At 47.4% G+C, this 138,180-nt stretch overlaps 5 protein-coding genes and 2 long non-coding RNA genes across 29 annotated transcripts; 2 read left to right on the forward strand and 5 right to left on the reverse strand.

Annotated features, from left to right (window-relative positions):
• The first annotated feature begins 1,464 nt into the window (after positions 1-1,464).
• Positions 1,465-21,349, forward strand: LUC7L3 (LUC7 like 3 pre-mRNA splicing factor). Of its 11 annotated transcripts, none has more exons than XR_015703208.1 (13): positions 1,465-1,693; positions 8,544-8,610; positions 9,624-9,663; positions 9,896-10,040; positions 11,344-11,418; positions 11,506-11,610; positions 12,724-12,885; positions 13,376-13,659; positions 14,212-14,372; positions 19,410-19,550; positions 19,656-19,761; positions 20,176-20,254; positions 21,095-21,349. XR_015703208.1 is itself a non-coding variant. In XM_009474142.2 (13 exons), exons 1-12 carry the CDS (start codon positions 1,595-1,597, stop codon positions 20,198-20,200), a joined length of 1,410 nt encoding a protein of 469 aa, XP_009472417.1. In that variant the 5' UTR covers positions 1,465-1,594; the 3' UTR covers positions 20,201-20,241; positions 21,095-21,349. The 11 variants fall into 11 exon arrangements, 6 of the variants coding, with proteins under 6 accessions (XP_009472417.1, XP_087606855.1, XP_087606854.1 ...); XM_009474142.2 differs by having other exon boundaries at positions 20,176-20,241; XR_015703209.1 differs by having other exon boundaries at positions 19,633-19,761; positions 20,176-21,349.
• Positions 21,350-23,140: 1,791 nt separating this feature from the next.
• On the reverse strand, positions 23,141-31,437 carry LOC104020738 (ankyrin repeat domain-containing protein 40). Of its 4 annotated transcripts, none has more exons than XR_015703270.1 (6): positions 30,025-31,437; positions 29,276-29,424; positions 27,273-27,758; positions 26,552-26,718; positions 25,628-25,726; positions 23,141-24,899 (listed from the first exon to the last, which is right to left on the reverse strand). XR_015703270.1 is itself a non-coding variant. In XM_087751027.1 (6 exons), exons 1-5 carry the CDS (start codon positions 30,156-30,158, stop codon positions 25,660-25,662), a joined length of 1,089 nt encoding a protein of 362 aa, XP_087607153.1. In that variant the 5' UTR covers positions 30,159-31,434; the 3' UTR covers positions 23,141-24,899; positions 25,628-25,659. The 4 variants fall into 4 exon arrangements, 3 of the variants coding, with proteins under 3 accessions (XP_087607153.1, XP_087607154.1, XP_087607152.1); XM_087751027.1 differs by having other exon boundaries at positions 25,628-25,803; positions 26,543-26,718; positions 30,025-31,434; XM_087751028.1 differs by having other exon boundaries at positions 23,141-25,726.
• A 1,698-nt stretch (positions 31,438-33,135) lies between these two features.
• LOC148056406 (uncharacterized) lies at positions 33,136-58,203 on the reverse strand. Of its 10 annotated transcripts, XM_087750527.1 has the most exons (10): positions 57,244-58,203; positions 57,126-57,156; positions 56,831-57,031; positions 44,540-44,701; positions 43,158-43,304; positions 38,817-41,662; positions 38,305-38,695; positions 37,250-37,381; positions 36,119-36,330; positions 33,136-35,020 (listed from the first exon to the last, which is right to left on the reverse strand). In XM_087750527.1, exons 1-4 carry the CDS (start codon positions 57,255-57,257, stop codon positions 44,612-44,614), a joined length of 336 nt encoding a protein of 111 aa, XP_087606653.1. In that variant the 5' UTR covers positions 57,258-58,203; the 3' UTR covers positions 33,136-35,020; positions 36,119-36,330; positions 37,250-37,381; positions 38,305-38,695; positions 38,817-41,662; positions 43,158-43,304; positions 44,540-44,611. The 10 variants fall into 10 exon arrangements, 7 of the variants coding, with proteins under 7 accessions (XP_087606653.1, XP_087606651.1, XP_087606650.1 ...); XR_015703153.1 differs by lacking the exons at positions 33,136-35,020; positions 38,305-38,695 and adding an exon at positions 45,657-46,307 and having other exon boundaries at positions 35,847-36,330; positions 38,817-38,914; positions 57,126-58,203; XR_015703151.1 differs by lacking the exons at positions 33,136-35,020; positions 38,305-38,695 and adding an exon at positions 45,657-46,307 and having other exon boundaries at positions 35,847-36,330; positions 57,126-58,203.
• WFIKKN2 (WAP, follistatin/kazal, immunoglobulin, kunitz and netrin domain containing 2) lies at positions 45,663-49,633 on the forward strand. The gene is made up of 2 exons (XM_009474144.2): positions 45,663-45,898; positions 48,122-49,633. Exons 1-2 carry the CDS (start codon positions 45,698-45,700, stop codon positions 49,631-49,633), a joined length of 1,713 nt encoding a protein of 570 aa, XP_009472419.1. The 5' UTR covers positions 45,663-45,697.
• Positions 58,204-71,810: 13,607 nt separating the features above from the next.
• Positions 71,811-76,472, reverse strand: TOB1 (transducer of ERBB2, 1). Its single transcript, XM_087751145.1, has 2 exons — positions 76,338-76,472; positions 71,811-73,756 (listed from the first exon to the last, which is right to left on the reverse strand). Exon 2 carries the CDS (start codon positions 73,617-73,619, stop codon positions 72,639-72,641), a length of 981 nt encoding a protein of 326 aa, XP_087607271.1. The 5' UTR covers positions 73,620-73,756; positions 76,338-76,472; the 3' UTR covers positions 71,811-72,638.
• Positions 76,473-77,394: 922 nt separating this feature from the next.
• LOC148056407 (uncharacterized) lies at positions 77,395-99,370 on the reverse strand. The gene is made up of 3 exons (XR_015703224.1): positions 99,253-99,370; positions 81,898-82,014; positions 77,395-81,777 (listed from the first exon to the last, which is right to left on the reverse strand). It is a non-coding gene; the product is annotated as an uncharacterized LOC148056407 (long non-coding RNA).
• On the reverse strand, positions 91,719-93,701 carry LOC148056408 (uncharacterized). The gene is made up of 2 exons (XR_015703223.1): positions 93,558-93,701; positions 91,719-92,083 (listed from the first exon to the last, which is right to left on the reverse strand). It is a non-coding gene; the product is annotated as an uncharacterized LOC148056408 (long non-coding RNA).
• Positions 99,371-138,180: the final 38,810 nt, after the last annotated feature.

Raw genomic sequence — 138,180 nt, forward strand, 5'->3', positions numbered from 1 at the left:
ATTTCATGCACTTAGGATGTTCAAAATGATTGAGAAATTGGGAAATAGCTGAAAATTGGTCTGTGAAATTCAGTAAAGATGAGATACAAAGTCACATCTAGAAAGGACAAAAACCCAACAAAATGAGCAGAAACTGGTTCAAAGATCAAACAGTAAGATTTAGGTTAGATCTGAGGGACTTTTTTTTTCCCCCAACATGTCAGTAGAATTCCTAAGGGAATACCCACTGCTGGAGGCACGCAGGAGGTGGAGTGCATCAGGGATGGTTTCAGTGCCTTTGACCCTGTCACGGCACAGAGGGGACCACGATAACTCTCGAGCTGCCGCCCAGGCCCGTGTCCTCTGCCTCCAGCCATGAACAGCACGGCAAAGGCTCCTACCGCAGCGCCGCGCGCCTGGACCGCGTCCCAGCGCCACGACACCCCACAGGGCTGGGCACCGGCCCGCGCGGCACCTGGCGTCCCTCACGCCCAGCTGCCCACCGGTGCGGTGTTGCTCTGTGGCGTTATTCCCCGGTGGTGGGGCCTCCTCGCCCGTTGGGCCCCTCAGTGGCCGCACACGCGATGACATAGAATCATGGAATTGTTGAGGTTAGAAAAGACTTTTAAGATCATCAAGTCCAGCCGTTTAACCCAGCACTGCCAAGCCCACCACTAAACCATGTGCTAAGCACCACGTCTCCCCAGCTTTTAAATACCCCCAGGGATGGGGACTCAGCCCCTGCCCTGGGCAGCCTGTGCCAGGGCCTGACAGCCCTTTCGTGAAGAAATTTTTCCTAATACCCAACCCAAACCTGCCCTGGCGCAGCTTGAGGCCGTTCCCTCTCGTCCCATCGCTTGTTCCTGGGGAGAAGAGACCGACCCCCCCCGGCTCCAGCCTCCTTTCAGGCAGTTGCAGAGAGCGATGAGGGCTCCCCTCAGCCTCCTCTTCTCCAGGCTGAGCCCCCCCAGCTCCCCCAGCCGCTCCTCCCCAGCCTTGGGCTCCAGCCCCTGCCCCAGCCTCGCTGCCCTGCTCTGGCCACGCTCCAGCCCCTCCATGGCCGCCTTGGGGTGAGGGGCCCAGCGCTGAGCACAGCATTCGAGGGGCGGCCTCACCAGTGCCCAGCACAGGGGCACCATCACCTCCCTGCTCCTGCTGGCCACACTGTTCCTGATCCAAGCCAGGATGTCATTGGCCCTCTTGGCCACCTGGGCACACTGCTGGCTCACGTTCAGGGGGCTGTCGACCAGCACCCCCAGGTCCTTTTCCACCGGGCAGCTCCCCAGCCCCTCCTCCCCAAGCCTGTAGCCTTGCATGGGCCTGCATCCCCAGGCCGGGCCGCGGGAAGGGGACGAGCCCCGTTCCCGCTTTTCCCCGCCGCCATCTGGAACGGGGAGCCATCCCGGGGGCCGCGAGGCCGCGGCGGGCCGGGCCCGCGCTCCGCCAGGCCCCAGAGGCGGTTAGGCGGCGCGCGGTGCATTGTGGGCAGGGCGAGGAGCCGCGCCGCCATTTTGTCTCTGTCACTCCCGGCGGCGGCGCGGTCGGTCGGGGAGGAGAGGCGGCGGCGGAGCCGGCGGCGGTGTTTGACGAGGGGGGATTCGGCCAGGAGGACACGATGATATCGGCCGCCCAGCTCCTAGATGAGCTTATGGGCCGGGACAGAAACCTGGCCCCGGATGAGAAGCGCAGCAACGTGCGGTGGGACCATGAGAGCGTGAGTGAAGCGGAGCCGCCTCTCCCCTCTCTCCCTCCCTCCTTCCCATCCCCCTCGCAGGGCCGGGGTTTTGTCGTGGCGACACGGACCGCGGGTGCGGGCCCGCAGCTTCTCCCGGCCCGGGGACAGCAACGGGGGAGGGGATGAGGTGCCGGCCATGGCGGGGTTGCCCGGGCTTTGGCGGGGGTGCGGGTCGGGCCCTCCGTGCGCAGCTCCTGCATGGCGGCCGCGGGGCGGGCTAGGCCCGGGCCGTTGCGCGGGAACCTCGCTGAGCCTTCAGACGAGGAGGAGGAACCGAGTGGCCGGGAGGGAGGAGGATCCCGCCATAGCAGGCCTGCGGGAGAGGGCTTGCGCTCTTGTTCGGGCTGCTGGGAGGAGAGAGGCCTTGTGTTTGGGTTTCGGCGCAAGGGGGAGAGGCGGTGTGCGCCGTGGCGTGTTCTCCGCGGGGGAGCAGGGGGGTCTGGGAGGCCGCGATCTCCCGTGGGGAAAAAGAAAAATCATGTGTTGGGGGAGGCGGGGATTGTGGAATTCTGCTTTTTTGAGTAGAAGGCTGCTGGCTTGCACGAAGGGAGATGAGACAGATGTTAGTAGTTTGGAAGACAAGTGTCTCTGGATCTCTTCCTGAGTCTGGTGTTGGGGAAGGAAACTTAACTATCTGGAGGCTGTAGCACAAGGAAGAACCATAAGACTTTTGAAACTGAGGATTTTGCTAAGAAAAGCTTGATTCCTTCTGTACTTACTCAAAGGAGTTCCACAGTTCCTGGGGGATGCTAACCTAAACAGTACTATTGTTTAGTAGTACTTATGTATTTTTTGTTAATGTGGTGATTCATTAGTTTTCTGCAATAAATAGCTCAAACAAGACTTCTATTTATTATTATTATTATTATTATTATTTTATTTTGGAGTGGGGTCTCTCCCCACGTATGGTCGAGCTTTAATGAATGATGACTTTTAGTGACACCCATAGTTGTATTGTAAGTTATTTCACAAAAAATCAATGGTAGTTAAAAAGTTCCTATAGCTGCTTCTGGGAGAGAGGAATACTCTGCTGAAATACTCTCCCCCCCTCCTTCACGATATATTTTTTTGAGTTACAGTATCCGTTAAAAGGAAGTGTCATGGTTGTGGTAGTTTGTTTATTACCTGTGTGATGGGGATTTCTGTTGTTTAATCTGCAAAAAGCATTTAGCTCCTCCCCCCCCCATAGCGTTTTCTTGGGATGTTGTTAAATGGGGAGGAGGAAGAAGTGCTTGCTTTGGGCTGTTCTAAATTGCATCTTAATCACAGAGGTGGGAATTTCAAGTTTTCAAATGAGAGTTATGTCATTTTAAAGATGGCTAATACATGTTTTAATTTGTCTCAGAATGCATTAGATAAGGACAAATATCTGTCTGGCCTTAGATTTTGCAAATGCAAGCAAACCCCCACCCACCCCGCCCTGCTTGAAAAATACTGCTATATAGGTAAGCTGTGCACGTCAGGAGGAAATTGTGAGTTCAGGAAGTTTTCATTACTTTCTTAATGTCTTTCTAGACTTCTCTTATTAACCCAATATCATTATTCAGTTAGGTGTTCAGTTACATATTTTCTTTTGATTCTGAACTCAAAGTGAGAGCTTTGGAAATACGGAGTAAATGGCTTGGGCCATGTTGGTCCAGGTAGAATAGGTAAGGGGGATTGGTTTGATTTATTTCTTAAGGTGAGAAATATTTTTTTCTTGTTTGTTTCCCCCCCCCCCCTCTTTAATGAAGTTCAGATTACTTTCTTCATCTTCAAATGAGGAAATTTTTCAATTTTAGGCTGAAGAGATAGCCATAGGAACTATAACCATAGGAATCTGTCTGTAAGCTGTTGTTCAGTTTTGTCGTTTCAGAAACGGGAACTTGTCTCTTCTTCCCAGTCCTCCTTTGACAATTTAGAAAGTGGAGAGCTGTCCTGTGTCTGAGGCCAGTGAGAGATTTACAGGCTTAGGGTTGAGCCTTCAGTCTTGCAGGAACTGCTGCTGTTTGCTCTGCTCCTGCTTTTATTTATGAAGTTTATAGGACCATAATTAAATGCAACCTCTCTGAAAGGAATGTTTTCAGGGATTCCTATAGTCAACTGGCGAGTTCATAAAAAAAAATTTACTGCTGTTAAAACGTGTTTCAGTTTGACTTCCTGCATCACCTAAAGATTAAATTTGCAATGCTGATGTGTTTTAAAAGACAGGAAATGCAGATAGGGTTCAGATAGTAACATTAATTCATCTGCCTAGCTGCTGTTTTGCTTTTCAGATGAAATACATATGCTAATGTCATTTGTTGTAAAATTAGACATATATCAACTGATAGCCTTTTCAATGTAAGCATGTTGTACTCGTACCAAAGTTTTGGATTTTGTGTCACATTTCATCAGTTTTTAGATATGGAAGGCTATCAAAACAAGCTCATTTCTGTTTTCTTTATCATTTGTAAATTGCATCTAGGTGGATATGAAAAACTGCATGGAAGATGCAATGAAATACAGGATAGGAGTAGGGTTTTTTTGAAGGTGTGGAAGCAGAGTGTGCGATAACTGAGCATTTATTTGCAGTTCTAATGAAACATGTTGATCATGTATTGTAAAGCCTTTTGTAGAGCTTAAGTTCTTACTTCAGAACTTTGACATGATTAAAGCCTTTAATCTTAAAAAATTGAAACCCCAGTTGCTGTATGTTGCATGTGTATTGCAGCGTGGGGATGGGCAGGGGGTTGAACTAGATGATCTTTAAAGGTCCCTTGCAACCCAAACCATTCTGTGATCAATTCTGGTTTTGGCATAAAGGCTTTCTGTTTTGTATGGAGGAGGAAATTACTAGTATCATATATTTTAGTCTTTCTGCTTACTGACATATCCGTAGACAAAGTGTATTTCTGGAACAGTAACTTTATTGATTCACGTATTCTTGCTTTAATATGCCACCTATACAAAACCAAGTTCATGTGCAAACAGCAGTTACGTAAAAGTTCTGAGGCTGTTCTGTAGCACAAGGAAGCCCAGCATTGACTGCCCATGCTTGGTGTAAGGCTTTGAGATTGTGATGGTTCCTTCGAGGTAAATTCAGCGCTTTCTGGAAGTGGGGAGGGGCAGACAGCTGTTGTGGACAAATGACTGTGAGCAATTATCTCTGATAGGAATGCAGTTTCTCAAAATGTAGGTTCTGTATTTAAAATATGATTAGATGGTATTAGCTATTTATGATGTGTTACACTTTTATTTTTTTAATGCCAAAGACATAAATTGGTTTGCATCTAGATAGAATCTCAGAACTTAATCCTCCAGGAGGTGAGGTGGGGAGGACTTAAGTGTTAACTCGTTTTAGAAGAATATTAGTAACAGAAGGTTATCTCTAAGAGTGGGGTTTGGGAGAAGGGCTTTGTTTTGTTTTGGGTGAGTAGGCATTGTTCATAAAATGTCTGATGCATGTGAACTTTAATGGTTTCAAAGAACTCATCTATGTGAAGGAATTTTCTCGTTCATGTGTAAGCCATAACCTGCTGGATTTTATTCTCAGCATTTTTAATAGGAATTGTTTGCCTAAAGGAATTTACTTATGTAATTGTTTATTACAGTTATACTGATACTTCTCCATCAGTAATAATTTTTGCAGAAGAGGAACATGTTAATATAGAAGTATTAATGATATAGAGCTGTCAATAGTTTCTTTATATAGGAAAGCTTTGAATTGGTTCACAAACTCTGGAAGAGCCAGCCATTCTCGCTGTCAGCTTAGTCAGCTTTGAGGTAAACTCAAATACTACTTTCCCACCTCCAAGAGATTTCCAGGATTAATGAATTTGAGATGAAGAAGTGGAGAGTTCCAAGTGTCTGTCTGTATTTGTTCTAGTGTCTTATCGAAACGTGAGACCAACGGCTTTGAGACACAAGCTATGGCTAATCCTGCTGCAATAGTTTGACAGTAACATTCCTCTCTGTTCTGCCTTCTTGGTAGCAGAGTCATCAGAATAATTTGGCAAAAAGGAATAAGTGCTTGTTACCTGCATAGGTAAATATCCGTACTAAATTGCCTGTTGCTCTGTTTCTGCAAATACGGAATGTATTTCCATATTACTTCTGATTTGTGCTAAGTGCAGCACTCTGATAAGCCCTGGATGAGTAATGCCATTTGAAGCATATCACCTCTGTTTCAGTCCTTTAATGGCTCTGTGATGCTTCAGCCCTTTCTTGGTCCTTTCTATTCTTGCTCATCATTGATTACTTAAGACCGACATCAGTGCAGCTGACTGGCATCTACAGCTTGTCAAGGCAGACGTACCACACGGTGAAACTAAGCCCGAATGATACCTTTCAAGATAGCGGCAAGATTCTCTCAAGTAACGTTTTTCTGTTGAAGCAAAATCAGTTGAAGAGCATAATAGGTATGAGAGAGGGAGAAAATTGCTGCAGACACACCAGTCTGAACCACTCTAAGTATTTCTCTGCAGGCTGCCTCTTAGGAGAGCGTGCCAAGGAATGCAGTAGGTACCATAGCATCCCGAGCTAGTTAGGAGAAAATTACTTCAACTTTTCAATGTGTGTGGTTGTAGTTGTTGGGTTTTCTTAATATGTAAATAATTAATACAATGTGTGACACATGTTTAAGCTGCATATTTTAGTATTGGTCACTACAGGTTCTGGCTGTAACCATCAGCTCATAAGAGGAGGCTTCTCCTAGCAATGCTGCTTCATAAAAGAATTTTAATTTTTTCTGGTGGGTTTGTGTGGTGTTTTGTTGTTGGTTCCTTCCCCGCCCCGCTCCCCCCATCATATTTCTGCCTCTAATACCTTGTCCGTTGCTCCTTTTGCTGCTCCTTATTTCAAAACTGTTACAGGCCAGTTTGCATAATTTTTGAGCTTATAGAAGATGTTCTACCACTCTTTACAGCATAATACGGTCAAACTGTTATTATTGTTCTTAGGACTTTCTTAGGAAATTGTTCTTAGGACTTTCTTAGGAAATTGTTCTTAGGACTTTCTTAGGAAATTGTCTAATCCATCCCTGAAATTTTTTGGGGGCAATGCCTTTTCACTGACCCTAATACTTGAATGTGAGGAGGAGAAAGAATGTAGAGAAAAATGATATTTCTCTTGCTTAGTACAGGAATTCAGAAATTGCTTCCTTGAAACAACTTGATATTAAAACAAGGGATATTGCAGCTTTTGGAGAAGAGAGCAGATTCTGAAACCAGATTTTGTCCAGTAGCTTTCTCCTTGCTTCCTGAGAAGAAAAAAAATTGTAATTTTGTGTGGTGTTTTCTTAACTATTCTTGGTAAATTGCTTCAGATAGGTGCCACAGTGTCGTAACCTGGATCACAGGAGAAGTATTCAAGTGATAGAGTAAAAAGTTTGTTTTGTTTTGTTTTTTGTGTGTGTGTCCATGGCTTGTCAGTAGAAAGCGTGATCGTTTTTCTGTGTAATCTGTAAAGCAGTCAGTCCAGTTTTAACTTCCATAGCCTGATTTGCAGCCTGGCAGTTAGCATGGAAAAATAAATCAGACTGATCTAATTTGATCAACTGGTGTCACAGACATTTCAGTGTGGGGTAGGTTTTGGGTCTCTCTCATCACCCGTTTGTTGAAATACTTCAACACGCATCTTGGGAAATAACGTTGCGAAGCTTTGTCCACAGTATACCTGAGAGTGTTAGAACTAGGTTGCAATATGCAGTAGCAATTATTAGGTTTGCCAAATATTAGAAATTAGTGTAACATAAAAGAGATGTTAGAAGAATGTCCAGGCTAGTTTTGGATTGACAATTAATGGCAGTCGTATCTAGGAGAGGGGTCTGTTGAAGAATTAATTCTTTAAGATTGCTTATGAAGTTAGGGGTGAAAGTATTTCTGATTTTGTCTTTTTGGCTGTTCTGATGGATAGACAGGAGATATTTCTGTATATGAACTTCAAGAACTGACCAATTTGGCTAGCTAAAGCCCATGCTCATGGGTGAGGTTGAATAATCTTTTTAACAAAAGCTGGTTTTATCCTATCATATGTTAAGTATTTACTGGCTAGGCTACCAGGTTGTTCTTTTTCTAACTTCCTGATGGTATTTTTCTGTTATCCAAAAGAACCTGACCTGCTAATGTAAAAATAGGCTATGCAGAAACAAAACAAACCCTTTTCAGCTGGCAGGAAACCAGGTTAAAATGAATGTCTTCTGTGTCTGCTTTAAGAGGTATACAATGCCTCTTTGCATATCATTCTTAGAGTATGGATTTTTAAAGGCATTGGAATGGGGAAGCTTTTGGATAGGTATCGTGTGTGTTCTTAAGTCTTTTAATGGCCATCGGAATCCTTGGGGCAGGACCTTATGTTTGAATGCTGATGGCTCCTGTTCTCCCAGCCAGTAGCGCTGAAGAAACGGAGGCTGAACGCAGAATTGTTACGGGCGAGCTAAGAGGCGCTTGCTTTCATGCTTCTGTGGCAGACATTCTTACCCCTTGTAGGTTCTCAGAGTTAAGGAATTTCACAGTAACTTTTTTAATAGTCCAATCTGATTTAATTCCTTTGGAAATATCAAATACTGTATTGTATTTACAAATAGATGACACTTCCCTGTAATCTTAAATATTTAGCAGTAAAATTAAGAAATACCATTATTGCAATGGAAAGTAAGAATTTTGGTGTTTTGTCATGAAGATGCGCCTTGTAGCACTTACTGCTATGAAGTAACACAAAGATAGAGGGTGTACCTGTGTAAAATTTTCAGAAAGCTTGTGGTGTACAAAGGGGATTTTTACACTGTATTTTAGAAAATAGAAGCGATTACCTAATATTGCTAATTTATGAGGAAAAAACTGATGCCTGTTTCTTTCTTCTCCTCTGTCAGGTTTGTAAATACTACCTTTGTGGCTTTTGCCCAGCTGAATTATTTACAAATACCCGTTCTGATTTAGGTAAGTCTGTAAGTCTTGTAACTTTTATTCACTTACATGTAATTACAATCGGACTTTCCTTTGCAAACCACATTTTTGCTGTTTAATGCTCTGTCAAAACACTTTGAAAATAGGCTTTTTTATTTTTAAAGGATTGCTGGTGATACAGTATGTTAAGAGCGATATTTATTCCTGATCCCACGTCCTCCAAGTGAAAAACTTCCACCTCCCCCCCCCTTTTCCAGTTTAAGCTAAGTTATTGGGTGTGGGGTGGTTTTCTTCTCCTGAAGCGCTGGCTTCTAGTTTGGTTTATTCTACCTGGGCAGGGTTTTCACTTATTTTTGTGTGAGTATACGTTTTTGAGCTTCTTCATGTTAGAGACTCTTTAATAGTTATTACTGAAGGCCATCTCCAAATTACTATTAGCTTTCAAGCGATAGTATGCAGAAAACAGGTAGTTTGGAGATGGTAACTAGGAAAAACAGTCGTCTTGTCGTAGTGTTTATTTCCAGGTCTATTGAAGAGTTTGATAGGCTCAGGAGGGTGGGGAATTTTAATATGAACCTTCATGAACTCAGGCCACATACCTCCCAATTTTACTCTGAAGAATAATGCTTTAAGTCGCCAGTTCTTTCTTACAAAGAACACTGTCTGGAGCTTAGAAAGTGCTTGGTTAAATTACCCTTCATGTGTAATTTTTTTTTTTTTTTTTTTTTGAGGCCCCAGGTGTTTCGGGTATTGTTTTGTTTGTGTAGTTTTACCGATGTAGAACTTGATCTGGAAATTCTATTTTATATGAAGACTTTATATGTCATTCCGAATTTCCTTTGGTTTTATAACTACTAAACCATATTGGCATTCTTTTTCTTTAATGTTTCTTTCAAACTCCAAGTAAAGGAAGCAGAAAGGCAGGCATTAAAGTCCCTGGGAAGTGTTTATAACTTTGTTCTATCATGGTGCACAAACAAATGCTGATGGAGTGTGAATACAGCATTCAAGAATGCAAGCTTAAATTTTTTGTGTGGTCTTTTTAGGTCCTTGTGAAAAAATTCATGATGAAAATCTGCGTAAACAGTAAGTATGTTGGCTGAGACGTTAATGCAAATAGTGTTTCTAGTATGCTTGAAATTTCCTAAAAGCAACCCAACCATGAGAAACTAATTGTTTTTTCATTTATATAAACATTTCTTTAAATGCATAATAATCTCTTACCTTGAGCAAGAATTTATAACATTGCAGGGTTTATTATTAATTTTTAATATATTGTGGAGTGATGTGAGCTTTCATTTTTAAAATGTTTTACCAGGTATGAGAAGAGCTCTCGTTTTATGAAAGTGGGCTATGAAAGAGACTTCTTACGCTATTTACAAAGCTTACTTGCAGAGGTGGAACGCAGGATTCGAAGAGGCCATGCTCGTTTGGCACTGTCACAGAATCAACAGTCTTCTGGGGTGAGTCTGGAAGAATCATTGAGGCCATTTTTCCTCTAGATAGCGTCTTCATGTTCTCTTTACCATGTCCACTTATATTTACCTTCAGGTAAAATATATTGTTTTCCAGAAGATCCCTATTAGATAAATCTCTTCGTCTGTTAGCCAGCAGATTGCATCTAGCCCTAGTGGACAAGCCAGGTGGTTCCACAGTCAGCAGGAGTCCGTCTCTGTTTCCTCAGAATCAGTATCTGTTCTCCGCCCTGGAACATTAATCCTGCCAAGTGTTGTCTTTACCCTGTTAACCTCAGTTTACCTTCTCTCCCTTAGTTGCATATTCTTCCTTCCCTCCACTAAGAAGCTGTATCACGGTGGTATTACTGAAGTAGGCAAGTACTGGGTCTTTCAGCAGCTGATGGAGCTGAATGCCCCTGTCAGCTGCCACTCTTAGGCAGTAGCATCTTTCTGCTCCAACACTGCCATTGGCAGGCAATGGTGGAATCACGGAAGTTTGAGAAAGAAATACTTCTGTGCAAGTCTTCTCAACTCCAAGCTGCATACTAGACAGCTCTTAATGAAAAACTTAAACTCACTGGGAGAAAAATTTTACATGTTTACTCCACTTGTTTTTTCTTGTCCCCTGATTGATTTGGAGCAGTGACTGTGGCCTGTGCTCCGAGAGTTTCCTGACTGCTAGGTAGCCTTGCTCCTTTTTGCTGCCGCAATTAATTATTCTGTGCAAAGTCCAGTTGCTTCAGAAGGAGCTGTGGACAGTATCTTTAGTCAAGAGAGCCTACTGGCTGTGGAGTAGAGCAAAGGTTGTGGGGGAAGCAGGTGTAAGTCTATTCCGGCAGCCTACAGAGAGGGCACTACTAGCGAGTACATTTTGGATTAAATGAGATTCTTTTTGCATTTGTGTTCAGAAGTTAAATTTCAGAGCCCATGGAAATTCTAAGTCATACTTGAGTGTCTGCAAAGATATCTAATAGCTGCGTGGCAGTTTCAGAGTTTAAATTTAGAAATTTGAATTCAGATGTCTTACCTTTTATGGGCCAGGGCCTCGAATGTTTTTGTTGATTTAGGAAGAATTAGTGTGACTGGAACTTGCTTCGCTCAGCAAGAGTGGAGTAAGCTGTGTTAAGGAGTGTTTTATGTTATACTAAACTATTATTAGTAGGACTTCATGGGAGAAGAGGCAGGAGGAGGTTATTCCTGAAGCGTCTCTGGAATATGAGAAGATGTACATTTGTGTGTTTTAAAGTTATTTTAAGTAAAACAAAGAAAAAAAAAAAACCCAAAAACCTCCACTTGTACCGTTTGACAGGGAGCGGGACCTACCGGTAAAAATGAAGAGAAGATTCAGGTGTTAACTGACAAAATTGATGTACTTCTACAACAGGTGAGGTTTTTTTACCCCCTGTAAGAGAGATCTCTTGCTTTTGTTACTTGATTAAAAATTAAAGTTGAACTTTTATATTGGCTTTAGATTGAAGAACTAGGTTCAGAAGGGAAGGTGGAAGAGGCACAAGGAATGATGAAACTTGTTGAACAGTTAAAGGAAGAGAGAGAATTGCTGAGGTCTACAACTTCGGTAAGTAACGTGTTTGTAGTTCTCTCAGACTTATTTCAAAATTCGGTGCAACAGTACGTTCTTAATAACCTTGTCCTTGCACTGAAGGCATGCAAGTTCTGTGCAGAATTTATTAAACAATAACGTGACATTTAAATGTGTTAATCCAGCGTCTTGATTTAGCATGCTACCTTGACAGTGGGTTTCACGCACACAAATTATGAAGTTATTTACACAGCAGTCCAGGAGGTGAGCTTGCATCTTATTGTAGTTCAGGTCTCAGGTGAACTTTGCCATGTAGCCTCCACGATGTTATTTCACTGAATTACCAATCTGGCTGTGTTACAGAAAGCCCTTGTGTTAGGGCGGTGACTAGAGACAGGCATCTGTCTGACTTCAAGAGCTACAGAAGCCAAAGGTAATGTGTTAAGTAGCAAGTTCCTGTCGACAAAAAGGAGCTGATGTTTAAACATTATATTTCTGTGTTTAATAATATGCTCAAATTGTGATTCCTGTTTTATTTTTAAAAAGTTATTAAATGTTGTGGGCCATAGCGTTTGTGTCCATACTATATGATTCATCAGCGTTGCACAGCAATGATCACTTGGCTTTCTGTTGAAATTCCAGTGTATTTCTTGTATGTCTGTTGAAATGGTGAATTAAGTTCACCACCATCCTTTTAAACAGAAGCCCAGCGTTCCTGTTGTATTTCTTCACGGAATATTCTAGCCTTTTCATTCCTTGAGACATATTCCGTGGTTGTTCTGCAGCTCCAGATGTTTCAGTTGATGCCAAAGAAATCATCTTAAGGAGAAAACTGATTCTTATTTTCCTTAATCCCGAGATTGCAAGGAAGCTGCAGATATGGCTATATACATATTAATCCTTTGCGGTGAGGAATAAAGTCTGTTTTTGTGTGTTTTCTAATTGACTCTTTCCTTGTGGCTTATGCAGAATGGGCGTATGTAGCCTGTTTTTGCCCTGTTCATCCTAGTAGGTGCAGTGCTCGGAAGACAAAGCGTGCAGTTATGATTTTCAGCTTTCACTCGTGCCTAGGATTTGACAACAGTATCAATAAAGTTCTAAACCTCTTCACTGGCTTCTGGCTAAAACTTTTCTATTTTTATTTTGCAGACAATTGAGAGCTTTGCAGCCCAAGAAAAGCAAATGGAAGTTTGTGAAGTTTGTGGAGCCTTTTTAATTGTAGGAGATGCACAGTCCAGGGTAGATGACCACTTGATGGGAAAGCAGCACATGGGTTATGCCAAAATAAAAGCTACTGTAGAAGATTTAAAAGTAAGCATCTCTTCAGTTACTGAACATAAAAAATTGCTTGGAGGCTTCCTGTGGTAAACAAAGGGCTGTCCAGTGGACTTTCTCAAGTGGGTGAAATACTCCAAAGGTGGTATATAAAAATGAAATGGAATCCCACTGCACATTTAGCGTTGCGCTTGCACTGACATTTTTTGTCATGTGTGATTGCACTAGGTATAAGCGAAGATGTAAATTCAGGTGGGAATTTTTTGTGGCCTTTCTAAAGAACTGTAGTGTGGCCTCTGTTCTTGTGAGAATGAGAAGCAAAAAAGTTCTGCAAGACAAAGGATTTCTGTTTCAGGGATTTTATAAAGTGCTTCCGTGTAGACCATCCTTTGTTTGGAAAAAAAAAAAACAAACCTGAAATACTTTAAAAACTTAAGCTTCTACATCCTCAGAATGTATAAACTAAGTTATATTGAATGATTTGTCTTTGATTAATCTTCATTTCTTTCCGTGAACTTTTTTTAAGGAAAAGTTACGAAAAAGAACAGAAGAACCTGACCGTGATGACAGGTTAAAAAAAGAGAAACAAGAACGAGAAGAGAGAGAGAAAGAGAGGGAACGGGAAAGAGAAGAGCGGGAAAGGAAGAGACGACGTGAAGAAGAAGAAAAGGAAAAAGAGAGGGCTCGTGACAGAGAGAGACGTAAAAGGAGTCGTTCACGGAGTAGACATTCAAGCAGAACATCTGACAGAAGATGCAGCCGTTCACGAGACCACAAAAGATCAAGAAGCAGAGAAAGAAGGCGAAGCAGGTACGTGAGTGTGTTGTGCGTGTGTGCGTGTAAGTATTTTCATGCAACTTTCCAAAATGTACAAATCTTGTGGGGACTTGGTCTGTCAGCCTGGGTCACATCACCGATTTGTTTGCTTCACTGTTATTATTTTGTAAGTGACGACATACTTTACTGGTTCTAAGGATAAGCAAGTTTTGCTGCATGCTCACTGACTTCTCTCCATTTGTAGAAGTAGATGACACCATTGTGGCGGAAGTTGTCTTACGAGGAAGCTTTGAGTAGACAAATGCTCCCAAAAAACAGGGTCTTGTTTATTCCTTAATTTAGTTCGTAGTAGTGGATAATTTTAAGCTGTGTGGTTGAATGTTTGAGTAAATGAAGAAGGCAGTATGAAGCCAGGTCTTATGTACTGAGAAGTATTTATATACGGTATGCTAAGGCTTGTTTTAAATACTTGCTTTCTGCAAATAATAAATGTATTAGAAAGTGCTACTGTTTTACTGTTTTATCCTCTGACTTAGAAAATAGCAGCTGACATTTACATTTGTGAAATTTTCTCTGAATGTTAAGGAGTCGTGACCGAAGAAGAAGCAGAAGTCACGATAGATCAGAAAGAAAACATAGGTCTCGCAGTAGGGACAGGAGACGATCAAAAAGCCGGGATCGGAAATCCTACAAGCACAGAAGCAAAAGCAGAGAGAGAGAACAAGACAGGAAGTCAAAAGAAAAAGGTATGTTTGTGTGAAGACTGAGTTCCTATCAAGTTCTGAAACTAATCTTTCCCTAAAGTCTGAAAAGCTCTTAGTCTTTCAGTGACTGAAACTTGTTCTTAGCATCAAATCAGATCTGGTTTTATAAGCTGTATATGTTGCTGTTAACCGATTTGAAGCATGCTGTTCATTCCAGTTATTGTTAATGCACATGCGTGCATACGTACACCCCAGTGTCCACCTCTTGTCTGTTACAGTAGTTATTAAAAGCTTACCACTTTGTCCGCAAATTAAGCGTGTGAGGATTTTGATGTATTTTAAGACCTGTTTACTGTTTACCTTTAGAAAAACATAAGCCTGTAATCAGATTTTCATAAGAGTGAATATCTTCTATTCCTACTGTTAGCAGATATTTCTGTAATTACCCTTTGCTGGTACATGTTTTGTGGGAGATTGGTAGCTGGTTTTTCACCTGTACCACCTGTTACTTCTCTACACTATCATGTTTCCTTTATTTTCCTTTAACAGTGCTTTTAAGTTTGTTTGTTTGTTGTTTTTTTTTTCCCTCTAGTCTGCAAATGCAGTCCAAGATAAATCTTGCAGAATTTCTGTAATGCTCTAAATTACAATTTCATGCCCTCTCCCCAGTCTCCTGCTCTTCCCCCCCATTCTTCCCCCTTGTTGTGTGATTTGGTTTGGGGTTTTTTTTTCTTTGGTTGGTTTTGGGTTTTTTGTTTTTTAATGAAGTGAGATTTGCTTTGTCAGTATTCAGGTGAGTCTCAAAGGAATGCTGTCTTAGTTCTTGGAACGCTTTTATAGCAGTACATGCAATGTACAACAGCATTGATGGTGACTCGCTGCTCCATCAAAAGCTTTACCTTTAAGTAGGATTAAAAAGAGCTATAGAGAACACTACAGATTCACATTCTGTGAAAAGATACTAATTCACTGTTATTGCTAAATTTCCCCCTTTAAAAGTCTTTGGGAACTTCTGGAGGAATGTAATACTAACTTCTGGCTTAAACTAGTGCTCTGTTGGGGTGCTGACTAATGTCCGGTCCGAAACAGCCGCCCCACTTCATTGTCAGAGCTGACCGTCAGTAACAGATTAAACAGTTCTGTTGTGTTTCTAAGGTACTTTTGAGGTTCTCTGGAATGAAAGGTGCTATGTGCATGTTTCTGGATTGCATAGGCCTGTTTGCCCTACCCGTACTTTTCCATATTTATCCAGCGGATTAGTTCCCAAAATGTTGGTAATGCTTCATCTATTTTTCTTGCCTGACTTCCTTGGACCATTTTAATTTTTCTGGTTTTTACTACGGTGCATTGATTCTTCTCTCATTTTGCTTTGCCCTCTATAAGCAAGTGGTTTTTAGCTGCTTGCTCATTGGCAGTGTTTAAACTCAGATTCAGTTTTGTAGCCTGTATCTGTCCGTTTTGTTACTTTATTCCTACCTGATATTGTGCCTTTTTTGCCTACTTCATGAACAGATTTCTGGTACTTAGTCAAGAATGTCCTATTCGGTATTCTGTGTGTATCTATGCATATAAATAACCGTGTTCTTATTTATTCAAATTTGGTCTGATTTTGAGCTTAATGGCTGTTCAGTTCTTTCCTTAATCCTTCCATAAATAGAGGAGCTAGTGAACTTTCTTCAGCATCTCAATATTTTTAGTTTTAACTTGACTGATTTCCTTGCTGGACATTTTATTTGCTGCTTGCTACTTTCTTCCTCCAGAAATGGGAACAGTGAGGTGATGCTCTGAGCTGTGATGAAAATTCCACCTGGGAAAATCAATTACTTTTTTGACTATGTAATCATAACACTTGTAGAAACAGAAATAGGCCTCGGAGCAGGACTGTAATGCTGAAGAAGCTTGTGTTCCCTTTGTTGGGAAAATCTTTAATAAAAAAAAAAAAAAGAGGTGAAAAAAGTTTAAAAAAATAGTATTTAACAAGCAAGCACTGAATTTCTGTTATGAAGCTGTAAACACCATCTTCACGTTTGCAACGTGGCATTGCAGGTAGTTAAGTAGATAGCTTTAGAGGTTCCTATATCTGAAGGCTGGCTACCTGCTCTACTATTTGCACAAAAAGAAGTAATGTAGAAGTTAAGACTTATTACATTTACTGCTCCATTGGGAATATTGGCTTCAGAATCTAATTGTCTCTATATCCACCACTGATCTGCAGTTATAAAAGTAAGCAGCAAAGGCCTCATTGTAACTGCTCATGGTAGCGCCTTTCATCTTGAAATCTCAAACGGCTTTACAAACATGAATCTTAACAGGAAAAAAAGCAAGGCACAGTTGCCCAAGACTTGCCTGCTGTTACACATTAAATTAGTGCCATGCTTTGAAAATTCGGGAGTCCTGGCTTCTTGCTCACTAAAATACTGTGGAATACAGCGACCTTTAAGATTGTAAGAAAAAAGCATATGTAAAAATGGAGACGCTTAATTTCTGACTCAAGTTTCAGGAACAGGGATACATTTGCTAAAGGAAGGAGCCTGCCAGCCATAAGCACCAGCTGAGCATTAGCTTAATATAAACCAGCAGAACACAACTACTGTTCAAGTAAACTAACTTCAGAGTAGGTGGAATAAATAGTTTAATAAATAGTTTGGGTTTTGTTTTTTTAAGAAAAGGAAAACATCTGTTCTGCAAGTACCTTCATTTTATGAGGGGTTTATACTGGAACATGCCTCCAGAGCACTTTAACTTGGCTCTTTAGCTTCCTTAATCTGGATTTATGTACTTACGTATAAATAATTGTTTGTGATTGTGTTTTCATGTTAGTGACTAAACCTCAGCAAATAGTGTCAGAACACCCAAACCCTCAGTAATAGTGGGTATTGTATTTGACTGATGTTTTTGTATTCTCTGAACAGTAAAACCATTCACATTATCTTGGTAAGAATTCTCACAAAACACATCTCAGTTGCCCACGTGGCCTCAGTCAGAAAAATGTGCATGTGTTGAATCAGGAAGCAAAGTCAATATTACGTGATTGTACCTAATAGATCACAGCTGAAACAATATACACAGTTTCAACAGCCAACTAATTGTATGTGCTTTTAAAGAAAGAAATCTTACCATTTGAAAATACAGTGGAGGAACTTAACTGCTTGCAGATACTCCAGGAATTGAAAGAAGTTCAGGTGTTGGACTATTTGTTGAATACACTTTCTCAGTTCTGCTTGGCAAACTGGAGGTTTGCTATGGTAAAACTCTGTTATTATTAAAGTTGTTAGAAGAGTTTCATCTTTCATACCACAGTTTAATAGTAGTTTTTTAACCTTTAAACAAAATTATCCTTCCTGACCAAATTCAAGAAACAAACAAGACAGAACAAAACCCTGCACACTGCACATCCATAGGGCTATTAAGATCTACCATATCTACATAGGACAGAAGATAAGATTATTGGACTGACTACTAGTCCTCTGCGGGGAAACAAGACTACTATTCCTCAGTGGATCTACGTGTGCATCGGAGATACCTATAAGACACAAAAAGAAGACTTTTTAACAAGGTTAGTTAGAGTGCAATCTACCTGCGGAGTTGCAAAACCGAGGGCAGACAGATACCAAATTATTAGTTCTTCAGTTAGTTTTTTGACACCGCTGCGTGCTTTCTCCAAGCACCGTGCACTGGATGTGCTGCTTCAGATGAAACCTCAGTAGTAGTGTTCATTAGGCAGTTGCCCTCATTTCTGTGTGGGGGCTTTACCCCTCCCTTTGGTGGTCTGTTTTAAAACAAAGAAGTTGGGGTGTTGCTTCTCTTTTAAAGCTTAATTTCTACTTTGTCTTCTGGAATGTAACTGTGTTATGCCAGTCTAGGTGATAACGTTATTTAAAATAGCTTTTTCAGAGTGTTCGATCTGTGTGCTCCTATGTCGGGGAGATTATATATATATATATTTAAATTATTTATTTTAATTGCCCGGATAGCAGGGAATAATCAGAAAAAAGAGCGTGAATGTTGTTCTGTATGATGACATCCGAGAGGTTGGTTTTTCAGATTTTTTTTTTTCTCTCCAAAGTGTCTTTACTGATCAAAGGTTGAATATTATGGTGTGAAATAATACAGAAAGAATTGATATTTTTATTAAATTTGCAAACACTGAATTTACGGATGAGGCACGCAGCTCTAATACTGAATGTTGTTCTTCCCATGGAAATATTTTTACTTCTGGCTTCCTTCCTTCCTTGAAGATTATTGAGGAAAAGATGAGTTTTTCAGCAGTGTAGCAAACTCTTCAGTCAGCTTTCCAATTCGTGATGGAATTGTGGAGTCCTTCCCATCTTGCTGTTCCTTTACCTTTTGGAAAACAGTGCTTTTTATATCTCTTCCAAACTGTCTCCCCAAGCCTGTTTAATGAGTGGATTATAAATGACTGCTGTTTTTATAAAACTGAGAATTAATAACGCTGACAAGTGGGCAGCTTCTGTGACATACTGTACCGTAAAGCTAATTTTGATTGTCACTGTGATCCCCACCTTCAAAGCTAGCAGCGCTTAATGGTGTTTGTTTCCCCGAGTACTTGATTGTTTGGGGTTGCTAGGTTTTTTTAATTGGCAAGTATTGATTTATTTGATAATGCCCTGTCCCATCACTCTTTTCTGATTCTCTTTTCAAGAACGATATTTAATGAGAATTGTAAACCAAAGAAGGCCGTACACAGCATAAATTAAAACTTGGGGACAAAAGAGTCCCACGATAAGTAAGGAAGCCGTGCATCATAATTACACACTTGCCTAACTTCTTGACTGCCTCTTCACCCCCAATTTGTGTAGTTCAACAGACAGCTGAGTAGCTGCCTCTGTTAGGAGGTCTGTCCTTTCTCCTCTTTTCCCCACCCTGTACTGTCCCCTTTGACCTTTTTTGTACCCTCTCCATTCCAGCATGGTAGTCTGAAGCCTATTTCTATAACTTGAAGTATCGCTGTTGTTGCTATAGAAAGTAATTGTCCCATTTTGTATGCGATATCTATCTGACATGTGCAATGTTTGTTTTTACTTTGAAATCCATGGTCAATGTCTTCTTTCATGGCAGAAAAGAGGGGATCTGATGATAAAAAAAGTAGTATGAAGTCCAGTAGTCGAGAAAAACAGAGTGAAGACACAAATACAGACTCGAAGGAGAGTGATACTAAGAATGAGGTCAATGGGACCAGTGAAGACATTAAATCTGAAGGTGACACTCAGTCCAATTAAAACTGATCTGATATGACCTCAGATCAGGCAGAGGTAAGTGCATTATTTCAAACTTTGATTAGGGCTTTTTGTTACTGTTTAACAGTGCAGCGTAAGTATGCACAGATGAAGATGGAACTAAGCCAAGTAAGAAGACATACTAAAGCACCTTCTGAAGGAAAAGACAGTGTAGTCCTGCAAAACATTTTGAGGTACATTGTTTTGTCTCAGCTATTTTGTAGCAGACTCGTGCCCCCATTAGTGTGCCTCTTTGGGACATATTTGTAATATAGCCACCATAGAAAAATTAATTATCCTTTTTTATTTTTAGGGATTTTGTTATCGTTTTTTAAAAAAAGTTGAACTGTTTTTGTATTTAAGTCCATATTGTGTTGGTACATCAGCAGAAACTTTTGCTTTAATACTTAATATTTGAGGCACATGTTGGACTACTTTGTTTTCATATAAACTGCTAGTATTTCTTTGTCAAGGATGTTTCTAGTTTTTTTGCTTTATTGCCTTGCATTCTAATGCAGTTTGTTCTGTAACTCGAGAGCCAGTAGCATTGGATTGATGGAAGTGTAGGGTTTATGAATTATTGCAGCTGACTACCATACCTCACACAGCGTTGGTGTTGTGAGCGGCCCATGAAAAGCCAAATTAAAAATCAAGGATTCAGTCAAACTAAGCAGGTACTCATGCCAGGTACTCCTTTCTCTACCCACATCCATGTTTGAATGCTGTTGCCTGTAATCTTTAAGCTTACTGTTGTGTTTTTGATTTTCAAGATAGTGAAAAGGACTTTTTGTGTATTGTGTGAATACTGTAAATCTGATGTTAACAGAATGGAATTTTCTTTCAACTGTATGTAGGGATGCAGTGCTGCCCAGAATTAGATATCTTTAAAGAGTTTAAAATGCAATAAACACTACATAATTATCGCCTTGTTACTTTCAATGCAATTCAAGTCTTTAAGAGGTATGTGTTTAATATTTCCTACTGTGTAGGAGAATTTGCAGTCAGCCATAGTACAGAGCAGTGGAATGGCTGATAACAGACTTCTAAGGCAAATGTAAATACAAAGACAGATGCCACCAAATGATTGCAATGTTCATGGCAAGAATGTATGCTGAAAAACTGTTTGTTGGAAGTGAAACAGCTAAACCATAGGAAATACAACTACTGTATTAAAAGGAAAACTTTCTTTTCCCCACTGTTGACATAGCTTTCTTACTCTTACAGAAGGTCTTTAGTTGTATTCCTGAAATAAGGAACTAACAATGGAGAGTACAGCTGATAAATGAGCTTCTTGCAACATAAATTGTTACTGTAGTTTCATTATTTATGCTAGGAACTCTTAAACACTTAATGTTGATTATTAAACCATTAATGCTACGTTATTGCTTCTAAAGCCAGTCATGTCCACTGTTGACATTTTTGTAGAGTTAAGATGACAGCTAACAACTGGGCCAATATATAGGAATGATAAACTAAATGCTCTTAATGCTGGCTAATTGCCTGTTTTCCCAAAATTTTGCATTATAGGACTACTACATGAAGAGTCTGCGAAGACAGCGGAAGACAGCTTAAACTGAAGATCTGCTTTAAAATGAGGTGAAAGAAAGCTGTAGTGGCGTAGAAAAATATAAAGTTGAGTTAGAAATTTTTTTTTATAAAATTTAATTCAGGACTGGTCTTTCCTCCCAGAGTTCAGAAAGATGTGTTGATAATAGCACACATGCTACTGAGAATATAAGTCCTGTATCCTTTTTTTTCTTTAAGACTTTTTAAGATAAGAAACCAACATAACCTGAACACATGGCTTGCTCAGTGTTTAATTGCAAGTTTTCATTCTTGGACTTTAAAACACAGGAATAAATGTTTAGTATTTGTGTGAATCGAACTAAAATGAATCCCATTTTTACAACTAAGCTATTCCTAGCTTCTTGATATACGAGAAATGGAAATAAAGTATCTTTGAATTTCTGTTACAAATTTGATTGTCTCTGTCATTGAACGTTTAATATTAAGTAAGCTTCTTTCCTAATAAATCTACTCATGTCTTCAAGCTTAGTCCATTAATTTGGATGCTTAGTTATTCTGTGGTGTTTGTGGGTTTGGTTTTTTTGGTGCCATCAGTTAGTATTTCATTTCAAGCTTACTTTCTCAGCAGTTAGAGGGCTGTTGGATTCTGTCCCCCCTCAACAGTGCGGCTTATGCTGCAGCTGGTTAAGAAATTACAGAAATCTCGCAATAAAAACGTAGGCCTTAAGCCTTTATAAAGCAGTTTGGCTTTTACAGCGTTATCCTAAAAATGCCACTGCTGAGGTTGGCCACCAGACTGCCTTTATGTTTGCATTGTAGTATCAGTCTGGAGTATTAATTAACAACTGTATGCAGTTGGAAAGCATGCACAGTCTGCGTGTTAAAACAGATACAAGGGAAAAGAGACATCCCTTACGCTTTCTTGTGAAGCTGTAGTGCGAGCAAGCGTAGTTCTTGTTGGAGAAGAACTGCGGTGTGTACTAGGCAGCAGTAGAGACAGTGAAGTGTACTTCCGTAAGGCACTGAATTTACATTTTCTAAAAAAGGCATCGTCCTTCCTGTAGGTATTCAGGACTGGACCCGACAGGTAACTGAAGTCACACATGGAGAAAGCACTGTTGTAACGTGCTGCTTCTAATTTTGGTAGTGCCTTGTGTCATCTGTCTGTGGAAGCGCACTCGTAAAAGGGCCTGCACGTTGGTCCCTCTGGTGCAATGAGTTTTCTGATACCGAGGGATACCACACGCAGGCAGCCACCGTCCCCTTTTGACTTTTAGCGTTCTAAAGCAGACAGGCATGCAGAGGCACAGGGGATTGGGGCTGGGTGGTTTTGGAAAAACTTAACAGGAAAAATTAATGTAAGTGGGAGAAAGTAAAATTATAACCGAGTTCTAATTACAGATGTTGCATGAACACCTGTTCCTTTTGAAACTTGTGTAAGCGACATGATTCAGCTACTGCCTGGATGTGTCACTTCTTTCAGTGGCCAAAATGTTTGTCTTGCACCTTCCATTGCACATATTTGTTATAGGACTAGCATTTTCCCTTCCTTATTTTGCACAGGTATAAATGATAAAATGAGGTAACTTGTAGTAAATTGGACCGGGATTCAGATTCTGACGTGGCTGAGAGTGGAGTCTTTCTCTAGTGCATTGAAGATGAAGGAAAAATTCTGTCTGCCTTTCAAAGCATAGGGAACGTGGTGCCTTTCTAGTCATTACCTTCAAGATTTGACTGCAACGAGCGCTCCACAACAGATGGATCTCTGTGAAAAGTGGCATCTTCAGAGCTCAGGCCCACAGTAAATACCATCTCAGATCTCCTAGGAATGCTAAGCGAAAAGCAAGTGCCTTATTTAAGTAACCACCTCCTACATGCTTTCTCCATACTGGGTTGGGCAGCCTGACAGTCTTTTATTAGGTGTTAAAAATGTACTGGCCCATGATTTTTCAAAGTTGTGTTAGAATTTTGAGTGTCCTGTCCACTCTAGAGTGCTACGTATCGTCCCCCCGACACCCTACCCCCCGAAAAAGGAAGAGACCCAGGTACTTGAAACAACTGATACTTTAATATAAGTGAAGAGTAGCAATGTCAGTTCCGTACAAGTTTGTAGTGCAAACAAAAGTTGTCCTTGGAAGAACAGTAAATTTTGTAAACTTAGTTTCAGTTGTCATACCAATGGTTTATTGTTCAAAGAAAAAAAAAAACAACAAAAAAGAGTTAACTAGTGTGCCTTAGAGTTTATCAAACTGCATAAAACATACAAAAATATTTCTCTGAATGCATAGACTTACTGTTATTATTACAGTCAGATCATGATTAAAGTTTTAGTCTTACCACATTAACAGGTATTCTTTGTGGAAACTAGAGCAAATAAAGCTTTTTTAAAGCAGCTGCTCCTATAGCTGAATGTTCAGTAATTAGTGGAGGCAGTCTTTACACTGATGTCCTAAACAAAGGAACTAAAAAGGAATTAGATACTCTTAATTCTGAGCCATTTAACTACTACTGTTTTTCAAACAGTTATTGCACATAATCTGAACTAGCTTCCAAGCTATGCTGAAAAGATAAATATACAACTGTTAAAATAAAAACTCCTTTCCTGTCCTACAAGAAAAACAAAGCGGGAGCCACAGTTAGGAAATTTGACTTCATACTGTGTCACAGCCTTGAGCTTACCAGGAGTTGAACCGGGCTTTGAAGCGGCCCATCTCCCAGAGAGAGAAGGGCCAGGACCGAGCGCGAGGTGTTAGCAGCGGTTAGGTGCTAAGATGGATACAGAGCAATTACTTTGAATGCACTAAGCAAGAATGTTAAGCCTAGAGTAACTGGGTAAAATCCTGAACCCGGAGTCAAGCGTCTCTCCCGTGTTCTTCGGACATGCGTGCTTTTGCGAACCTCGCTTGGAGGAGCCCCTTCAAGGACAAAGCAGCTGTGCTGCAGGAAGCCAAGACAGGGCGGCAGCCGTGCTGCTCCTACCAAACCATGTTGGTTGTACTATTTATGGTCTGAATGTCAACACGACAATCCCTATCAACAGCAACAAACACTGCATCAGCTGTGAGTAAACCCTGCTCTAGTGCAACTTAACAAAGCCGAGCTGGAAGGAAAATCAGTACTATCGGGGGAAAAAGACGAAAGCAGCTCACAGCTCCCTCACCCCTCCACCCACCCCAGTACCCAGTTAAGGTTTTTGGTGCAAAGGTCATCATAGTTTTTGGTACAAAAGCCTCCTCAGGTATAACTTCAGACTACCACGTTAACAGGAAAAGCTTCAGGCTGTTAATGCTCCGGTAATGCTGCGACGTAAATACTTTGTTTAGACCGAAAGGGAGTGACTTCAAGGTGTGGTTTAATGATGACTTTTGCCATTCATAAAACCCCAGATGGATGCTTTCATTCCAGAGTCTGGGTTTTTTTCCCCCAAAAAATTCAGCTGAAAGCACTTGGAGGCGTTCAGGCTCTCTGTAGTCGTCTGGCTAAAACTTTGGACAGTATGGAAAAGTGACAGTAGGCTGTGCAACGTGTAAAGCTAGTTACAGGTTGTTTATTTGCTAATGGGGTATGTTTCCAGTTCAGTATGGCTAATCAAGAGCTCCCTACGGCGGTGATACCTCAGGAGCGTACTGTTGTGCTTCTCCTGCTCCTCGGGCAGCCTGTAACTGCTCTGTGAGGGTGGGCCACGAGGAAGTTACCTGACCCAGCAGTACTGACTTTGGTGTGAGTGATGCGTAGTCTCCTCACAGCCTTGGGAAGACAAATACGTAAAACCACGGACACAGATTTGTGATTCCCTCCCGAGCTCCTGAAACAGAAGGGCTTTCTTTTGAATGGGCACTTTAACTTGCTTTGTGACTTTAATGCTCCTTTATTAAGAGAGGCTTCCGTATTTTTTTTGTGCAGGTGGAGGGACGCCATCGCTTAAGTTACAATATTCTCGTATAAGAAAGAAACAAACATTTAAATGAGGACACTTATCCCACTTATTTTCAGCCCAGTGAAAACTTTCTCCTGTCACTTCAGAGCATTAAATATTTCTATCCCCAGCAGGCAAGAGAGTGCAGCTTGGTAAGTCTTTGTGAAGGGGCAAGAGATTAGGGACTTGCAAAGTTTTACATTTTTAGAGAGCAACTGCTCATTGTATGCCAGACACCCTCTGACGTTTAGCCTTAAGCTTAAAAAATATATATATATACACACACACACACAAAATTTCCTGAATCTCTTTTCCATGACTGACTTGGTCAAAGAGTCGAGTGCTCCATATACTTTTCTTATCAATAATTAAGTCTTTCCCGCCCTCTGTTGCCAAGTACAACCAACAAACTTCATTGAAATACATTGGAAGCATGTGATTTTAGTAGACAAACGAGGTATCCCTTATCTGAGTACAGTATCAAGTAAAAAAATGAAAGCAATGGGGATATTAAATATAAAAGATAAACTATTAGTTAAAATAGTAACCCTAACAATAACTTAAGGTTTTACACGCGCTTAGTTCACTGCCTTCAACAGGCAGCAGCAGATAATTACCGGGTTTCATACGCCAGATGCGCCTAGAGGCGTCAGTAAGTCAGCTTTGATGCTCTACTGTTGTAGCACGGTCTCTCAGTCAGCGGCGATGCAGCGTTTCTGAAAGGAGAGCTGTCAGTTTTCACAAGAACTAACTCCAGCTCCTGGAAGTCCTGGAGTCTGGCAACATCCTTGTCCTTTTAAAAAACAGACAGAACTCCGCGTTACTTCTAAACATATCTGGTCTTACTTGTAAATATTTATACTACTAGCTGAAGGAAGCCAGGGAGGTGACACCCAGCAATAGGAATAAATAATGAAAGAAAAAAAATCCCACCAGTACACACGCTTTCTTTCAAAGCACGTTTGGGTTTTTTTCTCTCCTTGAACCATACATTTTTTCCCCTCGAACCTCATTACGATTTGACTGTGCGTGTGCATGTCACTTAACTAAGGGCTGAGTCCAAATGCATTTCATTTACAGACCTCCAGAACAGGTATTTTTGGAACAGAAGAGCATGTTCATTTGTTAATGGCGTATCTTTAAATTATTCACATGCCAATTTGTGGGGTTTTTCCCCCTTACTATTTGTTCTTTTTAGGCAAGCAAACAATGAAGTAGTGCATGGCAATTACGTTAAAAGCACGCTAATGCACTGTTTCTGATACGTTTAAAAAAAAAAAAGTCAAGCTGTAATAGTTTCAAGCGCTTTAGGAGCTGAAATACCCTGCCTATTTTGACAAGAATATTTTTAAGTAAGTAAGTTGTGATGAAGTTTTAAGAAAAGTCCAATATCCTTCTGAATTTGTGAGCTTAAGTCAGTTTTTGTTTTTTAACACAAGGCCATCCCTGGTTTTGCTGATCTCGTTACAGAAATACCTTCCCTGATGTCTGCAAACTGCAAAGTCAAACTAATCTCCGATTTCAATTCTTACCTTTCTTACCAGTGTATTAGGTAATTTTCTGATCTTCTCTACTTGGTCTGGATTAACGCCCAATTCACAGCAACTCACTCGGAGCAGATCTCGATAGGTCAGTTCTTGGCGGTCCAGCTCAATCTCAATGAAGTCGTTGTCTCTGAGGTTCTGGACTCTCACCTTAAGCACGAGTTCTGATTGAGAAAAAGATTAAAAGGTTTTTTTCCCCCCCAAAAAAAACAAACCAAAAGCCAAACAACCCAAACCTAACACTGAAGTATTTACCATTATCTTTTGAATTCAGGTTTTATAATACAATACCTATTACCTCCCTGAGAGAAACACTGTGCAGTTAATGGAGGCTTCCATTGGAACAGGAAGAAATACACAGGGGAACCATGTTTACAACATTAAAAATCTGATCCATCCAGTCCCGAAGTCAGGTTGTTGCCAAACTACCAGAGATATATTTGATACTATATAATATATTGCAAAATTTGAATTTTTATGCTGCTTGGACTGATCTTTCCATCGATTTGGAAAGTATTACCATGTTTAAAATACAGTATAACAGTTATTTTACTTAGCAGAGCAGAAAAAAAAGTTCTGGGTACTTTGGCCAAAGAATTCAACACCTCTGCCTCTACTCCACACGAGTCTAAGTGCAATGATTCTTTAACTTCATCTTTCACCCCGTAACAATGACACGGAACAGAGTATAATAGGATGGGAAATGACACTTCGTTACCTTGCATGTTATATGGGAAAGTTCCCGTAAAGAAAAAGGGCTGAAACGTCGGTGCGGGACCAGTGGGCGAACCGTCGGTTTGCAGAGGTACAGCCCGGTGGGAGGCTGCCGGAGAGCACAGCCCTCTGCTGCGCGGCAAGGGCGGCTGGCAAGCGGGGCCGGTCTCTGCCTCAGGCTCGACGCATTGTGGCGCGGCGACAGCGGCTGCCGGGGCGGGCAGCTGTTGGGCAGCGGCTAGCGCAGGAAAGTCATCCTCGCTGGTGCACGACGTAGGTGTGCGTAGGCTTTCAACCTGAGTTGCTGATGAAGAAGGACTCGTTTCGCACCGGGAAGCAGAAGAGATGGAAGCACTTTCATTCTGGGATTCTGCCAAGCCGTCTGGAATGCTTTCTTCAGCGTAAACGTAAGGGAATGGTGGGTGGGCCAAGTAGTTCGCAACAATTGGCAGATTTAAATCCTTCGCTCCTTGACACTCCGTTTCTTCCTCTAGTAATGAAGTTCAAAAATGGGGGTTAGGGGATGGAGAGAGAAAAAAACCCCACCACGTTATTGGATAGATCTTCCCCATTTTGCATATAGTTGGTTTTCTTATTGTGTCTTAAAACTACATCCCGTTCTGAGGTAATCAAAGGATGATACCAAGCACGTGACACCTGGAAGGCAAGCAGCTGTAAAACGAAAGAAAGATCTACAAATTTCTGCGAGTATTGTGTGTTTTAAAAGCAAAGTGGGGAAAAAAATACTGAAAGACACGTCATTCCTAGCAATGCTATTCCAGCATTTCCAAAGGAACTGACCGACCGGTAGTTCTTCACTAAATCTCATTTTGCAATGAGTTTAATAACACTGCTGTAAATAGTTTATTAGGATCCATGCCAACAAATTAAACTGAGCATTTCTTTGGGTACGTGAATAGTTGATACAATACCCAAGCCAACTCTTCTCCTGCTTAGCAGTACTGCAGTAAATGACATTCTTGCCTGACTGAGGGTTACAGGACATTAATCCTAATGTCAAAGCAGTTCAGAAGGATCTGCTCAGTAGCACTACGCTCCCAGAATAAAAACCATTTAGGAGAATATAAGTGATACGTGTTTATTCCTCAGGAAACGCATGAAAGCTTAACAGACAGAAAAATACGGCAACGATGAAAAGAGTTCATTCATGCACACTTGACAGTTGAGACGTTAAAAACAGAATGCAAGTCATTTGCCATGAACTAAGTCCAAGAGATGAGCACCTTGCCCAAAAGAAAACAAAAATGCTCATGCAAAGAACATGCCATTCCTTCAGCTGCGACTGTCGTAACCTTAGTCATGATTTAGCTGCAACTGCATTTAAGATAACCGTGCACTGTTGATGTAAGAGCGTATCACTGCAGAGAGTAATTTAAGTGCAATTAGCAGAAGATACAACATCAGCATTTCCAACGGTGAAGCACTTAAAAATTTTAATCTGGAGCAGAGTACCCAGATGCTGATGGAAACAGGCACTGGCAGCGTTCAGGAGCGTCACGTACATCTAAGTTTGCTGCGCATACGAAAAGTGTAAGATGACAGAATTATGGGGCAAAAATTAATCGTACTGCCAAGTCCCAGTATAACAAAACGCTCAGAAGCCCTAACTTCTGAAATGCTGCAGTGGATTTGTACGATTCCTTATGGTCAGCCGACAGTCAGCCTGTACAATTGTGAAAGGCTCCATTTGCAGCCTGCACGCGAGCCTCTGCTTAACGAGAGCAAACAGGACTGCAGCAGCATGTTTCCCAAAGTACACAGCTCTTCAATCTCGTGATGGCACAGCTCAGAATAAAAGGCCTTGCTACCTAAAATCCCCAAGTCTATTTGCCCGAGTATGAATTACAGTTATAAATCGGAGCTATCTAATGAGAGACGATAGTCCTAGCCAAAGTTTTCCCAATCTACTGCCTCAGATAAAAGCACTAAAAATGCTTTAGTCTTTAGACCGAGAATTCTAGATGACTTTTAGGATGGGAACGGTACCTCCCAAAATCTTGCGGATGTCTGGTTTCGAAGTTAACTGTGCAGCCAGCTCTCCTTTAGTGGTGAGGATCTGCTTATCTGCACCGGCATCCAGCAGGCAGGAGACCACCTGAGCCTGGTTCCGCTTACAGGCCCAGTGCAAACAGGTCCTGCGGGGAAGAAGCAGAGGTTGTGCCGTCGGCCTCGGCTCTACCGCCCGGCTCCTCCTCGCGTCCCCGGCCCAGTTCCCCCGAGCTGCGTGTCGAGTGACGACAGCTGGGAATAAAGTTTCCTTCCGTGCATCGCTTTTTTTAAAAGTTTTGTAAGTTCTGCGGGGGAAGACCCTGCTTTACCGTGCTACAGTGTGAGCAGTGATTCTCCACTGCTGGCCTACAGAGCCGTGCTGCTGGACATGAGCAACCTCAGGAGAGCTCCTGGAGCCAGCAGACCGCGGGGTGACAGGTGGAAGGAGGGCGGCCTCCTTCGTGAGGATCCTCTTTAGCAGTAAATCGCAAAGCCTCCCGAGATTAGCGTTTCCTTTCTTGTAAACAGGACAACTACGACGAGCTGCGCCCCTAACGAGGGGTGCCCAGCCTCATGAAGGGAGCCCCGAGTCCCGCACGCCTCAGCCCAAACGCCCGGTGCGGGGCGAGGGCAGCCTCAGCCTCCGGCAGGGAGCCGGGCCCGGCGGCAACCCCGCGCCCAGGGCCGGCCCCCGGGCCCCCGCAGCCCGCCCCCGCCGCGGCCCGCCCGCCCCCGCCGCCCCTCACCAGCCGTTGATCTCGTTGCGGGAGTTGATGTCCGCCCCCGCGCCCAGCAGCCGCCGCACCTCCGCCAGGTCCCCCAGCGCCGCCGCCTCCCGCAGCCGCTCCTCCAGCTCCCGCGCCTCCGCGCCGCCGCTCATCGCCGATGCCGGGGCCGGCGGACGCCAGGCAGGGTTCCCCCGCCCGGCGGCCGCGGGAGCCCGTCGGGAGGCGGCGAGGGGACGGCGGCCCGGGCGGCCTCCTCAGCGCCGCGCCGCCGGGCCCTCTGCGCCCCGCCGCCCGCCGCCCCGGCCCTTCGCTCCGGCGGGCGCCCTCACGGCCGCCGCCATCTTGTGCCCGGGGCCGGGGCGGGGTGCGGGCCGCGCAGGGGCTGCCGCGGCCGCTGCCCTGCCCGGGGGGGACTGCTGAGGGCAAACCGGCCTGCAAGGGAACCGACCCCGACCGCCGGGGTGAGGCAGGGGCCCAGGCAGGGTGAAAACACCGAAACTGAAGCATTTCCTCCGAAGGTCTCTTTCCACGCTGGCCCTGCCCAGCAAACAGCCCGAGCCCTGCGCGGGGGCTTGAGGGGAGACGGCTCCCGGGAAGAGGGAGAAAGCTGCGATTCCAAATTGCCCAGCAAAGGCACATCAAACTGGCTTTTCCTTCTTCGGGGCGTGTGCAGCTGCCACCTGGCTCCTGCCTTGGGGCCGTGAGGCCACCGTGGGCTGGGGCCGGGTTCGAAAGCCATGGGCTGGGAGCGACACGTGGGGTTTCCCCGGGCTCCCCCAGCCCTGGCACCCCGAATTCCCAGCCCTCGCCTCTCTGGCGCGTTGCTCACGCACTCCATTAAATCACTGTGCCGTGTGTTGGGGGTTTCCATTTTGGCACCCGCATCTGCCACCAGTGAGAAATTTGCACTGAGCTGGGCTTTGTTTTTTCATTGCCTCTCTTTTGTTGCTTACTTTTCTTATTAGTGACCTTATTTTTAACCTGCTGTTTAATTTCGGACTCGGGTTGCAGTCAATCATCCTTTCAATCAGTTGGGAGAGGCCGAGGCCCACGGGCTCGGCCTTTCTGTTTCTCCGAGCGCCCGGCATCCCTGCAAACCGCCCTCGTGAACGCCGGAGGGACGCGCACAAACAGCAGGGATGTTTTTAACCGGCGTGACAAAGGTTACGTGGTGACTCAGTGGCGTTTTTTTAACACCAGATCACGTGCCGTTCATCTCGCGCAACAGACTGCAACGGGCAGAGCAAAAATTTTGCCCGGCTCCTACTGAAAAGCACAACCAACTGTAGGAGAAACAATTCGATTTAGAGAATGGTTTGCAAACAAGATCTACCCAGTGGCAACTGCAAATTCAGACCTCGGAGACCTGGAAGACCAGCCTTCAACTGGACACTGCTGTGACCTAGATCTTTTTGTTTTAACTTGCTTTCTTTTTCAGTAAAAGCTATCTTAAATGACCGCACTTCTTAACCCACGACTCCTTTTGTCTATTATTTTCAGCATCTGTGGCGTAAAGTTGTAAAACAAAGACAAGGCACACAAATGTGGAGCCCTAGCGATACGTTCTAAGAAGCAGAACACTCCCTTGCACGCTGTGAAGGCTTTAAATCCCAACTTGTTAAATCTGGAACAATCCAATAGGGTAAAGTGGCAAAATAGCCTTTTCCGAAGTCGTAGGTGACATCGCAGGCTGATGGGGAAAAGCGACTCGGGAGAGGAGTGCAGGAGTAGGCCTGAACACAGAAACGGGCCCTAGCTCACCAGTCAAACTGCGCCGTGCCACTAGATGTCACGGTGGAACAGCAAGAGGAGCCTGAAGCGTGGCTTTGTGCTTCTCGCTGTCAGCGTACAATGCCTTTCAATTTCTCTCGGCACATCCATAGTGTCTCCGTACAGCTTTGATCCTGCGGATTTCAAAGCTCTGTGCAGCGCAAAGGGACGTTACGCAATGTTTCAACAACGAGCGCAGGGAAGCCCCGCACAGTGAGCGGATTTCTTTAGGGTTATGGGGCCTCTTTTCTTTTTTCTTTCCCCCCCTCTACTTCAGCTCCTCTCCCAAGGCCACACCAGGGCTTTTAAGGACTCGAGGCCGGCGGGCGATGCACTGAGATGGTCTCTCTCACGCTCTCTCGGGATGAGTATCCTACTCTGTCGTGTTTGTGCCAAGCCCTGTTAAATGCAACTCGGGTTCACCATTGCTTAGTTACACAACGTACTTCTCCCCGGAGTCATAAGATTTCCTCCCGCAAGAAAGACTGTGTAGAAGAGGATTAGCAGCGAGTTCACTTGACTCAAAACTCCCCGCTGCCGCCATGAGCCTTCCTGCTCGTGCCTCACCCGTGGAGCCGCAGCCCCTCGCACGCGTTGCCCCCTCCCCGTTTATCGGCACTAGCGTTGCACGCACCAAAACCGAGCGAAGCCAAGAACATGTTCGTTCCCTCTCCTTCCCTCCCCTTTCCCATACGGCAGCTGGGCTCGTGCCCGCGCTTGGCAAGCCCCCGCGGTGCCTGTACCTGTGCAGGGCACACGGGCGTACATCTCCCTACCGAGAGCAGCAGGGGCTGCGCGGACCTGGACGCACGGATGCAGGCGCCGGCAGAGGACTGGCCGTCGCCTTTGGAAGCTGCTGGGAATCGCACCCGCTGCTGCGTGCTCGTGGCTCGGCTGCGCAAAAGCGAGCAGTCACTTCGCCTCCCAAATGTGCCTCCTAAGTGTCCTTGGCCTTCGGCAGGAACACGCTGAGCTCTGAGCCACAGCGTTTGTCTGTGTGGAGCCCAGATCAGTGATATTTTGTTTTCTCTGTGATTTACAGGTGCTCGGTGCTCCCTGCGCGTTCACCGCTCGAGGGGGCACCGTATCCACCAGCCTTGGGCGCAGGGCAGCGGTGGGAACGCTGTGGCACGCCTGGCAGGGCAGAGCCGGCGCTTAGCTGTGACATGCTTGGACATCCTGCTGCTGCTTGGAGTAACCACAAGGGAGAGTTGGGCCATTCTTTGTCCTCAGAGCAAGTTTTCCAGATTTTATTGGTTTAGTTTTAATATCTGTCTTTTTGCAAGCTTCCGACTGTGACTGAACCTCTGGATTGGTTCTTTTCTCCTTTTTTGGAGAAACCATGGTCTGTCTGTTTGGTCTTTGCTTCTGTGGTTTTTTAAGGCTCATGAAGTTTTTCGCTCCCTTTGCATTTCAGGTTTCATTCCCCAGCTCCTTTAACCAAGCTCTTAGTAATTTAAAATTGTTATTAAACATCTTTTCAAAGGCTTAATTCCCAGTTACACAGTGATACAGCTGTACGATCATATTTGAAATACCCAGTCCCCACCCAACCCACCAGAACAATGTTTCTGGCAATTTCAGCCAACCCTGCACTTGTGTGAGGGCATTAGAACTAAGATTTAGGGATAGTCAGAAACCTTAAACATAATGTGCATACACACACAGAGAGAGATTTAAAGCTGTTATGGCATAAGGCTCAGGGAAACGGCAGGACTGGTGGAGAATAAAGATGGAATGAATTAAAAGTCAAGCCCAGTATTCACCTAGGTTTAAACTAATTTACCGTGCTTATTTGGGGCCTTTCACTGGCTGTTTGAATGCAGAGGAGGCGGTCTCAGAGAAGTCAAACTCCGGAGGAAGAAGCAGTTTCTATTAGAGCAGTTTTTGTGCTGGCCCCATGGAAGTCCCTGCGTGAGCGTTTGTAGGTGAATTAGGTTAAATTCGAAGCTCCACGTTATCAAGTCTGAGCCTGCGTCACCCAACGCTCGCTTCGTGCCCATGGGAAGAAACATGCAGTACAGAGGCTGATTCATCTCATCCTGGGGCAGGTGTCTAAGAATAGTGCAGACAAATCATCCTCTGGAGATGCCTCTGGTGTTCTACCTACTGCCAAAGGAGCCAAAGGTAACGAGCTTCGAACTCAATCATTTCCAGCTCTCTAGCGTCAGGCAAGATGAGCCCCTGAGGCAAGGTGGCTGGGGCCCTTCCTTCAGCTTCTCTATTCTGGATGAGAGAAATAAAACCTTACAGTGAATTGCAAAGTTGCAGGGAACTCACCAAACACCTTTCTTTTGACCTTAAATCATAGCGCTTTTCACCAAATCGCCGGGCAGGACTTGCAACACTGACAGTGGTAGAAGGGCTGGGATTTAGGACAGGTCTCAGCCACCTGGAGCATCCCTGAATCGCAGTGCAACCAGCTGTCCCATGGATTTTCAGCCCCGCTGAGCTCCCGCAGGGGCTGGAGGGGAAGCTGGGCGCCTAAGAAAGAGATTTTCCGGGAGGTGTGAGTGCACGCACATGCACACAGCTGCACACACCTGCAGCAGGCGGTGAAATTTATGGGGAGCCTGGAAAATGGCATTGATATTTGGGGGAACGGCTATCTGCAGGGGAAGGATCTGCTCAGGCAGTCAAATCCGTTTAGGAATCAGGCATGGTGTGTGGCTGATTTTTTTTTCATTTGTTAATTTAACATTGTCCTTATTTGTAGGACAAATAAATAATTTCTGAACAAACAAGTCAGAGAACTGGAACCCGAGGGGGGTGGTACATCAGCTCAGGGACTCATGGTTAAGAAGTCCAATAGATTTTGATAACAACTGGAAATTGTTCAGTGGATTAGTGTCTAAAGCCAGTTTGGCTTCAAGTAATGACAAGCCTGAGCTGCAGTGCCGTGGATCCAAACTTCTCCCCCCGAGGGCTGGCGTTGCCTGTGATGCGGTTGTGGGTAGGGTCCCCAGGCGTGAGCTTGGAGCTGGCAGATGTCTTGACCCAGAAAACTGAGCAGACGAAGGGCCGCCTTTGCCTTTTCTCCAGGCATCTGGCTGCGTTCCTCTCTGCCCAGGCCTGTGGTCCCTCACTTTGCTCTCCCAAGCCACCAAACAGGCTCATCCTGGGAGCACGGGGCAAATGTCTGTAGCTGCCCGACTCCTGCGCAGGGCCATGTCCTGTCTGGGTGCTGGGAGCCAAAAGGCTTCTGTGGATCTTGTCCCAGTTCATCTCCTGCAGGAGCTGACTCCTGTGGGAAGTGCACATGCTGTTAACGAGATGATGGAGAAAAAAAAATTCTTTTGCTAAGACAGGGTCTACATTTGCTTCTGCAAGGCTTTTTTCTTTAGAAGAAGCTGGCCCCATGCAGAAGACTGGATCAAGGTGTCTGGGTTCTCCTCCGGTTGTGTTTTGGCCATAAAGGAGAAAGCCACAAATGCAAATTATAACCGGTTACGCTTATGGGCTATGCCCTGTGCACTCGTCATGGTCCTGAGACATGGCCAGTCAATTAGAAACTCTCCGTTGACTTGGATGGGCTCTCAACCAGACGCTATACAATTCAACAGAGTAATTAGCAAAGCTGTAACTAAAGAGGTCTCCATGGAGATTGACAGCATCACCTCCCAGCTGGTACATTCTCTGCCTCCTATTCTAAATTTGTTCTCGCTGTCTTCCTGGCTCTAATCCATAAGGTTAGTTAAATCTTCCAACATTTGCGATACATCAAAGCAGCGGAGAGAAGGACAAAGGCAGTTGGGAGGGGGCAGAGAAAGAAATAACCCCATGCCTCAAGGAAAGCAGCAGAAACTGTTCAGACACATATAGTCAGAGTTTTGAGAATGGGATTAAGCAGAACAGCACCTCTGCCTGCCTGTCACTTGCAAATTCTTGCTAATACTTTAGGAGCTTATTGGAGGTCAGCACCAAACACCCAAACAGACTAATCTGTATTATAGGCACATAATCAAAGTCACAAGGTTTTACATAATATATATTGGTGACACAAGAAGTGTTTGTTCGAATAATTTTGTCATCAAGATTAGTGGCCATGAAAGCCTCTACTGTGCGCTAACCTGGTTTTCTGTGGCCGTTGGTACGCCAGATGCCTCAGAGAAATCGGGAAGGAGCTGAGAAAGTACAAACCAAGTATATGTCCTGAACCAGTAACAGTATTAGGTTTTTAGCCATGGCAAAGTTAAAAGGAAAAAAAAGAAAAGTATATGTGTGTGTGAGCTAGAAAGGGTCGTGCTTAAGCTGCAGCTTAAGACATGCAAACATGGCTGCAGATACAATTTTTGCATTTGTCATTTTTTCCCGACAGTTGTGGGGTTGCAGCAAATCCCACCTCGCCCTCACACGTCGCTTCAGCAGCAATGGCAAGAAGCAGGGATTTAAAAGACAAACCGGTGTCACTCGACCCACTTGTGAGCTTTGCGTTCCCCTGCGGAGCGGTGGAGGCTGCGGCACAGAGGGGCTGAGGGGTCTGGGCTCACAGGATCAGTCAGCGGCAGAGGTAGGAATGGGTCCCGTGTGCGTAACAACTCCATATCAACAAATCTAATTGATTTTAAAAGGAAATTAGGTTATGGAAATGTTTGGAAATGTATGGGAAAATCTGATTTTCCACCCTGCATAGAGCTTTGTAACTGCAGTGTTACAGAAACACAAAAGAAAAACGTGTAAAATTACAAAAGCAGAAACACAAAAGAAAAATGAATTCAAGACCATTTTCTCTGTGACGGGAAGAGACAAAGTCACACCTCATGCCATGGGTTGCAGAGGTGATGTAAAGGTTTTCCGGGCGCACAGGCCAGCTCGCTCTCGTGGCTGACGCACAGCAAAGCCCAAGGTTTTGTGGGGGTACCCCAGATCCTCCCGCCTCACTGCAGGAGTTCACCCCACCGAACTGAAGTACCTCCTTAGGAATCCCATTGCCCTAAGCTTCCCCGCGGTCAACAAGGAGAGAGCAAGAGCGATGCCAGCCGGACATCTGCAGAAGAGAAAGCAGAACTTGGGAGGGCCGAATCGTCCTCTAGATTTGCCGCAATTCACATGCTGCTACCATGTGAACCCAGGGCTAAAATCACTCCGGCGGCTTTTACAGGACTCCTGAAAGCTCCTTTGTGGAAGCAGAGCTGACTGAACTGGCCTTCAGGCCAAGGAAAAATCAAGCGCTGGGTGGGATTTCCAAGAGTGTTTGGCTGTAACTTCGCCCCGCTCCCCTTTGAAGTCAGAAGAATATTTACCATCGACTTCAATCGGAGCAAAATCAGGCCGTTACCGAGTGTGTTTGAAACGCTCGCCTCTAACGATGCTCCGATTCCTTTGTACCTCCCCGCTCAAAGGCAGCCTGCTGCGTCTATCATTAAAACACAATCCTAGCAATTGGTTAGATAGCGCAATGAGCCCAACGTGCAGGCCCTAGAGGCACAGGAAAATTATAACGATTAAACCATGTGAATCTCTTAAACATTACCTAGAATCGCTCTGCCGGCCACCATCACATCAGGCAATCAAGGACCGGTTATCTTCAAAACTGCCGTGGAAAAGAAAGTGCTGCATCTCAGTGAACCCTGCTACGATGTAGGCTGCAGGTGGACTCTTCACGCTGCAAACAATAAAAGATCAAAATAAAAAATGTACGTTTAATTAGCTGAGATCAGAAAGAGCAACAATGACAAAAAGCCGTTAAACGCAGACAAACATCCCGTTGCCAGGGCAGGCAGGATTGCCTCGCTGCTCTGAAGATCAATGGCAGCAGACCATCACTGCTTCGCAGACATCACTTGCATCTCTAGCCTGTGTTCAGATCTGCTGCTGCATGAAGGCCAGGAGAGGAGCACCCTGCTTGTACCAGATCTGCACTTAGTCGTCTGTGGGCATTTCGCATAACGGTGGCAGTGGCCCAGAAGAGATTTACTGACTCCTTCTGATGGCCGTCATCTGGGTTCAAGCAATGCAGCCCATATGATGTCTTGCATCTGGCGGTAAAAGAGTACACCGGGAAAACTGCAACGAAAGGGTTCCCCTTTTGAAAAGCCCGTTAGTATGCCCGACTGGCCGGGCAGGGGCCTGCTCTGGCAGAGGTCACTCTCCGAGCGTGGATGGGGGATAGGCTGTGCGGCAGCCAGGCCTGCTAACAACCAGCAAAGCCAAACGAAGGCAATAACTCTTCAGTTAAAAAGAATTTTGTCCTAATTTAGATTTAAATTCCAAGAAGACGGAATTGACACTAAAAGGGTTTCATGATATTTGCAGGAATGGAAATAGTTCCATTTTGTGAAAATTAATTATTGTTTATAGCTAAGTTTTGGATACCAAACCCTCGGAGGAGCTCTGGGACTTCCAGGTTGTCTGGAGAAGCCAGCGCTCGGTGCCTGATGAAAAGCCCAGTCTCTGGGAGCTGCTCTGCATCTCCTGGAGAGGCTCCCAGCCACAACGAGGGCTTCCAGACTTTGACAGATTCAGTGGTTTGGTAAAGGCTCACAACGAGGCACGAAACCAGGCAAATCTGCAGCAGTTTTCTCTCACCTTACGAACTCTCAGCTCAGACCTCATCCACTGAAAGGTTCATAAACTTTCTGAAAGGATCAGCTCAGAGTGACGGTGAGATGATACCTTCACACTGAAGTCACAGGGAATTCAGGTTTACAGTACAAACCGGGAGAAACTCCGGGTTTTAAGGAAGAAGGATGAGAGCTGGGAGGCGTTTAAATTAAATTACCACAGCAGGTTAAAACCTTACTGTTTATTTAAGTTGAATCACATCACAAACAAAAGCAACGTGACATTTGTATGTTGAATTAGGTTTTGGACAAGCAAATGGTGCCCGTGGGGTTGGAAGCAGGGTCCTGGGACTCGAGCCTTTCATGGCTGTTGCTGTGTGATACTTAGCAAGTAATTTCCTTCCAGCTTTAAATTCCTAAAAGTAAATAAGGGAGGTTAAATTAGGGTCATTTGCAGACTGAAGTGAATCTGTGCAATGGGTTTAATAATATTCATTAGCCTCCCACAGCAGTACATGGGGAACTAAATTAACTCACGTTCCTGGAGAAGCATCACTGGCTTTGGTGAAAGATGTGCCGAGCACTCAGCCCGAGCATGCGCCTCACTTTTATCCCGAGCTTTCATTCAAATCGAGCTGGAACCAAGCAGAAAAAATTAAGATCAACAACAACAGCAAAGGTACTGGTTCAACACTGAGGTTATCGTGCTGTGGCTTATACAGCCGCAGCAGCGCTGCAAGGCATGGGAACATCTCCATTTGCACCCCGCGGATTTGGTGCCGGAGTTTCCCGAAGTGCCGTTGCTGGAGCTAGCCATGAAAGTAAGCACTAGTTACTGAAACCTGCAGCAAAGCGAGGTGCTCGAGCCCCTCTGCGCAGCCGCGCGTCTGTGTGCTGCGATAGTGCCCTGTCCAGCCTGTGCAGCGTGCGAGGAGGTAACCGAGAGGGCTGAACGTGGCAAGCGATGGCGCCGCTGTGGCTGGGGTTTCTGTTGCTTGACTTTCCAGGTCGTGCCGCAGATCTCAGATTTCCCTGACTCAAAGCTTAACTGATGGAGCAGGGCCGGCTCCACATCGGGGGTGACAAGGAACAGGGCTGGAAGGGACTTTGGGAAGCGACTTAGACCCTCCTGCTCTACGGCAGGATGAACTCATTCCCAACGTTTGACCTTTGCAATCTTGACAATCCAAAGATACCAACTCCATGGCCTCCCCGAATTATCTATGGGATACCTAAGGCTTTGCCTCTGAAAGAGAGAGATGGGCCAGTGAAAGACAAGCCTCTGAGCCCAGCTTTTCCCCATATCTCACTGATAACTGGTTGATTATCTTCCTTTGTACCCTCTTTGCCTCTTGCTGTGCTGTTTCAGACAGCATAAACCTAGCAATAATGAACCATCATCAAACTGGCAATTGCTTCCTGCCCAGCTTACGCTAGCAGAGAAAGAGAAAGCAAATGATGATTAGTCGTATGTCTGCACTCAAAGATAAAACCCCCGAGCAGAAGCCATCTGCCGAGGCATAAAATAATAATTCTGGCGCTAGCCTTGTCTGAGTGCAATGCCATCAGCTCTCCCAGAAACACAACGTAACGCAGGCCTAATGCTGAGTTCTAGCAGGTGGCCCATAACCCTGTAATAAACTCCCTGACATTATGGATTTTTCCCCCCCAAACCGAGCCCTTTTGTCTAACTACATTAACTTCTGCTTACTGAGCATCTGCGCGTGAGGCAGCGTGCACATAAACAGCGGCTCATTTCGGTGAGCAGTCGCTGCTCTCGGTGTGCCCCCGTTCCCCGGGCCTATCCGCGCACGCTGTTATCTGCTCAGATGGGTTATTTCAGAAGTCGAAACCAGCACTTGCTCGTTATGGGCGCTTACAGGGAACCCTGACAAAAATCATAACTAGGGGGAAACTGAAACATGCTTCTGCTGCTAATTATGCAGACAAATGGCCCCCAAAATGGGACCCAGGCACTCAGTTACCATTGCACACCTTCAGCCCAAAGCTGCCCCGGCTCGTAGGCATGGGCTTCCAAAGCACGCGGCCAGCGCAGCCTTTGCTTTGATGTTCAGAGGTGCAACACGCGGTGCCAAAAAATCCTGCTCGCTCGGCCAACCTCCTGGCCAGCGCGAGACGCTCACCCTGCTGCGGGACGGGGGGAGGCAGCCAGGCTGGGCTTCCCGGCTGTCCCCCGCGGCCCAGGCTGAGCAGGTCCTGCCGAGGTTCGTGGGAGCGGGGCATCGCTCGAAGGGGAAGATTTGGCCCTTTGCAGCCCAAAGCAAGCTAAAGCCGAGGTCCCGAGGCATCGCCCGGATTTCTGTGTGGGTTTGAAAGCCGCGTTACTGCTTGAGGCAAGCGGTTGGCAGCTGTGCTCCAAAAGGGATCTGGCAGTGACGTTCCCTCTCAAATGTCTGGCTATCAGCTTTACGTGCAATAAGCTTTACATACAGACTGGAACGTCGTTACTTTCTAAATGAGGGAGGGGTTTTTTTTAACAGTACTTTTCTGTTCAGGCATTACATTTTCATCTGTGCAGCGACAAGGAGCCACGTGAGGAGCGTGAATGGTGATGGTGGGGCAGAAGAAGAGCGTGGCCCTGGGGCTGCCTGCACGAGCAGGCTGCCTGCAGGCAGGGCAGGGTTTAGTGCCCTGCTTTGAGAAACGGGCAGATCGCTGGCGCAGGCAGTTAGCACCAGGCCCTGCTGTGCCCAGCTGCCCTGCAAGGATGAAGGTCTCAAGGACCAGAGTCTTTGCTTTAAGCTGAGCTTAAAGGCAGAACTGGTCCAGCGGAGGCAGGCGGGTTCAACCCGCCGCCCCCGGGCTTGCCTCTCCCGGGAGCGGGTGCCGCGGGCGTCCCTCGCACCCCCAGCACAGAAGAGTGCCCGCTCCAGCTGAGCCCTCGCCTTAGGGCTCTCAGCGCCACAGCCAGCAAGCTACCACCCGGCAGCGCTGAATCACAGCCCTGCCTGGAGAGGGGGTGGGTTGTGTTTGTGTTGGCAAAACTGGCTGCAAGTGGCGGCAGGCCCAGACAGCACGAGAGGCCGAATCTGGAAGGGCCCCATTGCCGAGGCAGAGATCAATGGGAGATGGGAGGTTTAACATCGCAGGGTGACGGTTCCTGCCAAGAGCCCTTCCACAATAAAACCAGCAAATCAATCCGCCATCCGCTGAGTAACTCCAGATGAGGACTGCTCGTTTTGCCTAATAAATACGACCAACAGTTTGCTGTTCCTTTAATAGTGGTTTAAGAAAAAGCCCGACACAATTATACTTTCCTGTGCAGCAGAGAATCCCGTTTCCCTCCTCGATTAGAAGGGGTCACACCAAACACGGGGTCAACACTTGGCACGGCGGAGAAGGGCAGGGACATCCCATAGGAGCTTGGGAAGAGTAAGAAAAAGGGCAAAGAAATGATCATTTACAAAAAAAAAAGCAACAGTTAAGCCAATTCTAGATCAACAGCCCTAACCAGGACCCTGGACATCCTAGGAGGGCTTTTTTGGGGCTGTGGTGTGTCGGACGGACATCTGTGGAGCACAGGCTGCTCAGAGACCGCCTGTCCCCACGGCTGGGAGCGGGTCTGGGACGTTGCTTTGTGCCATCAGGGCTCAGGTTTGTCCAGCTGAGATCCAGAGAAAGCTCATTCCAGCTCCCCATCCAACAGACCCAGATCAATACCTTGATCAGAAAGGGGATTTTGGGGTAGCAGCAGGGGTTATTCCAAGGCCTGAACTCATTTGGGAAGATCTTTATCACATCAGTATCTGACGTGGATGAGACAAGCTAGGCCGTAAATTTGATGTTCATAATAGATTTGTTCATAGAAATGGAGAATAAGGATTATTTTATTTCTTATATTAAAGAGAAAATGCACGATGCTTTATAAATGAGAAAGAACAGAAAAACTGTGCCCAGGGACCTTGACGAAGACCCTGATTCACCGCTGGCATTAGTTGGTGTTGTTCTGGCGTACCCGGTCAGATCCTTTGAGGTCAGTGGAGCTAAACTAATTTAAACCAGATGAGAAAGCAGCCCTCAATGAAACCCAGGAGACACGGAGTGCCTTCGTCAGGCAGAGCTTGGCTGTCCCTGCTGGGACAACCAGGGTCCCCACTGTCCCCAAGCCAACCCGGGACAGCCTGCCTGGTGGTGTCCCCTCCTGGATGAGCTCCTCAGGTTGGGTCGGAGCACGTCTGGGATGTCCTGGCAGGGACAGGGCAGCTGTCGAGGGTTATTCGGCGTCCTCACTGCCTCCTCTGACCCCAGGAGCTGCCTGCCCGCGTTGACGGGGAGATTTATGGCGCTGTTTTCCTCTCTCTCTCCTGGCTGCGTTCAAGTGGCCAAGGGACTGATCCTTCACGGGGCTGAGCAATCCCTGTTGCTGGAGCAATGGGAGTTGGAAGGGCACAGCGTTTGTCTGGTTTCCATTGGATTAGGCCAGGATTTGATTCCCTAAGAGGCTTCCTATGCAGAAGTTTTGCTGGAAGCCTGATTTCTCAGTTCACACAAGTTTCCTGTGCCTCGTTTAGAATGGTAGTACAGTGACCTGACAAAACCATCATTGTCATTAAAAATTGCTTTGCCCTTTTTCCCAAGCTCCTATGGGATGTCCCTGCCCCTCTCCGCTGTGCCAAGTGCTAACCCAACATTTGAGGTGACAATCCATCAAATCCAGCCATTCAAATGGCCTTTCCTTGAACGTCCCCGCTGCCCTGCCACAGGGACACAATTAAATCTGCTGAGTTGCCGGTCCCGTGCGACCGCCCCTTCAGCTGGGCTCATCAACCCGTCGCCCCTTGAGCTCCACCGTCCCGGCCGTCGCGCACTGAGCACGATATCTGGGTGCCGAAAGCAGAAGGCCGCGGTGGGACTTACCTGTCCCTGGAGAATAGCCCTCTGGATGGAGGAGGACGTAGCAAAGCAGAAGACTGCTCCATCTGATGCAAACCAGTGTCTGATTCTTCAGAGCTCCGCTCTGCTCCCCCACAGCAGAAATGTGCCTCTGGGCAAGGGATCCTTGGTCTGGGAGGGGGGAAAAAAACAGGATAGTGTTATTTCTTCCTCCTGGGAAGGGAGTCTCGCCTGGGGTGGACCCACACTGGGGGGTCTCTCGCTCAGCATGGCCAGAGCGTGCAAGGAGGTGGCTTTGTGGCACCGGGAGAGGGGACGGAAGCTGCAGAGCACCATGGACCCGCCAGCCCCCCGCCCCTGGCCCGGTGGGGTGATGGGGCAAAACAGCCCGAAAGGGCCCTGAGGATGGCAGGGATTCATCCACGGCTGCATGGTGGCAACGGCATGGACCGAGGGCAGATCTCCTGCAGGTGCAGCAGCTGTTGGGGTGAGACCCCCACACTCATCACGGCAGCTCCTCCAGTGCCCACGATACCCGTGCGTTCGAGCCCCACATACAGCTGGTTTCAAAGCTTATCTGTAGTCAGTTTTACAATATAAAGTGTCTTTGTTTAGTCAACAGAACCACTAATACATGCGATTTTGTTGTTAATAGAGCTGTAAGAATTTTAAGTACCTCTTGGGAATGTGTCATTTTTGGTTGGCTTTTTTAGGCATCACAGGGTGCTGCGTTTGTCTTTGTAAACAAGTATTGAATAAAACATTTTGCGCACAGCCGCACTTTGTACAAGTGTCATGCAGGTTTCTAAAGTTTCAGAGAGAATAAATCAACTGCAAACTGCTGCCTGGCGGTTGACTTCGCTCCTTATAAATAGCTAATTTGGACAACTTCTCTCTGCACGTCATATGAAATTCAAATCCTGTGCATATCGTTAATGCGGTCACACAAATCAAAACTGCTAGAGCCTCTTTTGTAAGCCCGGGTTGCCACAGAAATGCCACAGCCGAGGGCAGATCGGCTCCAGGTCGCTCTCCCTTCCTTCTGGAGGCGATCCTGGGGAAACGCCAGCAGCTCCCTGCGCTCCGCGGCCTTGCCCCAGGGGAGGAGCAGGAGCCCCATGGCCTGGGGCAGTGCCTGCGTGGTGGCCCAGTTCACTGCTGGTTGTACTGGTTGGCAGCCATCATCACTCAGGGGAGAATTAGGCCCAAACTCAGCCATGAAAAACAACCCCGGGTTAAGAAACCCAACGGAAAAACTTTACTGAAGTGAGGGTTGATAGCGCCCGGGTCTGTCGGCTTCGCAGCGCCCAGCGCCGGGCACAGGACAGATGCACAGCCTTCCCTCCTCCCAGAGCCCAGCGCTGCTGGTCCAGCCCTGCTGAGCCCCACGTGGGTTGCGAACTCACCTGGTCCTCCCCGGCGGCTCTCAGCACCGTGCAGGATCTGTCCACGCTAGCCCAGAACTCATCCCAAAGGCTCTAATCCTGGAAGGTGCTGAGCAACTCCGGCTTCTGCCACTCGTCTCTGGATTTTGGCACGTGTTCAGCACGAGCAGGATCAGCCCCCGGCTGTAATAATCAGGGAGCGAGGAACTCAGCTCAACTGAATTTCCCCCCCGCCCCCCAATGCAAAAATGCTGTACATTCCTTTATGCAGGTTTCCATAGAGTTGAACTTCTACTATGTGTTTGTTGTCGCTGTTAAAGGGGTCAGCAATGCACTGTACAATGGGATCTGGCTGTCAGGAAATGTGGAGGAATTCAGGGACACTTTTAACATCTTGCTGGTGGGGCTGGAGGGCAGCGTTAACGCCAGCATCCTGGAAACCTCCCCAGCAAAGAGAAGGAGAAAGCCCGGAGGAACCCCGGGAGAAGTTATGAAGACGTACGGCTTTGTCGATCCTAAGTTTAAATCAGTTATTTCTTCCCTGCTTCCTTTGTTAAAATATGATATTCTAGCTTTAATTGCTTCAATCCTATTACTTGTTCCTTTTAGCAAGTGATTGTGTAGCCCCTTGCCGTGGGGAAATCCCCTGACCGCGGGTCCGTGTTATTCAGACAAGTACTCTTTCAGAAGTAAATGCCATTCTTAGCATAGGGAAGTACTTTAGGTCTAAAGGGGTTAAGAAGGCCTCCCTGCATTCAGAAACATGCAGGGGTCCCACCGTGCCAGTTCCAGCCTTTTAAACTCTTTCCAGCTTTTTTTTCTTGCAACAAATCTGTCTGACTGCCACCAGGACATAGGAAGCGTGTGCCTGTCAAAGAAATCAAGTTTACTTTTTCTGACTTGTTAACAGAGGCAGGGTATAAATAGAGCTAACTCTGCTCAGACTATTAGCATTTCTCTTAAAATAAGGGGGTAACTTCCTAGGACCTTTAATCCAATGAGGTCCAGACCAAACTGCACTATCAACAGAGGCAGCAAAGGAGCTTGCTGAAGTTTTTACAGAAGTCAGGTGCATTTGGGTTCCTCGAAAATTTGAGGCTTACCAAAAAAAAAGCAACCCTAAGCAAACCAGAACTACCTCCAGCTCGGTCACTGCCATTGCCCTGGAGAAGTTCTGAGATGTTGGTGGTGCTGTTCACGCGGTGGATGTGGATCTTGCTGGGGAAGAGCAGTGTCCTCTTGCTTCTGGAGGTCTCTCTGAAAGGGAGAGCTCTGCCTCCAATCCGGTATTCCCACGCTGGGATATGCCCCAATGACATGAACCCCAACCTGTGGGTAGACGCGCAGAGCACTTGCAAGAGAGAGTGTGAAGCCGATCTGGTGAGTGATGCACATTTTTCTCTCTCTGGGGCGCGGGCGGCGGGGTTTGTCGGTGGGCTTCTTTGCACCGCAGTCTCTTTCTGTTCCAGATAGAAAGGCGCCGGCACCGCGCAGGACCTGCTGCAGACAGCGCACCTATTTAATTGACCCGTGACCTATATAAAATAGACAAGGTTTGATGAGTTACCAGTTAAGCGGGGAGGTGTGTGGCAGCTGTCACTTATGCTGATGCGGCTACAGCGCTCGCTCTCTTTGATCATTTTCCGTGCTTTCTTGTCAAAAGAAATGTCTGGGTTTGATACTCCAGCACTCAGCATGCCTTGGGGCCAATCCATAGCATTTTAGCAGTGTCACCGTGCTCTTTGTTGGTGGTGGCCATCATCGGTGCTTCATATTCCCGGGAGGAATTCTGTATGGAATGGTTTGAGGTAACGTGTAAATCATCAGCCTTTGCCACACTTGAAACACGAAGCGTGCTTGGAGTGCGGAACAGGGGCATGGTTAAAATGACCAGGCAGATGTTCTCTGTGATGCTCCCAGCTCAAAATGTGCTTCGCTTACAACCCTAACGTTCATTTTTCAACCTGTCAGCGCTGCCAGCTCAAGCTGGCATCTGAAAATACCTGCTCATCCTGCCCCTTACATCATGTCCAGCGGCGAGGCTCCCGCAGCCCAAACCGGGCTGCCAGCAACACGTACCGTGCTGAAAAAGTCACTGGGTTCATGTTCTGTAGCCAGGTTGTTTCTGCAATGCTAAAAGGAGCGTGGGGGGAAAAAAAAATAGAGAAAAAGGCTGGCCATCAAGTAAACAACAAGATTTGCTCAGATGGATCCCATGTGTTATGAATGAAGGTGCTGTTTTTACTTTTGCCGTTCCCAAATAAGCCCCCTTTATTTCAGCTACCAGGTGCAGCGATGAATATTAAAACACTTGCAAAAACCCAGCAGCAGCAGCAGAGGATGTTGTTTTAATAATTTACCGGTCAAAACCTGAAAGCCAGAAGCCACTGGCTAAAAATATTTGCTTTTGCCTTGTGGCAGCAGAGAGTCCTGGGACCGCGCGTGGAGCGAGTGGTCTGCAAGCAGCCAAGGGCTCTGCCACCGCCTCTGCTAAAGCCACGCTCCTTAACCTCAGCCGACAACGCTACCCGTTCTGGTTTCTAACTTTGCTTCTGAAACCTAGTAATGTGCAGCTGGAAATGGGGAAAGAGTTATGTTATTAGGTCATCTTTTTCCCAATAAGGAAAGGATACTGGACTCGGGGGAAGCTATTTAGTTTGGTAGCTTAAAAAACATTTTGCTCTCCCTTAACGGAGAAAGCCGCGGGATTTCAGGGGGGTTGTGGCGGTTTAGCGCACGGTGGAAGCGGGCCCCGTTGTGTACATGGGAGCAGCGTTCCTGGTCCCTTGAAGTAACCCATAAAACCACAGCAGCTGTGATCACACATATCAAATACCTTTTCTGCACAGAAGATGAAAATTCTGCTAAAATTAACTGCAATTTAGAGCTGACTGTAGCTGAGACGGGGTGTAATAAATCACTAGAAGAGCGATGCTGCATTTGAAAATAGGACTAAAATAGGACAGAGAAGCCATAAGGAGCTGTTTTGGGTTTGTTTTTCTAAATACCATAGAAAAATTATTTTTGGAGCAAGAATTTCCTTACTTTTGAGATATTCTATTATTTCCTCTACAATGTGAACAATTACAAATCCTTGGCAGTTTCACCTCCAAGAGTAGGCTGTTAGTCTCGGGGAATTCAAATAATACTTTACATACTTCTGTGGAAAATAAGAAGGATTACTGCCTACAGCCATATGATAAGACCTTCCATCCGCTCTTGTTTCTCAGGGCTTGTCCTCAGGCATTTCGGCGAGCGCGGAAGGGGGGTTGTTGGTTCGGGAGTCAAGCAGTCCATGTGACTCTAGGAAAGACTTATGATGAGGTTAGTGTTTAAGAAAGAGAAATACATTTTCCTTCTCTAGAGTCTTCTCCTGAACACTTCAGAAACCCCAGTGTGTTTAGACACCTCTCGGGAGATGCCGGATTGATGTTTCCGCTCGTTGCCAGTGGGGACACTGAGTTTTGGACCACAGACATCTGTGGCAAACGGGGTTCCCCTGAGCTAACACCTCGAAAGTATCTGGGCTTTCTGCTTGCTGGGTCTCTGAAAAGGATTTTACTCTGTCCCCAGCAATGATCGGGTTGTTTTCTCTCCCCGCAGGAGTGTGAGACCTTTGAGAAGTGCTGCCCCAATGTCTGTGGAACAAAGAGTTGTGTGGCGGCTCGGTACATGGACGTCAAGGGCAAAAAAGGGCCGGTGGGAATGCCCAAAGAGGCGACCTGCGACCGTTTCATGTGCATCCAGCAAGGCTCAGAGTGCGACATCTGGGACGGGCAACCTGTCTGCAAGTGCAAGGACAGGTGTGAGAAGGAGCCGAGCTTCACCTGTGCCTCCGACGGGCTCACCTACTACAACAAGTGCTACATGGATGCAGAAGCTTGCATCAAAGGCATTACACTGAACGTAGTCACCTGTAGGTACCATCTTACCTGGCCGAACACCAGCCCTATCCCACCAGAAACAACAGCTCGCCCCACTACTGCCTATTCCGAGACAACGATCATTGATATCTTGCCGCCTGCTCTAGTGAACAACCCCGTCCATCAGTCCGTCTACGTGGGAGAGACCGTCAGCTTCCTCTGTGATGTTACAGGGAGACCCAAGCCAGAAATCACATGGGAGAAGCAGGTCGATGGGAAAGAGAAAGTCATTATGAAGCCAAATCACGTCAGAGGCAACGTCGTGGTCACCAACATCGCCCAACTGGTCATCTACAACACCCAGCTCCAAGACGCAGGCATCTACACCTGCACTGCCAAAAACAGCGGTGGCCTTCTCAGGGCCGATTTCCCTTTGTCAGTCATCAAAGGAGAACCCACATCCAAAGAAGCTTCCCAAAACAAAACACATTTTCCAACCGATGAGTGCCTGAAGCAACCGGACAGCGAAGACTGTGGGGAAGAGCAGACCAGGTGGTACTATGATGCGAAGAAAAACAACTGCTTTACTTTCATCTATGGGAACTGTAACAGCAACCTCAACCACTTTGAGACCTACGAGAACTGTATGTTAACGTGCATGAATGGCCCAATCAACATTTGCAATCTGCCAGCCCTGCAAGGTCACTGCAAGGCCTATGAGCCCAGATGGGCCTATAACAGCTTGACAAAGCAGTGCCAGTCCTTCATTTACGGTGGGTGCGGAGGCAACGAGAACAACTTTGAGAGCCGGGAGGCCTGCGAAGAGATGTGCCCTTTCCCGAAGAACACGCACTGCAAAGCCTGCAAACCACGCCAGAAGCTGGTGACGAGCTTCTGCAAAAGCGACTTTGTTATCCTGGGCCGTATAACAGAGCTGACCGAAGACCAAGACTCGGGACATGCCCTGGTGACAGTGGAGGAGATCCTCAAAGATGAAAAAATGGGATTAAAATTCCTGGGGAAGGAACCACTAGAAATCACGCTTTTGAACATGGACTGGAGCTGCCCGTGTCCCAACATGACCACCGTGGATGGCCAGCTCATCATCATGGGAGATGTCCACAACGGCATGGCTGTCCTACAGCCAGACAGCTTTGTGGGGACCTCCAGCCTCCGGCGCGTGCGGAAGCTCCGCGAAGTCATCCACAAGAAAACCTGCGAGCTTTTGAAAGAGTTCCTAGGATTGCATTAACCTCCTTCACACGCGTCAGCCTTCCAGACCCGTGTGTTATGTAGGGCTAACAAGCGCTAGGCTAGTGCACAAACTAAACAAGCTGTTTGAAGATACACCGTAGGAATTATGCAGAACCCTTATTTTAATCCATTAATGATGCTTAGCAACAATGTAGTATGGTCTTTGGCAAGCACGTAAAACAGCAGCAAAAGGCTATTAATCTTGCATTGAAATCAATTCGTCCATATAGGAGTGCCATTTAACTAGATGACTCACTGCAGTAATTATACAATTTTTATGTAGCTTCCATCATAAATGACGGAATTCATAGCATTTGTTTAGCTAATTGGTACACAGCTAAGTAATATATAATGTCAACTTAATCTGTCTCATTTACAGTATGGAAATGTTATGGTAAGTCATCATAAGTAAGTCACACTCTTGTCTCCTCATAGCAGCACTAACATTTCAAGAGAAAAGCCTGTAAATTATTGTCTATATTTACAATTGTGCACATTTAACCAATCTATGCCTTATGAATTTGCTTCTTTTAATTGAAATTTTCCTAGCAGTTTTCTTTGGATCGTACCTCGTTTTTAAGTGGCAACTACTACCTACTTGCAATCCTTACTTGAGAAAAAAACTCCCTTGATCCTATGCCCAGGACAACAGGTCCCTGCAGAAGCTCAAGGCACAGTCTCACCCCGAAATGACTTTTCCGTCATCAGAACAAGGTCAGCAAACACCCTCACTCCATGGCACTTTCCTGTTTTTGTTTTAATCAATATATTGTCTCTCACAAGAAGTCCAAGGCAGGAGGAGAGCGGTGTGCTGCCAGCTGTCTTGCTTTTGAAAATCCTTTACGCCTGAGCATATGCAGCAATTTATTGCGTATTTTCATTAGAAATCCTCTTTTTATAGGTGAGAGAGTAAAGTCAGAGGAGTCAGAACAAAATTCGGCATAGAAGGGTGCAATACGCAGTCTGCAGACTATATAGCACAGCCACAAAGCTGCTGAAACCCAGCTGCACAGACACAGAGACCCAGAGCGGACGCTCTTTAAAGGCATTTCTCAATTTGACCCTTTTAGAGCCTTCTTTCAAACCACAGAGAACGTTTTCCGCCAGGCCACTGTATATACGCATATGAATAAATACCCCAAGACAGACAGCACGGGCTGTGGGCGTGAGCGCGTGCGTATACATAGGATTGATCATTTTAACATTTGTGTGTCCAAAAATGTAACATTTGCCTATGCAAAAATCCTTAAATAAAGAAAAGGCTGATCCTGGAAAAATCCTGCCTCCGCTAAGGACTGTCATTGCGGGGAAGCGGGGCGAGCGCGGCACGGCGAGCCTTATCGTTGCTCTTTGTTGGGTGGGCTCCGCGAGTTACGGTGGCGGTGCCCGGAGCTTGCTGCCTTGCACAAAAGGCCAGCTCAAGGCTGGACTGGTGTCAGGACACGTTGGGGCGAGAGGAGGGAAGGCGCGGCGAGCGCTACTCCGTGGTGCCATCTAACGGGCTTGCTGCGGGGCGGGCGGGCGGCCGGCGGCTCGTGTCCGGCGGTGGGCGCGCGTCTGCTTTTGCAGGCGTGCGTTGGGGCTGGGTATGATAAGGGCTGGGGGAAGGAGTTTAAATAGGCAGATGCTGGGCTTCAGCGTGGCTCTAAACCCCGCACAGCCTGTGCGCGTTGGGTATTTTGCAGTTGCAGGGAGGAAAACTAACAGTGAGGGTACCGACCTTGAACATGCGTTCCCGTGAAGGCTTCCCATACCCCGCACCGGCAGCCGAGCCATGGGCAGAGACCACAGCGTGATGGAGAATTGGGCTGCTCTCCCAGTGGTCTGGGCTTGGGTTATGTCCAAAACGCTCCGGCAACAGGAACGGATCTAAATCTCCGGTTATTGGTATAATTTCAAAAGCAGCTGGGTGGGAGGGAGAGGAGCCTGCATCAGACTTGCTGACCAAGAAAATACCTGCTTGGTTTTTTGCTGCACCTTTCCTAAGTGTACATCAGATAAACACCAATTAAAGGCCCATAACGTTTGTGTACGTTCCTGTAAAGACCATTTTGTGGAGCCGGGCGATGCCAGCCCCGCTGCCCTTCGAAGCAGTTAGCACCTCTGCCGGCTCATCCCTGGCTGTGGCAAGTGCCACCGTTTCGATGGCTCATCTGTCGTTTTTCAAGCAAGCCGTAGGAAGTGTCTTGTTCTTGCCATACTTTCTAACACAGAGGCATCGGAGGATGAAGGTTTAATAAAGACCGGCTCTATATGGCTCTTTTTTTCCAAAAGCTAAAGGATTTTGCAAGTGTGGGAGTGTTGGAGCGACTCGGGAGACACATACCCAGTTGTTCCAGAAGAGCTGGGATGCAAACGTAGCTGAGAGCAAAAAGCACACGATTCATTGCTTCTCCAGCTAGCACATTCCCATGCTCAAGCCTGGGGTCTAAAATGCAGTCTTGACTTTTACTCCCGGTGAAACCCCTGGGAACGAAGCCTGCCCGTAAAGCGAAGGGAGCGTGCAAGTGATCTGCTGCACTGAGAGCCGGAGTTGTGCAGGGTGTAACGCGTCTCCCAGCGCCCTTTGGGCACGCAGTCCTGGTGTGCGAGGGCTTGCTTGCACGGGGGATCCCAGGGGACGTTTGGGGTCAGTTTTCCAACACGGTGCAGTGCGCGGGGACGCTGAACAGGCCAGCCCAGCTCCCAGACACGGTACGGCCACACGCGTGCGGCTCCTGCCCAAACCTACGGAGCCGGGCTGTTTCTGAGCACCGCAGTGTCTGCGGGACGGCTCTGCAGTGTCTGCGGGACGCACGGGTGAGTGTCAAACCCAGCCGCCATCCCACACCGGCCCCGCACGGGGACGCGGTCCCCGCTCTGCCACGGATCAGGCTGATCCATTCCGCTCCTGTGGTGCCGTGCAGGCGCGTCGGCCGGGACCAGCTCGGTGCCAGCGAGCAGCCCACAGTGACAGGTCACCCAGAGCAGACAAATATTGGATGCGACCAGCCCCGTTGGGAGCGACAAGCCCTGCTGCGAGCCCCCCGGGGCGCGCAGGGCTGTGCTCTGCTGCACAGAAACACGGCGTCCGCCCCGAGGCAGAAGGAGCGGTGCCCCGGGCAGCCCCTCGCTGCTCACCAGCAGAAAAACCGCCCCTGGCCATGCTGGGAGCACGGCACCTCCCCGTGGCATGGGACTGACCCTCACCCCGAGCCTCACCACCTTCTGACCTTGAAGAATTTAGCTCTCCACTCAAAGCTTTTATTTTAGTTCAGCCTCTTATTAAACCCTTAAGAAGCCTAAAATTCAAGTCTGACCAGTCAGCCAGCCTGAGGAAAGCCTACGCACAGGGCCAGGCACTAAAGGATGTCGTTAAAGCCTTTGCAAGGCTAATAGGTACTTGCATGCGGCTCCTGACCAGAAAATCCCTTTTGTGTTGCTCATGCGCTCAGTTTTCCATCCTGCTCTCTGGAGCGCGTCTCTCAAGGTTGTCAGAAAGCTGGAAGGAAATGCCAGGATTTAAAGTTTGTATTAAATGTATGAAAGGAGAAAGGGAAAAGCCTGCTGGATTCCTCTCCTTGCACGGCAGCGGGCTCGGATGGAGCAGGAGCATCTGTTTGGGGCTCCAGGGAAGAGCTGGAGGAAGGCTGCCACCTCCAAAGCCACACGGCCACGGCCAGCGGCCGCTGTCAAAGCTCTCCTACCTGTGTGGACACCAGAGAAGCAGCATTTCCCGCAGCCGCCGGCCCGCAAAGGAGCAGACCCGCTTTATCTGGGTCCGAGCCCTGCAGGAGCTGCCCAGGGCTGAGGGATGGATCTGCCGGACGCTGCTGGGGAGGCAGGAGGAGAGCGCAGAGCCGCTGGCACCAGCGCGGCGTGCCCACCTCCCAGTCTGGCGTGAAGACAAAAAGTGCAACGCATGAATCTGCAAACCCTGCAGCTAGAGCTCAATGGAAACCAGCTAGCATATGGATCCAAAAATGAGTCACAGGTTATTGTGCAAACCGTCTGTGCAGCCCAGCTCTATTAACAGGGGGACAAAATAGCAGCAAAAAAGTGATGCAGCTCCTGCACGGGGACTGTTAGAGCACGTCTAGATTATGTGTAGGGCCTGATGTGTTATACAGCCGGCGGTGCAGGGCACGAGGGCCCTGTGTTAGCACGCATGGGGAGATGGCTGGATGATTACTCAGAGGTAGGATCCGGCATCACCGTGAAGCCCAGAGCAGCTGAGGTCAAAGGAAATTGGAAACTGAGCGTGGTCTCATCGCAGGGGCTTGAGCTGAGGTCAGGCAGGCGTTTTTATGGGCAACCAGCTCCAGAACTAGGAGCAAACAGAGATGATGACGCCACTGGAATATGACTCAGATGGCAAAGGTATTTAAGAGCTTAGTTCCCAGTTGTTTCAAAGGGAATTAGAGACCCCTGGGAGAATTACCGCCTGGCCACGGGTCTGGGTTCCTGAGGGAGGCAGCTGTGACGAAGGTCATGCCCGGCTCCAGCCAACACCTAATGGCTTCCGGCAAAAAGGAGTAATTCAGCTGGCACCAAATTAGCACCTTGCACCAGGAGCCCCACTTCCTCCACCTGAAGCACCTTGTGCCCCAGTTTGCGGGAATTCCTCAGGGTGCACGTGCGGCGGAATTTTCCGTGTAGATAATTACCAGGAAAAGACCATGGCCAGGCTGGGTAGCTACACTGAGGCTGAATGGAGCCAGGTTTCCGAAGGCACGGCTGCGAAAATGTCACCCTGAGCGAGAACTTTGAGTTTAGAGCCTGTGTTTTTATACCAAATATTTAGTGTTTTCCCCTTCGCCGGCACTGGTTACTGATTGACTACAAGTGACCTCCAACTGCCGTATTGATTTACAGCCGCTGTCAAAGGACAAAAAATAAGCTCTATGTCCAGGATCTGAAAAATACTCTGAATGGAGGTTGCACAACTGAATAAATGTTCTGCCAGCTCTTTAAATCTTGAAAAAGAAAAAAAAAAGTCAGCTTGAGCTCCTGATCTACAATGCAAACAGCAGTGGGATATAAAGATAACGCTGCAGCACTAGCGGACATATCTATTAGCCAAAAAAGCAGCGCAGCCTGTTTAATTCACAGCTATTTATGGCTGGGCAAACGATACGACATTCGGGCCTGAGAAAGCGAATGGAAAGTCTTCCAAAGGCTGCCACGCAATTCAGGTTTCAAAGTCAGGAAACTCTCTGCTTTCGGTGTTTTCCTCTGTGCGCATCCCTATCACCACCCTTCTTCGCCGGCCCTCCACGGCGCCGGCCGCGCCGGGTGCTTGCCCGCCCACCCGCTGCGTTGTCGGCCCAGCCGGCGCAGTCCGCAGGCTCTCCTCCAAACCTCGGGCTTGCTGGTGGACACGGACCTGCACGTGCTGCAGAAGCCCGTGGCCACAGCAGCGCTGACAACGGCAATGAGAGCAAAACCCAAAGGACACGAGCGTCCGCCTTTCATGGTTACGGCCAGTTTGGGGTGGGGACAAGCCTCCTCCAGACCCCACTCTGAGGCATCTTAGAACCACAGAATGCTTTGGGATGGAAGGGACCTTTCCAGGCCATCCAGTCCATCCATGGGCAGAGACATCTACAACCAGATCAGGGTGCTCAGAGCCCCATCCAGCCTGGCCTTGAATGTTTCCAAGGAAGGGGCATCTACCACCTCTCTGGGCAACCCCTGCCAGTGTTTCACCATCTTGTATGATCCCCTGGGACATGAGACACTGGTGCTTACAGGATGGAAAGGGCCATGGGTCTGGTCCCACCTGGCAGTTCCTACCCCCTCTTATTTGTCCCAGCGATGGCTAGAAATGCAGGAGGAAAGGAGAAGGCTGGAGAAAGGAGAAAAAGATTCATCTAGAGGGAGGAGGGGAGGATTTTTTCACCTTAAACTGGCATGCCAACATGGTGGTTGGACTGGATTAACTGGCATAAAAAGGAACTACCCATAAAGGGGTTTGTGCCTTCTCTTCCTCCTTTGCTCTGCTCCTAACACACCCGAACCAAGGGGGTATTGCAACACGTGTAAAGGACATGACTTCCTCTACCACTTGAAACAGATAGAAAAACAACAGCAATAAATCTCCAGATCAGCTGGTGTTCACCTGAGGGAAAAGTACGCACATAAAAGATTGCTTAACCATTAACTGCAGCGGATAACCTTTGCTTCAGTCTGCAGCAGGACCAGAGGATGGAAGGTGGCAAACATGGGGCTAATTTTAGAAAAGCGTTGCCGGGGACTGGGTAGGAAAACCCAGCAAGTCTGGTAGAAACTGTAACAGAGGCTAAAACTCACAGCTGAATGATAAATGTGATGTAAAGAGGACGAGTCTGCGGATTTCAACAGCGGGAAGTGATGCTCTGGAGCACTTAACTTTCTTTGAAGCAGTCATGAGGACAGAGATGCTCCAGCTGATAGAGTGGACTTGGATCAAGGCCTCAGAGCAACTTCCTCACCCAAGGCTTTTCAAGACATTTAGCTGTCCTGGAGGGAGAGGTAGGGCAGCCTCTTGAGCCAACAACTGGCTGAAACATCAGAAAGAAAGGGGGGGACCCAAAGGTTGGTTTTCACAAGGAAGGGAACTCATCGGCAGCATCCCGGGGACCTGGGCGAGGGCCTGGGCTGCTGGGTGTGGATGGTCTGGAAGAGGGGTGGGAGAGGTGGGTTACAAAGGCTGCTGTTGAGATTGAGTTATTTAGGGCTGCAAAAACGCAAGCTGACTGTGAGGAGCTGTGGAAGGGCATCGTAATACCAAGTGACAGGATGATAAAATAGCAGATGAAATGCAATATTGATTAATATACATGGGGGGAACAGCGAGTCCTCGCTGTGCATTCCTATGATAACTTCAAACAAGCTGTTTCCATTCGAGACCTGGATGATCTGCACATGGATCTGACCAGGGCAGCCGGTCCAGCCTGCCTCTGGTGTGCAGGCAGCCCCCTGAGCAGATCCTGCACATCGCACCTCCCAAAACAGCGCCGGCAGCTTGACAACTTGCAACGCTCCCATTACCAAGCACAAAAGCCTACAGACATCTTAAAAACCCAGCAGCACTTGCACATCATGCTCAGACTGGGTTACTACTTGGCTAAGAAAACGCTACTTGCTGTTAGAGACTTGCTCCTAAGATCACGAGATAAATCTCAGCCACATCCCAGCTCCATAAAGTTAAATCTTGCTAAAACAGGAACCTTACCTCCGCCTGCCCCCACAAGCACATCGTGCTGCAGGAGGGACGACGGTCACGGTCACAAACGCTTCCAACTCTGGAGCCCCGAGGCTCTTTAGAAGGTGTCCTGCGATTGCTGCATCTGCGGTGCTTGGGGAAGACGCTGGAAATCACAAAGCTCCGTCTGGAAACGGCTCCAAGGTTGGCCTTGGCCATGCCACTCCGTCCCTGGACAGAAAGCAAGGTGCAAGCAGGTTATTATAGGATATTACAGAGACAGCTGCGGGGCAGAGGGGGTCTCACTGTCCTCAGCAGGACTCACCATATAAACAGGCAGGGTCAGGTTCTCCGTCCTGCAGTGGCCAACATATCATTTAATTACAGGAGCCAAAACCAAGCACCGGCACCCAACAAGTCACACGCACACTTATTGCACCCACCGCAGCCCCAGCATGGAGAACCCAAGGTCTTCCTCACACGGTCACATCTTCCTCTTTTTGCAAGGTTTGGGGTGCAAAGCAATACAAACGCAAACGCTCGTCCCTCAGCGCTGGAATGACATCAGATGGCTGGAAACTGGGGCAGGAGCGTCCAGCCGCTGCCAGCGCCCGACACGAGATGGCGTGTGGCATCGCCGCTTGGGGACCTCGCGCTTCGCGTGGCCTCTGCCCGGTTGGTTTGCTTCTTAAGGCGAAGCGGTCGCCAGTCGTGGTTAGATTTGCCTTGCCCCAGTTAATTGCGCTGTTTCACAGACGCTCGGCTCTATAATTTAGATTTTCTAAGGGGAAAGCAGCCCCCTCCCGAGCTGGACGGCTGCTTCTCGTTTGACTGATTTCACCCTTGCCTGGTTAGTGATATAGCAGGAGAGATTTTAGATTTATCCGGAAAAAAAAAAGATATAGTAGGGAGCGTGATAAGGCAATCAAATCCATTTCCAGAGCTGCAGGAAAAAGACACAATGTATAATTTATTTGAGGCTTTTTCTCTCCCTGTTTGCAGATTGCACAGTTTCTAAATATATTGGTCCAGTTATTCAAAATTATTCATGAATCTCTTCAGTGAATAATACTTGACCTGCAGATCATCCAAAAAGTGAATATTGCAATCAAATTCTCCATTTCTGCTGTAATTTATTGTAGCTACCAGATGTATACTACTCAGGTAATTAACTCAGGATGAAACTCAAATTGTATATTTGATTATAATATTTGCAATTCACAATTTTTACTGTGGTAGCCAGCTCCAAAAGTCATCTAATCAAGAGATGGGCAAAAGTATCTTATCTCCGACATAGCAAAATTGCTACTTTTAGCCGTTGGTTTGGCGTTCTGGTGAAGGAGCGGCCGTTCTCAGGCACGTGCGACCAAAGCTGCAGCGCCGGCGGGGCTGTATAGAGGCACAGCAGGCTTGCACACAGTCAGCAGTGAATAAACAGAGATTAAAAGGAAAAAGTTAATGGCTTTCTCAGATCTATTCGCCTAACAGGTGTGATAAGCAGGACTTACACCAAAATCTCCTTATCTGTTGGGGCTCTGATGATGCTTTTGCCCGGAAAATATTGGGAGCAGGGTGGGGTGGGCATTTCTCCTCGGCCGCCCAGCCCATGTCCGCGCTGGGGGTTATCTACCATCTTTGCATTATGGGGCTGCCTGGAAGGGGGCCGTGCTCTGCGAACAGGGACGGAGACGCTCCTCACCTGCGGAGAGCTCGCAGTCCGAACAGAGGGGCGACGGGACGGAGCGAGTGGTCCCTCGGTGCCGCGGCCCGGCGGAGCATCCTCGGTCCCGGCCGAGGGGCTGGAAGGGCTGCCCTCTGCATCGGTTACTTGTGGGGCTTTCGGGTACAGAAATACCTAAGCGCACTGGCAACCCAAAGCATTTAGAGATCATGAGTCGCATCTGCCAGTGTCACAAACCTGGCTTTAAAATCTTGTTATTTCTTTTAAATAGATAAGTTCTTGGGTGTCTCGGTTGTTCTTTTAATTTGCCTTCAGGTGGCAGAGCCCTTCAGCGATCACAGGTTTACGCTTCCCTTTGCCACCACCAGCATTAAGCATAGACTCTTTTTCTCGCTTTTATTTGCGGATGGAAGTTGAAGGCCTCCGTTAGAGGCTCCCCAAAGCCGGAGCTCTCGGCGCTGCCAGGGCGCGCAGGAGGGTCGGGAGGAGCAGTGTTGCCACCTAGGGACTTTCTGGGAGCTCTAAAAAAGTTTTCTCCGAGATGGGATGCTCCGATGCATTTCACTCGGGCAGCGGCTGTTGCCTGCTGGCTGGAGGTGTGCTGGGAGGGAAGCGGGTTTTGGAGATGGCCTTTTTGGCTTGGCTTTGGTTTGCCTGCAAAATTATTAGCCCTTGTGGCTCAGCAATGCGTGCCAGCCAGAAATCCTGCCCCGCAGCCACCAGCTGCCTCACAAACACTGTCGCCCAGCCCCTCCGTCGCGGGCTCCGGGAATATATTCCTCCCGAGATGCACCTCTACACCTGCTACTTATCGATTCAATTTTTCATGTTTAGCTATAGAATTTTTTCAGCAGACAAAAATTGAAGGAGGATTTGCTGCTCCTACCCTGGCGGGAAGATTTACACATGAGCAAATGATTTGTAACAAATCCAGTGTAAGACAGATGGAGCTGCTTCTCTTGTTCACAAATTATTCACAGACTACGGGCTTGAAGAGGAAGAAATTTTTTCCTTGCTTTGTAAAATACACACACATGCATTTTTTAAGTATTATTTATGACTACTTTCACTGTAAAAAACACTCCCGAGAGCATCTTTTGCAGAATTATTGCAGCTCACAGGTTGTTTAGTTGCTAATCTGGAGAGAGGGCAGGTTTGGGGCTTTTTTTTTTCCTTTCTCCTTTTTTTTTTTTAGTAATTGCCTTGACCAGCGAGACTTTTGTCACGGGTTTGAGCCTCTGGGCATTACGGGGTCATAAAATTTAAGTTCCTGGCCTCCACTTTTCTCACCGGGCTGCTCAAGGGAGCGTATCGCAGAAAGAGCTCCTGGATTTTGCTGGGCAAGCACAGCTCCTTAAATCAAGCTCTAGGGCAAACGCTCGCGACCGACCATTTGGGATTGCAGTCTGCAAGCATTCCCGAGCGTGGTGGAAAAAGTGCTGTTTCTAGAAACATTTCTGGCAAGAAGGGAGGTTTCCAGAGCCTCAGGTGCCACCGCAGGAGGAAGCGGTGGGAGAGGGACACGTCAATAGAAACGGGGACCCCCGACACCCTGAAGGGCTCAGAAAGATATTTCTAGGTAGGGCCTTCGGAGTTTTGCTTATATTCCGTATTTCCCATATAAGGGACTAGTTTTCTTTTTCTGGATAGAGCTTTCTTTTCCCTACTTCCAGAGCTCGAATTAAAATGCACCTCCGTGTCCTCGGCCATGCTGTGAGCGGGCGCAGAGCCTCCGTCCAGCGCTGCTACGTTCAGCTGGAACGGGGAGTTCTCCTTCTTGGCCAGCCAGGTAAGCAAAGCGGCTCCAAGCCTCGTGCTTGCGGTAGCCACATCCTGTAGGAGTCACGCAGCCCTGCGAAACGGGCATCGCCGCAGCCTGCCGTGTGAAATCGAACAGTTCATTAAGAAAAAAAAAAGACAAATATTATATTTTTGCCCTGAAGATCCAGACGCTGCTAGGTGCTAACGAGGTCACTACTCAAATCCCTGTCTTCATGGCTCGTGCGTTCCAGATGTGAGCGTGCGTGGCTCCGTTACGTATCGATTTGTGCAAATCACGTAACATATGTAAAACTCATTGGCCTGTGAGCTGAGCAAATACACAATCGGTCTGCGAATCCATTATTGGTAGGAGCAGATGGGTTGCTTGCTTAAATAAATGCATTTGCAAACTCCTCTAGGTCCGCTTTCAAAACCGCCAGTTTGTTTCTATAACATGGCGTAGCCAGGCTCCTGCACCCTCTGCTCGCCAAACCTTCCCTGGCCTGGAGTTCAGGCGCTTTCGTTTTTGTATAAAGAGAATCTGAACATGAATACGTTTTTGCAAACATAACTAAAAAAAGAAAAAAATCTCTTTTGATTTGTAACGTACGAGTAAGGCAGTGTTTACGTTCATGCACTGTTAATTGGAAGCATCCATAACACGTCAGTCTGAGGCAGAGCAAAATAGACACAGAATAAAAATATCTACAATGACCTGGTGCTGCAAATGCTGAGTAACTTAATGCCCTGGATCAGAAGTGCCTTGAAAAAAGTAATTTTATTCATTCCTTCTGGAGCCGCACATGGGGGATGGCTGGAGCTAGCAAGAGCAAGGGAGGGAAATAAAGAGCTACATTTTCCCTTATCCTGCTGCTGCGTCCTCAGCTGACAGAAAAAGTCAATGAGCTGGGGAAAAGCACATTTGTTTGCTTTGTGGCTGCTTGGGTGGGTGTTGCTCATTCGCCTGGGGGAGCCCATTTCCACCCAGCACAGTCCTCCGTCCCGGTCCTGGTCCGACACGGCCAGCTCTCGCACAGCCATACAGCCTGCAACCTGCCACCGCTCCCTGGGCGCCCTGGAGACCTCCTGCGGGAGAGGAGGAGGAGGAGGAGGAGGAGGAGGAGGAGAGCATGCTCACGTGGCTCATCAGCTGCCTGCGCAAAATCAAGCTGGTGGTTTCAGCCCGGTTCCCACAGCACAATTGCCGAGAGCCCACGGACGGCGGGCTCTCAATGGCCACCTTTGTTGGCAGCCACAGGCAGGAGCGCGCAGGCTGCTGACGTGGCAGCCGGCTGTGTCACCTTGCCCTGTCCCCTGCACACCGGGAGGCTGGACTGGGGGGACAGCCCTGCCGCCACAAGCAAGGGCTCACACCACCTCCTTCCTAATTTTTACGTTTGCTTTTATGTCTTAAAATAACAAAGAAAACCAAACAAAGGAAAGAGCCCAGCAGAGGAGGGAGGAGGTGGAGGCATTTCCCCTTCGATAGGTCCTTCCTCTTTCTTCAGTTCCTTATTTCCCATCCTTCCAGTTTCTTCCCCTACCTGTTGAAACGTGGTTACCACAACACGATGACGGAAAAGCTGCAATTTTAATATGTGAAGCTGTTACAATTTTAAATAATTGCTTTAAAACAAAAACAACCCAGAGGAAGAAAGCGTTCCCCCCCCTGCTGCTCTGCCACCCGCAGCACCCGGCACCGACCGCCCCGCTCGCCGCGCCGGCGCTTCTCGGCAGACACACTCCCACCCCGGCAAAAGTCAATGTTTACATTTGTCACATATATTTTTAGTGCATCCTAGACCCAGCCATGCCTCAACCCAGCCTCGCGGGCCAATTGCCACGTTGAAAGGCTCCTCCCAGGCAATGTTACTTCATTTCTGGAGGGACCGAGGAAAGAAGAATCCCCAAGTGAATCCTGGCAGGAGCTGGCTGCAGGGTCCCTGTTTCACCAGTCCTTCAGGTTCTTCCAGTTCACAAGGACAACACGCACAGCGAAGGCATTTGCTCTGCAAGTGGCCTCCCAGTACCTGACCTCTGCAAAGGCAAACAACTCAGAGCAGCAAAGCGCCCGGCACAGACCCCTCACCCTGGGCTGACTGCGCTGCAGAGGGACCGTCAGGATGAATCCATTGGGTTTTGGTGGGCTTTTGGGCTCTGCTTTTAAGAGGACTTCAAAGAGTTACAAGTAATAGCGACCAATTTCCAATTTTCCTTCTTTTTGTCTCGACCGGCTTGTCCCCGTACTGCTAGAACATGGTTGAGTGTTGCACACCCATTGACACCTTTGCTGTGGGCACCGCACAGCCCGGCTCATCTCCAGCAAAAAGGATTCGTGCCCCTGCCTTCATCAAGCGACAGTCACTGCCGTTTAGTCCCGCTCGACATCAGCTCCCTTTGAAAACAGCCCCATAAAGCAGCCGTCCCCAGTTTAAGCACATCCCGATCACGTAGAGGATATTGAATGGATGGAAAGTAAATACTTTCTCTTTTCCCATGATGTGGGAAGGATGGTGCCTTTCACAGGAGAACAAGGCCAACCTTCCTGGTGCCAAAGTCCAGGGCTCACCTTGTCCTCAGCGCCGCAGGGGACGGCTGGCGGCTCCTCCGTCTCTCCTCTGACCTGTCCCCACCTCGAGGACAGGGACAGCGATACCACACGGGGCTTTCCTAGGGATGAAAGTCTGCTGATGACTGGGAGGTGCTTTATGACAGCAGTGGTGTTGTACCCCAGGGTCACCCTGAGCTCTCCAGCGAGAAGGAAACCTCGCAGCACCTCTGCAAGGCACAGAAATGGGGTTACAGCTCGTGCTGACGGGGAGCCGAGGCCCAGAGAAATGGGAACTGCTGCTGGAAGCCAGGAGCAGGCAAGCACGGTGAGCAGGTCCTAGCCTTTCATTCCCAGCTCTCCACGGCATGATTTATCAAGTGATTATGGAAAAAAACAACCAAGTAAAGAAAGAAATAACTGGCTAGAGGTTATACAGCCTGGGCTCCCCTTTGTCTTTCAGCCTGCCCAGATAAATGTCATTATGGGAAAGGCTGGAGATCGGATACAGCCCTCACGTTCAGGAGCTGTAATGGGGAGTGAAAGAAAAGGCTCTGGATGAAGATAACTGCGGCAGTTATATGACTAATCCCAACATCTACGGGCATTTTCCCTTCTGCCTGTAAGAGTTATGTGAACCTAACCATCCTTAAGGAAAACAACCCCATTCTGGCTAGCAGATGACTAACTGCTTGCAAATAATACAGATATCTTTTTATATATGAGAAAAGACCAAAATATCCAAGATGACAGTGCCCCACAGAAGTGACTCAAAGCCGGGCACTGGAGCACAGCTAGCTCTTTCCAAAAAGCAACTGGGAACCGGACAACGCGAGACCTGGCCACGGCACTCCCAGCCAGAATGAGCCTTTTGTTCCAGCAAATGCAAAGGTCAGGAGAGGGAACGGGCCAGTTGCCACCCTGCAGCAATGCCCTCGGCAGCAGGGTCAGGCCGGGCGGCCTCAGATCTCCCCGGAAAACAGACAAAGTCAAAATCCTACCTCTAAACATTCTGACTTTTGGAGAGAGTCATCTCAAAGTCAGTCTCACAGATGATCCCCGTCTCCACTTGTATCTCGCTCGTTTTCTAATTTCGTCAGGCAGACATTTAAGTATGTGGAGTCCATTTGTGCGGGCATCCAAAAGCCAAACTCGTTGGAGATCTCAGACCAAAATGTATTTTAAACTGCATTATTAGCCGCACATTACCCACAGCACACGTGTAGAGAGGAAAAGTTTCAGTAATTGTTAAAGGCAAAAATCTGTCCTGCATGGTTCGGGTTCCCCCCCCAGTTACCTCTGTTGGAGGTGACCAGGGTAATCCTCCTCCCCATCCCCGCTCCTCTCCTGAGCCCGGTGGGCACGGTGGCAGAGCCGAGTGAGCAGGACTGTTCCAGCAGCAGCAGCAGAGGCCATGGAAATCAGCCTGGGAAAGGCTTTGGGATGCTGCAGAGAAGGAAAGGGATAAAGTGTATGATATTACTACAGCAGGATTGTTTACAAGATTTAAGAGTCCCATGTTGCCATTGACAATTAACTATAGATCAGCAGAGGAACATCGTTCTCTACCATAAGTACGTGTATTTTTAGATAAGCACGTTCCACAAATGTTTTGTAAAGGAAGCTTCTTTGCCTAAAGCATCCACTTCTTCTCAAGCCTCCAGTGGTACAGCATAAACCATGTTACTAATAACAATTGTTCCTGCATTTGTTTCTTGAACATAGACAACAAAATGCACAGTTTATTTGAGAGGGTCTGTATGCTCTTCTATTTCTGTCCTTCTTACTCAATTCTGTAGAGTAAAGCAGGCAACTGTGAGTCCGGAGCGGGACGCGGCCCTGCCCTGAAGAGATTACAGTCTCCATCAGATAATACACTGCCAATTATACATGGTGAGGCACAGACCTCAGACAAGCAGAATGGGGAGAATGGCTTGGTTTAGGAAAGAAACTAAGAAAAGCAATTCTAAAGGAAGACTTTGAAGGAAAACAGAAAAATCAGGGGGGGGGGAACCTAGGAATTTAAAAGAATAAACAAGGTAAGAGGGAGTTTCTACAGCAGAACACGGAAAACAGGACTGATTCATAACGATGAGATCCAGACCCTAAATTTAACCGATCTCCTGCTCTCTGACTTTGGGCGGGTAAGCTGCCTCAAATACTGAATTCTTCAAACCACAGAGACACCAAGAAAAAAATGAAAGACAACTTTACTGACCTCCGAAAGTTCATCACCCCAAATGCGTGGCATCTACCGAGGTGACCACCAAGTCGCCTTGCTCACGGGTCTCGGGCGTCTCCAGCAGCTTCACTTTACCTCCCACCAGCCGCTGCCACGTGGCACGCTCGGGGACAGACAAGGCGGGACGGATGGCTTACAGGCCGAGCAGCTCCGCCACGTGATGCCGACGCTTCCCTCCTATTAACTGGGCTCGTAGAGTACCTCCCGTAGCAGCTCGCCAAGGCTCTGCCTTCGTTTGTAGGCTCAGCTGAGCAGGAACGAGCAGAGTGGTGCAGTGGATGCGTTGTAGCGAGGACAGCGCAAGATGTAAGTGAGGCAAGGGCAGGGAGAGGGGACACCGTTTATTAGGTCAGCTGGCGTACTTGGAAAAACTAGACGTGCTTTCAGGCGCGTAAGGCTTCCTTAGGTCTGAAATAGAAGCAATAACCTTAGAGCTAAATACAGGTTGAGAATAATTGTTCTGAGTTAAACTTCATTATATTAATGAAGTAGGCAATTTGAGAGAGAGGATGATTGGTTCCTGTTGATCAAAGGGAGGATACTGGCCAGAGGACAGCTGATAATGTCATTTACGGCACAAAGAGAGGGTGAGAGAGACAGGAATAATTATTGCCTAGGGATGGCGGCTGGTAGCAAAAATTATAATGGAATATGCAATCAATATCTGTGTGATTTTTATATCCTAGAGTCAGGAATTTTAGTGCCCAGATTGTCTTTTGAAGCAGTTTTGGAGACCTTCCTTGAAGGTCGGGAGCGAGAGGTCAGAGAGGCAGCGGTTGATCTCTTACCGAGCGTTTCTGTCCTTTCTCAGTTTGTACCAGTCAATGTGCGTTGGTTGCCTGCAGTTGTTGCCACCAGACGGTGAAATTGGTGATGCAAACTGCACAGACGGGCGGGTGGTGGCAGGCCGCAGTCCTTCTGTATCACTTAGAAATCTGATTCCATTAAGCAGCTGTGGTTAATTGCCAACACTTAACGAGTTCATCACTATCCCTTAGATATTTGGTTTCCTGCGAAGTGCCAGTCCCAGGGAACCTGTGATTTCCTAAGGATCTAAATTTTCACCTAAAAATTAAGTTCTTAGTGGACTCGTAGAGAAAAGCTAGAACATTCTGAAATCTATTTAAGTCTGTACACAGAAGATAAATTAATATGGTGCGAGGTTGGTTATTATTTACGATTACCTCATAATTTCTAAAATATTCTTGGAGACCTGAATCACAATTTCTCGAGTGATTTGGTTTGGCAATGCTGAAATGAGTCTTTAAGGACAGCACTAACAGTCTAGAAGGCACAAACGGAGAGCGTCGTTACACGTTACTTAAAAATGAAATACCAATTATTCTCAAGTAAAATACGATCTATGGCTCAAAGCAGTTAATAAATATGAGATTCTCAAATATCTGCAAAGTAGGTAACTGCCCCAGGTGTTAACATTTTCAGCAGTATTCAGGAATTTTGCATTCTTCCCACTAAATTGCCAAACGGAGCTCCCGCACATACCTGACTAACCCTGAGAGACAGACAGAGCGAGAACCCGTTGGTTTCAAAAATACATTGCAGTTATCTACAACATCTGAGACTCAGCAGGGAGTTAAAGGCTCAAGTATGGGCTTAAAACCACCGAAACTCCTCTTGACAAGGCTGAAGCAATCTGTTGAAGACTGGGCAGACAGTTCACAGCACAGCCGGCGGCAGAACCCCGCAGCCCTGTCTCTGTCGCAGGGGATGCTTAACCTTGTGGTCTAATGGAAATCAAAGGGGAATTTGTTTGAGTTTGTAAAATCTGTATGCAAGTCTAATTTTGACCAGCAGCAACTTCAGTGAGTAGGCTGGTGTAAAATTTTCACATGATTTGTACTGGAGGAATATATACTTCCATATCTAAAGAAACACCCACAGAAATTCTTTTACAGAATCACAATAGTCAGTATGTGAGATCTCACTGCCCCAGAGGCCTTCTGCTCCGATGGTGGATGAATCAGACTCTATATACCATGGACAATGAGAATCAAGTGCTTCACTTTTATCTGCATGCCTTATTTCAAAATGTAAAGGTCATCTAATACACGTTAAGTGAACTGTACAATAGAGGAGACTCTCAAAGGCCACAGAGACTAAAGGCAATAAAAGGAGGGAACGGTAGGTCAACCTGAGAAGATGTTCCTGTGGCATACAGAAATTGGATGATGTTCCTTACTGACAGCAAAACCACAGCAATAGCCAGCTAACGTCCGACACTTGCTAACAGGGAATTTCAATGGAGACAGAGGAGGAGACCAACGCGGAAAAGGGCAGTGAGTTGCCCAGAATCACATCGGGAGCGTGGGGTGCCTGAGTTGTCATCTCTTGTACTGGGTTCTTCACTAACCTGCCACCTCCCATTTCCATCAACGTGGCTAAAAGCTCCCAGGCTGTTGTGTTACTGGATGAGGTTGCCCAAGCAGCAAATTCACGCAGTTTCGTGAGACTGTGAGCATCTAACATAATCCTTAACTGTATTCAGACATTCAGTATCTCCTTACACTATGTCTTTAGAGATGAAGTCAGGTAAGCCTCAGCCTCCACGGGGCGGAGGGAGAGGGTACTTTTCAGTGGCTAGAGCCTCGCGTGCGGAGGTCTCCCGTGGCACAGCAGTTCCCGGCATCGAGCAACTTAGGAGATGAGGCCAGAGAGAAGCGGAGTCTGGGTGAAGAGCAGAGCAGCACGAAAGCCTGGCGCAGCAGAGCGAGTAGCCAGAGGCGGCGAACAAAGGGAGCAACGCACAAGCGGGTCCTTCTGAGGGTGCTGTGGGAGAGGCAGCAAAGACAAAGGAGGGGTTATGGGTGTAGCAGGGAACGAATATCTTCTGCCAAGGAAAAAAGGTGGGTTTCCAGGTCTGTTCTTAATGGCGTTACCCAGTCCTGTTGATCGAACCTTCTCAAAGAAGCTGGCAGGGGCAGTAAACAATAATTAAGGCGCTACATTCCCAGAGTCCTCCTTTGATGTATGCTATGGGTAATCTTGAAGCTAAGGGGAAAAGGGAACGCAGCGCAACGAGCTCCATGAGGGCACGGAGCTGGCAGGCTGTTTAAATGTAATGGTGTCTCAGCTCTCGGAGGAGGAGAGGATCTCCCGTTTCAGGCCTCTGAAGGGCGAAATTACCAAATGAAAACTGCAGCAAGTTCCACCAAAACTGCAGCCATCAATACTACAGCTTGTTTTTAACAAACAAAAGTTGACAGGATAAAGGATGGGGGTTGAGGGATGTCTGCACTGTACGCCAAGGTTTTTCTAAAAATATTTTACACCTGCTATTCGTTCCATACACTGATCATATTTTGTCTATGAGGTAGAGAACTCGTAGTGCCAAAGGGAATGTGGTTTATCTTCCTGAGCCTTAATGCTTTTTCCCCTCTCTAAGGCAAAACTCCTTACTCCCGTCACTAAAATAAAGCCAAGAGGACAAAAGTCATACGCACACTGCCACGGTAACAGTTTAACCGTTCCTCTCGCTGATCTTTGGAAACAATCCCTTCAGCAGGATTTTACGGCTCTGGCACTTCGATTTAGCGAACTTTTTATGCAGCTCATGAGAGGAATGCAGCCAACTCTGTACACTCAATTTAAATCAACTTGCTGATGATATAAAAAAGAGTGCTGAACCGCCGGTTTGCTTCATCTGCTCCAAAACTACCAACACAAACTCCGAGGTATTTATTCCTGAAACGTTAATAGAACAGTCTGGAGCATTAGATCAGTAAATGAACTCTAGTTTGATCCCAGGCCGGTCCAAAGAGCTGATTTAACAACTAGTTGTTTGGTTACTTGATATTTCAGAAATGCAACTGGGCCGTTTGCTACTAACAGGCTTTTGCACGTTGCAATACGGTGGGAGCGCAGGGTGCAGACAGCTGGGCACGCGGCCGTGCCGTAGCTGGGTCATCATCTGCCACGGCTGTCTGTAGCAAGAGATCGTACGAGCAGCGTTTAATAGCTTTCTAATTTTGCGTGGTGAGGAGAAGGGATGGATCTTTCTGTGGCTTACACCCCGTCCTCAATTTGTATAAATTAGGGTAGGGTAGTTGAAGTTAAGGGAACTACAAAAACTTGTACTCACCGAGGCTCCGGTGCCAGGCCAGCCTGGGCCCTCTGCATTCCCGTCCGCAGCAGGGACCTTTGAGAGCACGACGCAGTAACGAAGCACTACGCATCGTAAACTCCACCTGTGAGCTGCCTCTCCTTCGCAGAAATAATCCGATCAATTTGATGCTGGTGACCACTACTAGACTTCCGACCGAGAGCGAGGTCTGTCGTCTACCCACAAACCAACTACAGGACAGACCGTAGCTGTCCATCGAATCCGCTCCACCCCGCCACGCCAAGATGCCTCTGAGCTCAGTTTCACAGACCGCAGATTGCGATTTTCAAAAGTCATCGACTTGTGCTGAATTGAGTGAGCCTTACCCATGAAAGTGCTTCTCACTCGTGCTTGGGTGGGGGCTCTGAGCGAAGAGAGGGGATGCACTAAGCAGCGTCGAGGGGGGCGCATACTTAGGGTTTTACCCTTTCCTTCACTGTAAATTAAAGACATCTTCCGAGGTTTAACTTACACCGGCAATTTTAAGGAAGTAAATTGCACGTTCTCAAGAGAAAATACAAAAGACCTTGCACAACTGAGCAAATGCTTCCTTTTCCCCCTTTGCTCCTTTTTAGGTCCTTTCTCTCAGAGCAAATGCGCTTACCTGACAGCACGGCTCGAGAGCAGAATGCGGGGTGCGTGCAAATTAAACCAGAGATTGGCTTGGCACTCACTTAGAACAGAATGTTGCAATGTAAATGTTTAACAAATTCAGCACCAAACTTTAGCAAAAGATAAATAAATGGGTGAAGTAGACGGAACAGAAAGCACACATCTTTAATTTCTATAGGGAGCAAGAGAAAACAGCAAAAATCTTCACATCGGCGTTCTTTGAGAACTCTGGAAGCTCTCTCCACAGACTGCGGCCTTGCAAAGCACCATAAACAAACCCGACTTATTAAAATCTTTCTATTAAAAGGTGCTGCAAAAAACAACCTTGTTTCCAGAGATTCCTCCTTGCTGCAAACCACTGGTCTTCATACGCAGAGCTGGTTACAGTGGAAGCAAACAAATCGGCGTGGGGAGAGGATAAGCTCCATGACCTTTAAGACAAACGATCTCAGTTTAAACCACGGGAACAGAAATATTGCAGCACACCTAGAGTAGTCTCCACTGTTAAAGTTGCTCAAGCTTCTAGGCAGTTTAGGTATTATTCTTGTATTGTGAATACTAAAATTGTAGTAAGTCTTAAAGTCTAGGCATAAAATAGAAACAATACACAGAGCTAACATCCTCCATTTTTCAGTAATTGAGCCAATATTTTTTTTTTCTAATTCCTTTTTAGAGCAAAATCACCCACTTAAAATTAGATACCAAATGAAGCACTTTTAAGTACGGTTCTGTCCACTGATGTGCCGTTAGTGGAAAGATAAACCAGATGGCAAACTCAGTAAAGAGGAGCCAGTTAAACACAGACGGATGAACGCCTAAGAAACCATTCGCTCCATTATTGCTTTTGAACCGGTTGTCACGGCGTTAGAAACCGGTACCATTGTCAGCCTCCACCTCCACCCCGTCCACAGCAAAGATCTCACACCGGTGTGGAAGAACACCCCCGTCCTTACCGCGCGAGGCCATTTCCACCAAAACTCTGCTCGCGCCAAAGCGGGGGCGCGTGCGCGCGTGGAATTTACGCCTTTTGTAAAATCAAGTGCATCACGTAGGACGAGACTGATCTTCAGTCTCAAAATCCAGTTTCAGAATACTAAAGATCAGATGGTTTTAAACCTGCGCTCCTTCCACAGCTTAGCGTTCATCATCACGAGCCCAAGGACTTTCCACTTAGCATCTATCTTCTCTTCGTACAACTGGAACTGCCATGGAAAATAAGTTGACGTTTGTTAGATTGACGGCTTAAAGCAGCAAGTTTCTCTTTCCCTCGACAATGCCCATTAGCAAGGAACACTATTTGCCGAAGAGACGGAAAAGAGTAAGGGATGCAACTTCAAAATAGCCCTGGAAAAGCTGAGTTGTTTTGTCAGCCTCTGAATTCTTTCTCCTCCCACGCACATTCACATTTTGAGAATCTATTAAGTTAAAATCGGTAAAATCCACTAAAATAAAAACCTTAGGATGTCACATTGTAGCTGCGTTACGTTTCTCTTTTTAATAGAGCATACAAAATGAAAGTTTACAATGAGTTTAGCAAACTGTAAATGAGCGCTTTTATTCAGTCTAGTTTCTGAGCTGTTAATCCCCAATACAGAAACAGCACGCTGACGCGCTGGGCTAGGACCTCTCCAGAGAATAGTTCAAATCCGTCCTGATGACACGGAAAGTGAATTTCATTGAAACACCCGAGTCTCTTCTGGATACATCATATCACACAACGCCTCGCCGTTCACACAGCTTATGGTCTTAACTCTCAAGGGGAAAAAAAATAAAATTACCTCCCGACTTCTGGGAGCTCCAGTTATGGAAAACAAGCAAAGTTTGCACAAATAATCGTAGGCGAGTACCTAACCAGGCTCTGTGCTTTGTCAGTTGTACTGTAGGTACAGCAAGCCATTATCGCGGTGCATCGATACAGCAACCCTTTCCAGCGCTCCTTTGTGAGGCACTGAGTCAGGCTTTTTCGCATCATTAGCACTGACAACACAATAAACGCAGCGCTGCCATCTCCAGCAGAACAGTAAAAACGCAGACCACAACAGTCGATTAATTTTAAAGAATTTTAATACAAACTTAATATAAACTATTTCAGTCCCTCTTAACATGTAAGACACTGACTCAAAATACTTTTATACCTTTTTTCAAGTATTGCACAATGTAGGTACAAAATTAATATTTACGATTACATTTTCTTCCATAATATATAGCAAAAATCTTTAAACTTTTAACAGAAAATACAATTTGTGTTTCTTTTGAAAAAAGCAAATATTTCGTACATTTTAATTCCACCACTAAGGAATATTCTGTACACAACTTTTTATTTTTTTTTAGAATTGATGTCTTTAAGATGGATATCTTACAATTTCAGTAAAAAAAATACAACATGAAGCTGCTGCAGCTGTCACAGATCACTGTAGTAAAAAGATATAAATGCAATACCATGTTGTAGAAACAATATATATACTCTGATATTTTACAAACTTTGTACTAAATTAAATTATACAATTAGAAAAAGACCAATAAACCCACCTATTAGTGCCAATTTTTTAATATATATATATACATATATGTTGGTGTACATATATATATACACACATGAAAAAAATCAGCCACGTCCTTGCTATATCTTAAATACTGTAAGAGGCCATATTTTGAGAGTATATTTTTGTAATGTACAGTCAGTATAAAATAATTTTGTGCTTGGTTGGCAAATGAAAAAATGATGCATGTCGTATTTATCTAACCAAGCTTGAACGTATTCATACTACAAGCCTTAAAAAAAATCTCAAGAGGTGGAAAAAAAGATACACCCTTGGGTACGTGCATTTTAACTTGTACAATAGTATTTACTTGTATTTCACTTCCGTTTTATTTTTAGTTAGCCATAACCGGCTGGAACTGCTGGTTAGAATACTGCATGTTGTTTAAACTAAAATTCAAGCCATCCACAAAAGACTTCTCATTTAGACCTCCATAGGCTGCAAACATGTCAAAGGCATTACTGTACTGGAGAGGACTGAGGTTAAGGGGACTGTCACCAGGAAAGATGCTACTGGTACTACCTTGACCCTGCATGTTGGGGAAAATGAACTCCTTTGCGTTAGGAGAAAGGGCAGAAGTCTTCTGCTGTTGTTGCTGCTGCTGCTGCTGACTGCCTAAGCCAAGCCCGTAGAGAGAGTGCATGGAGGAGGAGAGGGCTTTCTGCTTCAACAGGTCATTGACATTCAAGCCAAGGTTGGTGGGAGAGGTGCGGGCGACCTTGTTGCTACGGCCGCTATTCTTCATTTTGGTCGAGCCAAACTTGGTGGCAGCAAATGTGGCAGTGGTGAAGGTTAAAGGCTGAGTGGAGCGGGGCATGAAAGTTGGGCTCACAGCAGCAGAGTGACCAAAGGGAGGAGAAGGAGAACTAGACACTGAAGATGCTGGGTCACTAATTGGCATGAACACCTGGGCCTCTGGGTTAAAGCTGTTCTTGATTTCCTTATCCAACTCACATCCATTTTCATTATCATCCACATAAAGCACTTTCACTGGTCCCTTTTCACCGATTTGGTATGAAACCTCAAACGGGTCAATCCAAACACTAAGATCCTGAGGCAAGTTGCCACGAACATCATCAATGTCCAAACCACTCTCTTTGGATGCTTGTTCTATGACCGGGTCCACTTTCTCCCCTATATGTATACATCTAAACCCTGATCCTTTGTATGGCTTTTCTGGATACCAGTGCCCTTCATACTTCTTCTTAAGAAGTCTTTCAAGCTCTTCACCAAAAATGTTGACACGTCGTCTGGGAAGCTTATTGTACAAATATGAAATAATAAAATTGAGTGCTACTTGGATTTCAAGCTGCATAGCTGCTATGCCACAACGTTATAAGTCTGTTTCAAAACCCGAAGAAGAAAGTGTTCAAGATGCCACAGGGAGACAAAATTTCCTTCAAAGTGCTGATCCTAGTTGATTATTATCCTTCACCTTGAGTGCTCTTGTTCCTTTAAGAAAAAACAAAAGCAAACACATCCAAATAAGGAAAGCGTAAGACCAAGCTCCAAGGCCTATTCTTTTAGCTTCACTTTCTGCATAAAATGGGTTTCTTTTTAAGTCAAAAAACGTGCATCAAACTATTTATGTTCATGCCTGCGGAAGGTGAGGATGTCAGCTACATTCAGTACGACTTACAAACAATACCGCAGAAGATGCACCAGGCATGTGTTTACATATACAGCACGGGGCATTTCAGAAATCACATGAGCTTGCCGTTCAGTTATTCACAAAGCAGCACGGATAATTTTTAAGACATCACAGACCGCCAGGCCTGTCAAGGGTTCAATTACCAACCCGTATTTGAATGATTTATAGTACTCAGCTGCAAAATTTAGCACCAGACTATTAGTTTAGCTTGAAAGGTCGTAGTCCAAGGGTCATTTATCATTTTGAAGTTTGCAAACATAATGGTTGCACTGTAAGCTACAGAATTATAAAAATGTTAACAGTTGCTTTAGAAGATTTCACACAAATAACTAAAATTATGCAACATGTATTTTAGGTCCAAGCAAATCATCTGCATAAACTGTGCGCTGGCGAAATTGTGCTAACTGAAGAGAAAATGTCCGCTGTACATATGCAACAATTCTTCCTCAGAATAGCTAAAATGATAATGCAGTCAATGCATACAAAACAGATGCATGTATCTTCTGTCCTAAGGGCGACAATGACCGTGAAATTATTACAATAAATTAATTCACAAATTTTTCCCTTTCTACAAATTATTGTATATGATCAGATGCAATATATTACTAAATATATATACTAAATATATATACTAAATTCATATACTGCGTTGTCTATAGTCCAGATTTCAAAAAGTTACTAGAGCCAACAGGGCTTTTGACAGCCTCAAAAATGATTGCTTTTCCCCTTCTGCATGACTCCATTTTATATTTAATATAAAATATGGTTGCCACTCCTTCACAAAGGACAAAAGAGAAATTAGCTATCTAAAAGTTAAAAAAGGAACAAGAATCAAGTATTAGCACACGTACTGCTAATGAAAATTCTGCAGTACCTTCGCATAAAGGCACTCATCCACAGGAGACACCTTTGTTCGAAAAGTTACAGTGAAACAAAATATGTATTTCTTGGCTCAAGTTAAACGCCCAACGAGAATTTCAATTAACAGTGTGCTTTTCTGCACTGCATCACTAGGAACAAAAATTTAGTGCAGCTGTCACTAAAGATTAGAGAAATCAAAGTCAGTATTCAAAATCCTTTAACAATATGAATACAATGCTTTTTTTATTTCTTGCTCCAAATAATCTCCTTTTAAAGTCTGGAACCCTATTTCCGAGCCACTCGTGTTCTCCCCAACATGGTATGGGAATAGTTTGAAAGCTTGTACGATAAGGCGACCTTTAAACGTTTGCTGGATCAGCACTGGGTGGGGATAAGGAAAAGATCAAGGGCAAACAGAAGATATTTACAAAAGGGACACAATCAGTACAGAAAAGCTGATTGGGTGGTTAAAAGGGGCATTTAAAAATGATTTATTAATCCATCTGTTTTGTTTCCCTTCCTCCACGTCCTTTAGGAATAAAATGATCCTTTCAAAGGCGCACCGGGCAGACGCTATAAATTTTTCTAAGCCCCAAAACTGATGGGTGGTACAAGCAGCTGATCAAACAAAATCAGCTTGACCATTTCGAACTTTCCCCCCCCCGTTTCAGGAGGCCGGGATGTCTCAGGGACCCGCGCCCCGCCAGCAGAGCCCCGGGCCGTTACATAACCAGGCGGTCGGGTCTCATTAGATTTCTGCTCACAGCCCTGCGAGCGCCGGCAACGGCAGGAGGAGGAGGAGGAGGAAGAGCATTTTCTGAGCCCGTTGAGAAAGAAAATGAAGAAGAGGAAGGGAGATGACCGCCCCTCTCCCCAGCGCGCAGGCCGGCACCCCGGGCCCGGCGGCAGCCCTCTCCCCCCCGCGCCGGGGCAGGGTCCCGGAGGACGCCGCCAGCGCTGCCCGGAGAGGCCCAGCGCAGGCAGCAGCTCTTAGTCAGCCGGCAACGCTCACCCCTCCCAGCCTGAGCGCGTCCAGGGACCGCCTCGGGAGGGACCCTGGGGCAGCCCGGCTCCCCGGGCCGTGCCCTCTGCCCCGGCCCCCTCTCGGAGGGGCTGCCGCCGGCTCCCCACGGCGCCCCGGCCCCTCCCCTCCCCTCCCCTCGGGGCCGTGCCCGCCTCAGTCCCCGTCACCGCGGGGTCGTGACCGCCTCGGCACCCCGCGCCGCCCGCCTCACGGCCGGGCCCTGCCCGCCTCGGCACCCCCGCCTCAGGGGCCGGGGCCGCCTTAGCGGCCAGGGCCGGGCGGCGGCTGCCTCAGCGCCCCCGCCCCGTCACGGCGGCCGGGGCCGCGCCCGCCTCAGGGGCCGGGCGGTGGCCGCCTCAGCCCCCCGCTCGCCTCACGGCCGGGGCCGGACGGCGGCTGCCTCAGCCCCCCGCCTCAGCGCCTGCCTTCGGCCTGGGCCCCCCCCGCCCAGCGCACAGCCGCGGGCCGTCCCCCCGCCCTCAGCGAGCGGTACTCACCCGGGTGGGTGTGCGGGGGGTAGTGCAAACAATCCCGGCGGGGGTGTGAGGGCGGGGGGGGTGGCTCAGCACCCGACCCCCATCTCCGAGAGCCGGCTCCCTCGGCGAGGATGGGAGGGGAAAGGAAAGAGAAAAAAAAAAAAAAAGGGAGGGGGGAGGGTTGGAAAAAAAAAGGGGGGAGGGAAAGGGGGGAGGGCTGCGCTGCTCACACCCCCACGACGGGCGCGCTCCGCCGCCGCAGCCGGGCTCCTTCTGCTCCTGCCCCGCCGCCCGCCGCGCCCCTCTATATAGCCTCCCTCGCCCCGCCCCCCGCCCGGCCACGCCCACCATCCCCGCCCTCCGCCGGCCAGAGGCCGACCTGGCCACGCCCACCGCGCGCCAGGCCCCGCCCCTGCCTCGCGCAGGGCCCTCCGCCGCTCGCCCTCCCCCCACCCCGGGGTGGAGGGGCCGCTCTCTACGTCAGCCCGCTCCTCACCTCACAACACCGTTGCGTCACTGCCTACGTCAAACCCTGCCCTCGCGCCCCTCATCTCCGCAGGGAAGGGGAAGGGAGGGGAGGGGGCCCGCGCTGAACTACATCTCCCATGACCGCCGCTGCGGCGCGGGACGGGCCGTGACCGCCCGCGGGGAGCTCGGCAGCGGCGATGGCGGCTCCGCGGGGGCCGGCAGCGCGCTTGGGGGGGGGCAGCGAGGGCACCACACGGCCCCTGCCGCTCAGGGCGAGGGGTCGGGCTGCGACCCCGGCGGTGCGAGGCCGGCGAGGCCGCTCACGGGAGGGGCGCGGAGCGGCGCCCCCACAGCCCCCCCGCCCCGCCGCGGCTAAAAATACTCCCCCCAGGTAGCAACGCTGACCGATTGGCTGCCCGCCCGCCGCGGTAGCCGCCTGATTGGTCACTCGGTATCGAGGAGGAAGACGTCAAACCCCGGTTTTGGGGGGGGGAAAAAGTTACCGCGGGGGGGGGGGGGAGGGCGCCGCCGCCGCCTCAGCGCCCGGCGGGAGCGGCCCGAGGGGGGCCGGGCAGCGGCCTCGCCCAGCGCCGGTGCCACCGAGCCCGATTTGGGCCTGTCGGGAACAAGGCGGCCCGGCCTTGTTTTAACGCGGGGCACGGCTAAATCCCGAGGCAGCGGCGGGGGGAAGCGGGGCAGCCTGCGAGCCTCCCGCAGCGAGAGGCGTGAGGGATGAGAACCAGGCCCGGGGGCGGGAGAGCCGGGCCCTCTGCTCAGTAAAGCATCACTGGTTTACCTCTTTAGCATTGACTGCACTAGAAGCTTCCTTATATATCACTTGCGGGTGTTATTAGGACTGGGGTTGGTACGGTTAGCTTCAAACCGGCGAGCGGGGCCGGGTTTTGGAGGACAAACGGCGGAGGTTTTCTTTTTTTCCTCCCCCTCCTGCTCCTCGTTTGTATAATAGTAACGCATTTTGGCATAAACGCAGCATGGGCCCCAGGAGGGATTTGGAAATGCCAGTCGGAAGAAATGCCAGGACTTTAACCCTTTGGAGCTTAGGATATATAGAGACTGTGGGGGAGGCAGGAGACTGAAAACCAAAATGTTACGGCAAGGAAGGTAGCCAGGGTAGTGTTTGGGATTTTCCATAGCTGAAAATGTCTGCTGGAAGGCCTAATTCATTGTAAAACACGTGGTTTTTATTCAGATATCTCAATGTTGATGCTACTGGGATTGCGATATTGCAAACAACTTGAAAATCTGAATTCAGACTCAAAATAGTACGATTTTCCCCCCTATTTTTTCATTCGTTTTTAACCATAAAGGGTTGCATGGGCCTTCAATGAAAATTGGGTGATATGTTACCACTGTGCACCCCAAAGTGAAAACTAAAGTATGACGATTATAAAATTATAAGCACTGGCAACTGGGAGACTGCTGAGAATTGCTGTAGCACAGCCAGGAATCCCAATAAGCATCTTGGATTTTTTTTGTTTTGAACAAGTTGCCGTTACTTTTACCACAAAACGTAAGAGACAATGTGAAATAACTACCGAAACACAAGGTGAAAAGACAAATACAGGGTTTTTTTTTAAAAATTAAAACTTCGAAATCTGCCTGGTACAACAAACGCTGAACAAATCGGCAGATAAGATCAGTTGTGTCAGCGAAGAGTTCAGCGCGTTACGGTGCTCCGTGCTGCGCTGGCGGGGTAGCGGCAGCAGCAGATTTCCCTTTGAAGTGGGAAAAACGGCACAACTCTGAAGATCAGTGTTTTCAGGTGAGATTTCGTAAGGAGCTTTACAAACCGAATAACCGTGCTGCTGGGCTGCTAAAAAAAAAATGAAAGGTTGTAAAAGCAGAGACTCTCTTTTAAATGGCTTTAACACTACATGAGAAGCATTAGGAGCTGAATTAAGTGTACAGAGCTAATACGTTGATAATCAAGGCAGCTGTGGGAGCCTTTAAAGCTGTAAAAATGGTGATGTACTTTTCTGTGGCTTATGTAAAGGAAGCTTCTAATGCAGTCAATGCTACAATTGCATGCTATTGAACAAATTCGATGTAAAATGTTAAAGACAGGTGATTGCCCTAAGAATAACCTCTCCGGGTCAGCAAGAATCAAGCCTGCTTCTAGTGGTCCAAGGAAAGTTTCGATTTATCCTCGTTTGTCTGAAAAGAAAATTCTGACTTTTAAACTGCAGCGATCATTATGTCGTCCACATGCAAATCACCAGAAGCAGGTGGCCAAACTGTAGTAGTGTTAAATTATTAGCACCTAAAACCGGAGTCTAATCCAGGATCACTGGTATGCCTAAAACCTCAACTGGCTTCTTGATCCACAAAGAGGTCAGGATAGGGCCTACCGTATTTTTCAGTCCTTTTGATTAATACACAGCAATAACAAAATGCCTACCTCTCCCTGCTAGAAAAATCTTTAAAAATGCAATCAATACAAAATAACAACTCCAGCAGCAAAATTTTACTCATGTTGCCAATTCTATTCAACTGAAAGATTAATCTTAAAAGAAAAGAAAAAATATATATTCCCGTATTTCCTGGCAAACCTTGACCGTTTTTCTCCCCAGCAGAGCAAATCGACAGAAGTATTGCAGCGCGTGGGAGGGAGGCGGGACTGAGATTAGAAGGAAGAAGACTTTCTTAATCTGTATTAAACGAGAAGGGCTTTGAGCTCATGCCCTGTTCGTAGCCGTATCCTGCGATGCTGGCCAGCACGACAGCCGTCACCAGAAACCAAACTACAGTTTCTACAGTCCGGGGCTCTGCAGCCTGATCTCTAGAGCCAAGATCTCTGCATTCTCGAAGACCTACATCTCTACAAGACCTTGTAGTCTCTACAAAGGGACATTCTTTTTTCTGCTAAAGCAATCTAAACTTGGTTCCTAAAATGATTGATAGCACTCTTAAAATCTAAAGCAGTATTATGTATTGATCAATACAATATCTAAACCCAAACTACAGTTTATTCATCTTAGAAGTTGCTTAAAGGAATTAAAAAGAACATTTTTACTAATCTGTGTCAACATGGACAAGAATTTAAGAGCAGTAGAAAGCCAGGCTCAGAATTTCCACCACCCATCTTTGTCCTTTTCATCTTCTCTACTGAATCAATGTTGCTGTTCCTTACAGAATATGTAAGATTTACCCTGACAGTGGACATAAAGCTTTGTAACGTACATTCCCGAATATAGTACAGTCTCTTTTTTAACATTTTCCTATTTAGGAACACAATTCTCCTTTTAGCGTGGGAGCCTGGGCTTTGATTTTGAAAAAATCAAAAGCTTTTCCCGTTGTGTTCATCTCTCTCTAGCCCAGTTTTATCCATTTGCTGATTTTAAGGTGTGTTCCTTTTCCCCATCATCTATCAGTGCGAGCAACCAAGCCTGGCTGCTCTCCAGCATATATCTTAACAATGATTTTGAAATGCAGCGTAGCTTCTCTTACATTTCACTTTACCCGCTTAAGCAGTGGTTTTTCCATAAATGCGGATGACAGAGGGTGCGTGTACCTATCAGACGTTGCCCAGCTTCAGGAGCCTCTCTGACCACAAAGATTTTTTTAGATGGGGACCACAAAATTAGCTTGTATGTAACGTCATTTTGATGGAGTGAAGAATAACCAAGAGCAGAATTCAGCCAAAACAGAGAGGTTCATGGGGCATTGTCCCAGCCAGGCCATCTTCTAGGAGAGCCCCAAGCCCGTCTCCGATTTACGCGAAGGGGGCAAAGGGTTACCTCTGCTCAGGAGCGGCTGCCGCGTGCAGCTTTATACGCCAAGTGAAGCGCACGTATGGCGGGATGCGTGTGCCATAACTCTTCTTTGCAGGCTCTTACCCCCAGGGCAAACAGCCACAGGCAGCGACTTGCTGCAGACTGCTGCCTGGCTCCACGGCAAGCCAGGCTGTGCCCGGACTTGTTCCTCTGTAGCGCAGGGGGCTGAGGAATTCCGAGGAATAGGATTAGTGTCCTGGGGATGTGGGAGCATGCAGGGAAGGGCTGGGGGGAGGAGGACCCGGCGGTTAGATAAATGTCTATCGGTCTTGACAGGGGTCCAGTTAATCCTGCCACAGAGGGGGAGAAATAGCCTTTGAAGTGGAAGGAGGGAAATATTGTGGTAAAAGGGGGAGGATGGAGGACAGAGGGTACAGCAGTGAGGGGCTGTGGTTGTGAGGACAGCCCAGCATCCCGCACCCTGTCCTGGAAGCCCAGAAAGCCCGGGTACCGATCCTCCGGAGATGCTCTGGGGCTGGCCTGGCCCCCACAGCTCAGCGAGGCGGGCAAAGCCGAGCACCGGCCACCGAGGTCCCTCTGCTGTTATAGTGTATGAGGTTGGTGGCTACGGTGATGCCAGGAGTTTCGAAACTTGGCTATCAAGAGCTGGAGCTTGTATGCCGAGGATCGAGAAGCAGTTTCCAGGTCTGGGTATCTACAGCTTTGTGCAGTCAGTACACTCTGAAAAAAACCCTTCTAAGCTGGTACTTTCTTAGGCAGCAGTGACTCTTCTTTAAAAAAAAAGAAAAAAAAAAAATTATTTTGCTGGGCCAATATCAGTAAAGGGGACTGATCTGCAGGACCTTAGAGCTTAGAAGGACATCAGTCTCTCCTAAGTGGCATGCTACGAATGTTACAGCTTACTTGGCAAAAGTTACTGGAGTCCAGAGCAAGACACAGGAGGCAGCTCCTGGGTAAAAAGTAAAAATAAAAACAGGAGAAACCTGACATACTTCAATACAGACTTTGCACCAAAGCTTTGCTCTTCCCAAAGTTTCAGCCACCTTCAAGGATAAGTGAAAAGTTTTTTTGTCCTGAAGCTGGTACGAGGCAGGATCTCTTCTTGAAGAGGAGCCGGATAAGTGACTTGTTGAGAATGGGGTACGGATCCCGAGAAGGCCAGGTAAAAAGAGTGAAATGAGGAGTAAGGAATCCAAATAAAAATGCTGAGAAAAATAATGGTCACAGGTGGATAGATACTGTAATAAGAGTGGGAGTGGGGGAGAAAATGGGAAATACTTGATGAGTATCAGAGTTTTCTATAGCTATGAATAAATGGGCTAAAGAAGAAGGAAGGGAAAAAAAGATTGATTTTATACCTTAGAGAGGGTGACCTTTGAGGAGAGTTTTATTAAAATCCAATGTATTTTTTTCCTCGAGTTCACCTTTGCGCTGGGATTCTGCCAGTTTAATGTCAGTTAGTTCCACAGTATCTGCTAATAGATAAAATTACGAGGTTAGGACTGTCCTAGCTGATAGCCGTGTAGCTTCCTAGTTAATCAGCTTCAAATGCTTTACTATGCTTGTTCCAAACAATGATTCATAAACAGTTTTAGAGACAGAAAGCTGCTTTTTAAACAGCTGGGAGGATTACTTCTTGTGCCAGTGTTTCCCACATCCTCAATTTATCATAAAGAAGCAATTGGAAGATGCCTCGATTTTTGCAACAAAGTCCAGAACAAAATATAATTTTAACATCCCTAGAAGATCTCACCTGGTTCTTGACTAAGAATTTAGAGCAACCAGGAACAATACCGCCCAGTAAGCAACCGTCCACATTTTAAGCTTTCAGGTGATAACCAATCTATTTTTCTGGAGCGTGTGGCCATTGACTGTGCTTCTTGTGCCTTTCTGCAGCACCGTTCCTATCAGTAACAGTGTTTTATGCAGAGCCCAGTACTTGCTCAGGACTTTGAGAGTTTAGTTAGTGACTACTAGATGACACGCAGAATATCACGTTTAGGAAAGCCAAAGGTTACAGATACGGATACTGGGTCTGAGAGCATTAATTTGAGAAGCGCCAAGTTAACCTACTGTGCTGTCAAGCTGTGACAACGTGAATGATGGTGACTCCAAAGTAAAATGAGTTCAAATGTCAGTGTCTTGATTTTCAGTCTGAAAATCATTCTTATGAGAGGAAGATCATTGAAAACTATCTTCATATTAATCAAAAACCGAGGGTGCTTCTTTTCGGATGAACAGAAACCTAGTGACTCTGTATTTGTGCAGGCACGAAGAGCCAGTTGAGTGGAAAGATGCCAGCTTATGACAGCTGAAGGTTTGACCCATGGAAATAAAAGCCAGTGGAAATTTCTCTTCGAGTTTGCTGCGCTCCAGATCTGGCCCTTATTCAACTCTTATTAAAGTCCATCGAGTCACGGCGACAGGAATAATGGAGGGGAATGAAGATTCAAGCTGTGTGTTTGCTCCTGAGACATACAAAGTGGATTTTAACGCAGTTTGTGCATCCCGTTTTTAACACAGTTCAGGTATCCTGTTCACGTAAGGAGCAGTTCATGGAAGACTGAACCTGTCACTGGCATCGAAATGATCGTTCACTTTAAATCATTGATTCAAAGTGTAGTAAATCACTCATTTCCTCTCCAACTTCTGATTCCTAAAGGCATAATTGCTCCAAAATAACATATTACGTGCCTTAAAAGATTAAGCAAAAGGTCAGATTAGCATAACATCTTTCCTGAACTGCTGGCAAAAGGCTGTGTAAACCTGGAGCCACACCTTGAAATCTCGCAGGACGGTACTCTTGGGACGTGCCAATAAAGCAGCAGCGGGGAGAGAACACAGATTCTTCTATTTCACAGGTCACAGGTCTTCACCATGTGATGGACAGACTGAGCAATCCTCGCGTACCTGCATATATATAACCCACTTCATTGTAACAGAATGTTTTCTCTTGAATACACAAACCAGTAGGAGCTATTATCTCATGCGCTATTATTAATGCGCAAGACTTCAGCCAGTGTCTGCAGGCAGCGGTGCATCTGTCTAGTCTCAAGAGCAGCCATAACTAACAACCTCGGAAGAAGGGATAAAACAGCCATCTTGCACAATTACCTTGAGTTTGGCAATGGGAAGAAGAGATTTCTTCTTGATCCCACATGATGATTATCTTATACGCTGGAAAATGAGCACTCAGAGTGACATACTTTTTATTGTAGCTAATGTAACTCAGATTTGTAAAGAAGGTGATTCTGCTGTATGACCATATTATCTAAATTGCTTTGTCGCCAACGCGTGGAAAACTGAATATAAAATTGCTTGAACATAATTGAGTGCTGACTCACCCTCCGATTAGGGTAAATGGTGCAGCGTTCCAGGGCGTCTTGGAGCTTTCTATAGCCTCACAATCCTATGTGAAATCTGATTGATTTTTCTCCCCTCCAAGCAAACTTATGTTTCACGCTCCTATTTGAGGCTAGATGCTACAAATCCAGCTGCTGTCACAAGACGTCTTCCCCCTGCTTCGTTATCTCGATCAATTTTCTGCCGAAACTCTCATCTTTCATCCTGGCTGGTGCAGTTGCCTCCCTTGTGATTATTCCAACTCCCGGCTCTCCATATTCATCGCCACTCTCCGAGCTCCAACTCTAACTCTCTAGTTTCTAAGGCTACATAGCTGCGAATGTTTTCTCACAAAACGCTTTCCCATAAATTCTCACAATTTCATTTCAGTCAAATCTGAAGCTGCATACGTACCTGACACTGCGCATAGCAGACTCTCTTAATAAAAGCACCTGCAAAAACGAGCAAGAAAACACAGCCCCAAGTGTTTTAAATGGAAACCTTTTTTTTCTTGAAAACGGCCTCGTATCACAAAACTCCATTTGGAGGTGTAACTGTGTGACTATCCTTAAAAACAGAACAATTTTCAGTTTTTGAAATGTAAGTGGGAGAAGGGCAATTTTAAGAAGGAACGCTGGAGACCCGAGGTGAACTGAGCCATGGATACTGGGCAGAGAGCTCAAATTTAGCTGACTGTGGCACTACGACAAACCAGCACTTGTGCCTTTGGGTAATCTCTGTTCTGACTCTGTCACTCAGGTAGTGAAAAGGAGCAGAAGAAGGGCCGTGACCTAAATAATTGGGAGAACAGCAATTACTAACCAGCAGTGCCACCCACAAGGATTTGCAGAAGACGCCAGCCCTGAGCTGGAGGATCTGGGAGTGAAACCAGTCATGGAAGTGGCAGAGCTTGGTTTAGTTTCCAGCTAGCTATGAACATCTCCTTTCTTGCTGACTGAAGTATTTCATGAATAGCTGTTGAAAATCAAGTAGGGAAGAGGCTGAGATTTGTTTCCTTTATACGTGGGACTGGTTTCATATCAAGTAATAACTCAGAAATGAAGAGTAACTTCGGCACGCGTGTCAGGTTCTCCAGAAGCACTTGTCGCCGCACAGCCCAACCTTGCTCCTTACCAGGAATTTTAACTTTTATTGTCTGGTAATAAATCATACTAGCCTTGCCCCAAAGAGGATAAATCTCATTTATCTCCAACTACAGAGATAATAGTGCAATTGTTCCCCCACACCAGGAGACCGGGCAGCCCTTACCTAGAATTTCTCTTCCAAGTTGGATCAACTTTTCTCCAAGTTCTTCCTTCCGCAGAGTGAAGAGAAACTCAGGCGGAATGTATTTCCAGAGACAAATGAACCCCCGTGATAAAAGAATAAAATTGATCGTAAAAAGCCACCATAAATATGGTATGGAGGGGTGAATGTGGAATTCAGAGCTGATCCAGAGCTGGGTCAGAATCTGGCCAGAATTAAGGATCTGATCTCTTCTGGCGATCCGCACAAACGCTGTACCTTTGCAAAACAGAGGTACGTTTAAAAGACATAATGAAAAAAAAAAGGGATCTCCAATGGTGAAGCAAGCAACACATTCTGAGAGAAAAAAAAGACTGTCTGAACCCTTCAAAGGTAGCAGTGAGATACATAAAAATATCCAAGGCTTCCCCAGCCGGGGTGGGGTTGTTTGGTACTCCCAGCCCAGGCTGCGTTTGACAGACCTCTCTCACTTATATTACAAGAAGTGTGTTTTCAAAGGGGGAAGACCAGACGTTCAAGCTCAGTATTCCTATCCAGATCGTTCTTGCTAAATGTTTGACACCAGCGTGTCCGAGTGACATCCAGCTGGGGACAGCAGAAGTGTTCGTGTCCCCGATTCAGCTGAGTCAGGGAAGTGCCTCGATGACAAGGAAGAACATCACCGGGAAGACTTGAGGGAGACACCGGGGGATTTGCAGCACGGAGCAATATACGCGGACGTCTGCATCGCAGCAGTCATGCAAGCGACTCCAGCATTTAAACCTTTCATCTAGAGCAAGTGGTGGGTCGCTCAGCTGCAATTTACCGTTACGCTGCCGGGAGGAAGGTGGGGAGAGCAGGGAGGCAGGGGACCCTCGGCTGAAGGCCTGAGCTAATGCTGCAGTGAAGATAAGCCCTCGGATTCCTCAGAGGGACGTGACCAGGCAGACTGTCACCACGGGAGTCTCGGAGCAGGCAATCAGTCCCCCCTTTAATAAACAGAAGATACAAGATGGTCAGGGAAGAGTATGCTTCTTATACCTGCTGGAGAAACAAGGCAGAAACATCTCTCCTTGCTGATCTGCAAGGCGATGGAGGTTTTTGAAGGAGCAGTAGCACCCATGCAATCAAACAGGAGCAACTGTGCAGGTCCTGCCCCGAGGCTTATGCTCTAAACTATAACTAATGACTGTAAGGGCACTGACAAAAAAAGCATCCACAGAATCCCTTTTCTAAGGCCTTTGATTTTACTGGAACATTAACAGCAGTAAAATTCACATAGCCAACGGGAAAGCCATGTCCTGGCCTGACCCTGCCACAGAAAACAGCAAACCAAAGGGGCAGGGATTTGGGGTCACGTTTGGGGAGGATCTGTGGTTCAGCACGTCAGTTTGCTAAACCTCCTCTAATTTGTCACGTAATGAGGGAGCGGGGCAAACACATGGAGCTCCAGGCTGCTGCTTCATTGTGAAAAGGTATGGCCCAGACAGTGACGAGCGTCTAAAGAATAAATGACTCTCAATTAGGACAGTAGGTCAGAAAGAGCAAGATGATTCATATCCAGGACATACTCCAACCATCCACAATAACACTCAGCAATTCTACACAGCTTTACGTCTTCCAAGCGCCCGCAAACAGCCTGTCCTTTCAATGGCGCTGGCAGGTAACGGGGCTGGCAGCAGGGCTCGAAACAGGCGCTCGAGACCTGCTAATTCTTGGAGTAATTGAGCAAAGCTGGGGAGAAATGGCTTCCACTGTCCCTCCAGCGATAAAAAGGAATGAGACAGCTTTGTCCTGGTCACAGCATGCCACCGCGGGTCTAGAAATCAGGGGACGTGGAGATTCACACCCTAAAATTAATAAGGTACCCAGAGTTAATAGCCTCTTTTAGAGAACTGGCTGTATGCAATTTTCCCAGCAGTAAGCAACAGGTCGTGACAGACGGGGTTTAGGAGTGCTTGGCTCCTAGGTTAGCACCCTGACAATGCCTCCGCTCGGCTGTGCAAATCGTATTTTACTTGCTTGACTGTGAGTTGCTGGGCAGTGGGATGTAATTTTCCATGCTTGCAGTTGGCGCTGGGTTTTACCTTGACTTACATTTGACAGCGCAAGCTCTGTCAACATTGTTTCACCTCTTAGAAAATAATAATTAAGAAGCCTGGACCAGACGTGTGTATTAGTACCCAAGAATTCAATGGCCAGCTCTACTTTAACCTAGACACCCCCGTTTACTACTCTGCAACAAAATGTATTTTCCAGATTTACCTGAAGACTGGGATATCAGAAGAGCTCAGGGATGCCAGACGTACACTCGGTTGACTTTGATCTCTCTGAAGACAAATCTTTTAAAGTTTAGATCAAGGAATCTTTTAATGAAACAAAGAAATCGTGCCACTTGTATCAGTTCCAGATATAAATAAATCAGCTAGAAATAAACAGGAGCAAGGCAAACGTGAAGGAGACAGCCACGCTCTGCAATGTCAGTCCAAAGTGACTGTCTGATGGATGATAATACGGCTGGCTCAGAAAAAAAGTCAGAGTTTAAAAGTCTTGCTGCCAGCCATCTGGCAAATCTTCCAAAATACATTGCAGTAAAACTTCACTGAATTGCTACCTTTTTTGCATCTCCTGCTATCAAGACAGTCTATTTATTTTTTAAGCATAGTGAGGATTTTGAAATCTTTACTAGGACTCTCTCCTTAGGGACTTGTTACAGCCCTCCCCATGGCCAGTTCGTTGTCCCTTCCCTCCGCCAGTCTGCCTTATATGCATAATCTTCCCAAAGTAAAGATGCGTTTATACATTTAGGGGGTCGCTAAAACACTGAGCACATCTAACTGTTCAGGCTGCTGCAGACGCACCGGCTGTTCGCAATTCGCAGGTGCCGTTCCCTTGTGCTGCGAGGGAGGCAGAAGTTCATAGCAGCGGGATTTGTAGCACATCCATCCTCTTGCTCCAGAAGCATCATTACTTCTTACTTGGAACTGAAGGGCAACATTTCACACTTCTAAACAGCACTGGGCTTATTTTCATAACTGAGTAATTCGGACTCTGTACCCCAGAAGGCATTAGTAAATATTACCACTAGCCATTTCCTAATAAGCTGTAGCAACACAGAACGATAAAAATTTATGATTGCTTAAAAAAAAAAATCCTTTTCCATTCCACAAAAATTAAAAATCTCTTTACAGAACAAGCTACCCTGCTGAATGTTAATTAATATTTTTTTTCCCCAGTTTCATCAGCTCCTCCCACCTGGTCCATAATCAGCTGTAATCGAGTCCGTGACCCTCCTGAATTGCTATGAACCATAATGGCTTGTGGCCATGGTACTGCGAGTACCGGAACGCAGATAACCCTCCGACACGCCGTCTGAGAGGCAGCTGGAGATCCTATCTGGTGACCAGACACTCCTGGGTTGTTACACGGACTCAGTAAAAGCTATTTTCAGCTTAAATGATCTTTGATACTGAAACCAGAGTTAACCTGGGTGGTGAGCGGAGGAGATCATCTGCTCGGAGAAATAAACCGAGGGAGAAGGGGGAGGCAGAAAAGTAGGAAGATAACAAAGGAGGGAGACTCTTTAGTGAGGGGAATTAAATTGAAAACGTGCACTGATGGTGAAAAGAACACAGGAAAAAATATGTTGTTGCATCTCCCCATCGCTACTGATCGGGTCCCTGTCCCCCTCAACTGCCAGCCATGCTCATCATTTGTAATTCTCAGCCTTCTTAGATAGATGGGGCTAAGCAACAAAAGCTGTCTCCTAGCAGCCCTCAAGCTTGTCTCACCTTCGTTACAGCTAGTTTGGGTTATTTTTAGTCAAATTGGTTTGGTTGTTAATATGGGCTCGATTTTAATTTCACCATGTACAGTGGTGACTTGTTAACAAGCTGCTCCAGGAGATCTTTGTAGGACAGTGGAAAGCAGGGAAAGGAAATAATTACAGCTTTTCCACCTACGGTAGTCTGCTTCAGGGCAGGTATAAATAGATCCATAAGTGTTTGTTCACTTAAAAGAGAGTTCAGCCTAACTGCTTTTTCAATTGCCAGCAGCAGAATTGATGGTTTGGGTTTTTTCTTAAAAATGAGGGCAAAGATCATCTACTAAATATCACCCTCCCTTCCTCCAGACCGCAAGTAGTGTTTAAAAAGTTTCAAAATTTTTACCAAATCCAGATGGCGGGTGTATAAAAGTATGGGCAATTTTTCAAAGCCATTATATTTGTTTGGGAGGGGAGGGATAATTGGATCAGAAAACTCAGTTCAGCGTCAGAACTAAGGAAATTAATGAAAAAAAAATTCGCATTTCATTCAGTTGGAGCATCTAAAAAGCCGTGGACTGATCCATGCAAACAGTAACTCCCTTTGGAGTCCCACCACAAAGTTTTGAGAAAGCACTTGCTGAGGTGCCTGAAAACGCCCCGTTTCTTGGCCGTAGGCAGCTGAAGAGCAGAGCGGGCACAACGCAACGCCCAGCCGGGATGGGACCGGGGTCCCAGCAGGTCAGGGGGGATCGATCTGCAAGCAGGGCAGCGGGATCCCTGCCTCCAGCAAAAGCATCCCAGAAGTAACCTGTCTGGTTCAAAGAAGGTTAGGAAGCCTCTCCTGGGGGCCCAGCACACCTTAGTGTGGGAGGAAGAGGAGGCCAGCGTGGGTGGCCCACCCGGGGTGCCCTGGACCTCTCTCCTGGAGCAGCACTCCCACAGCTCCATCTACAGTCCCGTGGCTCCGGAGCCCAAAGCCCTGCCGACATCCACCTTTCCCTGTGCGAAATTGCTTAAATAAACTTCCCCACTGCGGGCTCGCAGAAATGCAATAAACATCATTTATGTAGTCTCCTTGGTCGCTCTGCTAATGGGCCGGTTATAATGGCATTGCCAGGGCTTTCTAGGCAAATTTGCTGTACTCTGCCTCTGGCCTTTGGTGTTAAAGCCTCACCTCGGTGCTCGGTAATCGCCCGTAAACGCACAAAGCACGTACTCTGCCACTGCCTATTGTTCAAGCTACAGGTACTATATTTAACCGAACAATAGCTAATAAACAAAAGACATTTTAAGTGGTTTGTGGTGTCTGCTGGGGACCAGCTGCCCTTTTTGTGTTGTACCGTGTCTTCAGTCCTGATGCTCAGGTCTCCTGGGTCCCATTCAGCTGCAAAAGCCCAAAGCTACCGTGAGAGGAACAAACTAATCTGACAGCGAAATAAAACAATTGATGGCTCATAAAAGCAAAAGGGACAGATATTTGAAAAGGAAAAAAGCAGAACAGATTCAAATCTAATTGAGAGTCCTACCGCAGGAGTGCCGTAGAAGCAGCAAGTTCCTCCACGTTCCTTCGCTCATGCCCCGAGCCAGCCAGCTTCACAGGTGCCAAGACTCAAACCTGTGATTCTGGGCAGCGTTAATAAGGTTTAGATCCGAATTAAACCACTCTTCTGCATGCCTGGGGATGTGATTCAGACCTCCGGTCTTGTGGCACACGGCAGCCTCAGCTGCTTCGGGCTGTGCTGAAGCCTCTGGAGGTGCACATTTGTGGGTCCCAGCCCAAAGCACCGGGACAGGAGGTGCATGCAGCCGAAGGAGGTGAGGTCTGCTGGAGTCTGCAGACAGCCTGAGGCGGGAAGGAGCTTCTCCCAGGTTTCCCCTGGGGACCTGACTCCAAAATCAACTGTTTTGAAGGCAATAACAGCACAAGTCCCCGGGCAGCACAGGGATCTGTGCATGGCTCTAGGAGAGGAGGACAGGAGGCTGAGCCCACTTACCCACCTTCCCCCTGGAAGGGCAGCTGGTAGGGTCAGCGGCTGCTCTTCAGGGCAAAGAGGACCCTGGGACTGGCTCAGCCCCCCCTGCGATGGGGGGCATTCCTGGGGCTGGCAGGGACCCCCGCCGCCTCCCAGCTGGCTCAGCTGCGGGGCTTGGGGCTGTCACCTCCCGAGTCCCTCCTCTCTCCCCAGTGCAGCGTAACCAAACCAGCAGAAACCTGAAGTAGAGAGATTTACTTTACTCAAGGAATCCTATTCAAAGCTACAGCTATCGACAGATTTTTTCTATTCCTATGCTCGGTGGGAGGAAGCTGATAGTATTTATTAAGCTGATCTCAGGCACTGAAGCTCGATCCTAACTCTAGATACGCAGGCAATCATCAGAGCCTGTTGTGTCTGCATGAATATACTCATCCTGACTCTGCTTTCTGAATACATAAAGTGGTGTATAGGACCATTCATCTATGATAGAGTCTTCTAGATGGCTGCAGAGGGCAAGACAGTATTTTTCGTATGGAGAACTCTATGGCAAGCTATTTTAGTACCCTAGGATCATTAACATTTTTGAATGTCTGAGAAGCTGCTAACATTTATAAGACTTTACAACCAAGATCCATTCTCCCAAATGGAGAAAGAGCTCGTATTTTTTGCATACGCTTTAGATATTGATAATTTTCTCATTTTCTGATATGACGGGGCTTGGGGAATTTTTTCCCCACTGAGACAAGATGACTGACAGAAAGAGATGAGAATTTCTCATAAAGACAAGCAATGCATTTTTACACAGCCGAGGCTGGAAGAAAGCAATAATTGTGCTAATACGCAGGCACGGTTCTCCAGAACGGCTGATGATTTATTTCAAGAGACACCGCTGACAAAAACGCCAGGCATGTCTTCCCAAGCCAAGATGCGAGCCGAGATCGGTTTGACCGACCCTTCGCCCCTCTGCCCGCCTGCTGTGCTGCCGTTGGGTGGCGAAGGCACGCGGCCGGTCTCGGGTGGGTGCGGTGCCAGCCTGGGAGACCCCGTCCTCCGTGGATGTGGATCAGCGGAGTTTCACCAACACCTCTGCCACGGCAAGCCCGACTCGCCGTCACAGAGGTGGCACTTGGCACACGGAGGCGGCACTTCGCACACGGAGGCCCTGGGGAGCTTTGGGCAAAAGTTAGAGCTGCCGCTGCTGAACGCCTCCGGGCTCTGCTTTAAAAAAAAAAAAAACACAGAACAAAAACAAAACCAAAGCAAAACAAAAAACCAAAACAAAAAATGGAGAAGCTGCCTCCAATACTTGGGCAGCGCAGAGCCTGGGAGCAGCCCTGCGCCCACCACAGGGATGCCCGTCCTCGAGGGTCACCACCACTTCTGTGCCCCTACAGCTGCTGAGCAGCTTTGCTTTCTGCACGGCTCCTCTATAAACTTTGGCTTTTCTCAGGCCAGGCCTTGCAGCGGCTGTAGCTGTTTCACTGGTGCCAAAATTCACCCCCCCTACCTGCTTTCCTCCCAGCCTCCTCTTCCAGCTGTTCTCTGTCTCCTCTCACTATCTGCATCTCGTGTTCTTCTCTGCTGTTCCTAATAGCTTTTATCTATGCCAAGTCCCATCCTACTCATCTCTCATTAAACCCCAGACCTTTCACAGAGCTTTTCTGCATTGATCTCCCAGCCAGCTTTTGTCTCTTTGACATCTAGGTTCTCTTCATTTGTACTTCTCTCTCTGGATCTGGGAATAATTCTGCTTCTATTGATGTTACCAGATCCAGGCCCTTATATTTTATTAAACTCCTCAGGGTAAGGATCACGGCTTTCAAGGGATAGATGCGTATCTTCTGCTTTGCAGATACGATGGTGGGTATGACTGCTCCCTGCACCAGCAACACCCAGGGTGTCGCGAGAGCCTCAAGAGGCTTGGTCACAAACAGCAGGAATCTTATCCTGTGCTAAATACTGGCCCGAGAGAGATGTTATCCCTGGCAGATACCAGCTCCAGAGAGACATTTTCCATGGCAGCCCTGCCCAGGATAGATCCTGACTTCATCTAGAAGAGGAGCAGGAGCTGGTTGTACAGGGCTGTGCCACTCGCTGGAGGACGGCACAGCCGGCGCGAATGGGGCAGGGGTGGCCTCTGCCATACCCGTGCTGTATCTGCCTTCTCCTGCTCATTTTCTGATGGCATGTTTTGCTCTCCTGTGGCCTCAGATCAGCATCGTGATAGAAAGCTGCTGATAGGAGCAGCCCCTGCCGGCAGCGAGTGCTCCCCGGAGCACGAGGGTCCGGGAACACGCGCTCTAAGCAGATCTCTTATTTGGAAAACTAGATGGTATTGACTATTTATAAACCTAAGCTTAGAGCAAGGCAAGGCCAGCTAGAAAATATGCCACCGTGGGTGAGTGAAGGTGCTTAGTTAGGAGCAGAGCATTGGAGGTTTTCAGCCCCGAATTACAGGGCAGCAGTGAGCACAAGTGGCTTTGCTTTTTCTTTTTCCCCTCCTACTGATTTAGTTTGGAAGCATTTCAGAGGGCACTTTCTCCTGTTATATGGTGATAAAACCCTGGGCTCAATAACTGAGATCTGCTGTCTGGCATCAGAGCAATACAAATAACAATAAAAGAAACAAAATAGTGGTGAGTCAGGCTGGTTTCGACTTGGAAAAACATCAGTTTTCCTTATTACTCACCAGCTCTGTCGTCTCCTCTGGGGGACTCTGCCGGCCACTGGCAAGCCTGCAGTCTAAGAGAGGCTGTATTTAGCTCAGGCCCTGCTAGAAATGGTTTTCCCTGGGGTTTCGGCGGGTCAGCGGTTGCATACCCCCGCAGAGCATTGTCACAACAGCCCAATGCATCCGAAACAAGGGGCCAAGTCCAGCTGGAAGTTGATTTTTGCTGTCAAGATTTGTATTTATTAATTTCTAGCCCATTTGCTTTCTTTTGGCACCATTTTTCTCTGCCAGTGAAAAATTTACCCTGAATCACAGCGTGTTATTTCCACTTGTCAAGATAAAGGTTAATGAAATACCAGTAACTGCATCACAAATCTAGCTCTGTATCTATCAGAGATTTTATATGGCATGTTATACTGCACAGCCTATGCTTAGAAAAGGCTGTGGTTAAAAAAAACCCAAACTGTCAGAGGCCAAAAAATTCACAGTTAGAGCAGCTGAGCCTCTGCCCTTCACTCCTCACCTCTTGCCTGTAGGACGAGGAAAAAGCCCTCCCGCGACGGGCACAAACGAGTGTGGGTCGAGATTTAATCCAACACGTGAGACTCTGCGGGACTGCGGTATTTAAACAACATTTTCCTGTGCAAACATTGTCTGCCTCTGGATAATGGTTACTTGGATATTTATACACTCTATAAATAATATATAAATTACGTATATCATAGAATCATAGAATACCTCAAGTTGGAAGGGACGCATAAGGATCATCAAGTCCTATAAAAATATAAAGATAGGATTTAGAGGTAACATAAGGCTATATTTGATGTATAGCTGTCTTCAAAGAGATTTGCACCAGAGGTGCAAAGAGAATTTTACATACTTGCTGCAAAGGGTTTCTGATGCCCTGACCGTGAAACCAGGGCTGGCCGAAGGACGCCCCGTGAGCTGCTCTGCGCCCTGGGGCTCGGGAGTCGGGGCGAGTTACGCAGTGAACCCCCCCTTCGAGACCCCCAGGCACAAGGTCAGCCCCCAGATGAAATACTTGGAAATAGGGCAGATCCCCCTTTGGCAGCAGTGCGAGCACACGAGCTTGCAGGAAGGAAGGGAGGAGCTGCTTTGTTTTCTTCCTAGGGAAGGCTGGGATGGGATAAGTGTCAGAAACTGCCGGTTGGGATGAGTCAGGAGATTGGCATGGGGCGGTTTGCATTAATACCGGCTTGAACACATGCCAAAGAGGATTTCCAAAATTCACAGCCAGTTATTTCTTGTCATAGGGTTAAAAAATCCTATAGCCTGTTCTTCCACTCCAAGGCATGCAATCAAAAGCCTGCACAGATTACTCTGAGAAGGTTTGTTTGTTCTGTAAATACGTTTTTAAAATCTTGAATACAGATGACTAAGTTTAAAAAAAAAGCCAAACAACAACCCAAAAACTTCTAACAGAGCGAACCCTCTCACCGAGAATCTTTTCCCTCCTCCGAAGTGGATTAAAAAGCATTGTTGTGAAATCCCAGTGCAGATTTTATTATGGGCTGAATCAAAATGCTTTGGAGTTTTTGGAATTCAGATCTGAAGTTCATCGTTTCAGCCCATATGCTCCATATAAAAGTAAGATAAAGAAAGGCATGTACTTTTTCTTCCTTTTGATATGCAAAGATTTAGATTAAATACTTATTTTCCAATTTGCTTTTTCGGTAGCAATTCACTAGAGATCCTATCGAACATGAAATACCCTGTGAAGCCTGAGGAGCTCCTGAAATGATGGATGACATCAAGACCCAAAAGAATATTTACGAAGCATCTGAAGAAAGAGATCCTTAATCACTCTGCGAAGCCTGTTGATTTGTTGCCATCTACTGAACTTAAAGCTTGTGTTGTCATATATCTAACTTTAAAATTGAATGAACCATTTGGAGAAAGGAAATCTCTGCTAAAAAATCAGTCCTGTCCCTTCAGCTGAAGTGTGAGCAGTGACACACTTCATCGGATGTTCTCAGCAAGCCCTTCGTTAAAGCAGTAGCACCAGACGAGACCCGGTTTTCCTGATATTTCCAGAGTACAGTGCAAGAAGGAAAATATTTAAGATTTTATGTATTCCTGAAGAATATTAAAAGAAATGGTGCAAACTCTCCCCGCAGGTTATTTGCTAGACCTCTTTCATTTACAGGTATTTTATGGTTGAAGTTGAATATCAATGCTATTTTTATTTTTTTAAAAAACTTTTGCCCACTAGATGGCTGTAATTGTTATGGCCACGCTTAATTTTTGGTATCAAATTCCCATCTTAATAAAGTATATTCTTCCTTTTTTTTATTCTGTATTATGCGGTCCCGGTCTCCAGCGCGGTGTTTGAAGCGAGGGGCTCCTCGCTTTGCACATTTCACCTGTTTGTAGAAAATTTAGGTGTTCAAAATGGCTACTGCAGTGGGTTTGTATCACGTCTGAGGAACAGAGACCCGCCACCATTTTGAAGCACAAAGTGGGAATTATTTTTTCATTATTGAAAGAAATATTTTGTTTTCTGCTAATACAAAGAATGATCAAAGACGAAGAGCCCTTCGGAAAGGCTTTTCCGATAGCATGCCATTTCACGCAAGTAGCTTGCGATTACCGTTGTATCACCAAGATGTTGCAAATCTGATGGACGAGAGCCCAGAAGGCAGGATTGAGCATCTCCCGCGTCCTAGATTCAGTAGAGGAGCTGATGTGAGAAAGAAGCAGGATCTGCTGGAAGGAAAACTGAAACGATATATCACAGAGAATACAATTCCCCTGCTGTTTGCACGGGCCCTGGGCCAGGAGAAGGAGTGGGTCTGTGTAGTGGATTTGCACAGCGTCTGCTGGCTGCGGTTCCCCGTGGCTGCGGTTTTCCAGAAGTTCCACCTAAAGGGAACGGCCACGTAGGCTCAGGTGCAGAGAAAGACTTGCCTGATTCAGCTAGCGAGCAGGATACCAATGCTTCATCTAAACAGAGCCGCCTGAATGTAAACATCTATATTATGTTTGACAGCTCTTGACTACAAGATACATGGAAAGGGAATTGGCTCTCTTCTCACTTTTTAAGTCAAACACAAGTTTTTAAGCAGTATGCAGAAACATTCGTAGCATCTCTCCACTAAGCACGAGCCTGTATGGATTCACCGAGGCATCGCCGTAGCCCCTCAGCACGGCGCATGGTTCTGCTGGCGGCTTTGCAGCCCCTGCCCCCTTCAGCAGATAAATCTGCCCTTAATGGGAATTATTTCTTATTCAATGATGAGTTTGCCTCCCGGTTCAGAGCTGCACCAAAGGAGGTGATCAAGGTCCATCAGGTTTCGTAAGACTTAAGTGCAAAGTCTCAATTAAGCATCTGTAAAGAAGGTTTGCGCGGCCAGGGCCTCGTAAGCGGCTTGAATGGAGCAGCGCCTTTGCCTTGGTTAAAAGAACCACACCGATAAAGAGTGCACACCCGGCACCGCAGCTTTGCAGATACTCGGGAAGAGAAAGCACCTCTGGCACAGGAGGTGCTGCAATAAGATGTGGTTTAGAAGAAATTCAGGACCGCTGTAATGCACCAGTTTAGTATCGGTCAAGTAGATAATTTCGCTTATTGCTCGCTCTTGCAGAAATACCACGGCAAAGTGCTTGGAGGGTACAGCTGCAGTCAAACCAGCGTGTCCCCCTGCTTTAACCGTATTTCTTTCTCATTCAATATAATTAAGCGCCCTTTTTGTGTGCGTACAAACAGGTCTGTGCCAGAACGAGAGCCTGGTGCACCGCGGGTCGCTCAGCCCGACGCCGGGCGCCCTGCGTCCCTGCTCCTCGGGGTGGCAGGGCCAGGCGCTGCCCTCGGCCCCACCTCTGCCCCAGCTGCCTTGTCCCGGTGGGGCCTGCGGGCCAGGTTTGTCTTCTCCCCTTCCTGCTGCAGGCAAACCCAGCCTCCCTGGGTATTTAAATCAAGTTCATCGCCGTCCTAGCTGAACACCTTATAAAACGATGTTAATCAAGAAAGAATAATGAACCTTCAAATTCACTTAAGTTGTAAGTAAGGACGAAGTGCTCGAGTGAAATGGCTCTCATTCTGAACTGGTCCTTATTTCTAAGGCTTCTGCATCTACAAAACAGGATAAAGTATTTTTTTTCTGTAGCAAAACACTTTTGAAACTAATGGATGAAAAGAGCTAGGTACTGTTCAGGAAGATGGAGATCTTTGTTACCCTCTCTTCCTATTCCCTTGAAAGTAATTCCTGCCATCGTCCTTTGGAACAACCCCTAAAACTCAAGACACTTCTCTGAGATCCTCTGACTTGCTGACTTTTCTGTCTGTCTTCGTCTACAGCAAATCTTGCTGAACAGGTTTAAGCAAAGTAATCTCCCTGCAAACATTCTGCAAATAGATCAATTCCGTAGCCAGTATCAAACATCCTACCTGGAGCCCACTGAATAAATGGATGTCATTGCTATAAAACTATAAACCAGAACTTCATGTAGCTTCATAACCATATAGATATTTGAACTTTCAGCATAGAGTTTTCAGTATTGTAATAACTGCAGCATAAGCAGCCACCTCCATCTCGCCTTCACCTTTTGCTCGCCTCCCCAAAGCAAACCGCACACCGCAGGGATTTGCTGGGCACACAAGGCGTCACCCCTGCAGTATCAGCGCTGGAGAAGCAGAGGGAGAGCTGTACGAGGTGCTCCTCACCTCATGTCACTCGCCATGGGCAGATGCTCGGGGGCTCGGGAGAGTGACACGCATAAGACCCTGATTGAGATGTATTAGCCTGCACCAGAGAGCTGTCTGAATTGTGATAGAGAGATCCAGCTCGGAGTCGAAGAGCCGGAGGAAGCCGGGAAGGCTGAGAGCAGCCAGGTTGGGTCAGATGGCTGCTCGTTTTCTCTGAGGGCTGAGGCACGCTAGCTCCCAGGTCCGGAGCCAAAGCCCCGGCAGCCGCTGGAAGGGCTCGGGCCGGCGCCCCCAGGCGTCGGACGGGGCCTTGGGGTGGGTCGCACTCCTTCCGAGAAGGGACGTCTGTCACCTTCATTAATCTTATCTGGCGATTGCTCCGAAACAAAGCATTTCGTGAGCCTGAACGAAAACACCGGGGAGCGCTCGGCGGCGAATTCTTTTGCATGCTCCCTTTTTGTTTTGTATGATTTCCAACATTTCTGGCAAAAACATTTCCTCTGACTGTTTTCCTTCTAGAAACAGCCTCTTCCAGACAGGGCTGCTCTGCCACTATTTAGCTGGGTAGACACGAGGCTATTTAAAACACAGAGCTGGAACATTAGCAAAACACTTGTCTCGTTCCAAGACAAGCAGGGAAGGGGAGGGTGCGCATCGCCGGGGTGCAACCTTGCTCATCCCCGGGAGGTTTATGCCTGCGTCATGCCCATTTGTGCTGAATTTAAGGCTTCTGGAGATGGAGTCTGTGACAAAATCCGACAAGATTTTTTAGAAGCCGCTAGTTCACAGCCTTGAGTATTTATGGTTTTTGGCTGCCAGCTCTCGCGCGCTCTGCGGTCAGCAGTTTAATTATTTACCAGGCTATATACAGCACCGTTCAAGCAGCAACCATCAAATCCGACATTTTGATAATGCGAGGGTAATTGGGTTTTTGTTTTTTTTTTTTTCTCCCGCCAGCTCAAACCCCCTATTCTGCTGGGAGATGCAGAGTCATAGCTCTGCTGGATTGGCTTCCCGCCACCTCACTGCTCCTTTAAAACCCCATACCTCCCATTGAAGGAACTCGGTGTCCTGTTCGCCAGGAGGACGTCAATGTTTCTATGGAAACTCTTCCCAAAGATTCTCGCTCTGCGCTGCCGCCGCTGCGTATTGTATGACCGGCTTTGTACACTGCAATTCATTATCAAGGCTGTGACGAAAAGGGAGCAGCTTTCTGCCCGAAGGGAAAAAGCATTAAAAAAAAAAACCAACCAACCCCAACTTAAAAAAAACCCACCTTCATATTAATAAAATAAGCCACTAAAACCAAAGGTGCTAAAGCTGTTTGGTATTTGAGTTATGAATGGAATCTGCTTGCCTGTGCTTCTTGCAATGAAAAATACCATTTCCTGAATAATTAGCTCAGCTGAAGAAGCTTATAAATTCTACGTAAGGTCCTTTTTCTTCCGAGTAGCTAGGGGAAAATTTTCCAGCTCTCACCATTACAATCACGATGATGGATGAGTGTCACGTAGGTAACAAATGGGCCTGAACAGGAACCCTGTGCTTGAACTGCCTTGAGCACAGGGGAGGCTCAAACCCAGGCTCAGATTTCGCATTTGAATTAACGTCTGGGAAGGGGGTGCAGAATTAATAGGCTGGAGGAAGATTCACATTCATTTCCCATTTTCCCAGGAAATCGCTGGGACCAGCAGAGAACGCGTTGGTGGCGTTTACGTACACCTCCCTTACTAATTATCTCCAGCGGTGGCCAGGTCGCTCACCCTTCTGCAAACGAGCACCAGGTAGTCCATACTAGGAAGGTAAAAGGTCTGGATTTTGGTCCCACTTCTATCGTAGATTTGCTGTTATTTTATATTCGGAGGTAACAGTTAACTTTGAAAATCTGCAGTTTCTAGGTACGGGTCTGAAGGAGCCTGGCACCTGATTTTCCCAGGGCTGGGAAACGTTAGCTCCCGCTGGAAGCAGCGGCAGGCTCTCGGCATCTCAGGAAATCAGATTGCAGGTGTCCCAAAGCAGATACCCCGAAACCGAGGTACGCAACTAGTGACACTTGCAGAAGGGCATCCCCTTAACCCAGCAGAAGTCTGAGATCTCTTGAAGAAAAAAAACATTACGTTCGCCTACTATGCTGGGAAACGGCACCGAGTAAAAACCTGAGTAAAGATGAGGATAAGAGGAGACAAGTATTTTATTTTTAAACCTTATGAATTTCTGAGTAGTTCTGCTTTGTCGCTTTCCTAGGGAGGAAGGCAGGGTTGCGAAAATAGGAATTTCAAACTCTGCTGGCTCCCTGATACTGTGCTAAAGACTTGTATTACCTTTAATTGATGTTTCTGAGTGCATCCTCATTGATTTACTCCAGCCGTGCTCTTTATGCAGAGAACATTCTATTCTCAGAGCGTAATCTAGACCCATGCAAACAATATAGATGTTTCCTGATAACATAATTTAGAAAGAGGAGATGTAATTACTGCCTATGCTGAACACACAGCATCTCGCTGCTTGCCAGCGCACCACGAACCCGTGACCCCTTTCAGAACCCATACAGGGAGAAACTCCCAAATCCTTCAATGTGGTTCTCATTTTGCTGAAAGCCTTTTCCATCTTATTAAATATGCTGGTCCTCGTGCCTTTGATTTTTAGCTTCCTAACGACAGCTCATGCTGAAATTATTTAGAAGGATCTCAAAGGCTCTTACAGATGAAATTCAGGGATCATTCCTGCAGAAATGGGTCTGTTTGTGGAAGAGGAGAGAGCAGCAACGTGGGCATCTGCTGCGGAGGAACGGGGAGGGGACCAGGCAGGTTCTCCCTGGGGTAGCTTGTTCCTCTTAGAAGTGCAACAAAGCAGGTTCTTGCTTGTAAGGACTTCTCTTAAATACTTGAAGAGGAGGTTGGAACTCATCTGACCTGCTCCAAAAAAAAGTCTGCTTGCCTATACGTAGTCCAATTGCTGTGATTTAAGATGAGTAGTTGGAGAGCTTTGGTCTTATAAATCATCCCATAAGCACTACGTTTCATTGTCTTCTCACTGATGGAAGGATATACAGGGTGAGATATTACAATCTGAATTTTCATCTCTAGGGTCAAATCTGTCTCAGTTCAGTAGTGGCTGGAATGTGTTGCCCCGTAGTGGGATTTTATGTGAAATAAGCACGCGTCCCTCCACTGCACGGTCTGTTGAGATCCATATCACGGAAAAATCACCGCGGTAATTGCTCCCTGTATCAGCTGCCTCAGGAAAAAATAAAATAAAATAATAAATTTAAAAAAAAAAAAAAAATCAATGACTGAATTGGCCCTGGAGACTCAATAACTCTCCTCTCATTTCAAGAGTGGTCCCTCCTGAACACTTTTCCACATTGCAAAGCCACCACATAATGGAACAATTCAGCTCAACTGACAGCCTCGGCTAAAATAGCCCCGGAGCTGCACGGGGAGATAGGAGAGGTGTTGCAGGTTAGCGCCGAGGTGCTTGGCAGGATTGTCAGCGGGAACCATGCCCGCACTAAAAGAGTTTTTCAAATGACTTCAGCAAGACCAGAATTAGCTCGTAAGCCTGATGCAACGATTCAGCGCGCAACCCTTTTGCATTTTGAGTTCCTGCTCGTCAGGCGTCGGCTTCTCCCCCTGTTCTGCAGCAGCGGTGGCAGCTTTCCCGTTGGCGCCGACAGTTAACGAACGGGTACGCGGTGGGTCTGGGACCTCCTGCCAGAGGACAAGCCCCAACTCTGCCGTCTGTGTCCTTGCTGGGATCTGATGGAGCCTAAATTTAATTTGCCCGATGACCCTGGGTAAAGCCCAGCTACAGATAAGAAGCATTTACTGTTTAAAACTCTTTAAACATGGTCCTAAATAGGTCTTAAGAACCAAAGGTGCATATTGCAATTATACATCAGTATCTGGATTGGACATAGGGAGAGCAAAAGAGTTCAGCAACCATTGGGATTAAGAGAGAGCAGGGAGACCGACTTCAGGGAAAATAACAGTGACCCAAGACGTTGTGAGCCAGCAGAAAATACAAGAAAAGAGGAACCAGTTTACACAAATGAGAGTAAATACTACTGGCAGCATTAATCTTCTAGTCTTCATACCGCTACATATCCTCCCAAGTCCCAAGTCTGGTGGGACCGGACAGCCCAGAGGGTTTGGTTTAAAACCAGTTCAGGTTAATTCTGCAGAATTGGCATGAGTGAGACTAAACCATATAGTTCATGACATAACAATTTTACCCTGTCCATTCTAAGAAACCAAACTGAAGTTTTATCTGTTTTTTTTTTTTTTTTAAAAAAAAAAGTGCCATTTTCTAATATGACAGAAGAGCAGATAAATCAATGACAGAGAGGAACTGGAGGTGAAAGTTGAGAAAAACATTTAAAAATAAATGTATTTATATATGTTTTAATTTAAAGTCACAGGAAAACCATTCACTGTGTACAGTTCCTGGGGTTTCTTTAAATAGGGAAAGAAGATTAAAATACTAATCTCTGCCGATTTTCCTGCGTAGCAGCAAAAATGAGCATGGCTAGAAAGACTGACCTATGAGAAAAGATTAAGAGGAGCTAAATTTGTAGAGCCTGGCTAAGCAACAACAACGAACGAGGGACGTGCTGGCAGGGTGCAAGAACAGAGAAAATGAAGTATTATTTGGAAAGACAACAGAGTTAAGGGATGAAAATTAAGGCAAGGTCAGGCAGAATGCTAGAAATATGTCCTTTAAGACTCTGGCGTGTATTTTAAGTAATGAAAGCAATGGTACGCTGAAAATACAAGCACAGGGCTGAACCGAACGCGGGTGCAAGGATCGTTGGATGCGACCAGTGACTTTAAGCGCTTCTATTCTTGAGTTTCCAAAGCAAATCACCATTAGAAAAGTGACAGCTCAGCTCGTACTATAAATCATTTCTTCTCAAGCTAGGCATCCAGCAGCCACTGATCATTTCTTAAAATCTCAAGCGAAAAATAAACCACAAGGAACAATCCTGCGCTCTGAGGGAATGGACAAGCTAATCCAATACATCTTTGTCATCTCTGGTTTCCATGACAGTTGCATAATCAGACATTTATGTAAGAAGAGGTTTCCTCCTTAAATAGCAGCCTATGATCTCATGTGCACCTACGGTATAACCCATTTGAATGGAAATGACGTGCCAGTCATATAAAACTAATGTTTTAATGCTTCTGTCTTATTTTTATTTATTTATTGTGGCAAATCAGCCTGGAGAGTACCGCTCACACATGACTAACAACTTCTTGTGGTCTTCTTGTGGTCCAAAAATAACCACAGTCCCCAGGTCTGATGAGCGCCCAGGCTCCACGCTTGCTCAGCAATTCAGTATGGAAAGCAACTGCGTATTCCCAAATCCCGAGCCCAGTGCAGCACCTAAACCAGCAGCCTTTAAGCGGCTCTAATCTGCAAAGATCGCCACTTGCCCTCAGACAGTTTCAGGTTTGCCAGGAGGTCGGGATTTCCTTGCCACATCCCTCCCGCAAAGGACCAGAGCGAGGGCTGCGATGGGAGAGCTCCAAGGGTTTGTCCTGGCCAAAGTGGGATTCCTCAGGGCAGGAGGAAAGTGCCCAGGGCGGCTCTGCTCCCGCTGCAGAGACTTCCTCCAGGCTCCTCTGAGCTCGTGCCTATGCAGAGCATCATAAAGCAATGCCAAAAATACAGATGTCTTCCCATATGCGATATTAATTGGAATGAAGAAAAGCAGAACTAGTCTGTGAAATCTCAGACCTACTCCCACCTAAGTTCACGTAATAAGAGTGAAATGCAAGCAAAAGTAACTGCAGTTAAATCTGCTTGCAAAAAAAAAACATTAAAAAAAAAATCAGCTACCTGGAATAAGTGGCTTTTATCTAAAGGCTGCAGACATCAGCAATCTAGGGAGTTGATCCCAGTAGGCAAATAGTTCTTAATGTGGATGTTCTGGGGTATCAGAGGCTCTTCAAAGGCTGTTCAGAAGCCGTGTCCAGTTAGTTGATCCTGAAATGTAAGTGGCTCTTTTTCAGACCGTCCTCTTAGTACTTTTTTTGTATCATTCTGCATCAGCCACTGTATACAAAAACATCCTCTGAGAAGAGGAAAACAGGCAAGAACCAAAATCTAATCCATTCTGCCAGCCTTTGCAGCCTCAAATTTGTGGGGCTCTTGCCAGCCTCTAAATGTTGCAGTGCCTTCTCTCGGAGATCCTACTATTAGAATAACACAAAGTATTTTATGGACTATTATTCCCAATGTCCAACAATCAGCAAAAATGTCTCCGCTTGCTCCTCAGCCTTATCTCCCTTCTCCCACTGAAGCTGATTTAGTAACAAAGATAGAGAAACATAGGGTGCATTGGGGTTTGCAAGCAATTGGCAATTGGATTTTGTAAACCCAGCAGTATCTCGGAGCAGGCTTCAATTTTCCCTGAACCCCCTGCAGCTCCTATTAGCCTCGATAACTGGTTCTAATTTTGGCCAGGACATTTGGCCAGGCCATTCGCCCAGATTTTGGGGGGGGGGGGGGGGGGGGGCAGTTCATTTGCTTGTGCAAAGCAGCTCCTACCTCCATGCAGCAAACATAGGCTGTGTAATGGCTTAATTACACGGAGCGTTACTGCTCCATATAGCTGGGCTCTGACGCACGTTACGTAACTGGATTGTTAATGCTTTTTATATGTTGGCGGAACTGAAATTAAAAGAGGAAATTATTCTCCTGATGCTCAACTCTAATCCCCATCTGTCTGTGTTTTTACTTTTCTGCACTTGCAAAGCTCCCTGATCAAAAGGTCTTGAATAGATTCCAGATTTCCAATTTAGTTTGCTTATGCAACCCAAAATATTATGGCAGCCTTTCTTGGGGGCGATTAAGCATATATTTTCAGTTCCTCCGATTCTCTCTGTTCCAAGAGCGCTAAAAATGGCATAAAGCTTTAGCTCATTCCATACTGCTAGCACCACAAACAACTTTTTTTTTTTTTTTTTTTTTAAAGAAAGACTTTTAAAAAGGATAGGAATAGCCAAGAGCTTTGCATAGAAGGAATATATTCTGAAAAAAATGTGATTTGTTAAATGTCCCCCATGCCTTGGCAAAAAAAAGCAAGGAGTCTATACTGATAGAGCTGTGCAGCCAAGGCAAACAAGAGGAGACTAGAGAGGCGAGGAGGGAGCTACGTCTTCGACAACCAGGGCAGATTCCCGAATGCAAAAAACTTGAGAGCTCTTCGGATCTGGACTTTTGCTTTGTCCCATTCTAAGGATGAGCTTTGGCTGGACAGCTAGGAATAGATCTGATCTTTCTTGTGATACTTGGATCATCCCCATCTGAAAATTGGCACTGATTTTTTTATCCATTTACTACAGTCCCCAGCCCTTCGCTTGGCGCTAGAACTACGCGATCAGCAGCCGGTTTTCTTTCGGGGAGCGAGGAGACTCCTTACACTGGAAACGTAGCTTTTCACCCAAAGTGCCAACGAATAAACCCAAAGCACCTCTGCAACAGTTGCGTTTCATCGACCCTTCGGTTTCCCAGCGCAGGATGGGAGCCAGCACCCACCATGCTCGTCTGTGCCACGTGCGGTCTTGATGCTGCGGCACGGGAGCAGGCGGCGGGGAGGACGCTTGGTGCCATTTGTGTTGGGTGCACTGTTATGAAAGAGATTTTTTTATTTTAACTACAGACGGGAAGGCTTTATTTACCCACGGCTGATGAGTGCCTGCTCTCATGGGTGACGGTGCCTGATGCACTAGATAACAACGCACAGGATGGTTTCACACCTTCTGGCCACTGGTACCGTGTTTGTGGCAGCTAGTGGATGACTGCATCGTGGTGCAGCTCAGGATCAAAAATTTGAATGGCACTTTTTCCAAATTTGGATTACGAAAGCTGTGATTTAAGGCTGTTGCCGAATCCCAGAAAATACCAATTTCTGGCTCAGCCAGGGCTTTGAGCCTTTCTGCTTTCCAGGATAATTTGATTTGAGAGTTCGAGTGCTGCCAATCTCACAGGTTTCAGAGCAACTCAGCACAGGAGATGCTCAGCAACTGAATAGGTGATCTCAGGGGAAGCCCCACTGATCCCAACCTGCCTGGTTTTGCTGGACTCAGCTTCAGACCATCTCTGCTGACTGTTCTGCCAAGCCACGAAACTCGACCCAGAACATCTCCAGTCTGAGCTTTCCCTCCAGCAGGGTCTAGTCTTAAACACGCCGACACGCTTGAAGCCTTAAACCAGAGAGGGTGTTGTAGAAATTACCACAACAGGGACAGCCCGCGAAGGCAATAGGGCTCGGACGCACTCAGCCGAGCGGCTCCAGTCGAAGCACACGAGCCGTTTATTATCTGTATTTCAGCAACACCCACAGGCTTCAGGCAGGGACCTGCTCTCCACATGTACAACAACATCCAAATATAGAGCAAGACGACAGCACAGCCACAAAGCTGCACTCACTTGAAGAGCATCCTCCCTTCCCTGCCCTGGCAGTAGTCCCTCCAGCCCCAAACTGGGGAGGACAGTATGGGACAGCCTGTGCCACTGGGGAGGAGCTGCTCTTGCTTTTACCAGCAATAGGATATTTTAAGGAATTTTTAAAATGTTTTTAGCTGGGCGACAGATCCACCAGTTCCAGAAAGGCAGGAGGGTAATCATCTGCCAGAGCTGCTCAGGTTCCAGGCTCAGGGACTATTTAAGCATATGCTAAAAATCCCTCGTCTCTGGTTAGAGCGAAGCACGGGTTTCAATGCTTTGCTGAGCAGAGGTGGACTTAAGGACATACCTAGCTTTAGGCATGTGCTTAACTACTTTGTAAAATTAAACTGAAGATAATCAAGTGCTTCTGCTGAATCAGGCCCGAGTGCTCCTCAAACTCCCATCCTCTTAAGCAAGGTGTCTTTCATCAGCATTTAATTTGAAAACATGCTCAGAAAATACCGTTAAAAAGAAAAGTTAAAGAGCCAGGAGCCTTTAGAGAGTGGAAATAAATAGCTAAAAAAAATCTGAGGAAATCATTAAGCTGCACAAACCAGCAGTGGGCTTTAAAAAGAAACTTTGACTTGTGCTAGTTCACCATTTGCACATAGATGAAAGATGCTTCAGCTCCAGGGACCTGACTTGCGATGGATTTTTCCTCCCAACTCATGCCATAAATGCTGCCGCCGGGCCGGGCAGGTTCAGCCTCGCACATTTTCCCTTCAGTCCGGCCCAAAAGCAGGTTATTTTGCAAACCGGGGTGGGAGGAAGCCTGCGGGTAACCGATGTGCCCTGGGGCAGGCTGCGTCTGCCTCCGGCTGCGCGGGGGCTCCGGCCGGGAGAGGTCCCCGATCAAATGTTGCTGCTCTCAGCGGCGAGCGCCCCACGTATAAATAACCCCAGATCCCCTTACTTCATGACCTTCATTTCTCAGCCCTGCCAAACCAGCTCCGTGCAAATCCAAACTTATCATATTCACACCTCCGCCCCAGACAAGCGTCCCAGTGGTTTTTGGGCTCCCGTCCCAGCACGGGGTGATGGTGATGCCTCCCCATAGGAGCCAGCCCCCCCAAAGCAGCCGCGTGGCAGCGAGGGTAATCGTCTCCAGATGAGCACAGCTCAATCGGATTCAGGCTCAGCACCGTTGGGGTGGTTTGCCAGGGGATGGGGCATACAGGAGGGTCTTAACCAGCACGGAAAAGGTTTGATAAACGGGGCTCGCGCGTTCTCGGATGTCTTAATACAAAATAGTAAAGTTTAGGTGGGATTTACATGAAACTGAGGTGGGCTTTGCAAACCTTTACTTTTTTCTTTATGGGTCTGTTGAATGCTAAACTCACTGCAGATAAAATTATTGAAGCGCACATGACACACAGATCATGCCCTCTCCCCCTCCCCAGGCTTTCATCAAGAGATTTCCTGGTTAGACTCAGACTTTCAAATCTTAGGCCAGGCTGGCAGCATTTCAAGTCAACTTGGGCTGATTTGGAGCTTGGATGCAAAGACTCAGTGACCCGAAACAGAAGGAAACGTGGCTGTTCCCGCAGTGCTCTGAACCTCATACGCGCTGTGACCCGGCCGCTGAGCTTCGGAGCAAGCTCGCCGTGAGCGCGCAGGGCGCGTGCGCCGGAGGCAGCCGGGGAAAAGGGCATCCCAAAAAGCAAACCCCCGCCAAATATCTGCCTGAGCACGCACACGGCCTTATTATCATTTATGGTCCATGCAGCGTTCCTCAACAGCTCAAGAAGAAAATGTTATTTCTTTAGGAGACTTGCATTTCCCATTAACTATAATTGCCTGAATAAATCTCAAGTGCTAGCACAGCTGATCTGTTTTTTTTCCTTGCCATAAAGTGTCTACCACCAGGCGTTTTCCTCAAAGTTTGATTTTGAAATTTTATCAGAACAATAATGAAAATGAATAAAGTATAATGCCTTCCTGAGCAATTCGTTGTAAATATTGAAAGGCTTTTTAAAAAAGAAAAAAAAAAAAAACCATCAGGGTTACCGTTGGCATTGCTGAACCTCGCAGCGCACTGCTGCCCCATTGCTGGAGTGGCAGAAGTGTACAATTTTTATTTGTTTGTTTTGGCACAGATGCTTGGGGAAATGAAAACTTTAAGATTTTCCCAGCATTGGCTTTAAAATTCTTGGCAGCACAAGCTTTTGCAGAAGGCAAGCGAAAAGGAGTCCTGGGCTGCCACTTAAACACTCAGAGGATTCGTAGTTGTTACTTACTGGCGGTGCCGGTCAGCTCGACGAGTAGCAGAGCAGAACGCTCGAGTCCATTTTCATGTTTGCCACTGCGGGAAGATCCTGGTTTGAAGCTGCGGTGGTGTCTTGTGGAAAAGCTTTTGAGAAAAAGCTTTTGGGATACAAGACCCATCGTTCCATGACCCTTTCCACACAGGACATGGGCTTCAACACCAGGTCTCCGGTGAACCCAGCGGCCATCATCCCTTCAGCATCCAAACCCAATAAAAGGTGCTAGGTGACGGACTTTTGAGTACACGGAAAAGTGAAACATCTGTAAAACGGCCTTGAAAAGTTGAAGGCACCGGGGTTTGTGCCTTCAGACCCAGGGTAACGCGCAGACGGGGTGACGGGCATCACAGGGGCTGCTGCGGGCGCGGGGCTGGCGGCGGCCGGGCCGGGCCGGGCGGGTACCTGCCTGCCCTTACAGCCCTCGACCTGCGGCAGGAGTAATAGCAGATGGCGGTGGTTTCTCCCTGCCAGCGGTTCTTCAAGGCTTAAAAGCTTTGCTTTGGTTTTAAAATGCTTCTTTCAGCACTGTCAATGCCCAGGGACTTTTTTAAATTAAAAAAAAAAAAAAATCTTTTAAAAGCTAAAAGGAAAAGGGCAGAAATTCTCTTCCCTCATTTGAATTCCTCATTCAAGCAATAATTCTTCACTGAAGGAATAATATACACAATTTTTAAATTTTTTTTTTTTTTTTTCATTGAAAGCTATAAGCAGACCATACTTTTCAGATGATGTTTCTTCACAGTCAGGGCTTTAGAGCTGTGCCTGTTTAAGAGACCAGAGCATTCAGGTGAAGCCTGGGTTACTCAGTATTTATTTGGACAAGTAAGTTTGAAAAGCCGGCATTTTGCGACTCTTCGTCACCATCCGCTTGAGACTGAAGCTGTGCTGTGTTCTGGCCGTGCGAGCTTCTGGCAAGAAACATCAGCTGGATCTGGGCAAACTCTGGTTGTGTTTTAAGCACAAACTCTACTTCACGGGGCTCTTAATTTCTCTATAATTGAGAACCTTCAACCTTGGTAACGCTGAGCTGCTGCTGGATAAGGAACAGCCATCGGGGCCTGAATGGGCCAGTGTTGTGCTCTGCGACTTCAGAGTTATTTTGAATAGTGAGTCTGCTTGTGCTATTTGGGATCTCGGAGGGAATCCCAGCTCATCCCAAAAATATTTCCATGGCTTGCTCGTCCTGACCACCCTGTGAACCCGGGAGGTCTGGCAGGTCCAGCAGGGTTTTTGTGCTAGTGCCAAAGTGGAGGTCGGCATAGTGATACCTGCCCAGAGATCGGGTATCCTACAGGGTTATTTAGGAAAATATTTTCACTTCTCCCCCCCGCCCCCGATAAATAATGAAGGATCTACTAAATTGGAAGCTGTGACCATGCTCGCTGGCTCAACAGTGACATTTTTCAAACAGCACCATAACATAAAAAAAAAACCCAAACCCAAGAAGTCCAACACTACTCAGTGTAAACCTTACTTTGGGGATTTTTCATTCTTACTAAAAACTATTAGATGCAAAATATTGATATCCCAGGTCAGACTGTGACTGCTGGAAATACAGTGCAACCATATTTCAGGTAATTTAAAAATGCTTCTGAAAAGCAATATATGGGATACTGAAGCAAGCTATGAAACTTCCTATCAAAGAACTTCCTTTATTTTGCCTTTCGGCTCTGCCACCACCACTTTTCACCCACCCTAAAGCAGCAGCGAGGAGAAACCCAGTGGCCGGCGCGGCGTGGGCACCTCTGCCTTTGCCGGGAGGGGTAACCGCATCGCACCCGCCAGGGACCTGCCTTGGAAATGCTATATTTGAAACAGAGCCCTAAAGTAGTGCAACTCCTTGGATAAATACAGTGGTGTACAGACAGTTTATTCTCCTGCAAGAGCAAGCAAAGTTGCAGCTGCCCCGGGGACTTTTCACAGACCTCAGCTCTGGATCAGTCCTTTGTATCCAGTCTGATGGGAGCAGCATTTCAGTGCTCGGGTAGAAGCTGTTATTTCCTGTAGGAAAAACCCTGATCCCTCTAGAAGCCCGTGATCTGCTTCACACACGCCTTCTGTATCACTAGAGACTGTCGCAGCTGGACACGCAATATTTGTCATCGCCAGTTATAATACAAACCCTCTCACGTAGAGGCAGTTAAAAACCCAAAATCCACGCTGCCCTTTCCTGCTGCAAAATAAATATGTTGCTACAAGAGTCTCTTCCCGCCCCCCCCCCCCCATCCCTGCTGCCATTTGCACACAAATGTTAGCAAGGATAGCTAAAGTGGAAGAGCAACAACCTTTTCCTTCCCTTTCTTCTGGAATTAATTTCCAATGCATTGGGTTTTAAAATTGCTTGATAGCAAAGTGTAAAAGAAGTATGTCTTCAGGATGGTCTGGGTGTAATCTAACAGTATTGTAAATCTATCAAAACCAACATAAACTTATTTGTATTTTTCTGTGTTCACAGGAAAAAAAAATATATATATATATACTAAGATAAACTGAACCATTCTCTTTGAACTTTTTCTTTGTTTAAATTAAATACTCTGGAAGCCAGCGAGTTAATCATACCGCAAAACGCATCAGGTTTACAAGCTTAGATTTTTTTTTTTTTTTTTTTTTGTAAATGAGCAAGTGTTCCTTGTGATAACTTGGGGAATTATATTTTCTGAATGGTGGGAAAATACCCAATTACGTCACATCCCCCCAAACTAAACACACTAGGCAGGAAATACAAAAAACTCTTTTTCTTTGCCTCTATGCTGGAGAACTTCAGTTGGGGATCATAATTGCTTTTGAAATGCTCCTTCTTAATGATGTTGCTCCTATTCATGTTTCTTTTACAGCATTTTCTGAACTGTTTTAGGTATTTGGATTCAGTTTCTTAACTTGGAAAATGTATTTTTCCCTTTATAGAGTAATGCTATATCTTAAAACCCTTTCTGTTTTGATGTTATGAAACAGGTACCCTTGACATAACTATCAATGCCTCATGGTGCAATTAATCATCTTGCTGCGTTTCGGAGGATAATTGCTATTTCTGATACAGTAAATCACTCGTTTCCATTGATCGGCAAGTCTCGGGTGGGCTGGAGGTTGGTTGCTCTCCATTCCTGTCCGCACCATCCGAGCCCCAGCACTGCAAAACCTGCCTCCGAGCCTTGCAAGAAGAGACCAGAGCCGCGAGTCCGACCTCTTCCAGCGCCTTCAAACCTCTGCCTTTATTCCCTGTCCTTCGGGCAATCCCCTGCCCTCCTCTTGCCATGTTGACAGCACAACTTTCTCCCCATAGGAGCCTCAGCTGGGATGCAACATCCACACAAACCGATAACTGGCAGCAGGCTTGATTCGGACTGCGGGAAAAAGCTGAGCATCTTCCTGCAGAGCTTTCCGCGCAGCAGCCGGCATTGTTTAGCTTTGAACCTCTCAGATTAAAAACTTTTCTGCAAAATTTATTTTGATGGGGATTTTTCTTGTTGCAACAAAAAGCCATGCCAGCTTCGGGAAAAGCCAGCCGGTTCCAATCGGAGGAGAAAAATGTGCAAATTGCAAAACATGGCAAGTTTTTCAGGATGGAATGAGCCCAGATGGATTCTCCCGTTTCCTTTGCCAGGAGGAGGAGCAACTCAGAGCTCGCGCGTGTCATGGTGAAGACCCGGCACCCTGCCACTGCTGCGGGCCCCAGGGACAGGCCTGGGACAAGAGAGCCATGGCAGGGTTCAAAATCAGAAACTTTTCAATTGCTGGAGACCAAAGAACAGATCCTGGCACATCAAAGTTGACGGACAAGTGTAGCTTTTGTTGCTCATTAGAAACGTCTGCTTTTTTTCCAGAAATCGGCTCCTTGTTTCCTTAGTAACCCCTCCTGGTAGAAGTAAATGCACCTGAGCGTAGCTTAGCAATGGGAAATTTCTACATACGTTGCTGCATCCATTTCCACCCACTCACAGTGTCTCCATAAGCTTCCATGTCAGCCCCGCCATTACGCGGTGTATGGGCTGAGCGCTAGAGGAGTAGGTGCAGTTGGAGACCGAGAAGCCCGTTAACCAAAGTCTCCGCGAAGAACAAAAATAAACCCTCACCAGTCACCGTTGCAAATGTTGCTCCCAAGGGATGGGAGAAATTGTACGCCGAGATGTATGCGCATAAGCCTGCCTACGCCTCTGTGTGGGAAGGGGTTTAATAGAGAGCCGAGAAAGAGCCTGCATGTAGGAGGAGAAAAGAGCAGATGTTAGCAGTGCCTTTTTGTTTTCCTGGATGGCATGGCAGGGAGGGAAGATGGAAAGGAGAGCTCCCCTTCTGCCGAAACAGAAGCTGAAGATGCTAGCTGCAGGAGACGGGTAAGGCTTTTTCCACTTGTCCAGGTTGGACTCGGAGGCGTTTGCGACAGCAGCGTCCGCGAGATGAGGACTTGAGGCTCGCTGGCAGGACCGTGCAATGACCATCCTGGAGCACCAAGCACAGCACAAGCCTTGTTCTGAGGTGTCTGGCTTGGAAAGGACTTCTCACTGTGCTTATGGAGACTGGAGCAGGTCCCCTTCACCCTCCCCAGGGACTGTGGAGCTGGAGACAGTCACAACTGGCCAGACTCAGTGTTTTAATCGATGGTTAGGGGGCATCCTCCATCAAGAACCCGTTATCAGGTTTCTGAATATACCGACGGTTCCAGTTCCACTACAAAAACTTTGGTGACTTTCCAAAGAATCATCTCTCTCCCCAAAATAGCCGTGGGGGATGCAAGTACATGTAATTCGATGTGTAACTCTCCAAGCAGGAGAGGGCTGGATAATTCACCACATCAGACACGCACATTATGTTGCAGGGCCATACTATTGCATTTGATACCTTGAATTTTATGCCAGGCTGTTTCATAATCTACAATGCAAATTCCCGGTGGACGGCAGTGCCCGGTGAGCTGCCAGGCACGCAAACCCTGCTCCTCCTACACGCGGAGAGGCTCCTTTTTGGGAGAATGGACTTGCAGGTCAGATACAAAGTGCAAAATTAAGTCAGAGCAGGAGCGAGCTGTGTCAGTGTGGCACACAGGACTGGAAGTTAGGAGGGCCAAATAATGGCTGGACTTGCCACAAATACCCTCTGTTATTGAATTTGCACTGTAGTAGCTTTTAGAAGCCCCGAAGTTAACCCTCAGCACCGTACTGCAGAGAGCGCCCCTGCTTGGAAGATTTGAGAGTCTAAATATTGCACGGAGCATCCCTGTGCCTCTGTAGTAGGTGCCTCACCCGGAGAAGGGCTGGGGCTGCGCAAATACTGCAGAAGCGCCTGGACTCTGCACGCGGAGGCCATTTGGGTGTCAAACTAAATGCCCTAGCCATGTTTTTATATATACTGTTGTTAAACTGGCAAAGGGCGAGCAGGCTGCTCACCCCATCATTCAGCACAGCGGCTTTGCAAGGCAGAGATACAGGGGCCCTTTAAAACTTTCATGAATGAGGCTCTCATAAATTCCATATTCGAGAAACTCTGGCTGTATCCTTTGGTCATAAAAAGAAATTAAAACTGCATATAACATTCAGTACCCTGTAATCCTGCTGCACAGCCTTGTGCCTGCATAAATCAGAGCCTCTCATGAATATTGCACTGTACCTGCAGCGGCCTGACCCACATGGTTAAAAGAGATAAATAAAAGGAAAACAAAGCGACAGTCACGTAAAGGCTTCACAAACAGCACCTGCTTTCTGAAAGCCTGAAAGGTCACCAAAAGCAACCCGAGAAGTACACAGACTTCAGGGACCTGATCAAAGCCTTAAAAGGAGGAGAGAGTGTATTTTCTTTCTTCCTCTCTTGCAACAGTGAGGAAAGCCCTGCAATACATGGCAAATCCTCCGGCAGGAGTTTTGTGGTCGTGGAGAGGGACAAGCTGCAGAACACCCCAGGGGTGGTGAGGAGCAAGGAAGAACAGCTATTTTATGAGCCTGGGAGGGGGAGCAAGACCCAAGCTTCAACAGTAAAGCACTTTTCCACCACAAAAGTTCTGGATTTCAAATTTTGTCTTGGTTAAAGCTAAGGATCCGCTCCATATTTTTTTTTAATCCCAAAATTTTACAGAATAAAAATCTAGCTTCTTCTCCAGCGCCAAAAGAGAGACCAGGGCTAGCCGCTATTAGCGACTTCCCCGGAGACCTAGAAGGCACATCGCCGTGCTCAGAGGTGGTTTCTGTTGCAGAATCTTCAGTAACGGGCAACAAGAAATTCGGCCAAGACACCCCCCTCTGTCCCCTCCACCCACCCTGGTCTCCTTGCTGCCCAGCAGGTCTCGCTCCCAGGATCCGTGCGCGGGAACAGCACGGAGGCAGGTAAGAGGCAGTGAAAAGCATGGCGTAAAGCCGCCTGCTTTGCACGGATCAGAGCCCACACACCAAGGCTGTCACTTTCTGGGCATTTGCTTGGTTTGCAACCTTTGCCAAGTTAGTTTGCTTCTGCCTCAGTTTCCCCACTTGTGAACAGTAGAGCTTTAGCTACCTCCAACTCCTTGGTGTCCACCAAGCATCCTAGAAGATACCTGAGCTTTGACCAGTACGATTTTACATAGTGCCTCGTACAGACTTGCCACATGCTACCTTCCCACCAAATAGTGGATTTTTTTTTCCTTTAATAACGGCAACCCCCTTTTAGCTCCTCACATCGCAGCTTCTCCTACACCAACCAGAAACACGGCGCAGCATTGTGCCCCCCATTGCTGTGTTGCAAAATCCCGCGTCTTAAAACATTAAGCACAGGTTTGTGTTGTAGCCGATGAATACTGTTAAAAGGGTATTGAATGCTTTTTCCATTGCCATTAATTGAGTGAAGAGAAAACAGACTCCGCTGCTGTCATATCACATCCAAATAATTAGCTCAACTATAAATAGCTCAGCTTACTCACTTTTTTCTTTTCCTCTTTTTTTAAGGTCAAGACTGCAGCCAAAAGGAGGAGCAGCGCGTCCCAGAAGAGCATCCCTCTTCTGCTTGGATTCAGACAAAGGAGCAGACGAGGAAGTGCGTCTGTAATCAATGGTCCCAGGGCCACACAATTACATCATAATTAGAGAACTCATTAGTCCCACTGAGGTAAGGAGAGGGGGAAAGGAGTGTTAGCAAGCCCACATCTATGGAAATTTATGTTAGCTTAATTAATGAGCATTTTCAAACCAATTTTAGCTAAACTGCCTTTGTTTTCATTGGATGATGCTTCTGTGAGCATCAAGTGAGTTTTTTCTTTAATCACTTCAACATTAAGTAGAGCTTCTACACGAGTGAAATGAGTAGAACAAGCTGTGCCACCGAGGCATCTTCTTCACCTTAATTAAGGGGTTTCCACCCCCAAGCCGGTGGGAGCCCTGCCCTTGCGTTTGCTGCAGCTGACCCTCATCCCTGCTGCCACTCGTTAGAGGGTATATCCTGAATATCCAGGTGCCTCTGGATGGCATCACATCAAGATGCTATAAAGAGCAATAAAAATAAACAGTTGTAGCAACACTGAGCACAGTGCAGGCTCTTTTACTCTGCTCCTGGACATATAAAATAGACACGGCTGTAAGAAAGCTCTTTATTGCTTGACCCGAACAGCAGCCACACCGTGTTCCCACACCTTTCCTGCTGTATTGGCTTTGCCATCGTTTCAGAATTGTCACCGTGATACAGCAATTAACAGCTTCAGTAGCCAACAGATCAAATCCACACTAGATGCCAATAATTTATAGTTGCCTTAATTAGAAGAGGTCCTTGAAGTTTCTGTAAGGGTGCTCTAACGGAGCTGTTTGTGTGAGGTTATCGTTATCCCCTGGCAAGCCCTGGTGCTTATGGCTGCGCTTGGGTATTAAACTCCTTTTGAGTGATGTTTATTTTGTGCAATACACGGTCTCAGTTCCAGTCCAAGGGTTGCACAGTGGTGTATTTAGATCCATCTTTAGCCGCTGTATGAAACCTGAAATATTCCTTTTCTTCCTTCTTAACTTCCCAACTCTTTGTAATGTCATAAATCACAGAAGCCTCACCGTGCTCACTCGGGGCCTTTCTGCAGCAGCGTGCAAGGGGGAACTGAAGTCTCTCTCCACTGTTCAAAGCAAAAGATGATTTTCTGCAATCACTGAGTTTTCACCGGAGCCAGTGGCAGTTAAATATCCAACTTGAAAAATATATTTGCGCTCTGGCAGGTCTGGCAGGTCTTCAAGTGGATCCTGACCTACTCGCAGATATTTTTCCCTTCCTAGTCTCACATGCAACCATATTTTCCAGATACACTTATCTACCTGCCATGTACAATGATGTATAACCCTGAAGAAAGCAAAGTAGGTGATTACCTTTCCCCAGTCAAGTGCAGTAGAAAGGTCAGATTTAATATGAAGCTGAGGGGCGATGAAATGACACAGAATATGTACAAAAATAGAGCGTAGCCACACTGAAAGGCAGCGCGTCTGCTCGTCCGGGTGAAACGCCCAGCAGCACAAATGCACCATTCATCTCCACAGAGGCTCTTTATTGCTCCCTGGTCTTCGATTTGGGACATGGCTCCACTTCCACAGGAGATACATTTTTAGGAAGCTCCTGTGAATTAAGCAGGTGAATCATTTTCATCTGCGTGTCCTTCAGCTCCCCAGAGAGCCCTCTCCTGCGAGCATCCCTCCGGGCCCTGCCGCAGGCTGCGCCGGGCTCCGCGCAGAACCAGTGACATCCAGCGGCTGCCCGGCTCCCCGCATTTCCCCCAAAGGAGGCGAGCTGGATCCCACTTGGATTGTCCCAGGCTTTTACGATGGAAAAGATATTTTTCCCCAGTCTCACCCTTCCAATGGCTGGGGAACTGCCACAGGTCGTATATGCAGTCCTACAGTTATTTCTTTTAGTCTTGGTAGTGTCTTTGTCTGAGCATTGCTGGACTCCTACAAAATAGACAGATTGTTCACGTAAATGGAAGTAAATGCACAATGGAGCAGCTCCCTGCCTTCAGAGGAATACAGTGGCAGTCCCTTTCCATGCCCTAAATGCAATGGGATAGTTCACCGCTTCCATATCTAAATTAGATTCTGCTATACACGTGTTTTTCTCCAAGTCCTCCCTAAAGCCCACAGCAAATTTCAAGGAGAAATCCTGGCCGCTCACTAGGGTCCGAGCCCCAGATCCAAAGCACTTATGTTAAAGATTCAAGATCAGCCACAGAACATAGGAGTGCCTTTTAAAATAATTTCAGTTGAAAACTAGCTCCTGCTTTTGCTCTCCTGCCTCATTTCTGAGTTCAGGATTCGAAGTGCCTTTCCAAACTCAGCTCCAGGCAGACCTGCTTGGATGGATAAATGCCTTGAAGGTTATGGGTAAGACATCAAACTTGGAAGTGGTTATTCTTAAAGTCAAGAAAGGAAAGTTTCTGAAGCTATCTATGATAGGTCGATAAGAAATAATAGAGAATTGTTTCTTTTAAACACAAAGAACAATTCAGTCATAGTATGACTCATGATAGAGACATTATGAAAGTTATCAGATGAAAGTCCACATGCTAAATCTTTTTAATATTGAGGAGAAAGGTAACAATTTACTGTCCGTGCTAAAGCCTGGGCTTCCTGGAAGAGTATCTTGCCTTGCTTCTGCTGCTCTGCATTCCCCATATCTGCCTCTGTCTTTTAAATGAGTGCCATGACTCACAGGCTAATAAAAAATTTTTAAAGAATTACTTCTTTCCTAGGCAGTCAGATCCATCCCAGTTAAAAGTGAACTCTGGGAAGGTGCCAAATATTTAGAGCATAAATCTGAAACCCAATAGTGATCTGCTTCCTTTATCTACAGATATTGGGTGTCATCCAGATACCAGCACTCCCATCATCTCCTGTGGGCCCACGGTGTGCAGCTTCTCAGGGGAGTTTTCAAGGAAAAAGAAAAATTACATGTAGAACCAAAAAACATATTCCAAAAAACCACTAACAGCTAATTCTGGCCAGCTAGAAAATCAATATATGGTCTAACCCAGTCATCTAGACCTTCCCTATTGAAAGTCTGCTTTCTAGCAGGGCCCCTTTGAGCACCCCCCCTTCATCTGAAATGCAGCACCGCTAACCAAATAGCTGGTTTCAAACCACTTTAAGACCCATATGAGGAGTCTATGCCCTGCAGTGAGTTTGGCAGTCAGCACTTTAAAAAATAAACTCAGCTACAGAATGATGATTTGCATAGCGCATGGTGACTAAAATTAGCCTGCCTCGACTCCATCTCGAGAGGAAGTCTGACTTGCCACTGCAGCTTCAGGTTTCTTGGCTTTAAGAGAAATTCATAGCATCCGAGGAACACAGACGTGTCTTCTGTGCAGTCCCGCTCCTCTTGGCTGGCACTGTATTCTCCAAAGCTCCATCTCAAAGCTGTCCTACAGCACCAGCAAAAGCCTCATTCTTCCTAACATGGGAAACCAGGGTATGCTGAAACCTGTGAAAGCCCTGTTTTCAGTGTGAAAATGTTTAGAAGATGATTTATTAAGGAAAGAACGCATTGCAGGTCACAAGATGGTCTGTCCTGGATGGAGGAAGGATAAAACCTCTCTGAGAGCTAATCGCCACATGAGACAGAGGTTTCTTAAAGCAGAGGTCTGCTGAAAGGCGCTCTGCAGCAGACGTACACAATGTAAAGTTGTTTTAGGATTGGTACGTTAACCTTCATTAGCTATTGGATTAACGTGAGATACCCTAACTTGATTCTCAGTCATTGCCCCACATCATCCTTGCGTAACAGCTCGGGCTCCTCTGTTATAATTGAATATTGTGATTTGGCTGGCCAAAAAGCTCGCACGCTTGCTCTGTCTCATTTAATTCTGCAGATGAACAGATGTCCATAGGAGGTCACGCTAGTCCACCATAGATGTCTCTGACGAATTTAAATTATTCAAAAAGTCAATCATCATCTAAGTGCTAAGCTGTTTTTTTTTTTTTATTTCAGCTTGAGATGTGGCTATAGCTTCTCTCCCTGAGATGTATAAATAATTAATGTAGTTATGTAGTGGGATCACTCAGGACCTGTGCTGCAGAGTGCTGCTTGCACAGATCCCCTTCTCGCCCACCACACAAACTCAGCTCAGCTCAACCGTGTTTCATCCATCCTCCATAGCCGACGTTTGGGGCCGGGGCCTGGGCCCTTGGACCGCATTTCTCAGGGTTTTGGTTCCTCTGTCCCCGCAAGGTTCCAGATACCTTTGAATCTGAGATCATAGCTACCAGAGGTTCATAGCTTAATGCTTGTATTAAATTTGTGCAAAATAAACTTGCTGTAGCGATGATCCAGTTAAGTACCAGTTTTTATATTTTATATGAACGAAAGCCAGCATCTAATTTCATTTTCTGCTGTGTTGTAGAATTGAAAGGTAATGATTCACTCTTAAAAATACATTTTAAATGATTTAGTTACTACTTTGACTGCAATATGTACCTTGTGGAAGGAGCCCAGAGTAAAAGCTCGCTGAGGTGCAGAGTCCTGGCTGGTTGCAGTTAGGAACAGAACAGCCCCATGACATGAAATCCGATGATACATTGAACTTCTGACCTATAGCAGAAATCTGATCGTCCCACCCAGCTTCTTCTTCATTTCAGCTTGGTTCAGGAAAACAAAAGTCTTCATTCAACATTCAGTTTTCTCCACCCTTCACCACTGGAATTTTTATATGATCTAAATTAAATGTGCCAGACTTTGAAGGTAAAATTTACGAGTGCCTAAGCGAAATCCACGGTGTCTTTCTGTTTCTATAGCTATTGTCATTAAGCCTTGTACTGATCTGATGAGGCCCTCCAGGAAAATGAGGTGCTACTGCATCCAACTTCGCTGTGGTTGAAGCAGAATAAAATACTCTACTATTACTGGATTATTTTTTTTCTGGACTGGAGGCAATCATTGCTTTTTGCCAACCTTAGCCACATTCTCTGCTCCTAAGTTTAAGAATTAGTTGGGAAGTCTTTATTCAGGATTCCTGATATGTGAGGCAAAGTTTGAGCGAGGCACAGCCTACCTGAAGTTTAATTACTACGCAGCGGTGGCGAGTTGGGGTAGAAGTAGCCAATAACCTGCAGTGTGTCACAGCCACGGAGCTGACACCTCTGCAGCGTTGTGTGAAGATAATTAGGTCTTACAAGACATGCCACCATGCTGGATGGAGTCCAGTGCAGCAGTCCTCCTTATCTGAGTTTCTGCTCAACTTTATGCCCATACGCTCTTTGCTCATCAACGACCAACCTCCATGTGAGCCAAGAGTGCGTAAGAGGACGATGGCTTTACCCACCCATGCTTCTGATAAGCTAAAAACAGATTGAAAGTCTAAGTCAATTACACTTAAGCATGTGATAAAATTCTTTGCTAAACTGGGGCCTAAGTCAGTGTGATCTTAGGGTGGAACTCAAATAACTGCTCTTGGAGGAGGAAGAACAGGCACAAGAACGGAGCCAAAGGTTCTCCTGGGGTGAGCGGCAAGAGCATGAGCAAATGGGAAAACGGCGTGATCCGAGAGAAGGAGGGATTGTATGACTGGCTCCGTGGCTGCGGCTTGGCAGGAGGAATTTCCTCGTGGGAATGTTGCCAGGAGGGTGAGGAAATTGCTTGCTTTTCTAAGCAGAAGTAACTAATAAAGGAGGGGTGAGAACAAAGGTTCTCGCCTGTGTTGTAGGCAGTGTCACTAAGACATAGTACTAGTGGCGCTTTGAGTTGTGTTGTCTAAAATAGCGTGCTTGCTTTAGACTTTTAAAAGAAGGGTAAAGTAATAGAGTTCATCTCTTGTAAGCATCTGTGATTGCCATTCAGGACGTCTATGGCAATGGCTTGTGTAGTCGAGAATAAAAATAGCCCAGGTCTAAGACATCAGTCCCAGATTTCATCTTACGTTCTGGAGACTAACACTTACATGTTTCAGGCTTTTGTCCGTTTTGGAAAATAAGTAAGTTGCAATCTGGATAGAGGGGACCTTAGCTTCCCTGGAGAACATTTTAATACATCAGGAACTAAACTCTGAAACTGGTAGAGCTGTGTGTGCGAGAGCCCAGCTTCACCGTGCACAAAGACATAGTAGATAGAGCCAAAAAATATCTGTGTAAGAGAGAACCAGACAACCTCCCCAAAATCACCAGCTCCCCCCAGGGGGCCTTTTGGGCACTGTGCTGGCTGAAAAGAGGCTTGGAGCTGTGCAGAAAAGCTGTTTCTGGAGATATTCGTACTCCATAGAGGGAAAGAAGACTTCATGCCTGAAGGATCTCCGTGATTATATCTCCATTTCGTAGGTGCCATCTACAACTGGTTAGAACCTAAAAATGGTAACTACTTCTGCTCAGAAGAGACAGCAGCCTCTTTTCTCCCCTTATACCAGAAAAATTGTTTTGAACTGACTCTTCTAGATAAATAGCACTTAGAAGTATGTGTAGTGCTCATGATGAGTCTAGTGTAGGGGTTTGTGGTCACTTTTCATGCCAAGGATCACAAATCAATTAAGAAAATCTTGTCGCTTGGAAACTCTTCTATTCACAGTTGCATCAAATCACTGTAGCAGTAACTTACATGGAAAAATAACATTAGGGATATTTTTATTTTTAGCTGTCTTAATGAAATATAGCAGATGGAAATAAAGAGGAGAAGCCCGTCCTGTGTGACTAGCCATCTGTCTGGGGATCAGCAACAAGTATTTCATGGATCACAGCTAGAAAATTAGTGGGTAATTAATGTCAGTCTTCAAGCTACCTTACAATTCTTCACTCTGTTTATTCTGCTCTGTAGAGTGGCTTTCAAACACCACCCATAACTTACCCGGCCATGAGAGACATGCTCATAGCACCACCCTTAGCTGTAGGGTACTAAACCTTGGGTTGGGCACCATCGGTTCCCTGCAATCCCTCCCTCCTGCACAGATCTGCAAAGCTGTCAGCAATCACGTAGCCATCCACTCACCATGAGCTCAACTACCAAGATCCTCAGGACTCTTCCAGTTGATCTAAATTTGCCTTAAAGACATTCGCATCCCGCCCTCGGTTCTGTAGCACACCAAGCACCGGGACCACTGGCACCTGCACTAGGCATGTCATGGAGCCAGGTTACTAACTTGAACAGGGAGTAAAGAGCTATTATCCAAAACTACTTTTTTGTGTTGGGTTTCTTACTGACATGTAGCTTTTCCAGGTTCGTTAACTAGCTAGTCTGGAATCTAGCTCTTCAACACTGCTCCAATTACTTCTACGCACTGTTCAGTTGGAGGAAGCCTGTCTTGTTTAATGACATCCTAAACAGACACACAATCCTGAACGCCGCTAAAGGTCATGCAGCCCGAGTTTTTGGAGATGAGATACTTATTCGGTGTTGTCATCGTTATACCCTCTCGGTGCTCACACATGCTGCATTATGGCTGCAGTTTGCTCTCCCTTTCCTTTTTGGGAAAATCAATGCCTTGTCGCAAGAAAGTTTTTATGTTTCACCTTTGCAGAGTATTGCTTATTCTTCTCCGGTAACAGGATATTGTTATCAGGCTGTTTTAACTTTGTTTATTACCTCCATTCTGCCAGCTCCTACAATTCACTTGATACTGTTTTGGTTATTTTTATGCTTTGATTTAAGAACACTGTGCCCCAAGACGGCACTTTAAGAAATGCCCCGAGGAGCAGAGCCAAGGGAGTCATTGGCTTATTTACTGGACGGTGCTGAGCCCTACACGGTGCCTTAGGAAACACCTCTCTTCTCAGAAATCCACAGCTAGCTGGTAAAACTCTACTGTATGGCATAAACATAATTAATCTTCGCAAAACCCTAGACACACAATATCTGAACCTGGTGTAGCAGGTGGAAATTGTGTTATTTCTTATCCGAGGAAAGCGGCCCCACCGACAGAACTTAAATCTAGGAAATCCTATTTGTAGACCTAAGTTTTTTACTATATCTTCTATTACTTTTGTGGCCCTTTTTTTTCCTTCTGAATGGGGAAGCACTCTCAGTTTGCTGACAAATACCAAATATTTGCAAACATGTTTCAGTCAATCCTTTACAAGCTTGCAGGTACATTTACAAGTCATGAAAATGTCCCCTCGACTCCGCGGCAATAACTTCACTGTCTCATCCCTCTTCCCTTTAGCCCATCTTAGGTGAGCCGAAGGCGCCGGCGCCGGCCGTGCTTGGCAGCGGGGGCCGAGCCGGCCGGCACGGCAGCTGGTCCTCCACAGCATCGCACCCGCCGAGGGCGTCGGGGCCGGGGTGGGGATTGGGATGTCAATTAGAGGGAAGCCATCAATCAGCCCCTCCCTTCCAGCTTTCCTCTGAAAACGCCTGTAAGGAAATTATTAAAATGCATCCTCGCTGATCCCCCCTGGCCTCATCTACCGAGGTCTAAATTAGAGGAGCAGATGTGTGAGTTAGGTGTGTGCCGCTTTTTCAGATGAGCCGTGCGGCTGGTTGGGCGGCCGGGCTCAACCTCGCCTGCTCTGGGCGGGGGGGACACGTGTGCGAGCGAGCGGTGTTTTGCTTTGATACTTTATCTGCCTTAAAAACGGGGCTTACCCACTTCACAAAGAAATTGTGAAGATTGTCTAATTAAGACTCGGAAGGGTTGCTAGAGAGCTAAGCGAGAGCTTATGAGACATAAAATGCCATTTGCTTTTTAATGAAGAAAGGATGAAGAGATAATCTTGAAAACAAACATATAGGCAGTGTCACAAGCCTTCTGCATATCCTTTGCCGTAGCCCAGTTTCTGTTTTGGTTGCATGTGCACATCTGGGCTGGCGGGGGAGGGAGCGAGCATCTTCTGCTTCCTGCAGGCTGGACAGACATAAAAGCAAACGTGCAGAGCCGCTTGCTGCCCGGAGAAGAGCGATCCCTGCTTTACTCCTCTGCTGCACTGTTGGCTGCACTTCGAGAATATGTACAGCCAGAAGCCTGATATTTTATATCCAAATTAAGGCAGTAAGATGGCAGGGCGGCTCCAGATCTCTCCCTCCTTTTCCTCTCCCCCTAAAATTTCAGGCAGCCAGAAGGCTGCACAGAGACCAAGCTGAGGAGAATTTCTTCGTAAGCTTTACCTAAGCCAAATCCCCCAACAGCTAACTCGAAAGTAGTTTTGGAAGAGCTGGTAGCTCTTTGGTGTGGTTTCTGTTTCAACCCCAGGAACAAGGCTGAGTCTTTTGCAACGCAGGCAGCACCCCGTTGCCCAGAGGGCTCTGACGGCGAGGTTGGTGCTGCCGGGAGGTCACAGCAAGGCAGAGCTCAGCACAGGCTCCAAAATCTGGCCGAGCGCTGGGGCCCCAGGGGGTGGCTAACCCCCCCCAGCTGCACCGTGGCTGCTGGCTGTAACGGCTGGTTCGAAGCTCGTCTGGGGCCTTGGGCACAGACCTGGCCCCCTGCGGTGTGTGCATCCCCAGTTGGCTCCCAAGGACCACGAGGAGCCTTTGCCAGGTCTTATGTTACCTTCTTTTTTCCACCCATCTCAGCCTGCTGTTGACAGTACTCGTAGCAGCACTCAGGCAGCACTGAGCTTGTTTCAAAATCCCACTCTGCTTTCATGGCCAAATTAACCTCCCAGCTATCCAGGAACCAGTAACAAAGCCTCAGGGCTTCATGGGCTTGATGGTCTGTTAATGACGCACACCATAAGCATCCTCCCTCTCTGCGCTGCCATCCCACACAAAGAAACCCAAGCCTTTTTATGGCGTGTTTAACCTGGAGCTCTACCTCCCTATAGGGATATGGCTGGGATTTTCAAATGAGACCACTGGGAATTTGTTGCTCAGTTCCAATTGTGTTTCAAGGGATTTGACGAATAACTCGCAGCCTCTTTTAAAAACTCACAGAACGGCAATGGAGATAATTTGCAGGTTATCCACAGAGGCAGACTGCTCGAGGTTCATTACAATACCAGTTAAATGTTATTTATCCCGTTCATTGTCTCCTTCTAGTTACTTATTTCCCCTGGAAAGGCAAAGAGTTGGACACTTGAGTTGGCTGGACAAGGTTCTTCTTTCAACTCTCATTCTCCATTTAGAAATAATACCTAGAAATATCTTTTTCTACAGAGTCTTAAGCCGCCAGCCAGGGCAAACAACTGCTTATTACCGGAGCTCAGATCCAAAGTTTACCACCATTCATGGGGAGCTGGATCCAAGGTTTTGGTTTGGCTGATGATAAAGAGAGGCGAGCAAAGCCCAGTAAACCCAGATCCGAACTCCTCCCGGTGTCAGCGGCCAGCGACTGGTCTGCTCCCAGCTTATCTTCACAAAAGCCCATGGTCTGAGCTGCAAAGTTAATTTTGAAGCAGAACAACAGAAGTGTTTGGGTAAAAATGCATTGCTGTTACTAACAGTAAATAAATATATGAAGTAAAACCTGCTGTGGTAAAGAAAACTGCACCTAAGCGGTGATATTTTGAGCACTGAGCTGCACCCCCAGGATTTGCACCCTGGGCTTGCTGGGTAGCTGCCATCCCCGAGGGGCAGCTAGCACCCGTCCCAGGCTTTTCTGAAAGCTGCAAGTGTTTCCCGGGCCGTAATCCAGGCAAAGGGCTTCGGTCACTGGCTTAGGTGACATACAGCACAGCTGCTCGGGGCATGGGAGAGAGGCAAGAGGAATGCGGACGGCGCGGATCGTGCTATTTGATCCAGGGAATCACAGCTGACCCGCCGGCAAGCCCCGGCAGGCATCGCTGCTGCTGGCTGTAGAAGGGCAGGGAAAGGCGCTTTGCAGGGGAGCAGGTTACCTGGCGCATCGGCTGGGTGCAGCTCCGGCGACAGAGCAGCCCTCCATCCCAAACCAGATTCTCTCCCTGATCCCTCGCTTCGCTGCACAGATACGCATACGAACTGGCCTTTGCAGCTGGAGGAAAAGGGCAGCTGGGTTTCTTTTCTCCATCAACCCTGTCCAGACCGGTCAGATGTTGTGAGTTAGAAATCCCCGGTATCTTTTGAAGCCTGAAGGCTGCTGAAGTGCAACCTGTTCCTTGCCATTGACCTTTTAATGTTCATGTTTGAGGACTGTTTTCATTATAGGAATGGTAAGAAACTATAAAAGAAAAAAACCCCAAACCCCAGATTTTCTTTTAGTCACACAATGCCAGGAGGCAGATTTAGAAAAAAATGACTGCAAGCCTTAGCACAGATAAAATTACATTGCAGAAAACTCCATCCTACTCTTCAGCGCTTAAATTCTCTTTTCCAGTAAAATGTGCCTACTGAGCTGGGGTGTTTCCCAAACGAAAGCAAGTTTCGGAGCCGTGCTTTCGGATGCCATTCCAATGGGCACGCGCCTGAATGCTCCGCTGAACCCCTGTCTGCCAAAGCACCTCCCAGCCAAGTACCGGGCAGCTGCTGGAGCTTAGAGCATTGAGGATCCTTATGGGGCAGATCCATCATAACCCACTTAAAAATCAAAATATAAGCAAGCCAGTCCCTGCCGGTATTGGTTTTACCTCCCCTTGCCAAAACATCACCTTCAGTTTCCAAACTTGCTGCTGTCTTTCTTAGGACCAGGATGATAATTAGGCTCATGAGGCTGGAGGATCGGTGAGTCCAGGCTCTTATTCCTCTTCCTCAGTACTCGGGAATTTTACTCCATGATCTGTTTTAGCCATATTTAAAATAAAAGAGCCAACACATGAAAAAGGCAATAAAAGCAATATCCTTATCCAAACGCCCTGTGCCTAGGGAAGCGCGAGGGCCCCCAGGGACACACTACTGCTGGCTATTAGACAGTTCGGTTGCTGTTTCTCTGGAGGGGGGTGCTACAGCGGGTCCCCTCGGTCACCCTCTCGGTCCCAGGTGACAGGCTTGTGCGGCAGAACCTGCTTCTTGTCAGGACGTGTGCATTTTGGTTTTACTCCTTGATCAAAAATAGCCAACTTTATTTCCACATCCACTTCAGTAGCACGGGGTCAGGGGGGCTTTGTGTCTATCTCAAAGTGTTGGCAACCAGCCCACGTCTGGAAGGGTTTATGAATGGTTTGTGCAATGGAAAAAGTCTGCGGGGTGAGAGGAGGAGGGACCAAGCCAGGAGAAACTCGCTGCCGCTTCCAGCCACAGCTGAGACGCGGTCCATCATGAACATAACTCTTACCGAATGCTCTTCACATCCTTATTTTCTTTTTTCAGCCCATGAGCAAAAGTTGAAGCTGTGTTTCCAGTCTAGAAGAACAACATGGAGTCAGTGCTCTCTGCAGCACAGCTCCAGGTTATCTATCTCACCTGCCTGTTTGAACCCGGGTTTCTTACCCAGTTTGTATATTCAGAGATACAGGGCCATCCTTGCTGGCCGTCCTCAGAGGGTGCCTTGCCCAGGGCGTCTGGTGAACCTCCCGTACTAACTGCATACAAATAGAAAGACCTTGCCATTGCCACCCAAATTAATGGTGGGAAGACACAACGCATGCATTAAATCATACTGAGCAGTCCAAAGGATAAATCGCCCTGTTCACATAAGGGCTAGTGGGGAAAAAGAAGCTTTCGGAGGGTTTAAGTTTCGGCCCCATCACTTGGCTGTACCTGGCCCTCCCACACCGTCTGGTTGGATGTAAATCTCTTGCGCAGGGACGCTGTGCTCGGAGCCCCCTGCTTCCCCGCGCTATCCGCAGGCAGAGACGTGCGTGTGCAAGTGCTGCACATCACCAGCCTGCGCGTGTGATCTGCACGTCAGTCAAGGAGGCTCTCATGGTCCTTTCTGATAGTCATACCAGGACTGCAGCCATCCACTGTTTGCTACTAATACGTGAGTCTCCGTCCCTGGCGACTGCTGAAGCATCCAGCTGGTGACACCTCACAAAGACCCTGGGCTTGGTCTCCCCCCTGCCTGGAGCGGCTGCACCGGCAGCCAGCAGCAGGGGAGCTAGATCATAAAAAGGGCACTAAATAAACCCAATCTTAGCACCAAGGTTGATACAAAAAGCTATAAAAAGCAGGGACAATAAAAAAGAAAAATGTGTGGCAACAACAAATGCTAGAAGCTGACATGAAAGCATTTCGTTTGGAAAAGACTGCCTAAAATTCCCTCTCCTGAAGGTGATCGGCATGTCCTGTCCTAGCAGGATTACTGTTTGCATATACATGCATACGTCAGCTTGTATTCATAGCCTGAAAATGTTCCTGTCAGTTATACACTCCACAAATACCAGCAAGATCTGAGATGCTGCCTCCCCCCTGCCCCAGCCCACCCCTGTTGTTGCATCTGCTTCTTTCATCTATCATTGGTCCTGTCCTCATCTTCGCCTGAGCATATGGTGCAGGAGGAGAAATATAATTAAGTTTGGAAAATTCATTTTGAGGTAACCAGCTGTCTTGCACCACCTTGAATGTGTTTCCCACACCTTAATTAGCAGAGGGAAAGTCACTGCCTGTGGCTGAGCGGCACCGGCTGCAGCGGGGGCTGCGGGCAGCCCTGCCTCGCCGCAGAGCAGACGGGCTTCGCTGCGCGGCGCGGGGAAGCATCCTCTCCAGGAACGCGCCCTGCAGAGGCTTTCGGGGGGCTGTCGTGGATTTGGAGAGGACTCAATTTCTGGCGCTCACCACCTGTACGCGTCCTGATTGCCTACGTACACACTTAAGCTGTGACTTCCCTTTGTTTTGCTTCAGGGCTGGGTGCTTGATTTATTACGGTCAGAAGAGTGTGGTTACGTGTTTGTACACCGAATCCACACAGTTAATTCGTGCAGTTACTTCTGGATGCTTGCTGGGTAACTTGGTGGTGGATGGGCAGTAATACAACTGTACTCGGGCAATGCGGTCACAGGAGCTGCATGCCCTAAATCAGGATTAGCTGTGTGCCTACAACGCAGACATCCACCAATAACCCGGGCAAATGGCGTTTCTGTATTGCTGTTTTACAAGAAATGCCTTGTTATTCTGTAAAATGTTGCAGGAGCCTCGAGCCTGCCAGTCAGGGCCAGATATTTGCAGACCAGCAGTTTGCATGGAGCAGCAGGGCTGGTTTAGCTCTCTGCAAAAACCTTTCATTCCTCTGCCAAAGCCTTAAATCCCTCTGATGGCCTTCAGATGAACTCCTGGCCTGCAGAGAGGGAAGGGATTGTGTGGAGGGGATGGAGCGATGCTGGGAAGCCTGGAGATGGTGGGGAGCAGAGGGGAGAAGTGGCACCGCCGGGAAGAAGCCGAACGCTGCCCAGGTTGCCCTCCTGCTAGCGCAGAGGGATGCTCGCTTCAGGGGAGGGTTTTCCTACCTATGTCCGTGCTGTGTGCCCGCTCTCGAGGGAACTGGGCACCAGCTATTTCTGTACCCCCGTCAGCAGCCAGGAGTGATGGGGTATTCCTTTCCCGGCCCCGCTCTCGCCCCCAGGGCCAGGTTTCCTCCTCCCGTCCCATCCAGCTCGCTGTGTCCCTGCCAGAGGCCCCGGTGCCAAGGGAGGGGTGACGCAGCACCGGTCTCCCCGGCCGGAGCAGGGAGGGACAGGGGAGGGACTCGGAGCTCTTCTCCAACTTGTGCACTTGTCACCCTCCTGCTCCCTCATCTCCGCACGATCCCGTTGTGTCCGTGCCGGGAGGACCATGCCGGTGTTGCATTTGCAGCAGTGATGCACCTTGCCCTGCTGAGGCCACCCCGGCGTTTGCCAAGTTCACACCTCAGCTGTGCAAAACCCAAAACAACATCCCAAAACCAACACAACACCCCATTTCTGTATCCTCAGCCGCATTTGGAAACGGCCGAGGTGGACCCACCGTGGTCTCTGTTTCCAGCAGGAGTGGCTGTGCCCGTGCCCATCCCCGCAGCGGCTGCGGCAAAGCCGTGCCGGGGCAGCCGGAGGGGCACAGGCACTGCCCTGGGACGGGGCTCTGATTTTGGGCTCAGCTGCCGCACACCGTCTGCAGCCCCGGCTGGCTTTCAGCTGCTGGCCGAGCAGAGCGGTGCCCGTCCCCCCACGCCCTCGGAGCCGTCTCATTGTGCCACGCGGAGACAAAAATACTTCCCCAGCTGCTGCCCACCTGGCGCCTGAGACAAGTTTAGGAAATGGCAATAAGAAACTGAAAATAAAAGGCCAAAAAGAGAGAGGTACAGGGCTTGCACCACAAGCGAGAGAGCTACAAATAGCGGTGATATGATCCATCAGAGCTATAGGTCATAATTAACTGCTCAAGTGACTTTGGGCATCGAGCAAGTGCTTCTCCAGCAATAGGAAACTCACACGGGTTTAACAGCCGAGACGGCGCGTCCTGGGCTCCCAGCCTGCCACCACCGAAAACAGAAGATGTGCGGACGGTGCCCTGGCCGGCTGATGCCAGGCGCTGGTGGGGCATTACCCCTCCGCCCCGTGTTGGAGACCACCACGCTCCTTTCACCCCCTGCCCTGGGATGAGGGGTTTTCCAGGGGCTGAGCCACCCCCTCCTGCAGGGTGAGCGAAGGCCCAGGAGGAGCGGGCAGGCGCCAGCCCGGGGGCACCAGCCACCTTTTGGGCAGAAGCCCGCTGCCACATTCCCAATGGCTCTCGGGGCTGCTGGGAGATGGGTGCATGGAGGAGCTGTGGGAGCTGCTCGCGGGGAGCCTCCATGGGGTGCAGGTGCACCGGCATTTCCCTTGCGGTGGTTTGGAAAGGAGAAGCCTCAGCTCTGGGTCATCTTCGAGTCTGGAGACAATGTGATCGGTGCTTTATCGGCTGCCCCGTGCCAGGCAGCAGCTCCTTCCATGGACATTTCTCAGCGTTCCCATGCAGCCGTCTGCCCCTCACTAGGACCAGCGCTGGGTGTTCGGTGTGGCTGCAATCCAAGCTTTTGTCCAAACCCTACTTGGTGCTCAAGTGATTGAAACAACCAAGCCAAGAGGCCTGGCTGCGTCCTGCCCCCCTGAACGAAACCCCTCGGGCCATGCTCAGCCTCCAGCTCCAGCCCTCCCAACGCGCTCGTGGTTTGCGGAGCACGGTGACGTCCCCCCGGCCGGGAGGGACCACCCGTTCCTTGGGGTGCCCCATTTTGCCAGGGAAAAAGTGTTTTTATATCAATGAGCTGCATCAAGGGACGCACGGGAGGAGCTCGTGAGAAGCGAGCGCGATGACGCTGCCGCCGAGGGAGGGTCGGGCTCTCGGCCCCGCGGCTGTGCTCGCCCCACGGCCCCGCGGGACCAGGCTTCGGGCAGCTGCCCATACCCGGTGACGTGTTGTAGTAATCACAGGGGTGGATCTGACAGGTCAAAATATCGCAGTCAGTTAAAAGGCTCCTCTCAAGTCCATTTCCACCTAATATTTAGTTCTGTAAATATACAATGTTGTGCTTGAGATCAAGTGGAAAGTTTCTTCTTTAATTCCTCCGGAAACAGAATTATTTATCTGAGCTGCTATTCCCTGGAAACGTTTGCCTCAAACATTACGACATTGTCATAGAGGAGGAGAAATTCAACACCACAACAACAGCCCTCAGCTAATCCGTTTTCTTTTCTGGGACTGGGAAAGCTCAGCCTGGGAGAAGGATATTTAAAACCAGCTCAGCTCTAAGAATGGGTGATAGTTAAAACCAGAATGAAATAGGTAAGGGTTTTAAAAACAAATAGATGACTTAATCGATCATGATCCTAAGCGAAGGTAAAACAGCTACAAATCATAAAGAGCGGGGTGAGGTTTGGTGTTCCCTGTTACATGTGAAGAAGCCTGGTGCAAGCCGTGTGCTGGGCACAGCCCCTGCACGGCACGGCCGACGCCGAGCTGTGTGGGAACAGCCTGAAGTCCAGCCGTCCCAAAGGGGCCTGTGACCGTGGCGGTCAGCGGGAGAGGCGAGCGCCAACATCTTTGCAAAAGCACATGTCAGCTCGCTTGGGTGCCCGGTCAGATGCCAGTTCCCCGGCTTGCGTCCCCCCAACATGTCTGCTTTAAATCCCTTGTGCAGCCTTTCTTACCTCTCGTGTGGCTGGCCCCGGGGGTTCATGCCTGGCCCAGCAGATGCATGTATCCCATACGTTCCTCAGGGTAACGTTACATGGTGCAGCCCAGACGTAGCCTGATGCCTTGGAAGCAGGGCCGGCGCAGGGCCGAGCTGCACACCCGAAGGGAAGGGGGCGGACAGCTGGGCTCCGGCAGCTGTAGCTACGCAGGGTGCAGGGGGACGGATACGCAACAGGCTTATCCTGGGTGTGAACGACTCAACACTTTCTAAGCAGTAAGCGTGCATCTTGCTCTCATGACTCCTTCTCCCGGCCCCCAGGTCCCGGCGCTGCCTCTGCACAGCGTGTATAGGACCTGTAAGGAGACTGAAGGGCATTGCAGCCATCTGGGGCTGAGATTTTGGAGAACTTCAGATTTCATGGCAGAGCGAGTGCCGTCCTGACCAGCACGAGCACAGCACTGGGACCGGGAAGGGGAGACTGGTGTCGGCTGCGCGGGCACAGCTGAGGGTGCATCCCGCCAAGGGTGCATCCCACTGGGTGCCCTGGGGTCCTGCTGTGGCTGCAGAGCTAGACTGCTTTGAGTCAGAAAAACTTGAAAGTCATAATTTTATTTTCTCTCATTCTCCCTATTTTTGGCTTCAGATTCTTGGATGTCTCCTGCCTACTCTCCAAATATGTGACAAGGAGTAGGTTTGAGATAGTAACAATATTAAAATGAGTCAAAGTGCAGCATGAGCTGAAAGTTAGCACAAATGCAGAATAAAACCTCGCAGCAAAAATAACAGCCAAGGAGCAGTCAGGTAGGCAGGAGATCCTCAGGAAAAGACCGGGAGCAAGGGAGGATCGCCGGCTCAGCAGGGCCCGCTGGGCCGCACGGTTTAGGAAGCGGCGTGGGGACCATCACACCTAAGGTGTGCTCTGCTCAGGCTGAACAACCGAGGCGGCAAAGTCCAGAGAGGGAAATAATCAGAAAATATGGGCTGCGAGGAGGGAGAAAGGCTGTGGAAGACCGAGGGAGATATGGTAACAGTCTCCAGAAGTTACTGCAAATAAGAAGGGAATAAAACTGGATTCCCCATGCACTGACTGCGAAAGGAGTAAGGCTGTCCTGACGTGCTTTGCGTGGCCTCCTGGAAAGCCCCGGATGAAGGGCTGCCTTCTCTGTGACATTTAAATCTGCTCCCACGTCAGCGGTGAAAAAAGGTGAACTGCCTCAGGCACAAGAGGGATCCCTGCGGAGCTCCTGCAGGTCCCTCGTCCCGCTTAACTCTCCTGCAGCAAAGCAACGGAGGCCTTTCAGCCAGCTACTGCTGCTTTTAACCTGCCCTCTGGGACTACGGGGAGCTGACCCCAACAGCGCCCGGCTGGGGCACCCGGGGGGAGCAAGCGGGACCTGGTTTCTGGGGAGAGCAACCAACAAGCTGAGAAACGCTCATTTGCTTCGCGCTGATCCCTCAGCAGGAATGGCTTTGGGGAGGAGGTGAACCATTTGCAGCTGCCAAGTTAAAGTGATCTTGTCAACAATCACAGTTATTCATCGTCTTCTTTAGGGCACAGAGCCTTAGCTATAGAAAGTATACGTTCATGCTGAGCGATCCATGCAAAGGCTCTGCTCTCGAGCCAGGCGTTTGAGCAGGGAGCGCAGTAACCGGGTTTAGTTGCGGGAGCCACGGGGCAGCGCGGGGCACAGCACCAGCCTGGGGAGGTACAAAAACTTTACGGACAAAGTGGGGAAGAGAGGAATGAAGATGAGCCGAACGTTAGAGGGATCGATCGGACCACGGGACAGGCGGACACACAGCAGCAGATGCCTCACGCTTTGTGCAGATGCCAGGCGAGCGGAGATGATGGCAAACCAGGATTATAACAAAGGGGAAGCAAATACTCATGGTATTTTTTGGGCAAACCTTATTTCTCTCCTCCCTTCACACGCGCTTGATTTAAAGCTTGCAGCTTTCTTAATCCCACAAGAAGCGACGTGGACGCTTCCCATGGGGACATGAATGGCCCCATTCAAATCAGGTGCTGCGACTTCACGTGCCTGCTTAGAAGTTTGCAGGATTGAGGCTGTCGAGCCCCGGCATCATTTTTGGGAGCAGTGTCCCTGACACCCCAAGCACCCCACAGAAACCAGTCGCACCCAGATTATGGTTTCAGAGCCACTCGCCTGGCAGGGATATCGAATTTGAAGCCTGCTGTGGGAGGCTCGGTGCATGGCACAGTCCGGGTGCCCATCTTTGGGCCACCAGCTCAGCTCTTGGGGTTTTGCTCATCTCCGGTGCTTGTCACAGCCCCAAATGGACCAGGACAGTCCCTGAATTGCAGTTACCAATAGAAAATGTTTAACATTCCTCAAGTGGGTATGTTTGATAAAAACATTTAATTACTACACTTCCTAAAGCACCCCAGAAAGCATAGGCAAATCAAGTCTCTAAATAACTCCAAACTATTAAAAGCCAATAGGTTCTTGCACGCTCCACAGCCATAAAACCTGCAGAAATAAAGATGCTGGATGCTGACGCTATTTAAAGGGAGGGCACAGCATCGTGTCACCATATGGTGATGTGGCACTGGCCAAGTCCCTTGATTACAGCGGATACATGGCAATGGCTCAGTTTTTGCTTGCGTCCAGCTTTCCCCTTGGAGCATCCCTGGGCCGGCAGAGCGCACCCGCTTGCTCGAGGGATGAGGAGCTTTTCCCAGCATAGTATTTGTGTTAAGAGATGATCAACTGGCTTATTCCAATCACATAGTATTTTTTATATTTTTAATCAGAAGCTATAAAATCCAGGAAATGTGGATTTATAGCCTATAAAAGGCTTAGTTAGAGCTATGACCTACCGGCTTATGTAACTTCATTTACTACTGGCCTTGGATGGGGCTCCTATTCCAGCGACCCGCTAAGCTCATTTTTGTAGCACTTCTTTATTTGGGCTCTGTTAAAGACGCAGCGATGTGGACAGCCGGAGGGTTCAGAGACAGGGGCTTGGTGGGCGAGCGAACCCCTGCTCCCAGGCGCGGGAGAGCCGGGCAGTGCCGACGCTCAGCTTCGCATGAGGAGCGTGGCTGCGCCGAGGGAAAAAAAAAAAACAAACCACCCCAGTCTTGGCCCTTGGTGTTTGCCCTGGACACAAGGAGTTTGCCGAGAAGATGGTGGGAGCTATTCCTCTCTTAGCCTTTGCCCATCCTCTTAGGTGACGGTGAGTCAAAATCTTTGAAGAGGTAAATTCACCGGGGGGGTGCATCCGCCCCTTTGCTTGCAGGAGGAGCTGGCTGCGGAGAGGAGGCGACCCTGGGCTTTGCAGTGTTTCTGCTGCGATGCCAGAGCCGTGGGGATGACCCCAGAGCATCTCCATCACAAGCCGCTCTGATGCCAACATCATCTTAGAGGCTTCCCTGCGGATTCGCTCCTTGTCCAGTGCCAACATGTTCTTCCACTAAGGAGCAACGGCCCTTGGTTACAGGCGGCGCTGGTGGCTTTGACCCATGGGGAGTTGCTCCATCTGCCCGGATTTGCCCAGTTGACCACTAGCCCTTCCCAGCCCCGTCCGGGAGCTCCGAGCAGCACCGCAGCACCAGGGCGTGCAGCCATTTGGACCGTACCTGTGATACAAATCAGTGGCCTCCTCTCAGGACTACTACACCCCAAATCTGCAAGTCCCAAGGCTTATTAACCCTCCAGGCTGGTCTGGCCCCAACTGCTGAAGCTCTGCAGGCAGCACGTGTGCAGGCAAACATCAGCGCCCACACTAGGACCCGGCTGCCTCCATGCAGCAGCTCCCACCTCTGGGCCAAAGCAGCCCAGGTTTGAATAATCCCAAACTACATCTGACCCAGCTGCAGGCCGGCATGTCTTCATCCCGACTGCTGAGGGAGTCACTTCGGTACCCTTGAGACAGTCGCTGCCATCGTGCAGGGTGATTCATGGCTGGAGGGGAAGGCAGGATTTGCAGTATCAGTGATTTATTTAGTTTTTGATGAGAAGTGACAAGAGCTGCCCAAGCCCAGCACACGCAGGGTGTGAGATATACTTAAAAACTGAGTTTGTACAAACGAGAGAGGAAACTGCAGCAGCTATGGAGGTTTTCTGGTTTGGGGATCAGCCTAAGAATAGACCTGTATTTTATGGTGTGCAGATACCAGCCTAAAGGAACACTGAGCAAGCAGTAAGAAGCGTGGTCCAGCTTGGGATCATGCGACCCAGCTGCTCGAGGCACAAGGAGCCCAGCAAAGTCTGCTTTAACCACGGGAGGAACATGGAAACAAATTGTCACTTCATCAGCAGGGCAAGCCCAGCCAGTGCTGCCGGCCTTCCTTCTTCACAAGCTGAACACACTCCTTAGGACCTATTCTGATGTACTTCTCCTTCCTTTGTCTCATTTAAGATCACACCTTACGGCGCTTGCAAAACCCAGCACACAAAACGGGAACGCTTTCAACACCCAAGTGCTGCCGTCAGCCTGAGGCACTGCTGCCGGCCCAGGCAGAGCTTTGTTAAAGTCCTTCATTCCTCCAAAAAGTTTCCTCCGTGCTTCCTTTTGCAGCGTTTCTGACCCGTTTGCATCACTGCCAGGCCACGAGGGCACATCCAGGGCGAGGCTGGCTGCCCCGATCTCCTCTGGGGACGTGGCACGGTGATGAACCACCCCTCCCGCCCTCTCCGCTGCCCTCGCACGAGAGGGGCTCGGATGGCTCCGGCTCTCCGATAAGCCCCACAGCAGTTACAACTACTCCTTTTCATGAGAACGGGCCAGTTGCAGACATTTTGCCTTCCCAATGCCAAATAGCTTTTGGCCATCAGAGTCCTGAGCTTCTTGCAAACCAGGACCACAGCAGGGCCCAGACTGGAAGGGTCTGAAGAGCTGCAACTCTTCCTGGGAGGACCAGCCCTGCAGGGATCATGGTACGAGCTCCACCTCGCCTTGCACCTGAGCTGTACACCCGCCTCTCCGTTCACAGCTCACTGCAGCGGTTCAACCATGGCTTTGGCCCAAAGTTGACATTTTGGGCTTTATTGCAGATGCGGGTTGCTATGGTGAAATGACCTTCCGAGCGCCCCGAGAAGTGCAGAGATCTGGCTAAGAAACAACTCTTAAAAAAACGCTTGCAAAACCTGGTCATCCGACTTGCTGTGTCGAGCCGATGGCAGGTCGGTTTGACAGCACATCGTCACCCAAGAGGCAGCAAACTGTTCCCTCACCCCCGTGGCACGAAGTCTTTACTCTCCTGGTGATTTATAGCGACGGTACTGCCCATCGGACATTGCCGGGGATGTTCCTGGTGCCACCTCCCCCTCTTGAGATGTCCTTTCTGGTAAGATTTTCTCTTCCCACACGTGGAAAACCACAGCCCCCTGCAGCAAGGCACGGACGGGTACCTCGTGTCCGGTGCTCGGAGTTTGCAAGGCCGCTGCTGGGGCTGATCCTGCTCCCCCCACACCTCCGGGGCCTGGCTGGGCACAGGGACCCCCGCTGCAGCACCCTTCC

Source organism: Nipponia nippon, unplaced genomic scaffold, assembly GCF_047370975.1.
Source record: "Nipponia nippon isolate SJK-2023a ecotype South Korea unplaced genomic scaffold, ASM4737097v1 scaffold_14, whole genome shotgun sequence".
Taxonomy (NCBI): Eukaryota; Metazoa; Chordata; class Aves; order Pelecaniformes; family Threskiornithidae; genus Nipponia; species Nipponia nippon.

Excerpts from the sequence above, each read along its gene's own strand:
- LUC7L3 (XM_087750728.1), top strand. The coding sequence starts at position 1,595 with ATGATATCGGCCGCCCAGCTCCTAGATGAGCTTATGGGCCGGGACAGA. Across the intron at positions 1,694-8,543 it reads TGCGGTGGGACCATGAGAGC|GTTTGTAAATACTACCTTTG; the intron begins GTGAGTGAAGCG and ends CTCCTCTGTCAG. Across the intron at positions 9,664-9,895 it reads GATGAAAATCTGCGTAAACA|GTATGAGAAGAGCTCTCGTT; the intron begins GTAAGTATGTTG and ends ATGTTTTACCAG.
- LOC104020738 (XM_087751027.1), bottom strand. The coding sequence starts at position 30,158 with ATGAGCGGCGGCGCGGAGGCGCGGGAGCTGGAGGAGCGGCTGCGGGAG. Across the intron at positions 27,759-29,275 it reads CATCCGCAAGATTTTGGGAG|AGGAAGAAACGGAGTGTCAA; the intron begins GTACCGTTCCCA and ends CTTCATTACTAG. Across the intron at positions 25,804-26,542 it reads CTAATACACTGGTAAGAAAG|GACAAGGATGTTGCCAGACT; the intron begins GTAAGAATTGAA and ends GTTTTTTAAAAG.
- WFIKKN2 (XM_009474144.2), top strand. The coding sequence starts at position 45,698 with ATGTTGGTGGTGCTGTTCACGCGGTGGATGTGGATCTTGCTGGGGAAG. Across the intron at positions 45,899-48,121 it reads GAGAGTGTGAAGCCGATCTG|GAGTGTGAGACCTTTGAGAA; the intron begins GTGAGTGATGCA and ends CTCTCCCCGCAG.
- LOC148056406 (XM_087750525.1), bottom strand. Across the intron at positions 57,032-57,125 it reads TGACCCTGCCTGTTTATATG|GGACGGAGTGGCATGGCCAA; the intron begins GTGAGTCCTGCT and ends CTTTCTGTCCAG. Across the intron at positions 46,652-56,830 it reads GCTTGTGGGGGCAGGCGGAG|CATTGCAGAAACAACCTGGC; the intron begins GTAAGGTTCCTG and ends CGCTCCTTTTAG.
- TOB1 (XM_087751145.1), bottom strand. The coding sequence starts at position 73,619 with ATGCAGCTTGAAATCCAAGTAGCACTCAATTTTATTATTTCATATTTG.